This window comes from Taurulus bubalis, assembly GCF_910589615.1.
Source record: "Taurulus bubalis genome assembly, chromosome: 1".
NCBI classification, from domain to species: domain Eukaryota; kingdom Metazoa; phylum Chordata; class Actinopteri; order Perciformes; family Cottidae; genus Taurulus; species Taurulus bubalis.
In genome coordinates this window covers 26454182-26598360 of record NC_136589.1, presented here as the reverse complement: position 1 = coordinate 26598360, position 144179 = coordinate 26454182, and the positions used below count along the sequence as shown (strand labels likewise).

Here is a 144179-nt window from a genome sequence, read left to right as displayed (position 1 = left end):
AGTTGAACCTGCAACTGTAATCTAACTATTTTAAAAGAATATAATGCCAGAAGTTGACACAATGCCAATTAAAAGACTTACTTTAACACATCCAACCAATCCAATCCTAAATCAGAAAATAGCGATTATAAACCAAATCAAGTTGTATTGTCTCTGGGTGACTATGTTTTCTTATTGATTCTCTATAAGTCAAGTATTTGAAAGCACTGGGTGGAACAAATACTGTTTTTTCATTGACAACACTGAAGAACCATCCCCATTCATTGCTTTAGCTGAACTCTTTTAACCATTAAGACAGGCTAACAGGGTGGAAACAAGCAATGAACCGATATGGCTTCGCTTTGATCGTTACATGGGGCTCTTGGTTTCAGACCCCAATAACGCCTGCAACTTGTTATTGATCTGCTGTAGAACGGTTATGTCCTGAGGTAAACATTGAAGCATTGTGTTTAACAGAAACTACATGTCCCCACAAGCTTTCCTGAATGGGTGACTTCACCAATGTGAGTGCCATAAATCAAAAACAAATTGTATCACCGATCACATGTTGCATGCCATCAATACCAAGCGCTGCTTCCGAGTCAAGAGATTGCACACATGCATGCAGATGAACGCATCAATCAATAGCATCATAATAGTCCTTCTCTCAGTAGGCGGTTTATATCGGCCAGTGTGTGGCACAACCTCCATATAATCAGCCTCGACAGCTGCTGAAATAGATATCCCAACGAGAGGCTGCCAACTCTCTGAAGGAGATTTAACTTTCAATAAAAGCTTCTATGAGGTGTGGGTAGTCTGGGACTACAGATGAATGTGCTCCACCCTGTCAACATTCTCCTTTCAAGAGAAGCAGGCAGCTTGAAGCTAAAAAGGTGGCCCCAGATATGTCATGAAACAATTTATTCCTGAGCGAGAACACACAATAGTCTTTATATTCTCACGCAGAGTGCATTTCAAAGAAATCTATCCATCTTTTCCTGTACTGAGCCAGAGGCCAGAATCAATACCTCAACCCCTCAATGCTAGAGCCAATTTCTCCTAAAGATTTCTAAGTCAGACTTAAAAGGCCTTTTGTTATTGTACCTGTAACAAAAGTAAACTTTAAGCATTAAAAGCTGTGTGTGTGTGTGTGTGTGTGTGTGTGTGTGTGTGTGTGTGTGTGTGTGTGTGTGTGTGTGTGTGAGTGTGGTCAAAGTTTGGTACCAGTGGAGAGCTATTCACGCAGCTTTCTCTCTCTGAATGCCAGTGAAAGAGAAAGGATAGTGAGGGTAGTAATGGAATATTGAAAAAACTAATCTGTGATAATGTGTGAAAGTAGAGCTCCTTGACGAGGTTGTAATTTACATTGTTCTGTTCTGGTTTTTTTGCATTTCTGTTTCTTTGCAAAAATTACATTTGTAAACTTTTTCTACTATTGTAAATGCTTGCTTTCTTAATTTGTCAAAATATCAAATTCAGCAATGCTGATGACTTTGTGTTATTTTGTCCAAGTTTAAACAGTCTCTTATGTCAAGCTAAATAGCTTAGCATAACAATGTAAAACATGGGGTTGGTGCAGCCAGCCTGGCTCTGTCCGAATGTAACAAAATCCACTTTCCACAGCTTCTTGCATTGCCTAATTCATAATTATGAATTAAATGAACACCATAAAACACAAGTGTGAGAATGAAATGCAAAAATCAAGTTGTGGTTTTACAGGTTATGTAGCATCTTGGCCGGGTGTAGTGACTCCTGGAGTCTAGTCGTCACTGGGAGGTGATGATGACTAGACACCCACAAACTCCAGGAAGTCAATCATATAGAAAAGCAAATACAAGTATTTCCAAAATATTGAACAATTCCATAAAGATTGTTTTATTTGGTGGATTTTACTTTTATTTGAGAGGACATAATTCAGAGAAAGAAGAGCTCAGGACTTTGCAGGGACTGAATATGTTTAGCACCTGAAGCCACAAGGGCATATGTATAATAAGTACTGGCTACGGCATAATTAGTGGTCATTTTATACCCAGTAATTTTGAGAGAATTGCATATGTCGCATTGCAAAGCAAGGAAATTAATAACAGTGTGTGGTGTGTGTTGGAGCTTGTATAGCATCGAATATAATATCCTCCCAGGGAGGTAACAAAGCACGTTTGCAGCAACGCCACTGCTTCAATCCCAGTGGCAGATATCATTGCTGCAACATCTCCTTAGACCCTTTGCCAATTCTGCAATTACCAGCTTTCCAGCCTGTTCCGTCTGGCTAGGAAATCGCAGGTCTGCTCTTTGCCCCAATCTGCCTCAATGTCTGCACTTGTTTTAACAAACATCTTGTCTGCTGGCGTCCCGGCAGACTGAAACCACAAGGCAATCTCGGGTAATTTAAAACCAATGTCGACTATCTCCCTCCACCACCGCCAGTTTAGAGCTTCAGAATCCTGCAGCTAAGCCCCTTAGGGACTGATAGGTCTTTTCACTCTGGCCCTATTTCACTTATCTATTGGCAGCTCCTGCCAAGTCCTATCTCTGCACTGAATTGCATGTATATAAACTATCTGTTTGGGGACTTTGAACTGAGGGAAGGGATTTAGACAATCAATCTCAATATCATTATCAATCACGTCTTGCTGTTCACCACATTGATTTGGGGGGGAAATAAAGAAGTTGGAGTGGAGATTTCCTCTGATAATCTGCCTGGCTGAGCCATGCACTTGTCAGCTAGACCGACAAATCCCATTTGACAAATCAGGACAAAAAGAGAACATTGTATTTGTTGGTGTAACATGACGGAATATGTCTGATGATGTATGGAAGCTATGAGGATTTTTATTTAAAAAATAGTGAGCACAAATGTTTTATTTTAAAAAACACCCCTTGGTATGTGTAGCTCAAAACCAATCGTGTTATAAAAACCTCAACATTTTCTTTGTCTTGTCAACCAAATATCAACTTGATGAGTGTGCTTTAAATCAGGAGTACAACAAATCTCCTGATCAAATCCCCTCTTGTGCATGGTTAGATGTACATCGAAGATGACAGGCAGCCTTCTCTATAGATATGCTACATTTTGACAGATGATTTTCAAGCTATGCGTGCCAGCGCAGGGCTTGACGTTCTCTTCCACTGCTCCTGTCAAGAACTCCCAGTAAATGACTTCAAATCCATCTCCATTCTGGATAACCTGCCAGGCACCAATTAAGAAAAATATGGAAGCTAACTCTGAAACATGAAAGATCCCCATTGTAATTTTTCTCCAAGCAATAGAAACTAGGATTTCAGTCTATCTGTAGAGAAGTATCCTGTGGTGATAACACCAAACATTATGCCCGTTTTTCCCATAGCAGAGGTCCATTTTGAATCACAGCGTGCCAGGAATTTTCAGGAATGTTAAGGTAAAATAATATAGTTCAGAGGGTAATTTAAACTCAGGGAGACAGGCTCCAAAATGTTGAAGATTTAATCATTCTCTGAACTGTCTTCAGTCCTTCCCTCAGTCTTCGTTTTCTGAAGGCTGAGGGAAACCCACCTGCTGTGCTTGATGTTAAGTTCGAAGAGAAGTGGCTTAGGCGCAATCTGACTCTGACTTGACAGCAATAACTCTGGTTAACAATGGCTTCTCCTCCTATTGTTCTCAGCATCCTCATTCTTGTCTCCACAGAGAGAGCTGCAGTCTGTCTGTCTTAGTGCCTATGCCCTCCAGAGAAAGAGACAGAGAAAATAGTGCTGTTTCCCATTTGGCTTAATGCCTGTTGATACAATAAATGTTGAAATAGGCTTGTTTGGTTTGCCATTCAACATGCCCCCAAAAATGATATGGTGACTGAGAATAAAAGGCGCTCTATTAAAATCACTGTTTATTTCTTTATCAGCTAAAACTGTGCTAAGGAGAAGATACATTTTGAGCAGCGAGCTAAAGAAAAGCTGAGTCAAATAGCCTAAATTAAAAAGATAAGCAAAATCCTGCTATGTCTGAATGCCCGGCAATTGTTGATGCATAACCTGTGCTGCAGAATCAACTTGTGAAGATGGCTTGAAGTGGAATTTACCCTCTGCATTGATTCACAACAGAGTAGTAGCTCAATACTATAAGACTGGAAATTAAAACTTCCTCCAGCGTGGTTTCACATTTGATCCAGGTGTGATGGGCCACTGGCCTGAGCTTCAGTCAATGAAAGACAGTATAAGAGAGGGAAAAACAGATAGATCCACACCTGGACATGGAGAAATGAAAATAAGAGCCCAGTCTGTGCTCTATGCTAAAACCCCCTGGATCACCCCTGACCATTCAGACTGAACCCCTTCAATCCTCCCAAAACCTCTTAAGTCAGCAAACCTTTGAATTCTGCCTCAGTGTAACAAAGGAGCAATGAAATGCTAATGTTAGTATCAGTAGCTCCCCCCTCTTCTCCCAGAGTTTCCCAGAGTCTAATTTGTCAAACATGCAAGTAACAATGCTAGAAATTAGCCCAAAGGGAGGTTTCCTCCAGAGAAGAGAATGATTATGTTTGATCATGGAATAAACAAGAACATTATCATGCTTTGTTGGTTTTCCTGAACTGAAAAAAAGAGAAAAAAACGCTTGTTTTTATATGTGGAGGAGGGAATAATTCAAGGTTGAATGTCAAAGAATTAGAAAATCACTAAGGCTAATTAGAAAATCTAGAAGAATAGAAGAAAGGTTGAATCAATCCCTATTGAGAAGGAGAGGAAATCTAGGCCACAAGGCACAGTTTGCGCGTTCAGGCAGAATTATCAGCTTGATGAAATATCATTACTTGGCTTTTGTGACGTATCGTCAATCACATATGTAGTGTGTTTAATCCCCCGCCACACACGGCCGCGTCGAGTTGGGAAAGTCGGACCAACACGTGGTCAGACGGTGCACGCGTGTAAGGTGGATCCCAGCCCAGGTGGAAGGTTATCGTGTGGATCTGAGCGCCGCCTTCACAGGTGTGGCTGAAGAGATTTCAATCCTAGTGGGAGCTTTTTCAAAGTGCAGTCTTGGGGTCTTCACCTGCACACTTCAAACACATTCAGACCCTTTGTTTCTCTGCTGAAGCCCAATAAATCAGCTACCTGAAAGAAAAACTCCATGGCCAGGCTTAATCCTCCTGGGTAAGGAGGAGCCAACATGGAGGGCATGAGGCACTGAGCCCCCCGTTTCAGATGTACTGAGTGTGCCGAGGTCTTGTTGTGCTTGGCAACAGGAGAATCTGAAGACTGGTCAGTGTGCATCTCAAAGCGAGTGGGAGGAATCTCGTCTTACGGCCTTTACACACCGGGGTCATTTTCCTCTATACGATTAGTTCACACGGCAATATATATTTTTTAGAACTGTTGTTTTTGTCACAGAAAATGTATATTTAAAAAACAATGTGATTTTCAGAGCAAGGTACATTTTTCTTAGCTTTCACAAAAAGGCATCAGCCAACCACATTGTGCGGAACAGACATATTCAAAAATGTCTACTGTATTCTACAACAACATGGAGTATTTCAGACTTTGATTACTTACAACAGGCGAAGGCAGCGCTGACCAGATCCACTCCTCCTGTTCTTACCTTTCACAATAAAAGACCTAGATATATACAGTACACTGTGAAAGTGTTTATCAGAGGGAACTCAAATTCACTTCGACAACAACTTACTGCAGACGGACTGCCAGACGCTCTGGATCAATAGCATCCTGGTAGTTGTTCTCTGCCTATGCGAATATTTCATGCAACTGTTGCATTAATAGTTTCCATGCATAATATTCACAGTATTTTGCATTTCTGTGTCATTTATTCTTCTCGCCGCCGGTGTGTAAAGGCCTTTACTTTATTTAACTACCGACCCAGTACTTACAGCCATGATATTTTAAGACCGTAGATAATTAGCCCAAATTGATCACCAACAGCATTTACCGTGACATTTCTCTCCTTTGTAAAGCCTCACCCACACGATTTTGTCTTTGTAGCCTCAAGCCATCTATGCAACTGGCAATACAGTCCATTACCACGGCGTCAAAATGCTGCCCAGAATTACAGTTGATTGGCCATTGGTCTGTTTCCAATCAGGGATGAGCCGATCTGATTGTTATTACAGTCGGATAAGAAAGTTATATATAAATTAGGTGGTATCTTGAAAAATATTTTACCACGGTTTCAATTATCTACGTTGCACTTCCTTCCTGCTAAGGTGCCATTGTTTTGTTATCATTGTATTGTATACTTAATGTGTCCTTACAAGGATGTAATTACCATTAGGGACTTCACAACACATAGTTGTTGTCCCCCTCACCTTTATTGTCTCAGGTTGAATATCCTATCCCTTACAGTCTCTCTGAGCATTGTTTACTTACTGTCCTGCCAGCAACTATCTAAACATCTACTAATCGGAAGATCGGTGGTATCGATTCCTGGCTCCTCAAGTCTGCATGTCAAATGACTGAAGCATTTAGATTAGACCCTGATGAGCAGGTTGGCATCATGTACGGCAGCTTCTGCCATCAGGGTGTGTAAAAAGGATGAATGTTGACATGCAGTGTAAATCACTCTGAGTGGTCAGAAGACGAGGAAATTTGGCGCTGTGTAAATACAAAACCATTTAGCTTAAATCAGATTTTTATTTTAACTAATTTTTATTTTTTTCATTTTAACTCAGTGCAGCCAACCCACTTTTCATATGATAATGCATGCACGTGTCACCTGTATACCATGAGTGGCAGACTAACGTCAGACAAATTAGACTTTCCAGCTGGTTTGTTATCAATTCATAGTGAAGTGGTATGAATAAGTCAAGGAAACAAAGGAATTCCCTCAGCCTCATTAATATTATTAATTTTTAAATCCAATTATTGTATGACTGCTCGTGACCTATTTTCTGATTTAAGTATCCTATAAAAACCTAACACATCACAGTAAAGTAGATGGTAGATGTTATCAAGCTCCTGCAAGGTGCTCCTCTGGGAGACTTTGGTCCTCCAATCGTGGCCGCCTTCTGTCGTGGAGAATATTACTATCTAGCTACTGTACCATCCGGGTGAATGATCGCAGGTATTAGTACAGAGCGAACAAACTTCTGAGGCACAGCACCTCTCTGATCCCTCGTTACACTGCAGGTTCTTTCATTAAGAGTGTGACAAACGTCCGTACAAAGTCATAGTGCAAGCACATTCTAGCTGGACGGAAGTAGGAATTTACAATGGAGGGCGGCCAATGCGAACAGAAATCGGGTCCTGTGAGTTGAGCAAATGTGCAGATTGAAGCAAAATAATCCGATCAGTTCCATCAGTACATCTATAAAACCTTCCACTCAAAGATACTAACGTTAACATCAATTATCGAACACCAGAATTAAACCACCATATATGTCTACTCAAACATAACAAATAACAAAATAATTCAAAATAATTAGATAAAAAAGCTGCGTTAAAATACATCAGATTAGTCCGATTCAATAGAGGAATATTGGACGAAAAAGAGAATGTATTAAGTGTCAAATCTAAAATAGTCTAATAACTGAGGAACTCAACAACAGGAAACTCTTAAACTCTTTTCTAAAAAGTAACAGTCAAGCAACAAAGAGACTTAAAATAGACATAATGTGTGTGCTTTCTTCTTGTGGGCTGGCCAGTGCATATGCTGCTGCATTTTAAATAATCTGCCGTTTATCTAAGTGTTCTCCGGTAGATCAGAAGAAAAATAACTTCAGCAGCTCTGTACGTAACTCAATGGACATATTTATACGACATTTACATTGTCTCTATTTAATGTCGCGGGGTGAACCGAGTTCCTGGTGAACCCGTCACAAACACTTTCTGGCTCTGTGAATAAATACACTGTGGGAGAATCCATAATTACATACTACAGCATATGCTGCTTATAGTTGAGCGTTCATACGTCTCTGCAGTCAAAGCAACTGCAGCCCTGAATTAAAGTATCTAAAAAAGATGTTAGTCATCAGTTACTTTATATTGTCTTAGCTTGAAATGCCACTTGTGTAATTTACTGAATGCACTGTAATTTCCTCAAACAGTAGGTGAATCTCTCAACTAAATTGAGCATTATGAAATATGCAAAAGTAGTTTGCCTAAAAAGTTGTACTATTTGCAGCACTTGCAGGCTAATCATTCATAAACACTGTGAAATCTGTCAATCTGTCTGATCCCTCAGGCCGTTCTAAAAAAGTGTCATTGTGTGAGTGACCAGAAAAGGTCATGATACTCACAATACTGCTGCGTTACAGGAGAACGTCTCATCCAGTCAAACGTCACTTTGTACCGTCTGCTCTGCTCGACCACCCCACAGGCCTTTCCGCCTATATTGGTTTGGCCAGAAGCGCTAAATCAATCAGAAAACAAGGAGAGCTGCCAAAGCATTTCTTCACACCCCAATACTGCAGCCCTCCCTGCCATGTTCAGGCTATTGTGACATGGTCTCAGAAATGTCACAGACATCATCAACTGGGACAGCATGCAAATGCTGCAGGGCTTGTGGCTGTCATAAATACAGCCATGAGAAGATCGAATACGAGATGGCAAATATTGAATGACACATGGACCAAAGAAACTGTTGAAATGAAGAACAATTCAAATGAAGGTAAAGTTCCACTTTGTGTGAAATTAGCTGCTTCACGTGAAGGGTTTCTACCCAGGTTCAGCCAGGTTTACATCAAATGCTGCTAATCCAGAATAGTGAAAGAAATGATCCCCTTGATGGAATTCCACCGCGGCACGGATCAACAAATTGAACCAAACCACAAAACACACAAAAGTACCTCCAGGCAATGTGAGATTAGCGAGAGAGAGTGAGCCAGAGAGACAGCGGGGAAAAAACGAGGGATGGGTTGCTCAAAAGATAGTGATGTAAAAAAAATATTATTATTGTTTTTTCTTCTTTTTTTTCATTTTTCAGGAAATCCAATTATTAATTATGGAAAACTGGAATGATTGATAATACATGAGAGACACAAACCGGGTTGAATGAACACCTTACTAAGAGACTTCACATTGGTTTTCCTTTCATTTGTCATCCATCCCTTGCTTTTATACAATGTGCTGCAATTTGGAAGTCATCCACCTCAGTTTACCTTCCTTAATCGATGCGGCTCTTCACACACACACACACACACACACACATAAAGCAGGAGAAAGGTACACATGGTACAGCTGGTGGTGATGTGTACCTCCCATAGGTAGACAACAGTAGTGGTAATCATCAGATGGCCTGAGTAAAGAGACTCACATTCACATATTTATGTGAGGAAATGTTTTTTCAAATGGAAGAAAACCAGGAAGTTATTTCTCACCTGTGACCAAAGAAACGCAGCTTGTTGCTTAACCTTGTGCATCTTCCATATGGCAAGATTAATGGGAGACAGTACATGGTGTGACACAAAATATGGTCAGCTAGACTAGTCAAAGTGGATATAACTCCACCATGTAGATGTTTAAACAAAATACCAAGAAGGGAATGTTAGGCTATGACCATCTGTAGTGCTGACCTGACACTATAGGGAGAAAAAAAAACACTTCTGGCTTTGAAAGCATCTCAATTTGCATCTCAATTTGCATCTCCAGCAATTAAAACTGCACTTACAAATACAAACATGGATTCTGTGAAGCACAAACACGGGAAACGTTTAACTAACACTCTGTGGGATAAACCCTATGCAGACACAAACAAACAATGCACAAAAACACAAACATATCCAACAGATTGAGCGTTGGCAAACTTCCCACAGCTTCTCCATGACAAATCTGAATATTATGATAACTGGTGCATGGGATGCATTTGCTCCCCAAAAATTAAAATGTGAACATTCAGCTGTATTTCAAAAAAGATACACGCATAAAGGTATTATCCATCTTGTGCATAAAATTAACAAGCTGTGCCTCATTTTGACATTCACCAGCTTTCATTTTCTAATGATTAAGGTGAGGAGTTGCAAAGTAAGCGTTAAATTTAGCACTGGATCATTTTTGTGGCTTGTGCCTCCGGCTTCGTCGCTTAATGAATTAGATGTTTGAAACTTTTCAAGAGGTATCTTCCATTTCACACACACATTTCATTAACCTGGAGTTCATTCATTATTGCTGTGGGTGTGGAGGGAAGCAGCAGCCCCAGATATAATTGTGCTATTGGGGTTGTAGGGCTGTGCCTAATTAGTGGCTGAGAACACAACATAGGCACTTAGACATCAGTTTGATGGAACAAAGCACAATGGCTCGTGACAAGAGCTGTCCTCCCTGGAGTTTCAGGAGAAGGCATGATAGCCCAGTAATTCATGACTCATAAGAGAATCACATCATCTCCATAGCATGGAAGATGACACAGGGACACTAAAATAAGTCGACAAGTTCACTACGGCTCGACTGAAAGACCAGATCTGACAGCAAGCAGCTAAAACAGGAGGAATGTTTTACAAGAAGTCAAAATTTAGATTTATCTAAATAACCACGTTCAAGAACTCTGCAACATAGTGGTGATGCTAACATGCACGGAGTGACCTGGCTGTGGGCCATTGAGCCGTTAAGGTCTTATTTGAGTTAAGCTGTTTACACACACCTTGATACCCTGGAACTGGGTCTCCTCATAGCCAGAATATTCACGGAAAACTGTAGCGTCCTTCCCACTAGTAGAACAGTTCACCAGCAACAAAAGGTAGAGTCAAGTCTACAGATGAATTCATATAACCTGAAATCACAAGTTGGTCTGCAGCGCTTCGTAATTGTATAATATAAAGACACCATCTATTCTTACACCACATAGTAAAACATATATATATCTTGAATGATATTCTACATACATATCAAATGTTAAGTTAGAGTGAAGGCTGGATCAAAAGGAGATGTCAAGAAACAAGGTGACGCCAAGAGCTGGTAATAGTATATGGTAATATTCCACAGACACTTTGAGCAAAATGCTAACGTCAAAGCCGTATCGATTCTTAGCCGCTGTTTGGAATGTAGTGTGTTCACACTAAATAAAGTATACTGAAACCAGCAGTGCCGTAACGGAAACACATGAGGCCCCCCTGCAGAATAACCCTGAGAGCACCCCCTATATGTAAGGGATAATGTATTGTCTGGCGGTCATTATACAAAGATAGACGAACAGGTATGTGAGCGAGTGTGTTTGTGCTCTTTTATTTTTCTAGACAGTCCTTGCCAATCATTTATTCCCGTAGTCTAGGCACTGTTTTGGCATGCAGATCTTCTCTCACCAAAAAGCCAACAGGGCTCACAATATACTCTGTCAATTTTGGGGGAGTAACACAGCCATTTGCGTTGTATCTTGGTTCCTTTTTTTGACACTCTATGATACAAATCTTTAGAAAAACATCTCCCCTTTTTATCTTTAGGATACGGACCTTCACATTTACCTGGTCCCTGCCTTAAAATTAACTTTTTCATGTCAGCATCAGTAATATCCACCGGGAAATGTGTCCGGTCAGCAGGGTAAAGTGTAGTATTAGAAGTTTCATCTGACTCTGTCGCACGGCTACCCGAGGCCTCCTCACGGCTGCCTGACTTCGCTGGACTTGCAGAACCTTGGCGCACGCTTGGCTCTCCCTTATCCTCTGTCACAGAATATGATTTAAGTGTCAACGGTGAATGGGACTTTTATTTTGACGGCCACAGAGATCGGGAAGCAGAGGAAGTTTGGAACGTACACAAACCAGGCATCGTTCACATAGCAACAGTCAACTGTCAAATAGCAAACTGTGAAGACCCATTCCCCCGGTACTGGGGGAGCGTCTCAAGATTAAGTTTTCAAATAGTCGTATGAACCACAAATGAGTTCTAATACTTGTATTATTTTATATAATTTTTTTTCAGAATTTTCTTGTGAAGAACATGTATATTTAAAAAAAAAACTTTTATAACATATTTTTATCATAACTATGAACATCCAGCATGATCTAATTAAGAATGGCAGAAAAATGCTTTTCGAGCGGTTTCCGACATGTTCAAAATGTGTGCGGGGCGGGGGCTGCGGGGGTAATCTCTACGGGCCTGGAAACCAGAAAGCATGCGCACCAAATACAGTCAGTTTTTTTGTTAACTGGTGAGGGATGCAATGCAAAAAAGGAAATGCAGGAGCAGCTCACAGCTGAAGAAACTAAAATAAACTGTGGGTGGTAGTAAATAAGTATTAAATCATAGGAAAAACATGTTGATGTCTCTGTGTCGTGTTTATTTTGTAGTAGCTTTCTATAGTTGCAGTTTGATTCACATCCAACGTACTGTATCGTTTTCTGTTGGTAATGTCTTTACTATATTTGATGGCAATTCATCCCATAGACATTTCAATTTAAACTACAAATATTTACATGTAGACACAAAAAATGTATTTATATATTTGATATGATAAATATGTGATATTTCCGTCCGGACAAAAGTGGTGGAACGATCAACCAACACACTGCTATTGCCATTTATAGTAACGCCTCTAGGCAATACAATTATAAAAAAAAGTATAAAAATGTCTGGTTACCAACTACGGTGTCCATAAAACCGTCTCTAATATAGAGGGAGAAAAAAAACTGTGGAGCATACTGACGCACCTTAAAAATACAGCAGCACAAAGGGGTAATAAAGGTATTCAAAGGGCAGATACATCAACAATCCATATTCAACAACTTCGAGTTCAGCGGGGTACCAGGCAATACACCAGTGGTAGGTCATGCTTTATATGTGAAAAAAAAATCCAATTTCTTCCAACTGTATTTTGTCTAAACTGTGCTTAGGAGTCTTACAATTGGTCTCAGTTCTTTTCAGCCGATTCATTTGAAAACCAAAGTAAATGGCCGACATGAATGGCGCTTATCCCACAAGTCAGAGGAAGCTGAGGCATTGTCTGTCACCTGGCCTCTCTTATCTTCTGGCCAACACAATGTCTGACTCATTGCAGCTCTGAAAACTCCACATTTGAATCTTGAGAGAAGCGATTTGGACGAGACAAACACAGCAGCGTATTTCCTCACAATCAAAGCTTTACAAAGGAAGAAAAGGAGAGCGCAGGCGCTTGAGAGTTATCCTCATGAATATCTGGCAGGGTCTTTTTTTTATCCTCCTGTCGACAGCTTGTCTGATTCATATAAAAATCCATCCTTCACTCATGCATTTGCCTTTTATTGAATTGACTGGAGATATCTTCTCCACTCATTGACCTTGAGAAACAAACTTACATTTTCAACTGTTGGCAAATGTAAATAGTGAAGCACTCAACTTCTGGCAAATCTTGATTGGTTTAACTTGAAGGACAAATAAATGGAAAATCTGTGACAAAAATAAATAAAAACGCAAAATCTCATCTAAATCTTTCTCTAAAACACTCTCTGCAAAGCTCAGCAGCCCCAAAGATGCTGGTGTGGAGAAGCCAAGCTAGACTAGTTTATTTTCTCTCTGCCATTTTTATCTCTCTGTTCACATGCTGTTCAGTGTCCATTTATCCGTGGTGAGGGCTTCTCCTTGGCAGGAACGATCACTTTCAACAACAGGCCCTGCGAATCAGAGCGACGTGTCACATCGTTCCAGTGACAACTAACGACTACCAATGTATCTGGGCAGAATGCCAGTGCGCTGGGCTAGGAACAGCCGGGGGGTGGAGAAGATGGTGGAGGTGGGGGCTGCACGCTCCAAGGAGAGAGAGGTTTAGCTCACATGTGGCAACATTAAAACCTCACATCACATCCCTTCAGTCAACAAAGTTCCTTACATATCAACTGCCGAGAGATTCAATCAATCTGCTTTGAGAGGCCGACTCTGATACTGCATGTCTTGAGGCCGGCGGAGACAGGAGTCAGAGTCTAACAACCCGGCAGCGGAGACATGGCGACATGGCGACATCGGGGTCATTGGATTCATCCAACAGTCAAGCCTCCTTTTCCTCTCCTCCCTTCTGCTCATTTCAATTCCCAAAGTCAGGGAGGTCGCCAAAACTTTACTTTGCATATATATTTTTTGCCACTGAGATTGAGAAAAAACAAACACTATCCCCATAAATAAACACTAATTGGTGGCTAATTTTCTTAGTTCTTGCCTGTTTGATTCACTGCCTCTGGGCTAGCATGAATTATTCATCCAAGTGGCAAAACAGCTTTATGTAGGAACCTACAAGGCACCACATTCATTATGCTATCATGCCGAGTAATTCAAGGCACTGACTGCTGGTATTAGAATAATATGCATATTGGGTATTCTTTTTTTTTCTCCCAGGGCATTGGCAGGCAGTAATAGTGCTTCCGTTGGCAGGGACTGAGAGGGTTGCAACACCCCTCATGGCTGACAAACCCCCTTGTTTTGACAGGGGATTGAGCGAGGAGGACGAGTGTTTCGGCTCTGCCCTTGTGGAGAGAGGATTAAGCTGTGTGGTCGTGCTGCCGGGTGGCGCTGGGAGTCGGCAGGCTATGTTATCATGTCAATCCTCCCTCCCGTGGTACCGCAGATCTGCGCTGCACCCGTGACTCCAAAAGAAGCACCTGGCCGGGCCACGGGGAGCTCATCAGGCTCACGGCTCTCCTTTGGGAGCAAGACTGCATCGCACTTTCCGCAGTATCCTAAGTCTGGCTGACTGCAGGAGGAGGACAACTCAAAGGCGTATATACTGTGAGGCCACAGGTTTTGGTTTGTGCTTGCGAATAAGCTTTGCCGTGCTTTTTCTGTACACAAGTTTACGGCGACAGCAGCAGAGCAGGGGCAATGAGTCGGACGAGAGATGGTAAAACAGAAATGTCAGTTCAGAGCAGGGTGAGACTGTTAAATGGCAGCAGGCGTCTGGCTGAGGTATCCGTCTTCCCAAGTGTTCCCTGTCTCCGCAGATCTGTCTCTGCGCCGGAGATACCTTGCCTCCGGAGGCCCACGCCATGTCCTCAGGCTATGGCAACATTAGCGTGAGGAGAACACATAGGGAACCGGGGTGGGCCACAGCTGCTTGTCTCTACCATGTTGATATCACAGGGAGGACTAGGAGCTTCATATAAGAATGATTTCAGGTTAAAATACATCTAGAAGTGTTGCATATTACTGAGCAAATTTAGATTGAAACATTAAAGCCCAATGTTTGTTTTTTTTCACATGTTGGGACCCGTTTTCACATTGAAATATAGACATTTTAATGTGTATGAAACAATAGACCTGATTTTGACCTAACCATCTTTTCAGTTGCCATATCCAAATCCTATGTCAAAGAATAGAGATTGTCGTCAACAAAGAATACATATATACAATATAGAAAAACAATAACTTGATCTGCAATCACCAAATCGATGCTACAGGGCTGTAATTCACCTAAAGCCATACACAAGTGAATGGCGCAATTCTTAGTTTGTCACATTTTACAAGCACTCTTTGTACCTCTAATTCTGCAATTCTACTTTTACTCTTTTCACTGGTTAAAGTGACAGATTCTTAAAATCACAAACCAGTTCCACTATCTTATTAACTAAAGTTGTTTTTAAAAAGGTTAAAAGACCACAGATATAATTAGTGTACAGTCCTCTCCCTCAGTGAGAGCAGAATGCAGTGAGTAAAAAAAAAAGAGGCTTATTGCAGCCTGTTTGCCACGCCTGGTATCATTTAAGAGATCTCAGTCAATTTGCCATTGTTTTGTTGGCACCGAAATTCTTGTTTGTTCCAGACCTCACAACAACAAAATGTGATCTGTCTAATAGAGCATGCATGTTTGTATTGCAAGTGTTTTCCTCATTACACCGAGTCTCCGAGTGTCTGCTGGCAGATATTAGGGGGCATCAGCATCATGCATGCCCACCGAGGGGGAATTCAGCCCGTCTCTGGACTTAAAGTGGGAGCCTTTTTGCCTGACATACATTTCAAGAAATTAGACAACCCAGGGCGTGGTCAGGTGATTGGCTCTGCCTTGTAGCAAATGTGCTTTCTGACTCTTATCTGTTATATAGTTGTAACTATATCCTGTGTTTGGGAGACCACTTTTATCAAAAGGAGTAAAGGACAGGACTTCACAGCTAAGAACTTTATCCTGGAAAATCATGCCTGGAAGTCAGCTGCTGTTGACTCTGTCCTATGAGAGTGATAGTGTAGATATATTAAATATGTTAAGCAAATCTCGGCATATTCCCAAGTAAATTTAAAAGATGTTTAAAAACGTATTAACGGGCGAAGGATAATATCCCTCCTGGAATTAGGGATTGACAGAATTGGAGCAAGTCGGGCGAAACATTAATTAAGCGCAGGGGTTGAATGTTCCACCACTGCAGCCAGCGGATTGTCTGGCATACAGTTCAACTTCATCGAAAGAGGCCCTGATGCAGGCCTGATGCACACATCTAAAATGTCAATGCATATCATCCCGATGATTGCATATTGTGCACATTTTAAGAAACATCAGCAGTGCAAGACCAAACAATTCAGACAACTCAATCTTTACTCTCGGAGGGCAAATCTTACAAGCCATGACAGAAAGTCACACACTGGGAGAGTGAAACAGTAATGAAACATTGTGATAGGATCTCGATAAGAGTGATATCATAAATCCAGAGGCAGAAACCAAAGGTGAATTTTCAGAGTAAATGTCAGCTCCGCCCACAAGAGGATAAGCCTCTATTCCTCGCCACCGTCTCTGCTCTGTAGTGTGTGTGCTAGTGTATTAGTGTGAGATAAGGTGCGCACATCCGAGGGCGTCCTATTTAATTTCTGAAAATAGTATCTTTTTTACAAGTGTGGAAGATGAACTTCCACCCCACCAAGCTACTTACGACGATTAGAATGAAATTTCAGAAATTGTCTTCTACCACAATTCTAGATAATAGACCAATGAGCACACAACACAATTGCTGACCCTCTTTGTGGCAGGGAAATTGCCTCTAATGACATGCTGTAGCACCGACACATTAAAAAGATTTCTCTTGCAGCTTTGCCAATTGACATCTTCTGACAAATTCTCCACATGCCATAAATATGGTACCCACTGTACCAATGCGAGGGTAGCAAAAACCCATTTTTGCCCAAAGCAATAATCTTGCATCACTCACTCTAAATCATAGTCTAGTACCTTGATGTAATATGACAACTACACATGATTTTTGAATAGAATTTGGAGGAGGAAAAAACCTAATTTTTATAGGAAGGAGTTGAGTGGAGTGTGTTCCTTGATGAATGCACTGCTGGAGCTGCAGCAGTACACTTGGGCATATGAAATTAGGAACCGTCAAAGTAAAATCACGTAATTATCTTGGAGAAAATTAATGTGCGTGAATGCATTTACAAAAATGAATAAGACTAATCCTAAACTATCTTTTTTTTAGTCAGGTGCTCCTGGAAAAGCTGGACAATCTCTGGGGGATTCCTTCAATTAAAAACGGGACACTAAAGCTCAAACCTGGTTATTTTAAATCTCACCCCACCTTCGTTTCATCTTAAAGCCAAAATCGCAGCTTTTTCTGTTGTCACTGCCGAAGAAGGCGCTAATTACAACTCATACATAATCTTTTATGTAAATGTTTTAGCCTTCTTTGATCTCCCCATGTAGTCGAGGACAGCCAGATCACAGACTTGGGCTAGATCTGTCACAGAGGGAGAGAAGTGAAGTAGAAGGAAATCTGATTTGTTTTGGTGTTTGTCAGCCCAAGAGCACAGAGGATGTTTGATCAGGTCATTACATGTACGGGTCTAAAACAACATGGTCAAAGCACCCAGCTCTTTCATCGCGATCTTATGGGAGATGCGAGCTTAGCCTTAGATGTGAACCAGTGAAGATAGAGGATAGGCAGGGATTTGAACACCTTTTAGTCTCTGGATTAATCTTTCTTAAGCTGCAAACCAATCGCTTCTTTACACAGTTCTTTAACTTAATGAAACGCTGGCAATATGTTAGAGCAAGTCATTTTTCATAATGAACTTTTAAATGGCTTGTATAATTCTAAATTCCAATGACAGATAATGATTGGTGCTAGAAATAAATGGGGCGAGTAGGGGCCATCAGTATGAGACCAGCTGAGCAACACGACTCATACTGTACCTCATTTGCTATTACTCAAACATAACATTGGAGTAGCCCCCTGTGGTCCTTTCTTCCATCAACACAGCTGGGGGCATGACAGATAGAGGCCGGCTGTACATTACCCCCCTCCAACAGAGAAAGGTCAGCTCGGACACCCCCAGAAGGAGCCCTCAAGCTCTGGTGGACATGAGGAAGCCAAACTGGCTTTCTATGAGGCCGGAGGTTCAGGCAGCCAGCCCAGAGCAAGGCAGGAAGAACTACTGACAACCTCGGGCACCATCATCCAGTCCATGCTCAAAGGGTTGGTTAACCCAAATTACAAACGACTCATACTAACTCACTAACCCATAGCGATGTCTAAGTGTGCAGATATGTACGTGGGTTTTTGTAATCTCAAAATATCTGTGATATTTCTGCAGCGTTCATGTAACTCTTGATAGATTGGCAGAGCACTAGCATTAGCCACTATACATTATCAGCTATACAAAACTAAATATGGCTGTATTAAATTGAGTAAGGGTGCATATTGTTTGATTTGAGAATTTGTGTGATTTTCTTTCTTCCAAAGGTAGTCTCCCTTTACGGCCTATTGGCTTTTGTTAAAAGCACAACTCACTTATTTATGTTCCCTATATACATGTGGAGCCATGATAAAAACTAAGCATCAAGAATAAAAGAGGCCATGGTTCATCCTCGCAAAATCTAGCTCTTTGAACGTAAGAGCAAAAGAGAAAGACTTGCCAAGGTATAATAAAAAGGAGAAAATGGAAAAGGAAACTCTGCTGAGTAGAAAACACCGTTACCAGAGGCTATCATCGGTCGACCAGCGGGGAGTTTTGCATTTGCAGGATTTTGTTAAGAAAAGTGTAGGTGTTCCCTCCTTCTGTGTGTACTACAAATGAACATGACAGACTTAATTTAGTGGTGCGAGGGCCGGACCCGCTGTCTTCTCCTTTCGTCTGGCCAGTCTGGTTGCTGCCTTTCTCATTCCCTCACACTACGGTGTCACCAATTAGCCAGGGCCCAGATTTCATTAAGGCATCGCTATGCCGCCTGCCGCCTTCTGTCACATCCCTGATAATAAGCCTGAGACGGGTCCGCTATCTGACACACAGGGAGGAAGGAGGAAACCACAGCGCACAGACAAAAGATTCCAACACTGACTATGTGCGACAACACACATCGAACTGCACACTTGTGGACCGTCAAGACACACACACACACACACACACACACACACACACACACACACACACACACACACATGCTATACAGACACAGGCTACGTGTTTATGTGCACAAACGCCTCCACACTCGCACGGACGCAGCTGATCTGTCAACGCTTGAGCGTCTTTTGTTCAGATAATTATAGAAATGAAGGCTGAATGATGAAATGTAGTATGTTAGGAAGAGGGGGGGAAACCGGAAGAAAATTCACCGTTAATCTCAAACCAAAGTCATGGCAACTCTGCTATTGTACTGCACAAATCAATTACTTTATTTTTTATAGCGCCCCTGTTGAGGTTCCAAGCGAGCTGAGCCGATACTAGAAGGTGGAGTTTAAACACTGCAGACCATTGCTTGGTCAGAGAAAACCGTCATTAGTGCAACAAACCCGCCATTTCTAACTAGTCAAGCTACCTTCAATGGCTGCATTCTTTTGCAAAACCTTGCCTTACAATTGCTGAAGTGCAGACGTTTTGTTGCGGATGAACTATCGGATTAGCGACGTTGTCGAGGCAGTGTCGCGCGGCCTCGCTATGGTGATCATCAGAGAATCCCGCCTCCACTGTCTGCTGTGGAAAACGAAATAATGAAAAGGACCCACCGAAAGTGAGTTGAGTCAATTCAAGGTAACCCACTCAGTGGAAAGAAAGCAGGCATATGTTTTGGTCGGGATATCGCTTAAAAAAATATTCAACACTAGGGAAAATTAATACCAGAGTTTTGGATACTAACATGGCGTCCTTTACACATGAACCTCAACTGGATGGACAATGTTGTGCATTTTGGTGCTATACACACATCTCTCAGTGCCAAAAAGGTGCAATGCCCAGCCCTAATTATGTTCACACTTTTCCCAGTATTTTTGAGTCCAGTCTCACTACAGCCTACTGTACACTGAGCTGTTTCCTCTGTTTCCTTTTCTGTCATCCCAGCACAGCATTCTAGCCATGGCAATGCTATTCTGACAGTTTGAAGAAAGCACAGCTGGGGTGATGCCGGGGTGAGGTTTTCCCCAGGGAAAGTAACCTGGTGGGTTGAAGGGGAGAGATTTTCAGACACACAGGTGCTGTTGAATATTAGTATCACGGCGAGAAGTCTGGGCTCATGTGAGTGAATTATTCATCCTCTGAACCCAGCCCGTGTGCCTCTGCCTCACGAAGCCACTGCAATCTTGATCAGCACTGTTTGATGCTGCCGCGACTTCCCAAAGACTATATAAGGCTGTGGAGCAACACTGGCATGTCCGAGGGGGGCATGGGTGTATCAAATTCACAGATATTAACACTTAATTCTGCTCACGTTCATGTGTTGAGTAAAGTCTTTCCTACGGTTTGCTTAAAAGAAGATATATGCAGCGATATGCAGTCCACTGATGTCAGTCTCAAGTAAAGTGAAGTACTACATGGCTTATTAAAAATAAAAATACCTTCAAGACTGTGACATGCTTGAAGACAACAAATTATTTAATTAATAAATAATATGATTTAAGTTGCAAGGCTGACATGGACATGAGTAGGATGAATATCAAATCTGGCACTGAAATTATTATTTTTGGCTTCAACAAATGTGTTGCAGAAGAGAGGGTAATACTTACACAGTATGTAGCCGTGCTTGCTATCAAAGGAAACACAAGATATGTGCTAAATTACTCGAAAATATAGACCTAAGTGGCGAAATATTTTTTTAATTATTTGTTTCATTGTGCAGAGAAAGAGAAAATCTGATGCAACACTTCAAGACCTCACATTCGTTGGCTCCAGAAAAACCTAGCAAAAAAGTTCACGAGTCAATTTTACCCTCAAACTGGCCAATCAAAGCGTAGCATCGTCCACCTCTGATTGACGGTCCACCAACTCTCACGCAATCGTTTCAGATTTTTTTTATTTTAAGGCTGATTTTGTAGATTTTAAGTTTGCTAGTTACAGTTAAACGTTGTCTAATATGGATACTCGTTACTTGGAGAGTTTATAAGGAAGTATACGTTTTTCTAAAATGTTACGTTCCGTCAAATGCATATATAGACCCTTCTTTCTGCTTCTCTGAAATTACTTTTTACCAAACATTAGATGATATAGATCCAGGGAGTGCAGTTAGTGACAGTGTGTGCTCCATGGAAGCTCTGACACCTTGACGGAGAAGCAGAAGGGGCGGGGCTTAGCCAAGGATTGAGTTGTAGGAAGAAAATGGTAAATTGCAATTGAAGTACAGTGGCAAATGCCATGATAAGCAATAGAAATTGAAGTAACGTTGCACAAAGAAATATGTAGGTGTAGTAGTTGAAGGCTCCATTGTTTTTCTTTTGTTTTATGTTAGCTAGCATCATGCTAACCAACATCTAGTAATTCTCACCACTTTGAGTAAATGTTTATTTAACGTTTGGTTAAACAAATTTATGTGGTGACAAAACAGAACACCTGAAAAAAAAATTCATGGTGTGAATATTTTTTTTCTTCTTGTTCCTGACTCATTTTTTAAATGTCTCTACTGCCTACCTTCAGCTGGGATCCTATTATGAATAATGCCCCATTTAGAGATCTGGGAACGGCAATAGGGAAATTCTCCGTTAGCCCTGGGACTTGCTCTAAGACTTAGTAGGACAGGGAAAAGATATGTTTGCATTATAGTCAAACCATCGCTTCAGCAGTGGGTAATGATATTCACAAACGTTACAGAAAGATATTCACATAGTATTCAGAGTGTTTCAATTGTAGTTGTTGAGGCTATATGGGACAGAAAGACAAAATGGACAAACTGATTTAAAAGTAGAAATCAAATAAAGTAAGATTTCACTTTAAATGAAATATACAAAACCAATTAATTATGTCCTAACTGGTTTTAATGGAGTGCTATTTGCCATGATACAGTAAGCGACACTGTGGCAGGGCTGATGATAACGTGGCTAAAAAAACAACTAATGCTAGAGGCTTTCCACATTAATTATTCGTTTGCCCTGATACCAATAAGTCTCTGAGACGTCACATCCAACTGAATTCATCCTCCCGGCCGCCAGCGAACTATCATTATAATCAACTTGTCAGACTTTCACCAGTTTGTTTATTCAGATGCGCATTATTCCAAAAACATGCGTTTTCAACGTAGTTTCCGTTTGCAATGCAGAGATGCAGCCGCACTTCTAATGACTCCTGTGCCCTGTAATTTCTTTAGCGTGACAAACTCTGATTACAGGGTAGGAGTCGAGCTTCAAGCCAAGCATCATCTTTTCTAGTTATTGTTTTGTGTTTGCTCTGTCTTTAATACGGGCCCTGCAGCTGTGTGTCTCAATAGCTGTTTCGATGAAGTAGTGTTTAACACCAAAGTGATTTAGTACAACAGATCACTGCACTACAGCCCATGGCTACTGGTTTGCAATGCAAACTCAGACAAGCTGGCAAATTAAACAAGGGTCGTGTTAAAAACTGAGCTGACATCGGCGGAGCCAACTGACAGTCTTTCATAGTTGAAGGTCCAGCAGTTAGCCAAGTTGTCCCCAGAAGACTAATGCACTTGTCTCATGTCAGATTGTCGTGAGTTAACAGACAGGGACAAGCACGAGCGAGAATATAATTCATGTTGTGATAAGAAGTTTGCCACATCATTGAAAACTAAAATGGTGATTGACATCAAAAGGAAAGCACCGCTCCATCATCAGATAATTCCGTTCCCACAAGCTTCCCTCCAGATAACGGGGCATAAAGGGGCATTCACGTTAACATCCTCGTTTTCCAAATGTTCAGCAAGAGACAACGGACATCTTTTCTGCAACATCGTTCCCACCGTCTTATTTGCTCTCTTTCCCGCCACTTCTGAAGGCATGCACACCCCCCCTCTGGCTCCGACAGTGACCACCCCACACGATGTGGAGCGTACAGCAATGCCATTAAACCGCCCCCTGGGGAATCAGTCACGCAGAAGGTTCGAGCTTAGGGCCAATACAAAAGAGACCCATTTGAAACGGAGCCAAGCCCAGCCTGAGGAGGTCAGAGGGCAGTTTACAGAACAACAGTCTCTTATCGGCCGTATGCTTCCCCGAGGAGTCTCCACCGCAAACAGATAACAGCCTCCAAATAGGCGCCAGAGTGTGACCGATAGGAGCATAATCAGGTACATTCTGCTTTGGGAGGAAGTGGAGGACAACGGTGGATAATGGTGTACTAGGTTGTTAGTGGGGACATCATATGCAAGAGGGATACGGCTTCAGTAAAAACATATAGTTGATAAATATAATGTTGCTTCACTCTGCCTCCTCAAAAGGCCAGGAAAATGCGTACATGATAGTGAATGTTGGTTTCTTCTCGTCCTCATAACCCTTCTTCAACAGGACCACTGAGGCCTGATTCATCCTCAGGGATCGCTTCATTATTGAACAGTTAAATGGTCAATAGGTTCAGCCAAGGCAGCTTTTAGCACAAGGGCAAATAGACAGTGTAAAAGCCAATGCAAATAACTGGCACTCAAACAAGGCCTAATGCATTAATGACTGCATGACGTGTGCTAATGTGACGGCTACAGATTCAGACTGACAGTAATGGAGAATTTTGCCCCTGGTTATACTCATAAAGCCCGAATGGGGAGAGGAGGAGGAGGAACGTACACCTGCCTACTGCCTGAGCCTTGACAGAAGCCTAATAAATAACAGGAGACAAGGTGAAACAGCAGTGGTAGCCCCCACCTCCTCCTCTCACTGCAGCCACCTACACTACACCGCCAGTTGTGTGAGGAGCAGCCGCCTATGCAGACAGCTTTTTGGCATGAAACAGAGTCTCCTCCAAGTTAGCAAAGTGCATCTGTCCCGTGAAGGAGGCAACTTGAGTTATTCATGAAATTACACACAAAAACGTTGCACCTTTTAGCTACGTGACTCTGGCGTCAAAGCAGTGGCAGGAGTTTTATTTGACAAGACTTGAAATTAAAGCTTCATGCTCCAGGACCAGGCTGGATGCTCACCTGAACCAAATATCAAAGTGGGCTGTATCAGAATCAATTTCAGTCCAGTTACTAAACCCTTGGCTAGAGGCGACAATGCCGAATAGAAACTAGCTGATTGAACAGCAGCTTTTGAAAATAAGTGAGGTATGAGCTGGGGTCAGGGTCAATTCAATCCCAGTGTAAAACCATCGGTCATTGCCAGTCACTGGTCTCTGGTATAGATTTAATTATAAGGATAGCAGGAGCTTTTCAAATAAAAAATAAAAATCCTTCCTTTTTAAACATCTTGAATAAAAGTGAGCTGCCATCCACCATGGCATGCAGATGTAAGGCCCAACAATCAATAGAGCAGAAACGCTGTAATGATGTAAAACTGCTTCTCCTGGTCCTCCCTCGTACCCTCCTCCTCCTCGTCACCATTAACAACAATTGAGACCCTTGGAGCATTAATTAGTGAAATTTTCCTGGGTGCCCTGACTCTCTGAGCCACCTTCAACGAATGCAGACTTGGGTAAACATGATCTGCTGCATAGTAAGTTGTTGTTTTTCTACCGAGGGTTGTTGTTTTTTTTGTTTTTTTGACATGGTGATGAGATCACAGAATTGTTCAAGCATGCCTTACACACACACACACACACACACACACACACACACACACACACACACACACACACACACACACACACACACACACACAAACACTTCCTCTCTCTTACAAACACTCCCGTCTCTGTCTCTCACTCTCTCTTCATTAGGCAGCCCCTGCACTGGCCTGTGTGTGATTCATTAGCTTTTATCCTCTTCATTTGAAGAAGGAGCTGTGTATAATTAGAGCATCTCTGTTTGTCCAGCCTCCTTCACACAGTCACATCTCAAGGCCAATTATCATTCCATTGCAGAGCTCCCGGATAACATAGCCACATCAGCCGCCTTGAGAACCAACTTCAAACTATTACTGCCTCTCAAGAATGTAAATAAAATCACTTGCAAATCAACAGCTAATGATTGAATGTGGAGTGGCACTCAAGGGATATGAAGATGATAAACCATATTGGTAAGCCGCTGGATTCGCAGATTTGAAGTGCCTGCGATAGGCCAGCACTTAACTTAATTCCTATACTTACAGTGCAGTCTTTGAGGGTTTGGGACAGTCACATGTTTTTTGTTGTTGTGTCGACTCCGTATTCACGTACTTTAAACGCACAAGTCATTGTTTTATTTCAAAGTACTGACATTTAATCTCTTTGCTGAACAGTTGCCATTTCAGTTGCCATTTCATACAAAGCCCTCCAATCTTAAGACAGTGCAGCAGAGCAACGATCTCAGAACATAGAGTGAAAGCTCCCAAAGAGGTTTTCATGGTCAACAGTGTGATGTTGTTTACAGGACAGTCATCTGACTGTCTAAATGATCATGTGTTGGACTCGCTGGAGACCGGAGTGTCAGCTGATGCTTGGGGGTCATTGCTCAGAAAGGATTCAACACCGAATAGCAAAGGCAGACGCCGTGTTGGTCGAGCTCCCAGAATTAAAGAATCTAACCAGAACAAAGTGGCATTTATAGGCAAGTTTACGTGCTGTTTAATGTGCTGCAGCCGAGCATCGAATTAGCTAATTACTAGCCAATTGCTTTCCGTGCCCTAAAACGGGCTCTAAAAGGGCTGCTCTCTGTGCAGTGTTCATCTGATGAAGATGGTAACACCTCCACATTAAAGCTGAGCGTTGGGACAAACTCATAGTCCATTTTAAATCCCCAAAATGTGTGACTGTGCAAATAGACTGCACTTCCTGTGACCTTCTTAAGCCAACCCATAATACCACTTAAATGTTTTCACAGAAGGGAAATACTATTTATGAAGTAAAAAAATGTCACAATGTGACGTAAATGTGCAAAATACATCACTTGTTTCTCAAAAAATCATACTGATCCTCGAATGTACACACAAACCATTATGCACCATTTAAAGTGTTACAAACTGGGTCTATAATAAACGTTTGAAGAGGACATATTCGGTCCTGATTTAATCTCTACATTAGTTGTGTTACCTGATGCCTAAATTAATGGAAAGTTCATCCTTGGTTGCTCTTGCATCGCTATGCATCATCGATTTGTGATGTTAACGGTGTCTCTGTAGTTATTTTGTGATGAAATGCTGTTTACTTTTTTCGACTTTTCCTCAACCTCCCTTATCTCCTACTTCAGTTACGGATTTCCTACATTTCCAAGAATGCCTCGTGGCAACTTCCAGGAAACAGATGCTGACTTCTCCCATTGAGACAAAGCTGAATAATGCGTCAAGCTGTGCGCCCTTCGCTAAGAATGCAAAATGTTTTCTTATTCTGTTATAATAAGTCTAATGAGGATAGCAAATCATTAGATATCTTCCTCTTATATGATGGATTAAAAAAAATTAAAAATGCGTTCTTGTTCTTTGATTTTGAAGGACACCAGTTTCTGACTGATGCTTCTGATAGCTGATTATTATTTAATTTTTTTGCAATGTGTATGGTCTGGAAGTATCTTGATGTGATATTATGTTGCATAAAATAAATGTTTAACCCCAAAAAAACGAATGGACTTACATCACTGACAGTTTTGTTTCGTGTTATTAAGCGTGTGTTATTGAGTGTAAAACTAAGATGCACATTTATTGACAAGCCATACAATGTAATGTACCAAGACCCAATAACGTGTTGTGTATGGACAACACACCTGTCAGGCTAGTCACTTCAAACGAATGGTCTCAACTCAATATTTTCAAGTTCCTAAATTTTAGTTTTTAAAGTGCCCCCCCTCCCCCCTTGTCTACCAGCTGTGATCAGTCTTAAGACAGCCCTGCTGACAAACTCAGCAGACCCTTTTCGAGGAACTCACACATGTACCCGCAGTGTTTGAACAGCTTCAGTAAATCCATGTTTCCACCGCATTCATTATCCTCATAATAAAAGTGTCTGAAAAGCAAAGTTACAGAAGAATGTAGACACCTCACTTTCTGCTTTGTACTATCATCAATCACCATAGAGCTTTTTTTTCCCCCTCCTCCAATATTGGTTGAAGCCACCGAGAAATAAATAAATAAATAAATAACATGCATATTTAATTTCATTCTCCACTGGCTCACACAAAGGAAACTGCCACCCTTCAGGACACCTTTTGGAAAAGTCTCTATTAAATCTGAGTCAGCAGGGAGAAGAGAACGGAGAAAAAAGAAACATTTCATGAGTGAAAAACTATCTAAATTATTGCCAAACTTCAAATGAAGTGCCGTTTATCTTCCCAAGCAGGCAATGTATTGTTTTACTCCTTAGTCACAGCTTGGATGGCAATCAGGATCGGTCAACCAGGACGCTATCAGCAGCAGTCACTTTGCAATGACAAACTACAGCTCTACACACCAAGCGTGGGCATTATTCTCCACACACGGCTCACCCCTATCAGAAAACAAGGCAGGTTTTATGGCTGCTGGAAAAGGTGGTAAACATAACAAAGCGCACAGCTCCCTGAAATTTAATGTGCTCGGGCAAAAGACAGAGTATAGATATCAAAGGCCAGACCTTCTAGAAAGAAAAAAAACTGTCCTCATAATGTAGAAAACAGAAGCACTGGCCATACACAACAAGTGATTTATAGTGTTGCTGTTTTTTTATTTTTGCTTTCTCTCTGATCCTGGAGCATCCAGTGGGCATTGTGAATGCAACAGGGAGGGGAGAAAAAGAAAAAAAGAAAGAGCAGTTCATCTCTACCATGCCACTGGGAGGAGACATGCAGGTGCATAAACAAGCTCACGAAGGAAGCAGATGAAACTCATACAGAGTGATCCTGATTATGGAGTTTTTTATGTGGAAATTAAAAGACCTCCAAAGGACTGTTTCTCTGCGATCGAATTGAAGCTCCGCATTCACGGCACACTGAAGTAGACTGGTACTCTGGTTACCTGTGTGATCTAATTATCACATGAGCTGTTATCACATACTCTCCATAACAAATGACTTGAGCCACATGCACAGGCTCACATTTAGCCTCTCCATCCGTGTGTGGCTAATCCGTCACCTCGCCAGAGAGAGCAACACACATCCAATTGATTTTCTCCTGGTTTACATATTTACACACACACTCATGCAATTAGGAGCACATTTATCGATGATTTCGGCCCCACTGGGAGCCCTACAGTGCAGCCCACTCCAATAAATCTCCCAGTCCCGAGGCTGCCAGCGAGAAAGACTGATGAACCTCACACAAAAATGGACTGGGAATACTTTAGGCTGCAGGGCAAGAGAGTTCTCAGTCACTAAAATTGACCCCCAGCAATCATACTACTTGATTAAAACAGTTAATTTATGATAAAACCATTTAATACATCTTCTGTAGGTCTCTCTTCTATATATATGCCATATAGGGCTATAGGGCTATATGCCTATATGAAAACATCACAGATATGAATGGGAGCAGCTTGAAGATAGTGTGGACACATACACAAACACAAATGTAATTTTTCTAGCAGCTTAGTTGTTTTGTTTAATCAGACATGTGAGCAAACGGAAATTTTGACACAAATAAAAAGTGCATCTGAATTCTGATTGTGTGTGTCTGACTCGTGGTCCTCCGCTCGGAGCAGCTTGACTTCATCATATGGGTATCATATTATATGTGTGCCATGCTGCCCCCAGCAGGCTCTGCGAAAAATGCATCAGTTATCTGTTGAATCCCACGGCATCCATAACTGAAGCCACACGTCACAGAACAGCTTCACCACTCTCTCTCACACACACACACACACACACACACACACACACACACACACACACACACACACACACACACACACACACACACACACACACACACACACACACACACACACACCGCTTCCTCAGAGTCTCAGTAGAATAGAAAACAAAACACATTAAGATATGCGGCCACATTTGATCAAGTTTCTAAATGCAACTCTAATTGTATTGGCTGTATGGATCACCCTCAGACTGGACATTCATTGTCTCTATATTGATTGGCATGAATATAGGCTAATGCACCATTTTCCACGTAGATAATGCCCTTGTGGAGATAACAGAATGACCCCCTTAAGGGGCTAAATTAGAATATTGAGTCCCCCTGGGCCATTTACAGCCATTACACTGAAAGTGAAAGTATGCTCTATTATTTTAGTAATTCTAATAAGTCATATGATTGTATCATACTAATGAAAACTACTTGAATATACATGCAGCGAACAAAGTGAATCTTGCATGAATGACATAAATTTGAGTAGGAGTGTTGTGTTAGTAACTGGGGGAGGCCGGCATCAGAATTTAGACAATGAAACAACAAATCCATCAAATATTGCAGAGCAACTCTCAAAGAAATGAGACAAAGCAAACAATTTTGAGAGACAACCAAAAGCATGTCAGGGAAACAGTTCTATTCAAATAGAGACTTTTTACCAGTTAATTCAAATAGCTACAACATACAAAGTGCATGACATTAACCACCCATTATTTTCGGGCACTTAAAAGAAAAGAAAAAAGAAAGGGGAAATCAAAGAAATAAAAAATATGTGTCATATATAAACTACAGTAAAGGTGTATATTGCATTTGATATGATATATAGAAGTGGAATTAAGAGAGAAGATGAAAAACACTATGGATGAAGAAAGAAGAAAAAAGCCCACCAAATATAATGTATATTTTATGGAGTTAGCTACACGACAAAGTGACTGCAATGTCAACATGGTCGCTGGGACATTATGGATTAAGTTCAGAGTTGACGCTGAAACAATGACGGTTTAAGTCACGCTTGGCTAATCGCCTCTCCGCATACAACCACCAGCACACACGCAGCGACACTTCGGTGCGTGAATCCTTTGAGGTTAATCACATTAGACAGCATCTTATCACGATAAAGTTAGACGCAGACATTAAACTTGTGCTCGTGTTAAATAGCGGCATTGACAGCAGCGTAGCTGCTCCGGTGCCCGTAGCGCACCTGCTCGTTGCGCACAGCGGCACAGAAAGGTGAGAACAAACTGCTGCCGGTGAGAGGCAGACCTGCACAAATGTGAGCAAAATTAACGTTTTACGCTCATTTTGTCTCCAGAATGCCACCCTCGAGTAACTTGCGTTACTTTCCCGCCGGCACACATGCTCGCATTTACACCACACACATTAGACAAGGCTAATTAAAACCACAAAATACAAATGTGAACGCACAACCATTAGGTAAAAATAATAAAAAGCCTTGAAATTGCGAGTAAATTATCAGACAAAATAGTGCGCAAACTGACTTAAAGTGCCTTTCCCCCTCCACTTCGTCTCGCGGGTGAAGCATCAAACAGGACTGCGCATATGTTCTGGACGTGTAAACATGTCCAGGTAATCCTCCTTACCTTTAAAAACTTCCCCTCGTGCCGACAACAGCAGGGTAATTGCAGCAAACAAGCAATTGACAACTTTATCCATGTCGACAGCGCCGTCGCAGCGTTAACCCCCAGCCGCGGGGTTAACTGGCAACTCTTCTTTCTTTATGGCAACTTGAATCCTACCTATACTTTTAGGACTATCTAATCTAAAGTGTCTTCGGCCTGCCCTCGGTCCCTGGCGTGCTGTCGGGGTGTGAGAGGACACTGTCGCCTACACGGCTGCTCCTTGGCGGCTTGCTCCACACTTGGAGGAGGAATGTGTGAGTGAGTCTTGATTCCGGAATTACGCGTGGATTGAGAGGTCCGGCAGCTCCAGGAGCGCAGCGGCTGTGTGCGCGCCGTGTGCCCGGTAGAGGGCGCGCGTCAGCCCCGCCTGTGAGGAGAGAAGCCAGGCGGAGTTGTCACCTCCTCCTCCTGTGACTCTATTGGCGTTAGATGACATGACCGGCGGTGGAGAAGTTGGTGGAGGTGAAGTAGTGCAATTAACCCGAGCCATGGAAGAAGCCATCATTCATTTAAGGTAGTAATACATAATTGTTAGTCAGTGATATATCTTACAACAGCTTTAGATTGTCATAAAGTAATATCCAACATTAACAAAAAAATAAGAATTCTTATTTTCTTAGAAGTAATGGATAATTTTCTGTAGCAAAATTCTGATGATTATTCTAATTTCAGAATCAAGTTGGTAATCAATTCTCATTAAATTAGGGAATGGCATGACGTATCACAGGACCGAGCTGCCATCATATTTATGATACAAGAGTATCCAGAAACCACCGGCTGCCTTATTATTGTCTCTCAGGTTGATGACTATACTGTATATATAAACTATACTTCTCACTTGAGGTACCGATATGAATTATTTTTTTCAGAAAGTCATTATTTTGAATGTCAATTAATGATTGAATGAATCCCAATCTTCTGATGAAGATCATGTGATATGAAGAAAATGTAGCCTTTTTAATGCTCGACTTGACATCTTCATTTATTAAGATAATATTTCCTTTAAATCTTTTCCCAGATGGATTCTTAATCACAGTTCACCTTGTGTGTCCTTTTGGATTTAAATGCATGCATTGATCCTATTAGAGGGAAACTCAGGCCAACCTTCAAGAGTAGCTCAGTGGTTGACATGTCATAACAGAGCCACATTGTCACACACACACACACACACACACACACACACACACACACACACACACACACACACGCACACACACATGTCTTTCAGCTTCGATGAATCAATAATGAGGCCTTACTTTAATATATGCAAATATTTGTTCAAAATTAGTCTTATCTGAGACGGCAAGTGCAAACAACTGGAGGGTTTTCTCAGAGCAATGTCAAACAAAGGGATGGAGGAGCAACTAATGACAAAGTCAACCAATGCCATTCCCTTATTGTTTTTGCATGCATAAACACGCATGGTGATTTCACTTGTACCAGCAATTTTCATTACTAATTAAAATGCAGCCAAATTGACATAGGTCTACATTTAGCCTGAAAATGACCTTGTGTTGTCAAGGATATATGGCTCCAGTTGTTGTTTTTCTTCATGAGTTCACAAAACAATGGCTGAAGGATTTCATAGAAGTGCCACATGTTGTTTTTTGTGGTGTTTAGGTATTCTCTTGGCTGCAACAGTTATGTTGCCAAGAATGCATGAATGCCAGTCTGAGCCGAGCTGTCATGGGAATTGATGAGAATATAAACTCCTCCGATTGGATGGAGGAATGAATGGATAGCATCATTGTTTGCACTCGCCAATGCAGAGAGAGAGACAGAGAGAGAGAGAGAGAGAGAGAGAGAGAGAGAGAGAGAGAGAGAGTTTGTGAGTCAACACCAGCCATTGCGTTCCAAATACTTTTTATTTGTATTAATTTTAAACTGGATTTACATGTCAGGTTTATATAGGTTTTCATTAATACTACTGTCACTTGGAGAAGCCAAAGTTGGTCATTTGCCACAACTTTGATTATTCTAACACATATTCAATGCTTAGCTTTTCATCATTTTGCGTTTTGACCATTCATGCATTACTTTTAGCAACCTATTTCCACCATTATTTTCGTTAACTATTTCCACCATTATTTTTGCTAACCTTTTCCACCATTTATCCATTACTTTCGTGTACTTTTTCTAACCTTTATCAACCGCTTAGCCAACTACTTGGCTACTTTTTCTACTGCTTGTTAGTTACTTTTCAAGCCCTATCAATCACAACATGTAGTGTTCAGATGTTACAGTTTGTGGATATTTGATGTTTCAATCAAATCTTGATTTCCATTTTGTCAAAGCAATGGAGCTGCTGAAGTACTCTTGTGGTGGAATCAATGAACGACTTCATCTGTGATAGCAAAAACAAGCCCTGTGCCATGTAGCTGACACTTGTGTTTTTACCCAGTAACCTTTCACAAGCTTAGGCTACTTTCATCGCGCTCTCAAAGCAAGATACAAAAAGGCTATGACATTACACTGATTGGACAGAAAGGAAGGGGCTCCAAAATTGATGCCAGACCAGGATCAAAAGATTCCATATTTAGGCCTCAAAGGTTATTTCAGTGGTCGACAGTTTCAGTGACTCACTGTATTTCGGGAAAAAACATAATGTGCTGTTGAAGAGGTGATATTGACATTTCCTTGTGGAGAACCTCCGCCAGCCAAGGAAGATCCTGTCAGCCTTCGGCAAATCTATTCTCACCCATATTTCTCCCCGCAGGAACAGTTTGAATCAATTAAACATAAGAATGATGAGCTAAATAACATGTTGTAGTAATTGACATAATTGGCAGTATAATGCTGTTTGTCAATAATGCCAATCACCTCACCCTATGAGGAGTCTCAGTGTGACTGAATACATCACGAAACTTAAACTGCTTCCCATAGAAAGTCTTATTACGTTTCTTCTCATGTGGCTGCCAAACAGTAGTGATTTTAACATTTAAATCCATTTTGATTATCCCATGCCTTGATTGTCAAAAGTTCAATATGAGATTGATTAGCTGTCCCTCAATATGGGAAGTCACTGGCTGCTGGTGATGCTAAACTGTTTTCTAAGCTTTGGCTTATTAATGCAAAATGCCTTTGAATGAAGAACACGGGTGTCGATCTGTGCTCACCCAGTTGTTATATTTTGCACATTGTCTCATTATGAAGCAAAGTTATCGGAGCATGCAGCAATTAAATAGGATCAGCAAATCCTACAAAGCCTGCTCAGTGCAGTCATGGGTGATCCCTGGTGTACAGTTGACCACTAGTGAGAAACGTTCAGTGGAATGAGGTGGATCGCCAGAATGCAAAGATTAATTTTAATAATTGGCATAGAAGGTACACAGGTCCATGTTTGCATGTTTGCATTTCAAAAGTGGATCCCTGACCCTTTGATTATTTAATCAGAATAAGAGTTTTAGAGTGTCATCCATCCATCCATTCCCTCTCACCCGCAACACTTTCCAGCTCATTCTGGGGGATCCCGAGGCGTTCCAAGGCCAGCCGGGAGATGTAATCCCTCCAGCGTGTCCTCGGTCTTCCCCGGGGTCTCCTACCAGTTGGGCGTGCCTGGAAAACCTCTAATGGGAGGCGTCCAGGAGGCATCCTGACTAGATGCCCGAACCACCTCAGCTGACTCCTTTCGACACGAAGGAACAGCGACTCGACTCCAAGCTCCCCCCTGATGTCCGAGCTCCTTACCCTATCTCTAAGGCTGAGCCCGGCCACCCTGCGGAGGAAGCTCATTTCGGCCGCTTGTATCCGAGATCTCGTTCTTTCGGTCACGACCCAGAGTTCGTGACCATAGGTGAGGGTTGGAACATAGACCGACCAGTAAATGGAGAGCTTCGCCTTCCGGCTCAACTCCCTCTTCACCAGGACGAACCGGTACAGCGCCTGTTTTATTGCTGCAGCCGCATCGATCCGTCTGTCGATCTCCCGCTCCACCTTACCCTCACTCGTGAACAAGACCCCGAGATACTTGAACTCCTTCGCTTGGGGTAGGCAGTTTGTCCCCACCTGGAGGGAGCAATCCACCGAGTCATATACAGAGTGACAGAGTGTCATTGTATATTGTATTATCATTAAAATAGTAACATCCCCACAGAACACCTGACTCACATTGATGCAATATCTTTATAGGAGCTTTATTTGACAACATGTTCCATGATCACTATCTAGGCCAACTACTTATTCAGGAAGGGTCCATCTATCATGAATGCATGGGTTGTTTGTATGTGTGTGTGTGTGTGTGTGTGTGTGTGTGTGTGTGTGTGTGTGTGTGTGTGTGTGTGTGTGTGTGTGTGTGTGAGAAAGAGAGAGAGAGAGTTAGTGGATAGCCCAGCATTCAAAGTAGTAATAGGCACATACCAACTAGAGGTCACTTTTCTGTAGCACCTTCAATCTTCACTGTGAGTGGTTAGAACTGTTTATGACAATCCTAAATGTTGTCATCACATGGTGAAGCTGCTCTTCTGCAGAAGTAAAGTCACATGCCTACAAACCCCTTAATGTCATTAAAGGAGTTGAAGTTAAGTGTACAGTGCTTTGGATAAAAACATGTTTTCTATGCTTTAGTATGTGATAGTAAAAAATTCATAAAAAATGTGGAACCGTTTTTTAAACTTTTGTATTCATTATCTATGTCCTTGCTGGACAGGCATGCCATTTCCAAGCCAAGATTTACACTTTATATGAAATGTATAACATTACATATTTGAACATTCTGCATAAAGGGGTTTACATGATGACTATATTAATTAATTAGTGTGCTTATCTTTGCTTTGTGTATATTTGCTGAGCTATTGTATTTGATGAACCAATTTAGCAATAACTGCATATATTTAACAAAATAATCTAAATTAAAATGTCCATTTACAACTTTCCCGAGCTTTCATTACATATACATTTGCTTAAAATAATTTTAATTGAATTGAATAATTTGTTCCACAGTCGTCCACATTTTCAGCAATTTTCAATCAAGTTTTTTCCCTTCGCTCCAAATAGTTTGCGTGACAACACCCGACAACCTCAGAGGAGCTGCCGCCCAGCAGCCTTGCTCTGATCTGATGGAGTGGAACAACATTTAATCAGAGTGTAAGTCCCTGTTGTGTTTTGTTTTATTTTTTTTGCAGATCTTAAGCCCCTCTCCGTCGTTCTTTCCACTGACTTTCCACACCTGATCCCCATGACCTGAACAAAGAGGCTGGTGATATGTCGCTGAACTTACCCCCGTGGCGCCTCACTGCCTCAGGCCAAACAAGATCAACTGACCAGTAATCAGCCCCCAAATGTAGACCTGTGAATTTTTGCGTGAGCCGAGCGACTTGTCCTGAATCCTTTGCTCCAGATTAACAAATGTTTAGACATGACACAGCAGTTACTTGTTGTTTATTTTTAACCCAGCTTTTACATTACATCAAAAACAGGAAATAATAATATTACTACTGAGAACTGGTCATTTTTGTTGAGTGATAGTATCTTAATACAATCAGGCTGTTTGTGGCAACAGCTATGGCTCACAGCATGACTACCACGTGCCGACTGGTGCCAACATCCCATTATGACTCTTTTAGATGCACACCCACACGCACACACATACACACACACTCTCACACTCACACACACACACAAATGCACACACAGTAGTCCCTCACGTGGGCTTGAGGTAGTTATAGAGGGCACTGAGTCCTCCTTGCAGCACCTCCTGGATAGGCTTGAGGAGGGGGTTGTGGATAATGTGAAGTCCTTTATCCAGTGGGTGGCAGGCCAACCTCCCGAGCCTGCTCAGTAAGTACATTTCCACCGGCACATTTTGCAGGTCATTGAAGTCAACATTGAGAAGTTCTAAAGATTCCAGGAAGCACAGCGTCTTCGGCAGTGTGTGGATACTGTTTCCCTCCACGATGAGGATCTTCAGGTTAACCAAGTCCTGGATCTGGTCCGCAATGGTCTCCAGACGGTTGCAAGCCAGATGAAGAAAGACCAGGCCCTTCATGCTGTAGACACAGGTGGGGATGTGTGCAATGCGGTTGTGGCTGAGATTGAGTTTGGTCAGGTTGTGCATAGCTGCCAGGCTGCCGGGGAGGCCTGTGATCTGGTTATTGGCCAGACTGAGCACCTCCAGGCAGGTACAGGAGCCCAGCTCCTCGGGGACCTCGCTCAGGCGGTTACGACAGGCGAAAAGCACGCGTAGCTTCTTCAGGAGGCTGATCTCGGCCGGCAGGCTGGACAGGTTGTTTCCCCACAAGTTGAGGATCACCAGATTGTTCAGGGCGCCCAGGGCAGGGGGTAGAGAGCACAAGCAGTTCATGGATAAGTTTAGCTTCTGCAGTTCCCGGAGCTCCCACAGCTCAGAGGGGGTTTCATCGAGGCCCCGCATGGCCAGGCTGAGGGTGCTGTAGCCAAAGTGCACCGTGGCGTGTCTACGGATCCTCTCAGCAGCCGAGGACAGGCTGGGCTGGTCGTCTTTCCCAGAGCTCTTCCTGCTTTGACTAACAGTCACCTCTTTCAGCTCCTTGTTGGAGAAACTGTGAGATTGCTTCCCACCCATCGTCCTCGCAGTACTGTGGATTCTGTCGCCTATACAAAAGATGTCAGCATGTGATTAGCTGAATCACCAAAAATAAGAGGATCACTGAGGACAATGGCTGCTGATTGATCCCCAAAGTTCTTGAAACGGCCACGCAGAGCATGATCAGTTTTACAGGTTGTTGTAGAAGTGTGGATGTTTGGCAGCAGTTACTCTGAATCCTGGCTGAGTTTTCCTCAGCGAGTTGAGTTGCATTGCAGGCTGCTGTAATTGAGCGCTATGGGGGCTCGTGGTCTGCCTCTCCCAGACCAACTGCCTGTCTTACTGGATTTCATACCCCAGCTGGTCCTGTCACTTTGCATGTCCACAGATAGCACCCTGCTCCCCTCCCACTACTGTAGGGCAGAGCTGGGGATAGGATGCGGTGTGAGTTCAATCAGATGACATCACTGCCATGATCACACAGCGTAACACACAGAAATACATCGGTGCTCACGTGGTGCACATTATTCTGTTAACTACACCTGCTATCTCCTCTACGTGTATTGCATTTTGCACTTAACATAATTCAGATATTTGACATACCATTGCGTGCCGACCATAATCTCCTCATACTTTTTTCTTCCCGTGTCGGCCACTAAGCCTTTGTGCATGATCTCTTGTCTCAACTTGAATATGCCACCAAGCCAGCAGCCGTGAAAACACTAGATCATCTCTCAAAGAAGGAACAGTTCTTAAAGGTATTAGTGGAACCCTACGCAAAGACATGCACTGGTTTAATCTCAAGTGCAAAAGGACATAGAACATTCTAGTGTGTTCCTAGAAACTCTACTGCTATTCAAAATCTCTTCATGTAAAAGCATACACTGTAGGCCATTTGCACCTTTGAATTTGTCTTTCCCTGAAGCAATTTACACAATGAGGTAAAAAGTTCTTCTCGCTTTTCCTCTAAAGAGTTCTGTAAGTACCTGCGTAGCATTCACTGAACGCTATTTTTTACACTTCCTTTTCAAATGTAAAATTAGAACAAAAGATTAGAATATTATAATTTTGCTTGGGTCATGTGATTACTTTTTCCCATATGTCTGCCTGATCAGACTATAGCCACGAGCGGTGGAGATATCCCATCATGCATCTGTTGAGATAAAACATAAACAAACATTCACATGCTACTTTATAGTTCTATTCTATACAATATTGTACATTTTCTTGCAAATTTCATGACATAGACATGATAGACAGATATGGTCCCAAATGGTCGATTCCGTCTCAGCATTGGCCTTAAATTCAATTCAGTTTATTTTGTGTAGCCCAACATCACAAATTAAAATTTGGTTCAGGGCTAATTTACAACAGTATATGGCGTATTGGGCAATGTTGAACACATAATATGCTATTTTGTTAATACATTTCGTAAGAAATGTTAATATTAACAACAGCATTGTTTCATCAAAATATTGTCATATATCACTAGTTTACAGCTCAGATCATTTAAGTGTGCAGTACCTCTTTTAGTAAAAGATGTCAATACGTCCTCCACCACATTTGGATTGTTGGCGTAGAACCGAAGTATATGTAGAAAAAGCCCCGCAGACAGAGGAGAATATGCAACCTGCACATTGTAAGGCCCGAGCTAGGGTTTGAACTCCAAATAAAAAGTTCATAGGGTTTTGCAGTCATGTGACACTTTCCCTGACAGGATCATTTCAGATAAAACTAAAAAACTCTCATAAATTTCAGAAAGAACAACAGAGGAGGGATCCCTGTGGCAACACAGACAGACACTTAATAGGCGTGTACATAGTGTACAGCATATACAGTACAGCGTGTAACACTTTTCTTCAACCCTGGTAACATTATAGTCCTTTCTTGTTTCTGTTATCATACCTTAAGTCTCTATTCTCAGTTTTTTTATTTTCCTCTATTTTATTTTATAATTAGTCTGTTTTATTTATTTTATCTATCTGTAGCTATCTATTTCACATTCATTAGCATTATTTAAACATTATAATTTTAGAATTAAAGTCAAGTATAATAAGTAATTTTAAGTATTAATGTTTCAATGATCATAACGTCTCATATGAAGACATGTTTTATATAATTAAAGTTGGGTTATATTATATTGTCAGGCATTATCTGTTGTAGCATGCAGTTATGGACGTTGAAGTTGTTGACAACTTCATCAATAAACTCTTAAAAATACCTAATATCTGCTTATAACTACATCACAATGTGTTATAATGAATGTATTAAATATGATTAAACTGTTTACAAATGCTGAATGGGTTAAATTAAGTGTAACTTTCTCTAATCATTGTAAAACAACTTATAATTGGAATTTTGGCAAATAAGGACCGGAATTGACTTTAGTTTCACAAAATAAACATTGTTATTCATATTTGTTTCATGGCACCAATCGTTTACTAAGGAGGTGTCACTCAAGTGATGAACCAGGTTTTTGCAACCGGGGAGGTCTACATTCATGCGCCGTGAACAAGTTATATAAATGTTACCTTAGACTTGGTCCACTTTCCTCGACAGAATCATAGAGTCTGACCAGGACTTAGAGTGGCCTTGGTTACATCGTTCTTCTCCCAGCCCAGTAATCAAAGTACTTGGATGACAGTTAGCAGTGATATCCAACTCTGACTCTGGGGACTCGGTGGCTCTCCTTGGAGCACGGCTACATCAGCACTTATGAATGACAGGTTGAATCATGTGTTTGCTGAATTGGACACTGGAGGTGTCGGGCTGTTGGGGTGGATTGCCTAGTCAGGCAGCTGCTTGTGCAGCATGTCTTTCTGGACAGTTTGTATTAAATGTTAACACCTTCATATCTGGGTAACTTTAGAAACTGGTTCTGACTGATACTTTATCACAAAGTCTTTATACAGCCTTCAGTTTGTGCTGTTCTTGTGTATAATGCTTGGCGCGGTTAATTTCACAAACAGCGGGATCGCTCTTTCCTGCCATCCTCTATTTACATGAAAAATGACACCTCAGCTGTAACCGTCAGAGCATCCCTCCCCTGTGCAAACACATCCCCAGAGTGGTAACATGGGGCTCAGAACACATGCTGTCAAATATGCAGGAAACCCATGGCTTCATATGCATTTCAATCATTATGGGTTAACTGTAGCATTGCCGTATACCTGGGAAAAAAAAGCTGAGATTGACTGATGGGTGGAGGGGAGGGGGTGGGACAGAAGCTAGATAGCTTGGTGGATAAATGGACAGAGCGAATAATGCTCATTTCTGTGACAGAGAGATGTCATCATGACATATTCAGTGTGTTATTCCCCATAACACACTGCCGCCTAGCACTTCATCATAATCCTGTGAGGCATGAATCTTCATTTAATACTGCTTCTTTATCCTGTGCATGTTTTTTCCCCCTCCAAATGAATCTTCCTTTCTACCAGAGGAACAGATGTGTGGAAACAGCTTGAGCTTTGAATTACAAGAAAATAGGATTTGCCATTCCTCTTGCATTCACACAACACCTTAATGCAGAGTCCCATTAGCACCAAATGAGGATGAGTTATTCACTCTGAGAACAGTTACACCCTCCAGTCCTCAGGGTGACAAAAATGGTCTCATTTGAGAAAGCTCATCTGGTTATGTGGCACCATAATGACTCTGGATGAGTTACCTTTAGAGACTCAAGTTCAAGATATATACCATTATTACTTGTTCATTACTGTGGAGCCTCCTGGCGATGACAGATGATATATGGCCTTGCTGCCACCAAACCTGCTGTAGGTGTCTCTCCTCTGTTGAAATGTAAGGAGAACCTGCCAAGACCTAAGGCTCTTTAGAGTCTATAGTGCAGTCACGCTCCCTGAAGCCAGCACTCATATTGAAGAATATGTTCCCTCTTCAGACAGAATACAAGACAAGATCAGGTCTAAGAGACAAGAAATGTGCATTTTGCAAACCTATTGAGTATCCCAGACAAAATTAGTGCCATGAAATGGGAGAGAGCATGTGTATGGGGGGGATGACGAGCCACCTGAGAAGATAATCGTCTATTATTCAGCAGGTGCAGATGTGCATATTCACGCCACTGGACCCTCTCCACTTTCCATTTGTGCACACGCACACATTCCCCTAGCTAATGGAGTCTGTGGAAGCAGCCCTGCATTTTAGTCAAAAATTGAGGACATGTCACACATTTGAATTGCCATCTGGAAATTGGCTGCAACAGTGCTCTGCCCAGATCTCCAGGTGACACAAAGGATCTACTTAGCAATGCAAATTAGTTGGAGGAAATTGGAGGGAGTGTCCAACAAGTCAGCTTGGAGGCTGAACACAAGGCCAAGAACATTTCATTTCAAATGTTTCAAATGTTCATTTATTTACCAGTTTGGACACACTGAGGTTGCCCCTGGCTGTTTGTGCAAATTGTCACTGTGGTAATGACTATTTATCAAGGCAGTTTTAATATATTCAAGCCTACTGTGTGTCGACGAGTCTGTGCTAGAAGAGCACAAACACAAATTTGTAACCATTCTGCATCTACTTAGAATATTTTTCAACTCCGCATCAACTCTAACTCAAGCACCTCCGCTGAGTATCTAGTAATCTCCTAATCTCTCTCCCCAGGCCACACGCCAGGTATCTGTAGTTAGATCTGTAGTGAAGCAGCCAGATTCATCTTGAGATAAACTGGGACAACATGACGAATAGATAATAAAGGCACCCAGGGGAGAACGCTATCCGGGTTAACTCCGCCGCATAAAGATACCATTTGTAATGATGGCTGGAATCAACAGGGAAGTGCAGTGAGCAAAGCTGGCCTCCAAAGTGACCAAATCAGTCCCGACTTTGCTGATGCGGCAGATGGGGTGTACAAACCAATTGTAGCTGTGACAACAACAAGCGGGGTGATGAAGTACCACCGAGCAGCCTATCTGGGTCTCACCTGCTCACTGCTTCTCCTACAGGCCACTGAGAGTGAAGCAAAAGCAGCCGTACGGCGAGCGCAGTTGTAGAGTAATCATGATGAGATTACCTGTCAATGCTTGGATGGCAATGAGGACCATTGATTTATTTGGTCAGGCTCTGACCTCGTCACTCCCTGAAAGCTAGGGAGACCTATACGAGTGACAGTAATGAAGTCCTCCTCCAAATCTGCATCAGATACAGAGCCTGATGCCAGCTAATTTGTGAGGCATCTACTGTGTGTGGGGCCGGGCTACAGTCGCCATGTGGCCATTCCCCCCAGACCGCCAAGGGAAAACAGTATCTCGTGAAACTTCAGGTAAAGTAGCCTCTCCAACCATCACAAGAAATATGCTGTAAAATACACAGAGTTGAGTTGGATGAATCAAAATGATATAAGACAATCAAATGCACAACAAAAACACATGAGAAAACTAATTCAGTGCTACATTTTCTTCTTCACCTTAGAAATAGCAACAATAAAAGATTTAAAGCCACTTTCTTTTTTGGTTGCATCCAATCAAAATCAGTTGTGTTGGCATATACTATATACAAATATCCTTGCATATATATATATCTATATATATAGATATAGATATCTATATATAGATATAGATATCTATATCTATATCTATATATATAAATATATAGATATAGATATAGATATCTATCTATATATATATATATAGATATATATATATATATATCTATATATATAGATATATATATATATATCCTTGCATATATATATGCAAGGATTTGTGTGGTTTTCTTAATGTACACAACAAGCTAAACAAGGTAAGCAACACAATGAAATATATAAACAGTAAGACAATAGTGCAATGGTATAGGGTGCAAAGGGAGCTGGTCACAGGTTGCTCACATAGATGATGCATATTTAAATTTATATAATATATAATTTAATGATGGAGTGAATGTTGTTTAGAGTTACAGGTCTTTCCTGACCCGACTAATGTTAACTGTTAATAATCATAGTGACAGCCTGTGAAGGGAAACAGTTCTTGAGTCTAGTTTTGCCGTACAGAGCTCTGTAGCGCCCACCAGAGGGAAGAAGCTGTAACAAGTTGTGTCCAACATTTTGGACTCAGTTTTCATAAATGTTTCAAACACATTGAACGGCTGGTGTTTGCCATGTGACCTAACTTCAAAATATTTGGTACAAGATCCCAAAGTCCAGACAGCCACAGCCCACAGGTAGTACACTCAGTTTGTGGCTTGACTGCTTGTGTGATGTACAACCAGCAAATGGAGTCTGGGACTGACTTGGCGTGAACACAATTATTACTTCAAAAAGCCGTCTTGAAGAAACCTGGTTTCAGACCATTGAATTGCTGCCCATATGTTGAAGTGAGTGAGAAGGATGCAAATGTATTGTCTACTTGCACTGAGGTATAGCAGTGTGTTCGGTGTGTGGGAGGAACCCATAATACAACGTTTTTATTTGGACCACTGACAGCATGGTTTCATCACCAGTTTCATCACTGATGACTCTCCTGCTCATGTCACCAAAACTTGAAACAATAGTATCTGACATGCTCTGTTCTAGAAATTAGGATGCTTGCCAGACCATCACTGCCAGCAAGACATTAATGTTTCATGTGGTGCTGATATGGTAATCATTGGATCCCTACAATGACACCTTGTGAGAGTTGGATAACGATGGCTGTCTTTCAGGCCTGTGTGACTCTGGATTTGGTCCAACAGCTGAGGCACAGCCTGAACTGGGAATCTGCCAGTTAAAAAGGCTGCGTTTCACCCAGTAGGTAGATAAAAGTCTCAGAAATGAGGGAAATATAGGTGCAACGGATGTCCTCCAGGTATTATGCCAACATACAGCCTCTCTGGTTTAAGATGCCTCACAAATGCATTCCTCTGGGTTAGATGTCCATTGGGTTTCATGAGATTTGCGAGTGGGTCCAGGTGCCCGTTGGTGGCACAGACCCAGCTGGAGGATGTGGCTGACTCGCTCCGCTGGCGCTCAGGCTGGCATACTAACAGAGCCAGGGGTGCTTTCACAGCGAGTTGAAAGAGGCTGGCGCCGGTGCCACACACCCAGGGTTCAAAAACACGAGCTCCAGCTGCAAGTCTACTAGCTTGCAGAGCTAAAGAAATTAGAGGCTGTAAATCTAAAGTGAATTATTTAACAACATGGTTCATTGCAAAAATATTGATCTCATGACATTCACAATCCAGCATCTTAAGCACATCTCCATCTCGATGCACGCGAGATTCTGTTAAATTAATTGTTTGGGGGAAAAAATACATTTTCCAATCACAAGAGATGAAGCTACAAAAGACAAAATGTTTAAAGAGCTTAATGTATTATTTCTCTGACGCTTGTGTAAGCCTTTTATTAATGTAAAACAATCTTGTCAGACACCTGTTGTTCTCACAGGGGGTATTTATTGTTGGCCTTTATCAGCCCACTGTAATCCCTGGCTAGAACATGGCCGTATTACCAGTGTGACCTATTCTTGGTCATCATAATTTCCTGAGACCATGTGTGCGCATGTGTGTGTGTGTTTGTGAGAGAGAGAGAGAGAGAGAGAGAGAGATAAAGAGGGAGAGAGATTGAGGGAGAAGCCGAGAAAGTGACACCATTCATGTGCATGAGTGTGTGTGTGTGTATTTGTGTGTGTGTGTGTGTGTGTGTGTGTGTGTGTGTGTGTGTGTGTGTGTGTGTGTGTGTGTGTGTGTGTGTCCAGTGATGGCAGGCACCCTTCAGCCATTTTTTTTTGACACCAATGTTATGCAGAACAAATCGCGTATTGCTGACACCAGAGATTTCTTGAGAAGTGTGTGTGGTGGCAAAAGAGTTGGGTTTACTGACGGGCAGTCGGACCTTTCTGTGATTAGGCGTTAATAGCCCAGGACGTGACAGGGAAACAGGGGACTTCATTGTCACAGGGCATGAAAAACTGCACACCCTGGGGTCTAGGCTATTTTTGAGAGTAAATAATATAGTTTGAGAGTAAATAATTACTTTTTAATTACTTCTTAATTACTTACACTTAAGTGAAGAGGACTCTCATCATCCCACCACCTTCGCCACACCTGCCTTGAATTCCAGAGTCTGCCTAAGGGCTTAACCCACAAATTGAGGACTAGGGTATTGTTGCATGCCTGTGGTTGGGTTTAAGGCCACAGTTATATTAAGAACTGGGTATTTTAACATCTATAACGCAATACCCTATCAGCTTGAATAATCAGGGACGTGTGTCGTCTGATTTACGTGTGAGGTTGTTGAGGTACAGTGTGACATTGTTTGGAGAATGCTCAGCTTGAGAAGCAGTGCTTAGTCAGTTTGAACCAAAGAAAGACATAGATGGAAATAAACAATAATTATAAGGTGATGTGTCTGTTGAAATATTATGTACATATATCATATTTATAAATCTAGTTATTTATATCAATATTAATTAACATTATTATATATATATAATAGTTGTATCACGTCCACAAAGTCCTCTGGCAGTGTTAGTTGTTCCTGTGAGAGTTATAAATGGTATTATGGGGACATCTACTGGCCAAAGTGAGAGCAACGTGTTTTATACACTAAATCAGCCTATTTGTTCCAATCCTCTGGTAGAATTCCAAAAATATTAGTTGAGAGTACTGTTTATCTGCTATGAGATCATATTGTCCTTATTGTACCTCTAGGTCTCTCATAATAACATTATTTTGTTAATACTTCCAACACTTGTTGAGTGTGTGTATGTTACATTATGGAATGAAACCTGCTCCTCAGATTGATAGGATATAGGTGTAATCACGCAAATCTCATGGGAAATTAACTTCATTTTTATTTTTACTTATGTTAGCAGATGGGAGTGAAATCATACACGGGGGGAAAGCCCAGGAGGAGCAGATGCTGCGTATGGCCTCGTGCAGAACAAGGGGGTCAAGCATCGGACCTGGAGGGGCAGGGCCATCTCCATTGCTGCCGTCTCCCTCGTCATCCGCTCAGACATTCTCCATCACTTGCCACTTTCAGAGCAGCACTTAAAACTAATTTTTATTCAATAGGATTTTAACCTATGATGCGAGTTCCGTATGTTTTTGTTTTGTTTCTTACTGTTATATAATCTCTCTTGTTCACATTGTTATTGCTTCTATTCTTTCTGTTTTTACCATGTAAAGTGCCTTGAGTACCTTTTAAAGTGCTATACAAATAACATGTATTATTATTATTATTATTAGGAAGATTCCTGTTCAGTGAAGACTTTGTGGTCACTGCTGCTGCACTGTGACGACTTGCGAGTGACATTTCATCTTCCAGCAATCTTTGATTTATGTAATTAAACCATGGTCTTGCCTCCTTCTCCGGAGTCTTTGTGCTTCCTTGCCTCACAGGTTTACATGGATCGTGGTTATATCTGGACCCTGGTCCTGCCTGACACCTACTGCTACTATTATTATTATTAGTTGCATTGCTATTACGATTGCCGATAACATTACTGTTATTAATACCGTTATAATTCTACTGCTTCCACTGATGCTGTTATTATTGGTAGTCGTAACTTTTGCATCATGCCTACTGCTCTGAATGGACTTATTGTAAATCACTTTGGATAAAAGCATCAGCTATGAAATGTAATGTACTCTCATTATATGAATCATTTCTGTCATATGCATTGAATGTGTCTTAACTCTGTTACGTTGTTCATTCCGAGGTCCTGGGATATTTTGTATGTGTTACAGATTGTAAAGCCCTCTGAGGCAAATTTGTGGAGGGGACAAAATACACTGAAAATTTGACTTTTATTTTATTATCAGCCTCATATTACAATGATTGTTTGTTGAATTGAAGTGTGATGACTTGTGAAATTAGACATTGCCAGTTTTAAAGTTGTACTTTCTGATTATGTATGTCCTCTGTTGTCTGGGAAGGCTGGACTAGACAACAAACAATACAATACAATACAGTCCAAATAATTCCAATTCCAAGATCTGAAATGAGCCTAAAAGAAAAGAAAGGGTTTCAGAATTACTGCTGGTAAAGCTGTTGATGAGCTAAGAGTCGATGTGTCGATCATTAGAGAAATGGCATTGTCTTCCTGTCAGTACAGAAATAAACTTTACTGACTTTACACACTTAACAAAGCAACTGTGTGGCTCTACTGACACAGAAATAATGTATGCAATAGACTCAGCCTCCAAGGTCTAAAGCTCACTACACCATTTTTAAAGGGAAAATAAGAAGAACAACAGTAGCATCTCACTTTTGAACTGAAGCCCTGCAGTGTGATCGTGTTCCCCTCGCTAGTTCAAGCTAGATGCCACCTCCTGGGGATGACAAAAGAGATGGGACTGCTCGGTCACTAAAGTCATCAAATACATGTAGTGGAGCATTTGAACTGTAGTGGAGTAGACGTATAAAGTAGTTAGTACAATTATTTTCCTTCTTACTTTTGTAAACTGATTTACACATACACTAAAAAATATACTCACGTCAAATACCTCAAAATTGTAGTAATGTAGTAAATGTACTTTGTTACTTTCCACCACTGACTACAATATTTCTATGGGAGATGATGCTGTGTCGTTGATACTGAATGATGACTTCACAGTGATCCTATTCTAGGATCTTTCAATTGTATATTTATAGTACTTATTTTGTCTTGCTGAGATCATTACGTAATTACAGTATGTCCGTCTAAAAAAAATATATATATACAAATAATGACGTCTTAATTGAAGCAGTAATGCCAGTGCCCCAGCTCCTTGGCCCTTACGAAGTGAGTGACGTTGCACCCGACCACCCGGCACGCCCCAACGCGCGCAGCAGCCAATCATATTCCAGAGAGCGGGCAGGACTGCTTGACGAACAGCACTCTCATCCAATCCGAGTTTTACAACAGGCATCAGCGCCCGCCTTCACCCCGCGTGTAGCCAATTAGGACGCAGCAGTAGTTACTAATTCATTACTTTGCAAAGGGGAGTGACGCAGTTATTGAGGACCTACAGATACTCCATGCTTTATTTTTTATTATGACCTGAAATAACGTTATTTTCCAAGTCGTGGACGTCAAGATCATCTTTTTTTTTTAAAGAGCAAAGAAGAAGACCTCCTGTTGTCATCTGGCTGCATGTCGAATCTCTCCTCCCCTTAAATTGTGGATGCCATTCCGGTTGGAGGTTGCGGTACACCCCGAGGACTAGATGCGATAACCAGGACGAGATATGCCGCAGCCGAAATCACGAAAAATCGCCATCCTCGGGTACAGATCCGTAGGTGAGTCCCGACCGGACGACGCACGGGGTGTGTGTGTGTGTGTGTGTGTGTGTGGGGAGGGGCGGGGGGAGGGGGGGGCACCTTAGATGGCCTCGGATGAGGCTCAATCTCAGCGGCCTTTTGTGTGCATTTAAGTCCATCACGCGAGCCGTTTACGCGTCCTATTGCCCATTAGACGTCAATTATAGGAAGGAACTACGTGCACACGTCTCACAGCGGGCGGTCGAGCGCCACCAGGTGAGACGTGGCCTTGCTGCCTTTTAATCACATGAGGCCTCCCGTTATGTGTTCAACATGCCTATATATATATATAAATATATATATATATATATATATATATATATATATATATATATATATATATATATATATACATATATACATATTAGGCTCTGACTGTCCTTATTGACGTGTTCCCATCAGTGACCCTAACCCTGCTAAGTGAGGGCCATGCTTTGTGGAGGATCGCCAGGATTTGACGCATTGCTGTGCGGTTCATTTTATATGATCTGAAAACCAAAAGGAGCGCAATTTGTATGCGGCGAAAGGATGCGCACGATGGCAAGATGGCACACGCAGATAGAACGACTTTAGGCCCAGCCAGCATACAAGCACTGACGCTAACCTCTGTAATGTTCCCACAAAGACATTGGTTGTGTATATGGCTGCATATCTACCCGATGAAACATCTCCCATGACATTAATTTAATATTTTTGTGTTGGTTATTTTGTAGACTTTGGATAGGCCGTTTCCAGTTTCACTGTTTTTTTTATAATGTAGTTTTCAGTCATGAATCCCTTTGTCATCTTTAAGCTGAGCCACAGCCCTTGATTCATGAACACTCGCTGTGAAAAAAACTATATTTTGAAGCTTTTAACTATTGATTTCCACATTTCTAATGATATTCCAATATGTAAAAGGTCCCTGTTTTACAGTATTCCTTTGTGTTTTGCAGGAAAGTCCTCCTTGACGATTCAGTTTGTGGAAGGCCAGTTTGTGGACTCCTATGACCCAACAATAGAAAACAGTAAGTGGCAATTTTGCTCGATACACAAACAGGAAATCTGAGCTCCATCTGCTCTTTTTGACCCTTATGTTTCATTTCATAGAAGTACATGTCATTTTTATGACGGGAGCAGATGTGGTCTTCAGGCAAGGTGCCTACCTCCCATATGAAACACTGCTGGAAATCCTGACACATTTCTTGACACTTGAATGTGTATCTCTTTTTTTTCTGACAAATATGCAAGACACTTTTCCTGCTGTGAATCATCAGTTAATCATGTGTAAAGTCATGTTTGGTATTCAGGCTGTTTGTCAAAGCGCTCAATTATATAAAGTCAGGTCTTGTCAGTTTTATTTATAGAGCCCAAAATCACAAATTTGTCCCAGAAGGTTTTCCAATCTGAACAACCTATAAAACTCGATATCCATAGAAGCTTAATTCTTAAAAAAAAAAAAAGTCATTATGGTTAGAATCAATATTACTAATTCTTTAACGATACAATATCATCGCAACATCCAGTTATCCTGTGTTTCCAAGCTTTCATCTACATCGTGTGGCCTTCCTCAGGGGATGAATTTGCTCAGTTGCCATAGATGGATTTTGAATGCAACATAAACTACAGTGCTGCAACTAACAATTATTTGTATTATCAATTAATTATTTGGTTAATCAAATGTCAGTAATTAGCAAAAGTCCCAAAATTGCAAAGAAAATGCTCAAAAGAGCAAAAAAACATACTTAAACGAATCAATATTGTGTAATTATATAGCCTACGTTTTATATTTTAGCTGTTCAAACTGACAGTCATCATGTGGAACTTGATGATTGATGGATGGGAAAGGAACTCCGACATCTCAAAATAATCCTCCACATTATATCTTTTTTTCTTTTTCTTTTCATGTAAGGTTAGCTATAATTATCATCAGTGTAGACATCTCAACTGTGCACCCTGATGAATCTATAACATCGCTGAGAGAAGAAGAATGATAACAGAGACTTGTTACCCAGCAGGGCCTTACGTTTCCAAACACTACACCAGCTGATTTCACCAGTTTCCACACTTTCCACCAGAAATAACAAAAACCTTCTTTTGGTGTAATGTTTGGTCAAAGTTAAACCATGTGGTCTTAAGTGGAAATAGCTTGAAAATCATGGCTTAGAGAGTGAACTTTGCTTGAATGTGCTTTCACGGTACATTTTACCCAAATGAGAAAACACCCTGTAATTCATCAACCTACTAAACACACATATTCCCAGACACTCCAGAGATTTGAGTCTAAACTTTACCTGAGGGTATTGTTTTTCTTTTTCCCGACATGTTCGCTCACATATAGCCCTGCGTTTCTCGAGTGTGTATCTATAAATATTCTCTGGGTGGTTAACATAAAGTGGAGCGTCAGCAAGATGCTGCAGGCAGTGCAATCCCTCAAGTCCTGTAGATAATGTGACCCATCTCCAGGCAGATATCGACATTCCTTTGCTGGATGAACTCAGCGGTACCAAAATGAATCCGTAAAGAGATCTGCACACTGAAAACGTAGCGTAATGAAGATGCAGTATCGTACTGTATAGTAGAGATGGTGTTGTATTTTCCAAATGTGTCAGTTTTATTTTAAAAGGAATTCGTTGCTCTCCATCCATTCAAATGTTTGACTCCTAATTTCTATCATATCTAATGTGTCTTTTCTTTTAACCGTAGCATTTACTAAAATGATCACGATAAATGGACAAGAGTACCATCTTCAACTGGTAGACACAGCAGGACAGGTATGCTGATTGATTCCTATTTACATATGTGTTATGATTGTGTTATGTCTTAGTTTGGTGTACATTTTGTTTCATTAAAGGGCAACTACGCCCATTTTCAAAATTCATACATGTTATTCCTGTGTCATAGACAGCCCAAAAATATTAGTAAACATAGTCCGCAAGTCAGTCTCCCATTCATTGTTTATGCTGGATGACCATTTGAAACATATTTCTCTGGCTTCTGATTTTGAGAGGGACGTGTCTCAATGTTAACCCACAAATTACAAAAACTCTGCCCGACGACCTCTCCTGACTGTAACCATTCAAGGTCAATGCCTAACCTTAATTATCTTTCAAATGTTTCGCAAATTGTGGGGTGAGATCTAGATACGAATTTTGAGAGTTCACAAATATTCTTTGACCTTTCCTAGTCCACAGAAATAACACATTGAAATTCCTAATTTAGGTGGTATTCCCCTTTAATTAGTCAGAATTACTTTAAATGTCTTCTGTTCCAAACCTGCAACGTTGCGTATGATACTAATTCCTTCACTCTGTCTTGTTCTATAGGATGAGTACTCCATCTTCCCACAGACCTACTCCATAGATATCAACGGTTACATTCTGGTCTACTCCGTTACATCCAATAAGAGGTATACTTTTACTTACCCTTTTTATAAGCAAACAAATTGCTATGAAGTTCTGTCCATTAAGTTGAAATGCTGAAAAAAAAACTTTCCCCTTGTTTGTTCCAGCTTTGAAGTTGTACAAGTTATCCATGAAAAACTATTGGACATGGTGGGAAAAGTTCAGTAAGTACTGCTGCTGCTTCTTGTTTTGCTGGCCGAGGCCTTCCGAGAAGTAAGTGACATAAATGACAATGTGCCATTTCCTTTTCCCTTTAATGCAGAGTCCCAATTATGCTTGTCGGAAACAAGAACGACCTACATATGGAGCGGTATGTCCTAACACACACCTTAATTGTACATGCGGTCCACCAGAGACCGTAGGTATACAAATTCCTCCTTTTGAGGGCAGACTTGCACAACTCAACATTCAACATCTGACACACAAACAGTAATACAGAGCAGATCCTATTTAACTCACAGATGATCCAAAAGAAGAGGGAATAAAGTGTTTGGGTAGCCCTGCAAATATACCTTACACAGTGGCAGTGGCGGTAGGGCTATCTAATCCCAGTATGATTCAATGCAAAAAAAGGTATCACGCATTACTACTATTAATGATATTATATATATATATATATATATATATATGTATATATATATATATATATATATATATATATATATATATATCATATATCATGTCTCATACCCCTCCGAAAGACAGTCCTGCACTTGACTGATGATTTCAAATGTATTGATAAATTCCCAAAACCAACGTAAGGCACAAAAACGATACTTATGTTTCCATTAATAGCACACACACACACACACACACACACACACACACACACACACACACACACACACACACACACACACACACATACTCATGCACATGAATGGTGTCACTTGCTCGGCTTCTCCCTCTTACAATCTCTCTCCCTCTTTCTCTCTCTCTCTCTCACAGCAATTTCCTTAAAACATACAGTTATTATTTAACTAACTATACCGTTACTGTTTCTAATTTGTATAAAAAAATTAACCGTATTTTCCATAGCTTTTGACATAAAACACATGAACAAAAACAACAACATTGATTGACAAACAGTTTCTAAAGCCAGAACACAAATTGGCATAAAGAAATTACCATATTTTCCTTAGCTTTTGACATACAATGAGACTTCCTTTATATCGTCGCAAGCCGCCTTAAAAATAAAAGCATCTCATCGTAGCAGGTAAAACACATGATGCAACAAAAACAACAACATTGATTGACAAACAGTTTCTAAAGCCAGAACACACATTGGGTAACTTACTTACATATCATATACCGACAACATGCCTTCCAACATCTCGTTTTGTGCCATCTTTAACGTGTCTTTAAAACCGCTGGCTGTTATGGTGCTCCGGCAGCACTCGTCATGCAGCGGGTCTCGAACCAGCTCAAAATCCCCACAAAACTTCACACGATCAATTGTTTTGGATAAAATGTGCCCGTTTTTATCCATCTTATTATGTTTCTTCGCCACAGCCCGGCGTCCGTGGGTAGCGATGTTGACTTAGCTTGATATGCTATTTTAGTAGCTTCCATCCATCTATTATCAGCCGCTTATCCGGGTCGGGTCACGGTGGCAGCAGGTCCAGCAGACCGACCCAAGCTTCCCTCTCACCCGTAACACTTCCCAGTGCGCGTGCCTCGTCTGCCCGAGGAGACAGAGACACAGGAACGCGCAGCCCTGGGGCTTGATAAGAATAGCCCTCTCGGAAGTCTATTTAGGGCGCTGATTGGATAAATTGTATGTCATTCATTCATTTCTTTAATCAGTGATTGGCTAAACTGCGTATTAGACCCGTCTTCCTTGGGCTGAATCGCTTGAGCCCCACGACGTGCACGAGCATTAGATACGTGCACTTGAGCAGAGAGGACGTGCTTGAGCAGTGAGGACAAGCGGGAAAAGCAGATATTTGGCGCAGATATCCTATTTTACAAATATTACTGGGTATATTTCATAGCTCAAAAACACAAATATTGATTTTTTTTATAATGTATTAATATTTTTAGAATTAATAATATTATAATATATATATATATATTTTATTTTTTTTGGTGGCTCAAGGTGGGTTGGGTCAAGCCCTTTTGCCCTCTATGGGCCGGCCGCCACTGCTCAGTGGATGCAGAATTGGACTTTGTCGCCTTACATTGAAAAATGTAGGCGTTTCATCATGTGTTTTCTTTTTTTCTTCAGAGTAATCAGTTGTGAAGAAGGAAAAGCATTAGCCGAATCCTGGAACGCTGCCTTCATGGAGTCCTCAGCTAAAGAGAACCAGGTAAGAGATCATATTCAGCATCAGGTGTGCCTATGCTTCTACTTGAAGAAGACATTTGTAACAGAAAACTCTTGAGGGCATGTAGTTTGAAAGACGTGGGTGTTTACCAGGCAGGAAGGGTCTAACAAAGACAATCTTTTAAGTTGCATTATGAGAAATAGCCAGCCTTTTTGGAGCTTGACCTATACCAGGGACTAAAGGTCAGGGTGTCTTATATATATAAATATATATATATATATATATATATATATATATATATATATATATATATATATATATATATATATATATATATTGTTTAAATCTGTCTTTCCCCAGCAAGTTTATGTAAAAGCTATAATAGACAGTAACGCATCAGTGCCACCTTTAATATTTTACTATATAAATCCCTTTGATCCAATTTATATGGCCAGCATTTTTTACCATTACCAATTCAATCACTTTGCAATCTGTAACTGCATCTTCATTTTCATTGTTGTTGGATTTTTATAATGTACCCACACATACATTAAAGAAAATGGTTTGCTTCAGCGTGCCGTAAATTGATGATTCTGCTCTTCTTCTGGTCCATTTCTGAGTGTTGTTTTCTGCCCTTTTGGTGGTTGCCATCATTTCAACAATAACTCTGGAAACAAACTCGCAAGTAACCACAGGAGTTGCAAATGGATCAAACGACTTTGTTCTTCTTTAACCGACTAGTTCCCCTCATATTAACAGAGTGTGTCAGTGTCAGAGGGCGATTAAGCAGCATTGTTTCCAGCCACAGCGGGCAGCTATTTTCAGCAAAATAAATTATAAATGAAAAAAAACTGGAACCAACGCTGAAAGAGACTCCAAATGAATGCTAATACTGCACTGTCTTTTGGATGTGTAAATAACACTTTACACTGCCCCCAAGTGGCCAAATATATTAATTCATGCCCATTTTACAATGGTTCAAAAGTTTATCCACCACAGCGTGTTGCATTTCCCTAATTTTCATCCATTGAGAGGCTAAAACTAAACAATAAACCCCTCTTTCCATTTTTTTACAGCACAGCTAAATTTCACAATCAGGAAGTCTGTTTATGTGCTTCAAATCAAGTTAGCAAACCATAAAAACAACGCCGCATTTGTTGTGCCTAAAGTCAAAGAGGCTGAGGATGAAACATATGGTGTGTTAACTGAGACATGTGACAGCGTCCTGAGCGTGTGTGTCCCCTTTTCAGACAGCCGTGGAAGTTTTCCGCAGGATGATCCTGGAGGCAGAAAAGATGGAAGGTGGCGTGCAGCCAGGAAAAACGTCCTGCTCCATGATGTAGAGCTGCCCAATCAACACACAGGACACTGCACTGGGATATCCCGTTACTTGAAGGCTAGCTGCCAGTTCTCCTCCACCTCAGCTGACTCCACCCCTGCAGGGTCTTAAATATCCAATACTGTCTATTTATGGCTCTGATTCCACTGTTATTTATCCATATTTCCTATTCCCTTTTGTCATCCTCATTTCTCTTTGTGTGTTTGATTAAAAAAAAAGGATGAGTGGCGGTTCCCCTGTCTTCTATTTCCCACAATCCACCCCTCCTCCATCTCTGTGCTCGGCTCCGATGCGAAACACAGAACTTGGGTGTATCAGAAAAAATGTTTTCCTGTGCTTGGTTATAACGACTACTGTAACTAAGGCCAGAGATAGTAAATGGCTTGATGCATCTTAGCTTCTCATTATGCAGCTTCCATATATAGGCAACAAGTCCTTCTCTGTTTTAATAACAAGAGATAAGCGAAATTACATGTCTGCCATGCATACGCTTTGAAAATGGATAAGTAATCACGGACGTTTCTTCTGATACATCACCAGCTGTTTGGTCCCTCCAATATATTCAGCTCTTTTTCTACTTAATCTCCACGCAGTACCCACTTCTCTGCCCCTCAGTTTGTTTTCATAGAGGTTACTGTCAGCCCCCCAAAAATTCTGCATCCATTTTCTAATGTTGAAAATGTTGTACAAATGTTTTTGATTGTAATCATTAAAGCAAAAAGTGGTTATGTAAAGCAGGGTCGAGTGTGGATTTGTTCTGGCAGATGAGGAAGATTATTTGTCACTATGGAGGCAGAGCAAGTTTATTTTGATACCTTTAAAGTATCATTCAAATTGCTTAACAGAAGGCATAACAATACAGATGCAGATAAAGAGAATACACAGAGGATAGCGTAGAATGGATAATGAGCTGAGTTTTTTAGATTCAGTACAAAGAAGCAATACAGAAACATTCCAATCTAGTATTTATTGAAACCTTGTTCTACCTCTGTTGAATAATAACTAAATGCTGCTTTTCCATGTTGTCTTTTGGACAATTAGCATACCATTAAGGGGTGAACTGAGAGGTCAGACACCTAATTTGCAAATCGATGGTACATTAAGAGCAAACAAGTATTTTAAAAGTTCTGTTATGCGTACTGATGCTATCTCACATTAGAGATTTCTCACTTTTTTCTGTCTCTGCTCTTCTCACTGGTTTGAAGTGGGCGGGGATCAGTTAGAAAATAAAGTGATGTCAGAGGTATTTGCACACCAGTCAGGATTTTAGTTTTTAAAATCTGAATCTGGCGACAGCTGTTAGGTTGTTTGCTCACTGTCAATCGAATCTGATCATACTTTGAGGTAGGTTCTGGTCATGAATATTCAAAGTAATTAAGGAATGAGGTCAAGGGTCAGTGCAAAGTCCTGAGAACTTGCAGTGGCAGCATGTGCTCTGAATGAGCTGAAGTTGTCTGAGCACCTTTGAGAGAAAAGGCCATTACAATAACCCAACCTGCTGAAAATTAAACTGGAACCTGAATCCTCTAACTCCTGGTGTTTTTTTATACGCCAAGACTGTTATTGACTTGATGTGGCTTAAGAAGAGATACGAATAAGAAAAGACACTCGCTCTTTGTCAAACTGTTTTTATTTGTCAAAGGAGAGGATTGACAGAGCACATTTGTTTTTTAGTTCAAACATGTGTTTGTTGAAAGACATTCCAATCAATTGTCATTTCAAAAGGTGTTGCATAAGTCGTCTGTACAACACTTGATATTGATGTAAGCGTTCATCTTCAGCATTTCGCAGTCCAAACGAGTCATGCATTTCTGATATTGGCCATCTAAGAAAGGAGAAAGGAAAGGAAAAGGATTTAAGGAAAGTAGAGCCAATGTACAGTATTTGACATCTTGGCACAAACATCTGCCCAATAGTTTAAGTGTTTCTACATGAAGCTGACGCTCTACTGAATGTTACGATGCTACTGTTTCGCCACAAGAGGTCTCAAGCAGTTTTCTTTCTTTATCCATTTTTTCAGAACTTAACATCAGCATTGGTGCAGATGCCCTTAGTTTTGGTGACATGCATGCACACGTTTTTATTCCGGGAACTACTTGATATAATTTACAGCAAAGATAATATTTATATTTAAGTGTGGTAATCAGCTAGCGTATGTAGAGAAACTCACATGGTGTTGTGAGGAAGCTGGCAGCAGCACAGGCATCCTTCCCTGGTTTACAGGTCTCTACAGTGAGCTCACAGGTTCCTCCGGCCTTTCTGGAGACACACCGGTGGCAGTTCAGGGCTTCACCTGAAAAAAATTGTTTAAAGCAGGCATTGTGTTTGTCCCTCATGTGTTTTCTAATTCTCCAGGAATTATTGCAAGATGTAATCTATTTAGATATTAGAGGTGTGCAAGAAGCTACATACAATCATACTGTGCTCTCACAGATGACTTTAATTTATCAGATAAGGTTCCTAGAATCTGCTGCAAAATGAAGAGCACGTCTTTGATTGTCGGAGAGGTCGGCTAGTATTGTGATCCTGGACAGTGAGGACGTCCCTGTTGCACAGCAGCAAAGGTTGTGTTTATTCAGCGGAGAATCAGTGACATGACTCACCAGCTGTAAACAGCAAGGCGACGGTTAAAGCCAAGAACAACAACTTCATCGCTCTGATCAACACTGCAGCCTATAAGACACAAAGCACAGATTTGATTCCACCAGACAGAATGTACAATACTTCCAGTACTACAGATTTCATGACATGTCCCTTTGAACAAAGTTGAACTGTGAGACTCTTCACTAGAGGTGAATATCTCGTGATGTTTATATGAAATATACAGTTTCAATTATAAAAAAGTATGTTTTATGCATTCACAGTGATATTGACATCTGATAGCAAATATATGGCAAACATATTAAATATTGTGTTCATACCTTGCTGATTTGTCCGTTTTCGTTTCTGCTGGGGACTGAGATGTGTTCAGCCCCCTTCCCTCTTTTTATACACGTTCATACTTTGGGCCGTCATGGTAACGTCCTACTCAGTGGTGTTTCTCTGTTAAGTCAATATGCTCAGCACCTCACTCACCCTGGGTACACTGTGTTCAGGGGTTACAGTTTCCCAATGCTACGATTCCTGCATTATGCAAGAGCTGTCCACCCTTTGTCCACAATGTATATAATTGATGAGGCTTTTGCCGATAGTAATGTATGTGTTTGTCACAGACGCAATTAAAGATTTATATTAGCTGGATTTAAACCGACAAGAGGATATTAGTGAAAGGTACAGTGTGTTTACTCAAGGTGGATTATGCCTATGACCTATATGAGGTGTAATACCTTTGGCTCAGTGCTCTTTAACTAACCTCGGCTCCAGACCCATGAATCGACTCGAAACAAAGCCTGAATTGACTTGAACTAGCACAAACTAATACAAGAGACTGAAAGACCGGATCCCTCTCTCTCAGATGTCATACACATAAAGTACATGTTGCCTCAAAAGACCAACTTACTTCCTTTGGTGCAGGAAAACAAATTACCTCGATGAGATTTGACTGAAGTCCAATTCCATATGATTTTTAAATCTACACACACAGGACATTATATTTTACACTCTACTTACTGCTTTGATTGACTGCTTTTTTGTGTGATTGTCAAAGCTTGTTGAACTTTCTTATCTCGAAAAAGTGCAATAAATGCTTTCAAATTGTGCTATTCATGGCCACTCTATTCCCCTGTAGATAGAGAGGGAGAGAGATAGGGGCGCTGAAGTATATTATAAACAGTTTTTTTTATCCTGCTCCACCTGCCGAGTCTTAAAACTGGTGGTCTTTGATGTTGCAACTGAAGGAAATTGTCATGGGTCAAGGTCTAAGTAGATCCAGGGATCTCGTCGGGATCAGCAGTGATCCGTAAAGAAAATCTGCTCTTGGAGTAGGACATCTGTGCTGCTCTGCTCATCCGGCAGCCATCTAAACTCAGACATGAACTGGGAACACGCCTCGTTATTTCTACATTTACCCAGTTGCCCAACTTGTCAGAAGACAGATTTGTTTTTGCACTGGGTCATACATGTCATTTCACCTCTGCTTTAACTTCCCCTATCTGTTTGTTTGCCTGTCTTGTCTCCCCTTGTCTGGAAGCCCCCGACATATTATTCGGCAACCCCGACTCAGTGCAACCTCCCTCCAAAAGCCCAATCATAGCAAAATCTCTCTCTCCCTCTCTTTTGTTTTGCCCCCCTCGAGCCAAACTCCAATATCAGCACTGGCACATATAAGGGAAAGTGTCCATGTGGCAAAATGTCTAAACCCCCCATTGTTGGGCTTTTGTTGCCTCAGCCTCGTGATACCGCCACACTCTCTACGGCCATATATATCTGAGCGTCCACATTTTTCCACTCTTAGACAGTGTGACTAGTTTGGAACAGCTAACAGTGGAAAATGTCTCAGTACTCGGGAAAGGTAAGTACCACAGCAACGGAGAGTGATGCAGTGACGGTTTAGCCTTCCCAAACTTAGTCATGTCAATCCCAAACAAATGGCATTAATGTAGCTGAATGATCCAACTTTTAACCGTGTTGAGTGACATCTTTCTGACTATTGACTGTACAAGTATTTGTTTTGAGAAAAGTATTTAAATATTCACTGTTGTGTCAAAAAAAAAAAGATCGTGTTCTATGAGGGAAAATGTTTCACTGGGAGGAAACTGGAGATCTGCAGCGACTGCGACAACTTCCAGGACCGGGGCTTCATGAACAGGGTAAACTCTGTCCGCGTGGAGAGCGGGGCCTACATCTGCTATGACCACCCAGACTTCAAGGGCCAACAGTACATTCTGGAGCATGGAGAGTACCCCGAATTCCAGCGCTGGAATGCCCATAACGATCACATGGGCTCCTGCAAGCCAATCAGGATGGTAAGAGTGTGTTTGTGAGAGAGAGACCCCAGGGACAGACAAATATTTGGTAAAAAAAGAAAGAAGAAGCAGCATGGCAGACTACGTGTGGGCTAATTTGTTCACATCTGTTTTTCAGATGAATCCAAGAATCATTCTAATAACTTTAGTGTATAATAATGCACAATTTAATATTGTAGTGCAGAGGCATATTCACAGCTAAACACATCACATACTGATACCATCAGCGAAAAGAAAATGACTAAGAGCACTTGATACATACGTAGACTGTGAGCTGTACATATTGCCCTCCATGAACATTTAACCTTTAGATTTCAATAGGCACACTTGTTAGTGCACTCAAAACAGTGCCTTTCAGAGAAGACCTTGGTCCTCGGCAATGAGTTGAAAGCGAACATGTTTGCTGTAACTCAGCGAGCGGATGTGTCATTATCCTCCCCAGCATGGAGAGCACTACAGGATGGAGCTGTTCGAGGGAGACAACTTCTCAGGCCAGTGTGTGGAGCTGTGTGAGGACTGTCCGTTCCTGCAAGCACGAGGCCTGACCAAGAGCTGCGTCAACTCCCTCAAGGTTTATGGAGATGGAGCGTAAGTATCTCTGCAGCAGGGGGACATTGTGTTACATTTAACTTGCTGTGGGCACATAAGCACTAATATGTGCTAGAATATTCTAGTGTATTGTACTTCAATGACAGACTTCTGGGAAATTGACTGAACTGTACGTCTACCTTTTTAAAGGAGAATCATTTAATGATAATGTTGTTATGTTATGTTGTGGACATTAAATGCCCCTGATATATATATATACATATATATATATATGCATATATACATATATATATGTATATATACATATATATATATGTATATATATACATATATATACATATATGTATCATTAAAAACAAAGCCTAAAACATGTGCATACCACAAGAGGTAAGTAAGACAATGTGTGGAACATGGAACATTCATTTTAGACACTATATAAGCCAAGTCAGACATATATAACATGCTACCTTCTCTCCTCTGGCTTACATGCACTATTATAACATTTCACTATTTAGAGTTTAATTTAATGTTATTCCTTTATTTTTGCAAATAGCTGGGTGCTTTATGAGGAGCCTAACTACCGCGGCCGCATGTACATTGTGGAGAGAGGAAACTACTGCACCCACATGGAGTGGCAGGCGGAGAACCCCAACATCCAGTCTATTCGCAGGGTGGCAAACTATTTCTAAACCATCTCACCATCACAGGCAATGTGCCAGCAGAGATGAAGTCATCCACCAAGGAAAAACCCACCGCTGACGCTGTGTGGCTATAAATTAATAAAAGATAAAGCACATGTTTGACATTGCTTGTTGTTTTATTTTTGTACGGAATACTTCAAAGGCGGAAATAAAGTACTGACCCGACAACACCTTCAATCTTATTTCCATTATTGCTCCTTTTATGCTCACTCAGTGTGGAAGTCTTAACTTAACCACCACATTGCATTGTAGAAATGGCTGCAGGATATGAATCCGGTTATTGCTCTCTCTCTTACAAGACTATGAATCCGTTTTCGCATACTAATGGACCCATTACCAAGTTACATGAGATACTTTGGATACGTCCCTTTTAATGAAAAAGTCTGGAAATAAAACTTATAAAGAAAGAAGAAAGCAGTCACTCAGCTATCATAGAAGCGAATCTCTGACAGTCAGCAGTAAACAATAGAAACTGTTGGTCCTCCCAACAAACACAGGGTAAAAATCAGGAGTGAAATAGAGATATTTCACATATAGGTTGAAGCATATCCACACATGCCCGGGAGCTCTGCTACCACCTAGTGTCATTTATCTATTTTACTGTGAAGTCGTGACGTTCACCTCGAGGTTTTCAAAGGGATCACAATGGAGCTTTTCAACAGCAGTGACACAAACATGTAAAAAAATACGGCATTTTTGGGTGATCCTTTCTTGAATAAAAAATAAAACCAAAGAACAGAAACATTCATTTTGAATAATGTATGTTGTCCATTCAGGATTTATCCACCTGAACTCAGTTTGTCCATCAAGTTTTTATGATATCATGTACACAACATTTAATGCTGTATTTAACAGCCTTTTATAACATTATTATCTCATACATTCATGTTTTTTATACACCATTGCATCATTTCCCCCATGCTTTCACTCTTTGAGGAGTGTCGCACCATGGACATGTCCAGTGGACCTTTAAGGACCACTCATGTGCTTTCTCTTCCAACTGTCATGACAACAGCACACCTATCTTTACAAGGTTTCGCTCTTGGCCTCTATCAAGTTACAGGGTCAATATAGGATAGCTTAATGAGGAAATGCTTGGTCTTGAGTTACACTCAGTGGCACTAGTTTGAGGGTGATTACCTATGTCTAACCTCATTCCTGAGCCATTTGCTGCATGAATTGTCTGGGTGTCACTAGCATCCCATCAATCTGGATGTCAAAGACGAGAAAGTGAGAGGGAAACTGCGAGCCAGGCTTAATGGCATTTTAACAATGTAATTGCTGGTTTTCTACAAAGATGAGACCTATTATTTTACACAAAAAATTTCGGATTTGAGAGAGCGTTTCTTAAATGCTAAACAAAGGGAACTATGTGCAGTGATACTGTATTATTATACTTCATTAATAAGCCTTGATTATTTTCTAATTAATCATTTTCTATTTTCTAATGGATGTGTTTCCTTCTTAATGGAGAGATTAAAAAAGAGAAGCATACCCAATTATTAGTCAGAGGATAATGACTTGAAACATGACATTTTTGAGGGAAATATTTATAAAAGTGATTGTCTGTTGGCTGGCAGACCTGGTGAGTGGGCAGGCTGACCAATCCTTTGTCACAAAACATGCCACAATTTAATATTGAAAATAATTATTAAAAGAATATTATGTTTGGAAATTGGGGAAGATTGTTGTCACACACTTCCTCTTTTGTGATAGTAATAAAATATGCTTAGCGATTCATTGGTTTGGCTCTATTTTGAGCAATATTATATAATTAACGTCTGGCGGACGAATACATTTTAAATAGCATTTATTGTATCTTGTTACTCCAAATTGGGTCATCTATTTTTAGCACAGCCACTAATGCATAAAATATCATTCAGATAGAAGTCCTAAGAATTGATTCTACTATTAGCGGGGCTGAAATACATTTTCACATTGACACGGACAGACATACACCCTATTATGTACACATTACATATATATTCCGAGTTCATTTAGTAAATACACACAATTGTGTTGGTTTACTGTAAATACAAAGAAAATAAAGACGACCTGCGTTTATGGTTGACTTTATATCTGTTGATATTTTGCAGTTTAAATATTCAACACTTTTTTAATTAATTTGCGTGTGAACAGTAAACATCTGTAGACATTACGTGACAATTGGATTTAAAACCCGGTTTAAAAAATAAGAAGCGAAAAGTAGACGATAAAAAATACCAACTCTGACCAGAGAAAGTGCAAGTGTTACTATCAGCTGGAACCGAGACAAATAACCAACGTGGAAAGCAAACATCGATCCCAACCGCCTCGTGTCCCTTCCGTTGGGCTATTTTTAATGCGTTTTTATAAATATACCGTGATCATAATCCACACGAGCCTAAAAATGAAGTCAAGCAGGCGCGTATCCGCGCAGTCGAGTTAAGGTCACACGCTGGCTGCCTGAATTCCCCTCTTTGTGTTTACACATCCGGGTTTCCCTGTTTGCAGCCCATTCCCCATTTAGAAGCCATTTTGGACACAGATCAGTAACATGCATGTAAACCCCGACCGACCTCCCGATGCAGCGGTGCTACTACTCAAGTGAATAACCTCAACAAAAAGAGCGCCGAGCTTTCGCCCCGGCGGCTTTCAGCGGCTTTTCGTTTCGCCTTTTTGGACCCACTTCCGAGGCGAAACGCGGCACGTTTTTGCGGACTGAACCGTCTCGCGGTCCGTGGATCGCTCCGCTCGTTTCTTGCAACATTGTTGCAGCGCCGCGGCTATTGACACGAGTTGTGGTGGTGGTTAGGCTCCTGGAGGGACGCGGAGGCCTGTGGTCGGTTTGATCCTGGACGGATGTTTTGGACAACCTGAGTTTTAATGTTCGCGACGGAAAGCCGGGGAAATATCTGTCCTGCATTCAACACGGAACATGTCTTTTTCATGGCTGACTTGTTCACTTCTTCTGGGAACTTTATGCGCAGGTGAGCTGCTATTGTTGGTTGCGAATTTGCAACAGTTTTTTTTGCTCTCTCTCTCTCGTGTGTATTTGTGTTTGTGCGATTTAAATTCGTTTAATATGTCGACCAGTGGGCGAGTTTACGCGTGTTGGTTGTTCAAACTTAGTTGGCAGTGAACACTATCGGTCAGCTGTGGGGGATTTTATTCTCTTACACGTAATCTCCTTTTCTCTGTTTACCTCCACAAACACATCTATTTCATACCCGGAGCAATAGCTGTGATTTATTTAAGATACAAATAAATGCAATTGAATAACGTATTTTAATACTTGACTTATTCATTAACATATATGTCCAAATGTAAAACTGTTGCGTCCCCCTCGCCTTTCTTAACAGTGGCAGGAATAGAAGGCAGCAGCTGCATTAACATCCTGAAACCTTATAGGCTGCATCTCAGCTCTGCCCTCCTGTTTGTGCCTACACAGCCTCGCTTGAAAAACACACTTTGTCTGAAAATGATCTTCATAAATCAATGTGCGTTGGATTTGATGAGACAGCAGCTGTTGTCCTGAATCAAGGTTACTGGCTCAACTGCTCTGTTTCCAAAACCAGTGGCTTGCTACCACGTGAAATTGAGCATGAGGGTTGTTTTTCTTTTGTTTGGCTTCTTCTTTTTTCTGCCAGCGTTTGCAACTCATGGGAGGCATTATTGTGCGTCCCTAACACGGTCACCATTCCCCTCCTAGCTAGATATCCCCTATAGCTGTTTTGACAACAACAATAGCCAACCCGCCCCCCCAACTTTGAGTTTTTCTACGAACTGCAATACATTTATTTTGTTTTAAATTGAGGCGTAGCTGTAGCTAATGCCTTTATGGGTTCTAGATTAGGGCTCGGAGTGTGTTGTAAGCTGCTTCTCCAGAATTCATGTTGTTGTGGTGTAAGCCTCGGTAAGTAACAGAGGGAGGGGGTTGGGGAATGATCTTGTAGTAAAAGTCCTCCCGGATCATGTGACCACAGCTATCAGAATTGCCATCTCTGCTCAATGGAACATTGAACAGTGTGTGTGTGTGTGTGTGTGTGTGTGTGTGTGTGTGTGTGTGTGTGTGTGTGTGTGTGTGTGTGTGTGTGCGTCCTTACCACCTTCCTTCCATCCTTAATAATGAGCCTGATGTTTGGTCATTCCATGCATCCCTATATGTTATAATGAAATCCATTGTATGCTTCTGGACAACTAAAGGCAGGCAGGCAGGCATGTATGTGTAAGTGGAGTGCCTGAAAGAGAAAGAGAGAGAGCGTGTGTGCATGTGTAATGGGTTGGTGGGGTAACACTGGGGGATGGGCAGCCTCCTATAGGCAGGGATTTAAAGAGACATGCACTATTTTTTCGTGAACAAAGATTGGGCATGAATGTCCAACCGTGAATGACATGTACAGCGTGTTATCTGCTTTAGTATTCATCAAAAACACGCTTGCGTGTGTTGTTTGAGTGTGTTGCTTGAGTGTGTCCAACATTAAATCCACAAAGAAGGAATAACAACAAAAAAAAACAATTGTGCAACAGCAGGAGACTGACAGCTATTGTCACGTCTCAGGCTTGTTGAGGGAAACTATTTCCTGCTAAACGACGGTAAAAGCCCTTAAAGAAGAAGGTCTTATCTGTCTTTCCAGATGTGTCACACTCCAGCAGGATACAAGCGTCTTTATCTATGGAAGTAGAAGCCCGTTGTGCTTCCATATCACACAAGGGCATACAATTGTTTTTCTATAGCTAATTACGTTTTGTCATTTCCCCCTCCTTTTTAGTTGTTACTTGCTGAAAATATCTTTTGGTGAATGGGATAATGCTGAACTACTTTTCAGCAACAATTTCTTAGCCCAGAGGAACTCTCTTTTTACTACCGAGAGCTCCCAAACGTGGCCGTGTGCCAGAGCGATGATAGAGGCTTTGCTCAGATGTTTCTTCGTGGCATCGAGCAGATCCTTCGCCATATGTCTGTGCTTCCGCTGTTGATTTTTTAATTCATTACGATGTGAGCTGACTGAGGCCTTCTGTCCATCTCAGGGTACAGTCTGGGCGAAGCAGAGACCCGGGAGTGTGTGTACTACAATGATAACTGGCGTACGGAAAGGACCAACCAGAGCGGCTTCGAGCGCTGCGAGGGGGAAAAGGACAAGCGACTGCACTGTTACTCCTCCTGGCTCAACTCCTCAGGGACCATCAAGCTGGTGAAGAAAGGCTGCTGGCTGGACGACTTCAACTGCTATGACAGGTCCGATCACTGAGCGAGGTCATCGCCACCGTGCATTTCCATTGATACCCAGAGTGACTGGCAGAGAGCACAACACGCATATCTGCCTCAGTACCCATCTCTAGTTTAATAGATCTGTATTTCTTCGACCCAGGACCATGCCACAGAAATTAAACAGCTAATGCCGAAACTATTTGACAATAAGACAAACATTAAAAAAATACTGGTTTTGGCCTCTCGAATGTGAGGACTAGCTGGTTTTCTGCTTTTAAAAAAATGTTTGGGCTTTAGTCTTGTGTGGCGGCACAAACAAGGAATTTGTCATCTCATCAAAATGAGTGATTACATTGACATCTCACGCTTTAACATTTTGAAGGGCATTCTTATTTAACTGCCATTTTACAGAGTAAATGACGGATCAACAGATTTGGGGAAATCATCAGCTGCCACACAAACACGCAAACTTGAAATAAAACTGACATAAAATGTGGATATGCAGGATATATTACCAAAGTAACTGGCCTATTTGCATATATATTCGTTTTTTTAAGTATTTGCATTGCTTTACCACCAGTATGAATCTCAACACACATTACATACACTCAGTTGCCATTTTACTATACAGAGAGGTGTGTCTGTTGTATAACAGACCCTCATTAATATAAAGGGGGTGGACAAAATAATAGAAGCATCTGTCAGAATGCAATACAGTTCAACAGCACCACAGATGATCATACAGTTGAATCAACACCTCTTCAAAACAGTTTCAACAAAAACCAAACCTTTATGTAGGTTACAGTCTACTTAATCTTTCTTAATTAATCTTAAAAAAAAGTCAGAAAAATATAAAATGCTCATTGCATTTTCAAGAGCCCAAGTAGCATATTCAAATAGCTTGTCTTTTTCACATCAGCAGTCCAAACTCCCACAGATATTCAATATTAAGTTGTGTTAAACAGAGAAAAGCAGAATATAAACACATTTAACTAGCTGGTATCACTGATGTATACCAAATAACGCTCAATTACTTCACTAGACAACATGATAAAACCAGATGCAAACTCCTGGTGCAGTGTCTCTACACACACAGAACACAGCAGGTCGAATAGAAATCTTTTAATATATTTCCCCGATACATATGGAAGGCCAGCTAAACAGGTAGAGGTATGCAAATAACATTTCCGACCTGGCTATAGACTCTTTAACCAGACTCTTATTAGATGGGGAAAGTGATTTCCACAAGTAGGAATTTATGTTTGGTAAACTCTGCAACCAGCAGAGTTCACATAAATTCTCCCTGGGAGTAACCAGATAGTCTGCATCTGTATATCGGCGGTGCAGAGTACAGCTCAGTGTCCACAGCCCAATGATGGTGGATAGATAGGGTGGCACTGGGCCACTCAGGATTTATAAGTCAGGAGTAGAATTTTAAACGAGCTTTATCAGCAGCCGGTGAAGAGCCGTGTGGCATGATCAAACTTTTTAGTCTCCAAAGTGCTGTGGCTTGAATATTAAACCAGCGGAGACCTCTGGTGGCTCATGAAGGCAAGCTGGAGAAAACGTCACTCTAATAATCTGTCCCTCATTACACATCTGTGTGCACAGATAATTAACCTCGAGCCGCCAATAGAATAGTTTTTACTGTGTTTTATCCTTTTATTTTCCATATTTGCTAAATTAGTAAACTGCGGTTTTTTAGACTGTCAGGATAAACATGAAAACTTTTATGAGTGACATATTGATCAGCATGGACTCATTCTACCAAAAGCACATTTCTACATTTGTATTGTAGGATTAAACGCAGTTAAAAGTCTGTTGACCATTTCAGGGGAAATAGCTTTGGCCTGAAATGCTGCTGTGTAACTATAAAGGGAATCTAATGACAACTGAACACATTTAGATCCATACTAATCAGTCTAGGTTTATTGTCCCGGAGGGAGATTTGTTTTCACAGCGAGTTCAACACCGAAACATGCAGATAAAGACGCCAGTACGCAATATCGTCACGTATGCGTTTATCCATCCAGCTCACGACTATGTCAACAAGGCACTTTGTTCAGGGCTGCTATTGCAGAAGGGACTGATAGTTCTGCATGTTCATAATTAATGAGGTTAAGAAGACAGACAATATAGTCCCATTGAAAGAGATTTAGCTTATTCAAGTACCCAACATAAGTCTTTGTGGGTTCATACACTGGCAACATAACCAGTATCGAATGCCAAGAGTGCGTGGGAGTCCTGACAATAAACAAATATTTTTCTTTGATACAACAGTCAGACGCTCGCCTGCTTGGTTCTTGAAGTCTTAGTCACAAAATGCTACTTACATTTTTACTATCGCCATGTTTTGGCCCTATTGTTAATTATTAAATCTGCTCGACATCTTTGTTGTTTGGTTTTCGATGCAATAATGTAGGTGTGTCGTCTGCTTTTCTTTTTTTATTAGGCAAGAGTGTGTCTCCATGGAGGAAAACCCTCAGGTCTTCTTCTGCTGCTGCGAGGGCAACTACTGCAATGAACGATTCACCCACCTTCCTGACATGATTGGCAGTGGCAACCGAGGTGAGCCGCAAATGCATCCCACATATAGTGCAAGTGAAAAATAGGTCTTTGCTTTTCCCCTCCTATTAGTGTGTGAAGCTTAGCCCGGCATCTAATAGTAAAAAAGCATCATGTATATCACACGGATGCATGTTACGCCGCCTTTATGATTTTAATTAATCATAATACTGATTTTCAGCTGACTAAAGGTGACAAAAAGTAGACTTTGAACACATCAAAACTATCTTATTTGTTTGTATATCCACACCCTGTGTACTGACTCAGTCAGTTTTGATCAAGGCTGGACAATCCACATAAAATGTTCCCTGTCTCTTTTCAAATCTGGCGTCACGGCCCCATGAGGGACGCCCGTAATGCTGCATACAACCTACGATGTCATAAAGCAGACATGCTGTAATTATTCTGTTCCACCCTGACAGTGAAAATCCGGCCTCCACCCAGAGTGCCGTCCCTGCTCAACGTGCTTGTGTACTCCCTACTGCCGCTCTGTGTGCTGTCCCTGGCCCTCGTTCTGGCCTTGTGGATGTACCGCCACCGCAAACCTCCCTACGGCCATGTGGACCTGAGCGAGGTGAGAGTGGCCATATAGCCCGGTCTGACTCATTTAAAGTGGTGATCTGTGGCGCTGAGCGATCAGTCTTTCCCTGCATGTTTGTGTCCGCACTACTACTCCTCATCACCTAGTTCTTCTGTTATATTCCTGTAATATTCTGTACTAAGGGCAAGAGAGGGGCCAACATATTTTTTTTTATCAATTTAGCAGAAGAACACGCCTTAACACGGCTTTCCTTGTCTGCCATTCAGGATCCTGGAGGAGTTCCTCCATCACCCTTAGTGGGTCTGAAACCACTGCAGCTGCTGGAAATCAAAGCCAGAGGGCGCTTTGGTTGTGTTTGGAAGGCCCAGTTGATGAGTGAATATGTTGCTGTAAAGATCTTCCCTATTCAGGTATGTCATTATTCAAAGCATTTGTGTATTAACATTAGCTCACAGTACTAAGCACGAAGACTCCTAACCATCTGGATGAAAGAAAGAATATCGTTTTAACCATTACTCGAATTGGGATTGTATTGCTAAATCCCGGTACTCTTAATGTCAACGCAATAAATATATGTATATGTGTGTGTATTAGGGCTGCAACAAGGAATCGATAAAAATCGATTATCAAAAGTGTTGGCAACGAATTTCATTATCGATTCGTTGTGTCGCACGATTATTACGGCAGTCAATAAGTCACGGAGAAAAAAAAGCGGAGCAGAGCAACTGGCCGCCAGCGTGTCTGAGATTGGAGTGAGACACTGAGAAAGGTTTAGATTGTGATCTCCGCAAAAATAGAACATCTTTGACGTTTTGAGTCTTGGCCAATCAGAGTTAAGATGTCTCCAGCTCTTAATTTCCCTCAAACTTGTTTTTAATGGAAGCTAGTCAGCTTGCTATCATGTTAGCTAATGTGTTTGGCTAGTGTTGGCGTTAAAGTTCCGTTATAGTTCAGTCTTGCTTAATGTGATGAAACATGCCGTAACCCCCCGGTCTGGTTCAGTTCACGCTGTCACTCATTAACGTTAAACCGGCGGATCTGGCCGCAGGTTTTTATTTTTTTACTCAAAGTAGAATGAAGCAAATCACGTAGTTGGGCTTAGCCAACAACGTGATGTCGTGGTCATAAGAGACCCAGATATTGATCAGATGATGTGAATGAAAGAGTTTAAGGAAGGTGGAGGTCCAAACAGACTTGGGAGGAGCAGTACAGCTTCCCACTGTCCCAGTATTTCATACATATTGGTAAAGCAGGGTACGCTAAATGCAGCCTCTGCTCCAAGGAGATCAATTACAGTAAAAAGGGCTCACATTTGGCAGATGTAAAGCATACATGTGTATGTTTTTAGTGTTAGTCCATTTTTATTTAATTTTTTTAATTAACAGCTCAGGGATGTTCAAGGAGCAACCTGTTTGTGCTTTCTGAAGATGTTTTGCACTGTCACTTCTGTTTTTGAATAAAGGGTTGGAAATGAATGATTTTGGGATTTTATTTTTTGTTTTTTTATCCGATTAATCGAAAAAATGATCAATCGATTATTAAAATAATCGTTAGTTGCAGCCCTAGTATGTATGTATATATGTGTGTGTGTATGTGTATATATATATATATATATATATATATATATATATATATATATATATATATATATATATATATATATATATATATATATATATATATATATATATATATATATATATATACACACACATATATACATACATGTGTATGTATGTATATATATATACACACACATATATACATACATGTGTATGTATGTATATATATATGTGTGTATGTATGTATGTATGTATGTATGTATGTATGTATATATGTGTGTGTATGTATGTATATATGTGTGTATGTATGTATGTGTGTATGTATATATATATATATGTGTATGTATATATATATGTATGTATGTATGTATGTGTGTGTGTGTGTGTGTGTGTGTGTGTGTGTGTGTGTATGAAAATATAAGATATTGGAAAGTAACATTAACATGATAATAATCATGGTAATGGCTATTATTGCAAATATAAAAAGATAAGATCCACAGTCAAGGGGTACTGACGGCAAAATAGCCAGGTCACCTTTTGGTCTCGAAACAGTCCTCTGTCTGAGGAACTGAGGCTCGTAGGAGAGCAGAAAGTCAGCATTGTAGCTTGGGGCTAAACTGTCAACCAGCGAAGTGAAGCCTACACAGGGCTTATAGGATCTTCATGTCTTTGTTAATAGCTGAGCAGCTGCATTTGAACCAGCTGGCGGTGCAATATAACTTTTTTTTTACAATAGCCTAAATATATTTACAATAGCATAAATGAGAAGAGAAAACTGCATTATTTTGCATTATAAATTGTGAAAGGAACAGAAGAGATACTACCATTGCTTCTCTACTGTCGTGGAACCCCCTTTGTCCAGCCCTGCTTCCCTTTTCTTTCAATGCGTTTGTCAGGCAGCCTCCACCACACACTTGACGTTTCACCTTTGTGTAGTGCCTGCATGCACCAAGGGGCGGGAGTTGCTTTGTGTTCGCACAACGACAGAATCATAATCTTCTGCAAGTTGAAGACTGTTTTAGTTTTTAAGATTATACAAGTCAGATGTTACAAAACTGACCAGTAAGACATGAGCCCCATTTGTTTTAAACCAGTGCTCAAGGCAGTTAAACGGTGAAAAAAAGGTGCAAGCTAAAAACATTCTGGTGTTTTTTGTTTGTTGTTGCTTATGTTCAAAGATTACTGCATTCTATTTTTTGTATCCAATGCTTAGCTTTGGGACTTGAATGTAATGTTAAGGCATGAGAGACTTTAACATGGGCTTTGTTTTAACATGTGAGAAAAGGACCTCATTCTCTTCAAACGTGCTTCTATATATCATGAAGACCTAAACCCTTTCTGATCTGCGTGTGTTCATACAGGACAAGCAGTCATGGCAAAACGAGCGGGACATATTCCTGACTCCGGGAATGCGTCATGAAAACCTCTTGCGTTACATCGCTTCAGAGAAGCACGGCGCCAACCTGGAGACGGAGCTGTGGCTTATCACAGAATTTCATGAGAGGGTGAGTGCACATCTTCCCATATATACACCCGTATATAGCCACATATAGCAAATTCATGGTGAGGTATATAGGGCGTCTATGTTTACTAGAACTGCTGGGCATTGTATTTATAACAGAAGAGCATCACAGCTTTTTTTTAAGTGTATTTTATTACTTATGGCAGGTCTGCAGCACCCTGTATACCATAACGTGATATACTTGTGTTGCTTAGATTTATACAGTGTATTTCTAAGCATGTATGTGTGAAAATAATACAGGTAATTATGTTGAATACTACTAGCATCAAACAATGAGATGATAATGTGTGTGTGCACCTGAAATAATACTGTATGAATAAACACCTCGAGGCTCCCAGAATATATTCTTCATTGGTCTTCTCAACAAAGGTATTAATACATCAAAACAGGATTAAACAATAATTACCAGAACCACAAATGCAGCATTACATTTGTGTAATGACATTCATGGCTTGTCCTCGAAGCACCTTCTATTCATGGCAGCGGCACAAACGTATTTAGTTCCGGTAATTGTCTCGGTGCCATCTGTGCATGAGTCATCTGTTTGGTGTAATGTTTCCGTTTTTGTCCGTATTTTTAATGATCATTTAAGCTATATTGTTTGAATTTCGACGCCTCTGGTAATTCCTCCCGACTACGGTATTCGGCTGGCAAATGAAATGAAACGCAGGACCAAAAACAATCTATTCCTGGGTTCTGCTTGGCTAACTCTTTAGACGCTAACGGTGGATCTTCTGAGAAATGGATTAAATTAGATTCTTGTGCCGTTATTAATCCTTGTTCCTGAATCGTGTGTGTGTGCAGGGCTCATTGACAGACCACCTGAAGGGTAACACTGTGTCCTGGAATGAGCTATGTCACATAGCAGAGAGCATGTCCCGCGGCCTGGCTTACCTCCATGAGGACATTCCCAGCTACAAGGGGGAGGGGCCCAAACCCACCATTGCACACAGGTAGAAAACGCACACTGTTCCCAGCTGTCTTGAACCGCGAAACACTAAAACAACGAATGTTTGATTTTAGTATTGCTGTCTTCAGGTTGGGCATCATTTTGTCATTTTGCCCTGGAAAGCATGGATTAATATGTAAGACTAAGTTTGTCCTGAAATACATTTTCCAGGGACTTCAAGAGTAAGAATGTGATGGTACGAGATGATCTAAGTGCAATCATTGGAGACTTTGGCCTCGCTGTGCGATTTGAACCAGGAAAACCTCCAGGAGACACTCATGGCCAGGTATTTCTACTATATTTCATTTGAAGATGTTTTTCATTTTGACATAAAATGTTTCTCCTGTTGATCAGTGTCAATAAAGCTTCAATAACCCACTGTGATTACAAGTGACAAATTAAAAAGTCTGTGTTTTTATGATAAGTAGAAGTTAAGAATAATGCTCATAGAGGCAGTTTCCTATCGAAGGGTTTGAGGTTGAGAAATGGTAGTAATACACCTTCTGAAAATAATTCCAAAAGTGTTTATTCTGGCTGCAGAATAACTTGATAAGTTTGGAGATTGCTGCTTTAGGTGGGGCCGTTCTACCCAGCAGCGAAGCAGGTTGCCGTTAAGATACTAACACATTGTTTTGTGTCGCTTTAACTGCTTTAACCATGGTTGGCAACATTAAGGTTTTGCAGTTGGCTGCAACTTTTAAAACTATGAGCTTCATGCTACATACAAGTTAAAAGCACAGTTTTCAATGAATGAAAATAACATACCAATATATCATTTTTTTTTTTATATCTGCTAGATCTGTTTTCTGTTCAGATCATACTAACTACGGTTGGTAGTAATATAGCTTCAAGTGTCAGGAGAAAAAGTGCTAATGACGTCAGGAGTATGAAAAGAAAAAAAGATTCAACTTGAGGAATGTAGGGCGCTCCTGCAAAAAAACACGAGGCGCATAGAGTGGAAAAACGTGAGGCGCTCAGCAATGCAGAAATGGCACGCGGAAGGTCTCTTTCTCCTTTTACAAAAAGCCACCACAGGCTGCTAAAACATGCTCCGTTTGATCAGGGCCGAAGTGTCCTCGTCCCCATATATCTAGGAATGTTAACAGCAAGCATGACGGCACATGATCCGATGGACTCAAAACACACAATGCACATATTAGCCTAGAAGAAGTACTCTTCAGAAACATCATTCATGCACATGCTCACGTATACTTGCATCCATTGTCCTGCCAGGTGGGTACGAGGCGCTACATGGCTCCAGAGGTGCTGGAGGGAGCCATCAACTTCCAGCGGGACTCCTTCCTGAGGATAGACATGTATGCTATGGGCTTGGTGCTGTGGGAGCTGGTGTCTCGCTGCACGGTGACAGACGGTGAGTCAAGCGGTGCAGGAATGCTGCTTCGCTCGCAGGTGAAAGGTCACCACTTCAGGCTGACCTAATAAACAAAGGATTAGTTTTCGTTTGGCCTGGAAAAGCCATCTGATCTCGGTTAAAAGTTATAATGTGTAGGAGTTTAAACAGAGTGCTAGTTTCAGCTTTTTTAAATCCAGATGCTGTACTATTTTCTTAACCTCTCTGTGTAATGCTTTCCGTCCTGTGCGTGCCCTTACTGCCCCTCTTCAGTTGGCGAGTACATGCTGCCGTTTGAGGAGGAAATAGGCCAGCATCCCTCCCTGGAGGATCTGCAGGATGTGGTCGTGCACAAGAAGATGCGTCCAGCCATCAAGGACTGCTGGCTCAAACATCCTGTGAGTAACAGTGGAAGAATAGCTCCCGCACTTTCAACAGCAATACCAGGAGATCATGCATCCTTTTTTTCCAGTGAATACAGCTCTGTCATCTAAGGTCATAGTGCGTTCTCTGAATTAGTTATGTCTTTGTTTTTGTTGTTTCTGTATCTTATATCTTCACCTTACGGTCACTGAAAAAGTGAGCGGTTTCCTGTGAAAAAGAAGTGCCTTTTTGATAAAGTAAGAAAATAGAACCACAGGCGTACTCTCCTAAAACTTCTGGTTTGTGGCTACAGGGTCTGAACCAGATGTGCGAGACCATCGAAGAATGCTGGGACCACGACGCAGAGGCGCGATTGTCTGCTGGTTGTGTCGAGGAGCGCATCGGCCAGATCTCCAGGACGATTAGCAGCACTACCTCAGACAGCCCCGTCTGCATCGTGATGTCTCTCACCAACGAGGACCTACCTCCCAAAGAGTCCAGCACCTGAACGGGTGACACCATCCTTCACCTGAGCTCCTGACTTTTTATTTTTTCAAATCCAAACTCAGCGGATCTCCGTGAATATTTAAAAACATTAAAAAAACAACTAGCAAGTTGAATGCAGCTGCTATTTTATCTCACTGGTAATTTTTTTTTCTTTCCGTTTTAATGTTTTTTGTGTGTGTGTTTAAAGTCAGATCTTACTAACACATCCATCTGCTGTAGTAATAAGCTCTGCGATGGGCACATCTGATAACACCCATGTGTCGAATCTTAAATGTCGTCATTACCTCATGTATTTCTTTTGTGTTAGTATATTTTATTACCTCATAAGTTGTTATCTTGGTCGTTTTTTCTGTCTTGGTCATGATCGTCTACGGCCAAATGAAATGAACCCTTGCTCCAAACCTCGGACGACGTGCTGCACACCTCGGCGGAACCCTTTTGAGACTGTTAGACAAATTATATTCATCTTCCTCAGGGGTCGAAGCTTCTTGATTTTTAAACTCAAGTGTGCTCCCTTATTTTAAACCTGTGAATGCCTCAGAATGAAAAGGGATTTTAAAAAATCGGAGCACAGATGTGTTTATCGCAAGGGAGGAGCTGAAATGGGAGCTGAGCAGTTATATTGGACATTTGCGACTTTTTGAAGATTTGGGACATGCCTCTTGTCCCCGGGGAACTACCTCTCAGGTATCCAGTAGGCTTCTTTGGAACATTTTCTCTAAGTTGAGAGCCAAGCTATCCAGCTAGCTATCATGGACATATTCCTGGATTTTATTTTTTGTTTTTTTAATTGTAGAAGTTTAGAGTTACTCCTTTGCCAGTGCTGGGGCATTGACGGATGCTGTCTAGAGTTCCAATGTTACACATTCTTGATTGTGTGTGTGTGTGTGTGTGTGTGTGTGTGTGAGAGAGAGAGAATTTGAAGACTAAATGATGCGAGTTGCATAGAGGTTTTTTCTTTTTTAATAAGTAAGAAGCATGGACAGATAGTCTGGGTTTATCCTTGCGAGGGCCATACTTGAGAAAGCAACATGTCTGTTTTTCATTTTCATGGGTGTTTCTTCAGTTGACTCAGTCAGACACCAGTCCCCAGATACCTCAAGTAACTGTACATCATGCAAGGAGAGCTCAAATGGTTGCCTTTGTCTCAAATGCAATGCCATAGTTGTACCATAACATAAATACCATACATTGAATGTCCGTTATGCTGCTGTGACTATTCCAGGATACTCAAGGATTTGTAGATGTACATGTATTCTTTGTTGATATAACGCTAATGATATTATGTGAGGCTAATATTCTGTTTTTTGTGTTTTTTGACTGGGTAAGCCCTCAGCTGCTTACTCCTCCAGACTGACCTCAGATATTCTGACACGTACCTCAGGCTTTTTCTACATGTATATCAAGTTGTGTTATGTATTTTATTGTGTTTTAGTAGTTGAGATATTTTATTGCCGGTTGGGTCTCTTTGTCTGTGGAGATTCTTTTTTTTTTTTTTTTTTTTTTTAAAAGAGCCTGACCAGTTGTCACGGTGTTAATGCTGTACAAACCTAAAAAGAAGAGGCAGATTCTTGTAAATAGACCCGTTCACACAGTTGCCGAACACTAATCTGTTTTGAAAAAATACAAAAGCAGGGCATTATTGTTTTCATTTCACAAAAATGGAAAGGGATTTCTCAGTTCCACTTCTACATATTTAAGTCATTTTGACAACCAGCCCTGTGAGAGAGAGAGAGAGATATATATATATATATATATATATATATATATATATATATATATATATATATATATATATATATATATATATCTTTTTTTTTTTTTTTTTTCTTCCCAATAATGGTGGTTGTGTTACTGATTTCTATTAATAATGGTATCAGTTCCTCTGAATCAGAAGCTGTGTAGGTAGCACTTGCATTAGAAAGCTTAGTATGTGTGTGACATCAACAACATGGTTAGGTTCTGGCGGCTTCTGTGATCGGCCACTTTCTAGAAAAGACAGTTTTTACAGTATTACCTCAATAATTAAACCCGCTGATGTGATGTTCAGACGTGTTCGGTGATAGTTAAACCACGTTGGACGACACACAGGCTCATCTGTTGTGCTTTGATAGGTGTTGTGAAAGATGGTGATTTTAACAGTGCTCTGTGATGCTTGCTCCTGTGCAGTTTTGGTAAAGAACGTGTGGGGGAGGGGGTGGGGGGGGGGGAAACCATCAATCCATACTGAATATTGTTTTAAGTATTTAGGAATCATCAACTACATAATTGATTGATATTGCATCCCCATTGCAGTTCATGTAAACAGTGGCATGTGCGTGGTGCAAGAGTCCAGCAATATTTATTATACAGCAATAGTCACTTGAATATCGTAGTTTAAGTAGTTAAACTCAGATGTGACTTAGCAGTATTCTTTTGTGGATCAATAAAGTACATCTCATCTCACCTGGATCATGTTCCGATGAAGACACATGTTAAAACCTCTTAATAGAATAAATGCTGTGGGTTTATTTTTGTGTGTGAGCTGAACGTGACCCAGGTGCTTTCACATATTGTGCCAGAAAAACAACGATCATGAAGGAAAATCTGCCGTGACCGTTCGTTACCTCCAAATGCTGTCTTACACCCAGCTCTTCTGAACAGAAAACCTGTTACCTCGTGCAGTACCTTGTTAGTAACTCTAACATGGAGTCAGTCTCATCTTCAAAACAAGAAAAAAATAAAGAATATTGTGTAAATATTAACTTGACAAATGTAAAGGGTTTCTTCCATTTCATGTGAGTCAAAAACAAAATATTTTTTATTTACAGTCAACCTATTGTTCATTTGTCATTGCGTGAATGAGTGTTTGACTGAATAGTGTGTGTGACCTTCCCTGTTTATGTGAACTGTGTGTGTGCGGTGTGTGTGGGTGTGTGGTGTATGTTGTTTGGTTTCACTAAAACAGTACGAATGGTAACTTTATCTGTGTGTTGAAATGCTTAGAAATATAAACTAGATGAGAATACATCCATCTTTTTGTATATTGAAATAAAGACAAACACTGATTAACCATGCAAATAGAAGTCTTTTTGTTCAGTTTCACTGTTTACATGCTTAATTTCATGACACGCCACCTCAACATAATACACAATAGTAATACAAATATAAAAAGCTTTTTAAGGCATTTAGTAAGACATGAATTAGAGGCATTGCGATTTCTGTAAGAGCATGTTTTGTTTTTCTGCACAAAATTATACAGTAGTGTCCTATGGTTACATATGAACACTAGATGGCAGCATGGGTGTCAGTAGTTGGGTTAAAGTATTTATTTTTTTGTGGGACAATACCCATTGATCAAAACTGTAAATGAATTGGAGCAAAGAGGCTATCATTATCAAGCTTGGACATGGAAAAAAACTAATATTTTTCAAATAGCAAATTTGCTTTACCATTTTGGATTATTGGATTTGATTCTTTTTTCTATTCTAATCAGTAGTGATGTTATTTACGTGTTGGGTCTAATATAGGGTCTACAGTTGTTGGCAAGGCATATGCATGCATTTGTTATGGTGCCCAGTTTAAATATACATACATGATATGTCAAAGGTAATATGGCACATATATTAGTAGCTTATGTAGTTTCAGCTACTACTAATGGCAATCATGTATTGTACAACAACATTGGAGGCTTGTTTTTAACCAATATAACGGAGAGGAGAAAGGATATATTTAAGCTAAAGAATGGTGAATGCTTAGCATATACCTGCTCTTTGTTTGTGTCAACGAATTCTGCCACTAAAACAAAAGGTGGGGGGAAATACATAATTAGCCATTTGGGCACGACTGTATATTACAAGACGTGTGGCAGATTTGTCACACGTGTGAAATGCTGATTTTTTTTAGCTGCACTATGTTCTTGCAAAATTCTGACTACATATTAAAAAAAAAAGGAATTTTCAAACAATCCAATTTAAGTTGACATGGCTTGCTACTATTCTTACAGGCCTCCTGATGTTAGATATTTTTTAGGCGAGACAGAACATTACAGTTAGTGTCCACTGAAATTTAAGATGCATTCAATCAACAGGCAATACACAATATGGGCAAATTAATGTTTACTAATCTATTTAAATGAGTTGCACAAACGTCCGCCCGCACCGGAAGGCATCACAGCTCCATTCCTTTAAGAGGGCCTGGCCAATCCCAACGCGTCTGCGCCGTCACGTGACAAACCGACTAGTAAATTACGATTGACTTGCTGATTGTAGGCTACTCTCCGATGTACAGTCACTCAAAGCGGGTAACCCGTCTTGCGGATTGTCTAACGGAAATGCTTCTGCGTTTTCACGGTCTCCATTAAGTAAAGTTTTGTTCGGATATCGTCGCCATTATGTCAGAAAACTGCAGAGCAGGTGAGTTTAAAGTAGCGTTTTTTTTTTTAGCTGTGCCAGCAAAGCAGTTTATTCGACAGCATCACTTTTTCACTGTCGCTAAAGTGTCCGGAAAAAGAAATGTTGAGGTCGCCTTTGTTTTAAATTAGTTTTTCAAAACTTTGATGTGTTCTGTAATTAAATCCCGAGGCTTTTCTTTGTTTTTGTTCTTTTAAATGTGTTCATTTTCATTCGTATTTACTTTTTTACATCGCGTGGCACTGTTTTTATCACCGGCTTTTATGCATTGACAGATGCACTAACAAGCTAGCTAACGTGAACAGGAACACGTTGCACATCGTTATAACCACTGTATCGTTAGATCATGTTTCAAGGTAGATCATATTCGTGACACAAAATAGCATTTAAAGACACTGAATAACAAAACGGAACACACACGAGTAAATAATGCTTGTTGTAAACTCTAAACTTCAATAAAGTCAAAAACAAAGACAGATAAACAAAAACAGATAAAACATGACGTGAGTATATGTACGAATTTTGAAGTGGTCTAACAGTTTCAGGACAAACATATTTGATGTTTTGACTATATTTTGTTATCTTTAGTATATACTTTGGGTCCTCTCTTATTACTTTTATGTGTAAGTTAACAATCCAGTAATACAGTAGATTCATTCAATTCAATTTATTTTGTATAGCTCAAAATCACAAATTCCAAATTTGCCTGAGAGAGATTCATGAGTTTGTAAAGGAAACCCTCCGACACAATCGCACCCATCATTTTCACCCATCTTTCTCTGTCTTTCAGCCACCCAAGGACCAGGGCAGCGTGTTAAGTTCAGAGGCTAGCTGGCCTGCTGTCCCCCTTGTAAAGGGTGGCAGCTGGAGGGGCTATTGGGATGCTACGGAAGAGCAGTAGTGGGGGCAGTGGGACTGAGAATACCCAGGATCTGCCACGACATCGCTCCAAGCCTCACATAGGATCTCTGTCTGCTGGATCCACTAAGACCTGGGATATGGGCCGCAGCTCCAAGAACCCAAATCCTCTGAGCAGCATGGGGCTAACGTCTCACCTGGTGGGGGCACCAGGAGTGGATCCGGAGTACGTAATGCTTCTGGTGAATGATGTACGGGGGTTCGCTGATGTGTTACTCAACCTCAAGGAGGCTTTCCAGTGTAAAGGTGAGTCCAGCTTCAGGGGGAGCTAGAATGCAGAGTTGATTGTGCAGGAGCTGTAGAGGTCAGGGAAGTAGAATACCATACAATTACATGGTTGAGGAAAGAGAATCCACCTTCGGATACTTGTGAGATAATCAATGTTGCATGTTCAGTGTGATTCAGGGGTTATAAACCGATTACAGTATAATTGCATTTATTCGCGTGACTTTCCACAAGCCTACTTTTCCTTAAGTCTGGAATTCTTACACACCTTTGATATTCTTTCATTGAATGCCAAATAGTGTGGGGAACATGTTGCATTAAGGTGATGGTTGAGAGCGCAAAGCTTTTCCCATTTGAGTCCTGAGAAGAGGCTACTGTCTGTGGAAAAATTGCTGCCTCTTCCATAATGGATTTGTTCTTGTGTAATTTCTGACATTAATCTTCTAGAAAGGAGCCAAGGATGCTATAGATAGCTTACATTCTCTGCCAGTAAATTCCATTGTAGATACAGTGGGAAATAATGTATTGACAAGAATCCCTGTTGTCTTTGTTTGGACAGTTGTCCACAGGACTCACAGTTGCAAAACTCAGCAACAGCTTTTTAAACAGTGTAACAGTGAACCTTTTTCTTTAACTCCTAGGTAGTATATCGCACCAACACCATCCCTGTTCTGCTTTGATGCCTTCTCAACTAATACCCACAAAACACAGTTTCAATCATGTCCGTGTACAGGATTAAACGTCCAGGAAGGCTCGGTGTGTTTTTGTGATGTTACAGATAGATAAGTAAAGCCCAAAGTTTGCCATCATGACATCAGACAGCCAGAACCACCTGTGGAGTGTCAGTTTACAATGTGATAACGGCCTCACCGCTACATGCTGGAGCACTTGCAATGTTGTTGGCCTCTTAACAACTACACAAACCCACACACTGCTCGACGATAGCACTGCAGACACCAGAGCAGACATAGGCTACTCTTACTTTCTCTGTTATTCTCACTTGGCTTTGCTCTTGTTTGCAAATGCACTCAAAAACTGCACCCACACAAATGCTCCCATGGTGTTTAACAAGGCTCCACAAAAGCTACTGTTAACACACAATCAGTGTATTCATTAATTCACTAATATATTTTTCTTTTAGTTGTCAACAATTTGGAATCTTAGAACAAAAGGGACATTTATGGTGAATAGTTTTTGTTTTGTCTACCTGGAAACCTTGAGATTTTTTGGAAACTAATGTAATATGTTTATTTATTGTGTAACAACAATTTATTCAATTTTGTCATTGTGAGCAGAACTCTGATTTAGCATTGTGTTTGTATTACTCTAGTTGTATCACCGGCATAGGTATTTCCTTCGACTCAATAATGTGAGACTTCCACTATAACTATTCTGCTAAAAGACGCATACCAAAACACATATTCACACATGCTGGGGTCCCACTGCAGGCCTGGTAGTGGGAGGGAGTTGTTTAGCCATTCCTCTAGCTGGAGGAGTTAGGCCGTCGTGCTGAGTGTTGCTCTCTAAGCCATCACAAAAACATTTGGGATATTTGCCTTTCCTTAAACAACAGCTTTTATTGAGCAGGTGGGGATGAAATCATATCACATATACAATGTCATTCAGCTATTGTTTTTTGGATTAGTGGTTTATTTTTCTTATTCTTTTCTTGGAGACACCGACACAAGCTTCTTGGTGGAACAGCTCATGCAATATGCTGCTATTGTGGTTTGCTGTCCAGTCATTAGTAAACATTGAGTCATTTTCATTACTAATGTGTAACAAAGACTGGTGGAAGATGATCCCAGTTTGAATCAAATGCAAGTCAAAGGCCCTCCTAGCTTTAAATATACAGGTATCTGCAACAGCAAACCAAACCTCAAATATTAATTGCTTTCCTAAGGCAAGTAAGCAGGGAAATGTGTTTGTATAATCTCTGAACTGAAATGTGACTTAGAAACAGACAGTTTAAAGTGTTTGAGCATGAGTTCCAGTACCGTTATATGCTGTATATCCTGAGCAATACTAGTGATCAGTCTGACTCTTGTCTGCGGGCACTGGAGTAATCCTGGCTGTTGTCTCTTAAAGACAAACACTGATAATTATTTGTTTTTTCTTTTGCAGGGAGTTTTGTTATTACTAGGTTCACACAACCAAGGTCTTTAAAGCCTTAGAACTTATTCCAAAAACCTAAATTGTTTTGTGTGTGTGTGTGTGTGTGTGTGTGTGTGTGTGTGTGTGTGTGTGTGTGTGTGTGTGTGTGTGTGTGTGTGTCTGTGTGTCTGTGTGTCTGTTTTCTATTGATTTAAAGGCTATGTCTCTATTTTAGTGAAAGCACATTAGATGATATAATTCACAGCATGCCATTGCATTGTCCATATTACTAACTTAAAAAGGTAGCATACAAGTGCAGGGTCAAAATTCTAATGAATTAAACTCAAATTAACATGATTGTTTGTTAAATATAATTTAATAAAAAATGTAATGTATGGCAATTACATTTAGCCTAAATGTGTAATAAATTGTTTCATTTTGATTAAAAAAAGCTGCATTTTACACAAGTGACCACCACAATGGTTGTACCTCCTTTTAATGACTACATAGTAACACAATAGAGATGTAAAATGTATTTCCTAAAATAAGATTAGCAACAGTTTTCGTATGTTGAGGAAAGCTGCAGGAATAAGGAAGAGGTTAGCAAGGCACATGCCAGATCCCGTGTTATTCTTTTCATATTTGGAAAGGTCTGTCACTGGAGTACAGTGTGAAACCGACACAATGCTTTTTTTTGCTGAAGGCGTATGTCTGTAAGTATCTGACAGGTTTGTTTTCCTCGCTGTGTGTGTCTCATAGCTCCTCAAACAAAGAAAACTTAGAGAGTTTAGCTTGGAAGATGCTTATTTTTCTTCTTCAGACACATGCCAGTTTTTTAGCTGGAGGCCCATTCACGCAGCATGTTTGGTTGACAGAAACCCACAGGGGAACTCCATAAGTGACCATAAGCTTGAGTTGACTAGACCCACCACGTTCACACCCACAATTTCACACTTCTAGATTCCGCACGGTCAGTTTGTGGTGTAGATTTACACTTTTTCTCATAACTGGGACCTCAGTCACTGTGCTTGCCAGAATTGTTGCCCAACAATAGCCAAGCTGTCAAAGAATGTAACCCAAGAAAGGAATGCGAGGCTGAATGATTTTGAGTAGTTGACCTCTGTCCTTGTCCCCATGCTGTCCCAAGATGAATTTTGTCCACTCGCACCAAGCCCCACAGGAAGCACATTTTTACATCGTGACGGAGCCTAAAATACCCCCCCTGACACCCCCCTATTGGAAGTCAAACTTTTTTCTTCATGCCCCACTGTGCAACTTTCATGGCGCGCTGCCTCCAACGCTGTATTCTCTTCATACATCCATGACTCGCACATTACACGCCGTCACAACATTGCAACACACGCCGTTGATCCCGCTCAAACTTTTATTCGTTTGTTTACCCATAACATTTCATTTTAATTGACCCAAAATTGAAAATAACAAAATGTTAACATGTCAATGTGTTAACTGCTTTTCATCACAAAATGGACCTGAAACATTTTCCATACACATTGTGGCCAAATTACAAACTTATGATGGTCACAATTAGTATTTTGAACAGCTTTGGGGCCAATATGATGAATGAGAAAAGCAATGAAAAAATGTCAATATGTTGTCTTAATTCTGAAATTTTCATTTAAGTCTGTGTTGCTTTGCAGAAGACAGCTTGGTTAATGGTTTTAATCAGGTGGAAAAAGGAGTCCTCCACATGCAGCAGAGCTGCCGTCCCCTCCCATCCCCCCACTCTCCTGCATACTCGGCATTCCTTTAGAACAAATGTTCACTTGTAGCTTTAGTGCCTTCAATAGACTAATGGTAGGTGTGAGGCAGATTGACTATGAAAACTCTCTTAAAAATACTACAGTTTAGATTTGTGATCATAAATACAAATCACCAGAGGTAACACAGTCAAGGTTGTTATTTATTTTAAATTTTCACGCTTGGAAAAGTAGACATTTGATACAAATTGTTATGGAATCCAAGGGAAATATCTCAGGGGAAGTTGCAGTCCTTGTAACAGATTCAATATGGCATTATATTTCTGGGTATTGACTCAATGGGGTAACCTGTTTGTGACAGTCATGAAGAGTCATTTTACAAAATGCTACTGTTGCGTAAGCTCATAAGCCCTGTTTCGTCATCGTTTTACATCCTTGTTTTTCTTTTATTTATGCGACCACAGAAGAACAGAACAAGTATACATTTGTCAGAAATGTCTTGTATTTTACAAATGTGCTGAAACAAAACAAAATGTTTTTTCTTCATTATCAAGCCAAAAAAGTTTAGGAATATCTGTTGGAAGTTATGGATAGTGTACAGGCCAAGTGGGCCAGGGTTTAACTAAATAGCTTTTGTTAGAACAACAGAATGTCTGCACTATGAATTTCTATTTCCTTGAATGTGTCTTTACTCAAGAGAGTTTGGGTGACTTATTTGAGCATTTCAGCCTCAGGAGGGAAGGAAAAACAAAAGTGCTTCACACCAGGTCTTTTACAGTTCTACTTCAGGGTTGAACAAACAGCTCACTGTATAGTTGCAGAGCATGAGGTTTAAAGCTGATTTCCCCCAGATAAACAGAACACGTTCTGCATTCAGTGTAATGCCATGTGAGAAGAGGTATTACATGTCTTAAAATATGGAGGAACGTGTACAGTCCTTGTCTCACTATGAAAACTGAGGCATTTTTTTCAACTGTTGGTGTCATCATGACACTGATAAGATCTGGCTGTTTTTCCAGTTTAACTGCATTGTTCTGTGTTTTACAGAAACAGTCTGTATCTGTGTTGTTGTTGTTGTTGTTGTCGGAACTCTCTTTTCTTTTTGTTTTATATGATAAAGTGTTTGGTTGTATCTTACAGGGACTTGTTTAACTCACTGCTGACTATAATGCAGTTGTTTATTCATGGACTTGTTTCTATTTCTGCTCAGAAAGGTTTTTACATGGCATTAGATTTCGTCTTTCCTTTTTTTGAAGAATATGGCCAATTTTCAAAATGTAACCAATTAAAAATGTATGTACTGGCCACCACCACTCTATTAAAAACATATCTAGCAATAGCTACCACAAATATCTCCCCTTCTCACACAAGTACTCCTTTGCCAACTGAAGTGGACACTTGCGGGTGGTGCCTTCAATTGAAATAAAGACAAATTCAAGCACATAATAGTTTAATGGCCTGCTGCTCTTTAGGAGAAAGAAAGGAGAGATTTGTTGGGCAGTAACTTTCTCCTGTGATGCTGAAGGATGTTTTTTGCAAGCTTGTGGTTGGGGTGTGTTTCCTGGGGTGGGATTTATGGTTATGGGCTCTGAATGTTTGTGTAGGAGATTGGTCATGGCGAGGGGTGGATTGGCCAGTGGAGCTCCTGCTAGCAGGGGGAAGTCAATGCTGGCGATTTGGGGCCGACCTGCTGATATTTACAGCGGTGGATCAGGACTGAGCAGAGAGGGGGCTGAGGCTTGTGGTACTGTTTTGTGAGTCAGACTTGTTTTTTTGTAGCATACCAAAAAAAGCCAATGTAATGGTTTCTCAGCTTTGAATTGAGAGACACACAAAAACTAAATTATGTCCCGCCCAACTAATTCTTAGATCCCTTATTTCACACATCTGAAAGAATGAGTAATTTCATTGTGTCTCCGACACACATTCCTGAGCTTCAAAGTAGATTAGTTACTTTCTTAATGGCCTAATACTATATATGATTTGGGCTGTAATCTTTAAGCAGTGGTTAATGTGCACAAGCTTTTATTTCCTGTTTTCCTTTTCTGCTTTGTCTCACCTCCCTTTGAACCTGATACCCTGTCATAGACAGATAGTGTTGATTCAAGAATGCAGTCTTATCATGCACCTGCTGTATAGTCCCCCTCCAAACATGTAATGAAGTGTCAAAGAGTTAGCCTGACTGTGGAGCCCAGACCTCACAGAGTGTAGTTCACTAATGACTGAGAGCAGGTAACTGTTTATGGAGTGCCTGCTGTTTACTGTCTGTGTGATGTCTGCGGCCCACTTTGTCTCCAAACAAGGCATGTGGAAAGACGGAGAGGCACCCAGCAATGCTGTTTTGTTTGGATGGGTGGTGGTAGGGGGGGAATTAGTGTTTGGAGATGGTTTCCTGACCAAACAATTTCACCTGTTGCAGATCATGTTGCAGGTAGAGTCTGTTACAGTAGGGGTTTAATGTTTTCTGCCCTTGTGCTTTGTGATTGAAGACACTTGTGGTTATTCTGAGTGTAGTTTATTTAGCCCAGGTGTCTCTGGGATATACAAAAAGCATCCATTTCCTTTAGTAGGGGAGCATTTGGGGTGATGACTGATGAGACAGTATGACAGAGAGCAATGTGTCACTACCCTGGAATGAGGTAGCGGGATACACATCTTTAAGAAAACCTGACAATAATTTGCTGGTGTGGATTTAAATATGTCACCCTCCCTCCTTCCAGAGGAGGTGGAGAAGGAGGAAGAGGCGGAGGAGGGATGCTGATGGGGAACCATGGCCTCCTTGGCCTTTCGGTAAAGCCCTGCGGCTGTTTCCCAAGCCCACTGTGCTGCCCAGGCTTGTTTCATGTCCTGCAGATCGCGTGTGACAGGCCTGTTGATTACCTGTTGTTATCAGTGGGGGAGTAAAGGCTGTAACCTCTGTCAGGCCACCTGAAGATTTGGATTAGATTGGCCATTCTCTGCACCACACACATAATGAGCTTTGCTAGACACAATGAGACCCCCACACACAACAATGAAAGGGGAGACATTAATTTAAAATTGTTTAAGCTTCTGTATTGTGTTAAAGTTGAATCACCATGCACTTAAACCTGCTTAAAAGTGACAATCCAAACACAATATGGGTTTATATAATTCTGAATGATTGTTTGAGATGTTATTATCGCTTCTTTTCTTGTTGAAACTGTTCACTTGTGGGAGCTAGCTGAGTATTGATATATTTTGATTGGTGTATCCCTGTGGGGAACCTGGGAAAAACCATTAGTATTATGAAAGAAACCGTAGTTACTCATTGTTATATACTTAATGTCATATTTACTGTGAGAGTTAGGCATCTTCTTGGCACAATTTTTTGTTTTTGTTTGCAGGTGAAGTAAAAGTGAAGCACCCCAGAAGTGGAGATGTTCTAAATGTAATGTTTTGGTCTTTGATGCATGCTGCATCGTAAACTAGACTAGAGATGTTAGAGGACCATGGTTATAGGTCTAAGGCTTGTAGTTATGTCATGGAACACAGAAAAAAACTAACAGTAAATATAGATACTTTTACATTGCCAGACCGGTACTGTGCTTTGTGCAGTTAGAGCTAATTCCATTTACCATAATTGTATTTTAAGAACTCAGCTGTCACGAGTTGTGTGTAAACAAAGGGACTAAGCATGACTCGTATGATTGTGAGGTTCATGGGATGGATCTGCTGCAAGGTTAAACATGTATATGGAGCTGAATCAAAAAAGAAAGATTTGCCAATTAAGTGTCAAACATTTGACTGTTTTAGTTTATTACATTTGTTGTTAGACAGCAGTCTCAAACATTTAATTTCCTATAAGGGAAAGCGGTCTTGATGTTGCAGGGAATAAATGAAGCAGACCGAGCGTGAAGCATGGTTGGGACACTAGCTCATCCCACCACTGTAAAGAAAGTCTTGAGCTGCGTTGGCGTTGGCAGGGGGTCCTTCTTTAAACAATATGGCCCGACTCTTTGCGTCAGTGCTGTTATCTCTACCAAAACAATGGCATGGCCTCCACAATTGGCTGCAAATTTCTAGTGGGCTTTTTGATGCCATTGTTGGGACAAAACACTCGCCACAGATTTTTTTACCAGCTTTCTCTCAGCTGTCTCACGCTGCAGTGAGCACAGATCCTCTCACACAATTCAAAGGGCAACAATGGTGGTGATCAGTATGAGCTGTCACACACAATTTGACCTTGTTTTGATAACTTTATTCCCATTTCTGATTGTGAAATACAATTCCTTTGTCAATTTTGTTTTAACATTGATTTATAGGGTGAGGAATTAACATGGATCTAAGTAGCCTAATTGCACATTGACTGTGCTGACATTCACATGCATAATGGGGAGGTTATGTGCCATGCAAAAAAGGTAATCAACATTTTCACCATCATGAAATCTTTTTTTGTGTGTTAAGGTAAAAAAGAAAGAAACTTAGTTACTGCTTTTTAAATAGTTTTTTGCTTTTGACCTCAACGTGAATCCCTGATTTGAATTCCTTGATGGAATATGTTTAACCCGACTGCATTCAAAAAATACAGTATGCTTGAAGTGTAAGTTGTGGCAGGAAACAGGATTCAAACAGCCTCTCTTCTCCAGCTCTTTTACGGTGTTGAGCAAACATTTTGCTATAGTTGATACATGATAGATAATGTTTTCAACACTTAAATGTAGCTCTGCTGATTTTTTTGACATCTGACGGTGGATGACAGACAAAAAAGAATAGAGCCAATATCAATCCATTAAAAAAAGAAGAAGCCCTGATTGGCTTCAGTTCCAATCCAGCAAACACCCTCTGTCTTTGTTGCCACAACCTCACAGCTATTGATATTTCCTCACAATTGCATGCCCATCGCTTGCAAGAACAGATTAGTTTAATTAAATCCTTTTCATAGGAAAGGGAAATGGGTGATCCTAATAAACATTACTGCTGTGATTCCATAGCAGCACCTCCATTAATGCTCTAATTCTCTCATGCTAAGTGCACATTCTCAGGTGTGGACCTTGTTAAGACTGGCTCTCATATGCTAATGGTCAAACCCCACATGCCTTTGATAAGAAAATCTTCAAATGTCGCTGAAACCAAAAATACCTCAATGACCTCAAGGTTAAAAGGAATGGGAGGGTACGTAGTGAAGGCCCATTGTCGGTAGGGAGGGGTTCCCTGAAGTGTGTGTTGCAGGTTCGGGGACCTCTCGCCCTGGGGCTTGCAAGCAAATGAGCCCCCATCCTACTCTACAGGACACATTTTCTCTAATCCTGGGCGGTGGGGGCTAGGGACAGAGATCGGTTATTTTCTAATCCACAAGATTGACCCTGGTGTTCTTGTGTCCTTTTTAATTTGGTGTATATTTGGACCGTCTTTAACTCTTCTTTATGTTATGTGTTTCATTGTTAAAATATTTTCTTGCCTCGTGTCTATATGATTGTCTATTTCTCCCGCTGTTCTTTTGAAATAGTGTCACAGATGGCCTGAGCCTATGTCTCAGTTGCAGATTATGTCTCTTCTACTATGTTTTACACCAGCCAAATGAGTGTGTGCTGTTGAATAAGAGAGGAGTCAAATGGGCAACACACACACACACACTCATTTTCACACCCTCTGAATTTATTGGAACGTTCCAAGGAATTACAATCTCTCACCTAATGCTACTGTCTTTTGGGCTAGTCTCGACGAAAAACAGACCTTCCAAAACAGTGAGTTAGACATGAACTCACATATTGTCTGGTGCCAATTTACAGAGCCTCCGCCGAAAGACCATCTTCTTTCCTGTTGTTTGGACAAGATTCATCGTATGTCAAGTTTTTCTTTTTGACTTTTATTTTTCCCAAAGCGTTTAATTGTCTTTAAAACACACTGTAACACTGATTTGAAAAGTGCTGTGGGCGTGCTCTGGAAAAAAAAATCAATACCTAAGCTAACATAAAGTTGTGAAGAAGAACATTCTTTGACATGTATAAATGCATGGTGACTACCCCTCACTGTTTTGCTTGGTTCTATAGGAAAGGCATACCTTTCATAGCAAAATAAAGAAAAAGATGCAATCTAAAAGCATTCCGTTCCTTCTCAAGTGTCATCTGCCATCAAACCTCACTAGTAACGTAGAAAAAGGCAAGAGCTTCCTCAACCTCTTATTACACTTTCTCCTGATTGCTGCAGAAAAAGTGTGCTTGCATAATCGCTACAATGTGTGTGCCACTTCAGTCAACTCTAAAATGTTATTTCTTTTTCCTAATTTAGTATGCTTAATTGTTTTATACATAAACTCGGGCACCACAGCAGTAAAATGTGGAATAAATAAAGATCACATTTAGCTGTAACTCTGCCATTACTCCGTGGCTATTGCACAGATACAATCTGTGGCTTTTATGCTCACTGGGATGTTTCTCTAAAGCACAAGTTTAACTCAACCTCACTTGGACGCACAAAACCACAAAAAGCATTTCCTCATTTCTGTGTTCATCAACTCCACCTGTGTGAGAATGTTATAACTGTGACTGACACAGCGTGACCTGTTTACATAGACAAATGCCTTTTCCGTCGTACGTGGTGTTACTGTCTGCCTGGAGGAAGCACAAAATAGTTTTGTCACAGTATGTGCTGCAACAACTGAGTTAGTCACTGTGTCTCAACCACAACCGTCTCCCCCTTTTTTATATCTGGAGTTTTAAACAGGCACACAGACAATGTACTGTCTGGGTAGGATAAAATATGACAGTTTCATGAATGCAAAATGACAAGGGACACGTGTGGCTCAGACAAGGAATGCAAGGAATTAATTTGACACTGCCAAACCTGTGACTCAAAGTGTGACGGTGGTGTCTTTGACAAATAGATGAAAATGTGTGATTGCAAATCGTGCATGGTAGTTGTGTTTCAGATTTTAATTAAGCTTTTGTTGGACTTGTCAAGGTCTTGATACCAACAACTTGATGATGTCTTTTCTTTTTTTTTCAGAGAATCTGGAAGGTCTTCAGGGGCTGGTGCAGGAACGTTTGGCAGAGTTACTCCGCGTTCTCAAGGCCATCATCAGCAAACATCAGACCCTCAACTCGGTGGACATCCTGGGAGCGGCTGGCACGGTCATTGCCAAGGTGAAAGGTCAGTATTTACTTACTAGCATGCATGGACGCACACAGACATACAGGTGAAAACACTCGGGCACCAAAATGATGCTCAAATATCTTGGCATGAAATCTTATTGTTGCATTACTGGTTCAGGCTAAGAGCCTACGTCAGGCTTGCAGATTAGTGTTGGGAAGTATGTTGTAGTATTCTGTTGCTCTGTTCTTGGTTAGAATCGGCTTAGAGATTTGTTTCAGACTGGTCATAGTATGATAAATAATTACTCCTTCAGCAACAGATCTCTATCCTCTCTCCTGAAATAATATAACAGAAAAGGAAGCTCAACCCACAAGTCCAGCTAGAAATGTGATCCATTGCAAGGGTTTCTTCACCTAACTTGCACACAAGAATCTCTACAGCATAGATTTCAGGCTGTAATTTGCATTCCATATTTCAGCGACCGCAGAGGCCCCTGGCAGGCTGCTTGTCGGTCAAGCACATCCATGTGTCTTCATTCTTTTCCAAGGTTCATGATGTGTGTGGGTGCCTGACAGCTTACCTGCCCTATCTCAATGAGTTGTGACCTAGTCCTTAGGAATGCTTAAGTATGCATGTCTGCATCTGCAGTCTGTTGAGGAGTGCTTTGACAATGTTTAGAATGCACAAAGGAAACAAAAGAGATCCTGTGTTGGATCAGCCAAAGAATTATTGGCATTATTGAGACTAACTTTAATTACAGGACTGACAATGACGGCATCGGAAACTGACCCCACAGCACAGCTACAGTGCAGTGTGGCAGTGCAGTGTGCCATTGTTCCTATTTTCAAGGAAAGCCCTATCATGTAGTCTTGCAGTAAATACAGTAGTTGCATATCTAGTTGACAAGTGGAAACTTGGAAATGTGCCTGTCCACAAGAGGGGGGCCTTACATCAACACACATCCTGGCTGGACTCTCCCTAATGGCCAGTAGGTAACACAATATTGATTCAGACAGCGAGCCAGAAGAGGACTGAAAAGGAGAGGCTGAAAGAGGAATGAATCAGCGAGACATCAGAGATGAGGACTCAAAGGTTTGGATGATAACAGGTCTGGTGCATCTCAGTGTCTTCAAAGTGTGTTGTCTCTTCACTCATGTTGCTCTTTGATGCTTGTGACACCTGGAGCAAGTGTAGCTGAAGGAAAACCTCCCTCCCTCCTTCTCCAAACATATGGTTGTCGAACTAGTTTTAAATGCATCAGGGCTTGTCATTAAGCTTAATTTTCTTTTTTTGGTGTAAATTATGTTTATTCTCAAAAGCAGAGTAGACAGTCATACGTTGCATGTGTCATTTTTCATTTTCTCCCACCCCCCGACAATCCCCACTCAAGTTCCTACCTTCAAATTCCCCCAACACCGAACAAATCGCACTGCCTCTATTGTCAAAAAGCACATTACACTATTAATAACTCAAGTATACACAAAGTAAATATGGTGTAGGAGGGTATTACAGACAAACAAAAACAAGCTTACGTTTTTTTTAATGAGATGTTTTACTTATGAGTTTACTAACAATAGCTGAACTTACTTGTCCAACATGGAAAATGTAGCCCTATTAAATATAAATAATAATATCAACAGGGACTCAGACAATTGGACAAAGCGCTAAAGCTGGTGTTAGGAAGTTAAACAGGTTATACTTCCTCTCTAATATCTATTTCATATTGCTTTGAAAACATCTCCTTCCAACAACTGTATTTATTCAAGTTTCTCGCCAAAACCAACATTTTACAACATTACATTTGAACACATGTAAAAGTTGTAATTTGCCTTTTTTTGTTTGTTTACTGTTTGGAGCCTAAATGCACCATAATGTTTACTGCAGTCAATTTTGTATGTCAGAAGGATCTTTCTGTCCATATCAGATACACCTATTGTAGATTAATTGAATGCTAAGAAAAGCATGCTGTTGTATAATAATAATACATAATGGACACTCTTTTCTGCATGTAAATGCAATACTATTTAGTTTGCCTTAATAACAAATCTTTTATGTTTTATTATTTTTAATAGCATACTGTATACAGCAGAGAATTCAAGGTATGTCAAGCCAGACTTATAAGAATATTATAAGATATGGTTTTAACTCACTAAAGACATTTTTCAGAAGCTAATTATCCGAGTTATGGTTCAACCGTAAGAAAACAATGGCCCCTGTACTTGAATGATGCAGTTTCCATATTTCAACCGTGACAAAGGGGGCAGAGCTCTGGAATCATTGTTATGAGACCCACAGGATGTCCTGAGGAAGAAAGAAGTCAGCGCAGAGTTGTACGCTAGCATTCATGGCCAGGGAGGTGCACGGCAGGGAGGCTTGTGCCTCGCTGTCTCCCCTCTTTTCGTATCCTCAAGAGTCTCTCTGGATCGCAGGGTTTCCTCCCCATCGCAGCATGCCATGATCCTTCTATGCTTTGTCAACGGTTGGACATTTACAATTACCCAACCACCACTGACATGGCTCAAATTTGCTCTTGTGAAGAGAAAATGGAAGCACAAAAGCTAGAAAGCAGCGTGGAAAATGGAACGTCTTAGAGCTTTATATTTCTGGACCCAGTTTCAGGACAACAATGTCAGTTGACAGAGAGAAAAGGTAGGCGTTGTGACAGTTCTGTATAGTTTTACATGTCACAGAACTCAAGCTGTGTGAGTGTTTCCTGTTGCGGGCAGACAGGAAGTACTCGGCTTAGTTGGATTTCACTTTGTCTTTTGGTCTTCTGCTTGCTCTCTGCAAATGTTTTGCTCAGTAAGTTCCCCGACAGTGAACGGTCTGTACACACATTCTCAAAGATTTGTCAAACTTTGATGGTCTGATTCTAATATATGTGGACATTTTGCTGTCAACAGATCTAAAGACTGTTTGATGAATTGCCTTTTTCTGTGCATTATCAACATGGAAGATGGCTCATGGGATCATTACACACTGGAACAAAAGAGGGAAACTTTGAGATTGTTTCTGAATATCCCTTGAATAACCATCCTTCAAGCTATCCAGAAGAAGACATGCAGTGTACATGTCATTGCCCTTCGACTACTTCTGCACTAATAGTTGTGGCTTTTAAGCTGTTTTCATAGTGTTGTCTTTAAAACTCTTGACTCTGTGTAACCACACCCTGTGTAACCTTTTGTCTGTCATCGAGGAGAATGTCAACAATTACTTGAGACAACTTCCAAACACACCAAACCAAACAGTTCACACTGGTTTCTAATATTCATTATTACAAAAAAAACTGCTCTGAGGCCAAATGGATGATTTTAATCTGCATGTAATGCATTGTTGTTGGTTTCAAATGTATTTTATCTATTGTTGATGTGTATTTTTTTAATTGGTGGGCCACATACAGGCCTTGCTAATACATTTGTTGAATGCTTGAGTATGACTGGTTTGTAATGTAGCTGAATTTTGGCTGAGGTTCTTGGTTTTTATCTCTCTCACAGGCATTAACTTCAAGGAAGAGAACCAAGAAAACATAAAAGCTATATTTGGCGAGATACACATATCCATTGACACTTTAGCATTCACATTCGGCAATGTGTGAGTACAATGTTTGTATACCTTTTCAACAACACTAGATTTGTATTGCTTTTTTGTGTAAGAACAGCAGGGCTGACTTCATACAATCTTGAATATTTATTTAATCTCCCTGTCCAATGTTTTTTTTAATGATCGAACACCCATGTACTTCTCAGTTGCATTTCCTGAAGCTCTTCTTTAGTTACTAGATTTCAATTTCTACCATATCCCACTGTACCTTTTGACTTACATCTACTTCTACACATCTTCCCCTCAGAGTTTCTGACTTCCTTATGGGAGATGTGAACAGTGGCTCAGGGTTGGGGATCCCCCAGACCAGGAGAAGCAGGGTGAGATGCAATCTTTTTCCTAGTTCTCAAAAGACTGCATTTAAAGCAGCAATTTTACCACGCCTCCATTTCAGAAAGCCTCAAAGACTTTCTTTCTGTACTTAATTGGGGTGTTGAAAATCTTGCTGTGTCTGATGTCTGACTTTGACTGCATGTCTGCTATTGCCTCCTTTTTATAATCTGAAATGTCCTTTTCACAGTCTTTTGACAATCTCTCTGTGGATCCTGAGGGATACGCTTCAGAGAAAAATTATCTTGTGGGTAAGTGTTATTCACATTCTGTTAATTACCTCTGAGCACCGTGGGTGTGAAATAAATGGATCCTGAAATGTAATAGCTATTAATGGGTGCTTTACAAAGCATTTAATGGTTGCTTTGTAGCCTAGGGCGGCCAAGAGTGTCAGCTTGTGATTTGGCCGAGTGATTTCAGCTCTGGACTCTTGAATGCCTGAGGTAGACCCACCCTAAGCCTCTGCTTCCATCCCTGTTATTTCTGCTGCTTTTTTCATACTAGCTGCTCGTTTTCCCCTCTCTGGCCACATATCTGACATTCCTTGCCTGTTTAGGAGTAGTTCCGTGTGGGATGGGAAACACATGGGGTTTGTGCTAAATCAGATGGCCGGTGGCTGGGAGAGATGTGCATCACAGAGTGGTGACTAGTAAAAGAAAATAATGCTGTTGGACTATTTGAAAAGATGCCCGACACTTTCATATCCTCCTACGCTGTCAACTTTGAACCTGAACGTGTTTTTCCATTTACCTCCCACACATGTCTGTTGGGATAGTAGATCTGAGACTCATCAATCCAACGCTTTGCAATATTGTTGACACTGTGTGTTTCGATTTACTTTGTTTTGAGATGTGCGTTTCCTCTGCTAACTCTCCAATCCCAGAGGTGCCGCTGACACGGGAGGAAGAAGTTGACTTGACCCTGCTGAAGAATGACAGCGGTGTGGAGTCTGCTCTACTTTACGCCAAGGTCTGGTCCAAGTATATCAAAGACCTTCTGGCCTGGATGGAGAAGCGATTGGCTATGGGTGAGACATTGACTGTGCACTGGGTTGCACAACAGGGCAATTACTTCATTAGAACGTTATCCAAGATATTATGGGAAAGAATGTGATAATTGATAACTTCTGAACAGCAGTAAAAATGCACCTCATTCTGTGTTGCAGGGCAGTTTAAAAAAGACAGAGCGAGTTATCTGTAAATTGTATTTGACCCAGGAGAACTGAAGCAACATTTTGCAAATGGACCCCTGTATCAGTATAAGTCTTTTGACTGTAATGTGTAATATAATAACCATAATATACATTTTTATGATAATAACCATCATTTCTGGTGAAACCAGATTTTCACCTGAAATTTTGGGCAAGCGTTACATAATTAGATTAAATATACTAATGCTGATGCTTTTATCCCCTAAACATACATAATCATTAGTTGACAGTGGTTACAGACATACATACATCATTTTGGTTTGTCAAACCTTTTTTTCTTTCAGATATTGAGTATGCCAAAAGCTATGCAAAAATGGCTGAGTCTGCTAAGACACTGGTCAGTCAACAGGTAACGGAAGAGCCATTTCATATCAATATTAATTTGTAATGTATAATTAGTATATAATTGTTACCTCCTGTCTTTGTTAAAATTAACATTCTTATGAAAGTCTATTTCTGATGTTAATTTCTTTATTTCGTTTGTCCAAGGTCTATATGCCATTCAGTGATGTCTACGTTTCTTCATTCAAGAACGACATTGAATACAAACAGCTGCTTATTCAAACTGCAATGTCTCTTCAGACGAATAAGTTCATACAGGTAAGCGAAGGAAGAATAAGATGACTGTAGCCTACATAGCAGCCGCGGGAGTGATCGGGTGTGCCTGTGGCTTTTAAATCTCAAGCAGGCACACCCAGCATAATCATAAAAAACATGTGATGCCATGTACATAAAGAGTGCACAACAAAAAAGATCATTGGTGAAATACAAGAAAAGACAAAATAACTTTGTGCCATACGTTCAAAATCTGGTACTATTTTACTAATTTTTAACATGATTAACCTACATTTAAATTGTGTTCAAGTGTTGCACACATCCAAGACTTTGAGCAATTTAAGTTCGAAAGTCTTCCTGTAATCCTCTAGTCGACAACAATTTCTGCAACAGCATTTGCTAATCAGGAAACGAGCATCTCTGATATAGTTAACATCCGTGTGTCTTATCTTTAATGTCAAACTTTTGAGAATAAACTTCCCTTTAGGGAAAAGGCATTTTGAAATTGTGTGCCTCATTGTAATTGTTGACCTACCCTCTCCTCTCAGCCTCTTCTGGCCCGTAAAAATGAACTTGACAAGTTGAGGAAAGACATCAAGGAGCAGTGGCAGAGGGAGCAAAAGAAAATGGTATGTATTGCCCACTACCAGATACACGCTATTAGCTTGATATCAATGCGGCTGTTGGCACATTTTACTGTCATTTCACATGCAAGGTTTATGAACCAAAAAGGCATGCCGGATTATATTTATGATAACCATTGCTCACTTATGTCACATTTTGATCACATGGGCTTTTGTGGTTAATCTGTGTGGTTTTGGCAGCAAGAGGCAGATGCAACCTTGCGTAAGGCACGAGTGCTGAAGGCCCAGAGGAGAGAGGAGTACCAGAAAGCCCACTCATCCACCAACCGCTCCCAGGAGGAGCAGTCTAATGCTGGTAACAAACAGCTGGAGAAGAAGAGGAAGCTAGAGGAGGAGGCTCTGCAGAAGGTAGGCAGGGGAGAAGATATGGGGAAATGTATATGATGCATTTGAATGATTCCTAAACATTTTCAGCTTACTCGCTTGATAGGTGAGGTGTACCACACTAAGACAATTCATATTGGCATGTGTTTCTGTCACTTTGTTGTCAGAATCTGTCTATGTGGAAGTGCACTGCAGTTGAATTCCTGCACACTCATTGTACTTATTAGCCTTTAAGCATTTCGTCCACATCCTCACGCTATTGTTTCCACTGTTGTGGTCAGGCGGAGGAAGCCCAGGACCAGTACCAGAGCTGTATGGCTGACGTAGGCGTCAGGAGAATGGATCTGGCCAACGCCAAGAGCACCATCCTCACACAAATCCGAGAGATGGTCTTCCAGTGTGACCTCACACTAAAAGCTGTGAGTGGACAGTACATAACACTAGCAGTCAGCTAAGCCAGTGAACTGAGAGAGGAAACTGGGTTGTTTAATAACGTATCATTTTGTATATAGATATTTTACAAGTATATTGCACAATAAATATTAAACAAATTAGTAGCTCCACAAAAACACGTAAAAACTAAAATTTCAGTTTGATTGAAAGATAATTCAATACAAGGACCAACACTTACCAGCACCACTAAATCTACTTTACTATGCTGTTTGTGTTGCCTCTGCCGAGATTTGTTGGCCTTGGTTTTAGCAATTTGTCTATTTCTTGGTAAGTACATTGAGAACAATGAAAAGTCAAATACTTTGTACGTCTTCACATGCCTGGCCAAAAAATGGTGTTGACATGATGTAAAGAAGCCCCAAAAAATTAGAATCAGTTAAGAAGCACAAATTGTCATTTTGTGTCCTTTCTGTCTACTGTGTCTACTGAAATTAAATATGATCAAAACATGACTAATGTTGGGGCCGGTAGCCTAATGTGCTACTTGTACTATGTGCTGTGCTTCTCGTGTTTGGCAACTTTTTGGCTAACAACGTTTTTTAGATTGCTTGAATTTTTAAGATTGTATAGAAGGTAAAGTTAAAAAAGTTCAAGGCATTTATAGGTTGAAAAAAGCCCATACCAATGCTATCATGAACCAAGTCATTTGACATGCACTGTATGCCGTTTTAAGATTCTGTGGACACAAGTCCACCGAATACTTAATTGTTTAAATTGAATGGAAACTATTGAATGTGAAAGAAGGATTGTTTGCCTGCATGTGTGTATTTCTATCTATTTATGATCACACATTTGCCTTTTTATAATTCCCTCTGTCAGTGAGTCATTCATTCACTTACTCATTCAACTTAAATGATCTGTCATTCTTCAGGTGACAGTGAACTGGTTTCAGATGCAACAGGCGCAGACTGTGTCGCTCCCCACCCACTACCAAGCCCTGAGCGAGAGTGCCAAGTTGTACGAACCGGGTGAATGCTACGCTGAGTTCGTCCGGAATCTGCCCAAAAATCTGCCTAAAGAACGTGTGCACTTAGACTCCACCTCCTCTGACAATACCAGGTACTAAATACTGTAGATGCACACTAAGTTTCTTAAAATGGTCTCTCTATCCTTTATTAATCATACATTGTAGTTTAAACCCAGTAATAACAGGGCAGATTGTTGCACATGAAACAATCACATAAAATGATGTTAAATGAGCCCAGCTGAGACTATATGCAGGATTAACTGTCAGTTTTAGAGGAGAATGTTAAAAAATATATTCTCAAGTAACTCCTTCCCAGTTAGAAGTTGTTCATAGTCTAGTTTTTGTTTCAGTAAAGGTATCAGTGAGTCAGAGTCAGAGTTAGAGGAAGCAAGCAAGAGGGGGGAGAGAGAGAGAGAGAGAGAGAGGGAGAGAGGAAGTCAAGGAGACAGAATGCATGAATTAGTTGCTCTTCCTCAGGAAATATCTGTGGCGTAGGCTGAATGCAGCAGGGGAGATAGTGAACGTGAGAGTTTGGCTCTGGGTTAGAGCTGCCCCTCAGACTTTACTTAGACTTTACATGACTTTATGTTAGTCTGTAATGGACAAACCAACACCCTAATACATGGCCTGTTTTATTTCCAATGAAATTAGTTGTGAAGAGGTTATGTAATGCTCTGAAGTACATCCTCGCTTATTCAGTCCACCCTTCTCCAAGTTTGGTGCTTGGAGTATTGGTTTTGGGTTTTAGGTGCCAGGAAGTTAAAAGCCAAAAGTCTTGTTTGCCTGGTGAATATTTGTTGAGTTACTGGTCAATAATCTTGTCAACCTTCACAGAGAGCACTGTGTAAATTATGAATACAGTATAATATGAATCTTCCTCACACGTAACCTTAAATGCTGACTTTATTTCCCCAGGTTTGTGTTCAACAAAAGGTCAGTGGGCAGCACTCATTCCTCCCATGGCAACCTGTCTCAGGCATCCATCACCTCCGGTGACGTGTTGAGTGGAGACGAAGTGGACAGCCCCCTACACCGGCCCACAAAGATCAGTGAGCGGAGGTCCAACAGCAGCACGGACATACAAGGTGCTGACTCAGTGGTTTAGACTTCTAATGGGAATTCAAAACATCACAAGTCAAACAATGATGGCTTTTGTATTTACAAGTTATATGAATGCCAGCAGACTTTAGAGAAGATCCTACTTGATACCTACTTTGGTAATGCTTTTTTCCCCAACATGAATGTACAATATTTTAGAAACTGTATGATTCCCAAACCCACAATATTCGTTGCTGAAGCTAGCATGCGATCTGTGGCTCAGATCAGGGACTTGCCTAGTGTTCTGAGTAATGGAAATGTTTTCATTACTAAAATCCAAACCGTTGTGTGCTGCCTACTCATCATAAGTCCAGAATATCTGTGTGACCACATATCTCTGAAGATAAAATAACCTAATGCTAAGAATATCACTAAACGGGAAGCTGCCATTCAGCCATATTTTTGTTGTTGTTCTGTTTGTGTGTGACTGGTGGTCTGTATGTTGTCATGCAGCGCTGAGAAGCCAGACCACGCTGAGGGCCTGGGCCTCCAGTAGTCAGGGCAGCCAGGGTGGGATGTGCAGTGACTCAGAGAGTGCGGGAGGCAGCAGCGAATCAAGGTCCATAGACTCCCCTACTGCCAGTCCAGGTAAAAGGATTTTACGTTAAACTTCTCTTCTTAATTTGTAAAAGGTCTTGCACAATTGTCGAGATAAGATCAAGAAATCATAATGGAAAACACCTAAATCATCTCGCTTAAAAAATGATAAAACACATTTTAAGTGATAAAGTCAGATAGAAAATGAAAAACAGAAAAGAGAAAATCACAGCAATGTTGTGCTCATTATGTATTTCTTCTTATTATAATCGTTTTAGTTTAACTTCCTTATTGTGCACCAGAGCCACGCACTACTCATCTGTGAGTGCACTTCCCTTTACAGCTGAAACTACTTACTTACCACACTGAGCTAAGCTCTAAAGCTAAGTTTACACATGTAGAGGACTATTGTCTCTTCTGCACTGGGAAATTGTCCATGTTCCAATCTGTGGTAAAACTTTACTTTTACAATTAATCACTGGACATTGTTATGTACAAAAACATGACGTGTGCGTGGACGGTGTGCGTGTGCGTGTGCGTGTGTGTGTGTGCAGGTGACTTCAAACGCCGGCTGCCAAGGACTCCCTCCACTGGAACCATGTCTTCTGCTGATGACTTGGATGAGAGAGAGCCGCCCTCGGACAATGGTAATGCTTGTGTGTGTGTGCATGCGTGGTGTCTTTATGACTGTTTTATACATCCCCTTCTCCTCAAGCAGATGGATGCTAATGTGTATACCAATTTTTGGGCTTATATCTTCAGTAATACATACAGGCAGTGCGTCCATTTATGTGACAGGGAAGTTAAGGAAAGATGGGAGAAATGGAGAGAGACCAGTGCACACATCATATAGTGCTTTTTTATGGGCCTGACTGTGGTGGGTTTTGCTTGCATCAAATATTTTACACTTGACGGAGCTGCTCAGATTGGGGTCATGTGAGTTTTGGCGTATGGCCGAAGCTTGCACTTCCTGTATCTATGCAGTCCTCTTCTAGACAGTGTGTGTTGGTTTTCTCATCAAGAATGGAAGCAGCAAACCCATTTCTATTGACAAAAATGTATGCATGGATTATGTATGTGTATTAACATTTACTCAAATGCATGATAAGAAAGTACAACTGTGTATCAATTATCAGCTCTCTGTATTCTGTTATCGTGATTATCAGATCATATTTTAATCTTTTCTTTTTTTCCACTCCATTTATGTTGTGAAATGATATCAACAAAGACTCGTCACATTTCTAATTGCCCTCACAGCGGTTCAGTTTTTCTGCTTTGAACTAACAGGAACTCAGCATGAAATCACCTGTCTTCTAAGTTGCCTCATTTGTGGCTCTGATTTTCAGGTCTCGCAGAAATGGTGACCGAGACGGCCAGTTCTCCGGGTCCATTCCGAAATGCTCAGATGTCCAAAGCTGCTCAAACCCATAAGCTGAGAAAACTACGCGCCCCGTCTAAATGCAGAGAGTGCGACAGTTTGGTGGTTTTCCATGGAGCTGAGTGTGAGGAGGTACAGTACATATATTTTTTTTCTTAGACTGAAACGTTGCCAGTTTTTAACCAACTTTGTAATGCGGTTATGCAAATGAACAACGTTCAACCTTCCTCCCCGCTGCCTGCACCCAAAGCTCCCTGCTCACCCGCCGGCAAAAGTCCACCGTTCATCTGCACATACCACCCACATTACAACGATACCAAGCTGGGTGGAAAATCGACAAAGTTTCTTTTTAAGCTTTAGTAATGATGGTGGTGTTGTGTGTTTATATTCAGAATAGATAAGAAAGAATTTCAAGATTTTATAACATTCCAATTGTCTCATACGTTGCCACAATTGCAAAAAAAGCATACTTCCAGAAGTATGTGTGTGTGTGTGTGTGTGTGTGTATGTATATATATATATATATATATATATATATATATATATATATATATATATATATATATATATATATATATATATATATATATATATATATATATATATATATATATATATATATATATATATATATACTGTCTCCGTTTCGTTGCCAGTGCTCTCTGGCCTGCCATAAGAAGTGTCTGGAGACGCTTGCTATCCAGTGTGGCCATAAAAAGCTGCAAGGCAGACTACAGCTGTTTGGTATCGACTTTGCCCAAGCAGCAAAGAACAGCCCAGATGGCATCCCTTTTATCATCAAGAAGTGCACATCTGAGATTGAGAGCAGAGCCCTCAACATCAAGGTAAACTTAATTTAATGTATATTGTTATAACTTGGATTGCAGTACATTTTAAAGCGATACACTTTGGAGACTTACCCTCGTGTTGTCTTGGGGTCAAAATGACGAGTGTATGTGTCTTGATGGATCATTTTGACCCCAAGACAACACAAGGGTCAATAGTTTGGCTTACGTCTGTGATATGCCATGATTATCTGTTACAGTAAAAATGTACCTGTCCGTGTTTTTACCTCTCAGGGGATTTATCGTGTGAATGGTGCCAAATCACGCGTCGAGAAGCTTTGTCAGGCGTTTGAAAATGGGAAGGACTTGGTTGAGCTCTCTGACCTCTCACCTCACGACATCAGCAATGTCCTCAAACTCTACCTGAGACAGGTGGGTGTTAAATTATTGCGGAACACTGAAAAGGTTATTGAAAATGAGTGCTTGACTTTGACTTTTAATCTTTTTTATTTGTACCGTAAATAAACATTATATTCAGCAAACATACACTGGAATAGTTTCCAGTGCAAAGAATACAAAACAACTCACTGTTTCCCTTTTGTGTACAGTTACCAGAGCCCTTGATCCGGTATCGATACTACAACGACATTATCGGCTTGGCCAAAGAGTGCCAGAGAGTGATTGTGGAGGAGGCTGATAAACCTCAGAGCACACAACCAAGAGAGAAAGGGGGGGCAAGCATTCAGCTCAACAGAGTCATTTTCAAGATCAGAGACCTTCTCCGCCAGCTGCCTTCAGCCAATTACAGGACTCTGCGTTTCCTTATTGCACACCTCAATAGGTAAGGGCTTTTAACAAACACCCAGTGCTAGTTCACTGTCTGTCCCTCTCTGCACAAACACACAGACACACAAACTTCCTCATGATACACAAAGGGAAACAGAGACTTCCCTATGGCACAGAGGAAGTAGCACAAAGTACAAAAAACTCATGCTCTATTCATAGTGACACCAATATTTTTAGAACGAGTATTCTTTGCTTCTGTCCGTTATTTATATGTCATGGTTTTCTAGCATTTTTAGTATTTGGTGTTCTTAATTGTATTTGCAGAAGACATTGCAGAGACCTTTAGATCATGACATGTCAGAGAAATGCTTTTGTTTGTTAGCAGTGTCTTGAGGCAGGTTACATTTTTTTAGACTATTGTCACTGAAGCTTGTTCAGTGAAACCTGTACTCGCATCTTACCGTTGGGAAACACTGACTTTAAAAACCCTTTAAAGGGGCCAATATTGATCTGTAGAATCTTGTCTGAGTTAATACACTGTTCCTTACAAGCGAGATGAAATACTTGAACAATACCTGAAATATGTCATCTATTAATTAAACTCATCATCACTCTTTACTACCACAGAGTGACGGAGCAGGCAGAGGAGAACAAGATGACTGCGAGTAACCTGGGCATTATCTTTGGCCCGACTCTGGTCAAGCCACGACAGACAGACGCTGAGGTGTCCCTTTCCTCACTAGTAGACTACCCCTACCAGGCCCTGATGGTGGAGTTGCTGGTGCGATACTTTCAAACAGTCTTTGATGGATCACTTTTGTCCGGCTCTGACATCACCACGACTGACCAGGCGTCCCCCAGACTCACCCCCCTAGAGAAGCTGCAGCGCCTCAGCAGACACTCCACCTCCCTGGTGGACATCAAAGAGGTGAGGAAAGATTTAAGGGTGCGAGAAATGCTGCTTTCATATTATATTGTACAGAATGTGAGTATGAGCAGGGAAATAAATGTAAATTACATGTGTGGCTCCACAGGGAGCTGGATGAAGTCTAATGAATTGCCTGTCAAGTGATGTCACCTGAGTCAGTGTTTGTTGGGGCTGAAGACATAAATGAAAAAATAATGAAAAACAAATCTGGGGGTTTGATTGAAGCCCGCTCCCTATCTCTTTTCGAGGGTACACTCGCCGTTCCTCGCATAACACACCTGAATCTCTAAACAAACTGTTAGCGGTCGAGTAGCATTGTGGGTAATGGAGGCGGGGTTACACAAAGAGAAAGAATGCGTGGAATAAAACAAATATTAATTTTGGCTGTGTTTTTAATTTATTTGTAGTGTTATGATATTTAATAATGTATATTGAATTATTAAAGCAATGCTAAATTCATGAAATACTCATTTGATAAGTTATTCAGAGATTGTAATCTCAATGTTTGTTATGTCCTTCCAGAGTGCCAAAGTGTACAAAAGATACTCATCAGTAACCCCATCCTCGCACATCATGGATGAGCTTCAGGAGGTCCAGCCCGGAACAGACCGCACTGAGGTCTCAGCCCTGGACAGACTCAACGGGATCCAGACATCTAGTGAAGGAGAAGTCCAGAGGTCGACCTTAGTGTTTGGCCGCCCCAGCACCACCATTCCCTCCACCACCGCTGTGGCACCAAAGGTCCAGCTACGCACCCAGCGCACCAGACATGTGTCACGACCCATCAGCATGCCGCTAGAACGCCTGCCCAACCCCGCCCTGATCAGCGAGAGGAACTATCGTAACAATGCTGCTGAAGATGACAAAAGCTCTGCTGAGCGGGACCCAATCTCTGAAACTATACAGGAGATACCGGAGCCAGAAAAGGCTCGCCAAAGTGGCTCATCAAGGGTTAGCACCTACTACATCACTCCTTTCATTGACACACAGACAATGCAGAGGAGAACGTGGGACAGGAAGTACAAGCACTATGATGTTACACCAAGGACCGCTATGATTGTGGCCAACCTGCCATCTGCCAGCTCTGGAGTACAACCTGTAAAGGCAACAGTGCCTGTCACAACGACCACTGCTTCTGTGGTCCCCACCACATGTAGTGTGAGCACCGTTTTCTCCAACAACCCCTACACAGTGTCAGTCATGCCTGGCTGGACTTCTAAAAATGAAAATGAAGGAGATAAGTCAGTCGGTAAGTCTAGCAGCTCACCAAACCTCCTGTTAACGCTTAGGGCTCCAAGAACTCTGCAGCCTCCCCCTGGAACGTTCTATAAGCCCCCTGTTTCCATTAACAGCAGAGCTCGGACGCTTCCAAACTGGACTACAACTGTTACAACCACCACCACCACCACCACCTCATCGCTCACCCCCACCAACTCCGCCCAGGTAGTCACCCTGTCCCCTGCCCTAACAAGCCTCCCACAGACACGGCTCCAGACACAGGACTCCACTGACAGCGTTGTTGACCCCGGGGTCTCGACCTTTCCTACCCTTTCGCCCCCACAGTCCCCACCACCTAGCAGCCCAGAAGATCTCAGCCCCAATGAGACTAAACCTGTTTACCAAAGACTGCGACCTCGGCGGCTGCAGGAGCTTGAGCACAGAGAGGCTCATTTTGTCTGATGCCAAAAAACATATTATATCTGTAAATAGTAATGTATCTGTGCCATAGTGTAAACTGTGGAAAACTATTTTGATCATACATGCTGAGAGTGGGAGAAAATGTAGGCCTGTGAAATTAAACCATGAAAGTGTTATAATTACTAATATATTGTATTTGACATGTTCAAGTCAAAGCAGTGGTTGGTCTCCCAAGCATTAAATACAAACAGATACAGTGTAAGTGTAAAGCCAACATAACATGTTTAGAGTCATGTGTTTTAATATCATAAACATGAATTTGCCGACCACAAATTGACATCTGTCTGTAAAGAATAGTCCTGTCTATAATTTTCCTTGTTTGAATTGAACCTATAAGTTCATGTACAATGTTTGATTTGTTATGAAATGATTCTTTATTGTAATCACTCAATGCACTTAACACAGGTTCAAATTCTAATGTTGCCTTTTAAAGTAAAAAATTGCTTAATTTTGTATTTTACTCCAAGGAATGGGTGGAGGTATTTTTACCGCAAGATTTTCAATTTAAAAGAGTTCAAGGTTTTTGCCTTTTTTAAATTTGTTCTTTTGTTGCCTGTGATTGGTACATCTCTTCTCAGTATGTAAACCTTATGTATCTGTTTACGTTTTTTATACTCATTCCTACATACTGCATGTTTGTCGCAGTAATTTTGCCTCATCGCATTATTGTGAATTATTGTGACTATACAGAAGAAAAATGACATGCAACCGTGATTGCTGCAAATTAAAAATGTAGTTTAAACTTTTACTTCTGTTCGAATTGAGTTGTTTTTTTTTAGATTTCTTTAGGGTTATACTTGATATGTGTTATTTATGCTACAGAACAAATCACTGGGTCCCTTTTTTTTTAAATTGCAGCCTTTTGTGTATTTCAAATATCTATGCAATTCAATTTGCGGCTATTTCGTTGCTGCAAAGGACAAATTGGAGAAAGATGCTTGGGCTGCAATTTCCAATTTTTTGTTTCTTAATTTTCGATTCATGACAGAAAACAGCCAAATAATCCATCACAGTTTGCACAGAGCCTCAGAAGACCTCTCGAGATAAGATAAGATAAGATAATCCTTTATTAGTCCCGCAGTGGGGAAATTACAGGATTACAGCAGCATTGCTCACAAGTGAATGAAAGAATAATAAAATAGAAACAAGTAATATAAATGAATACAAATAAGCATGCCATTACTTGTTGGGTCTTGCCAACCTCTAAAACCCAATCATATTTTTGTTTTAAATAATATACAAAATATGCATATTTAAGAATCTGGAAACAGATTTTTGTTAGAAAAAGGTCTCGCACAATGGATTATTTGCCAACAACTTTTTGCCCATCAGCTATTTCAATGTTTGTTCAGCATGTCAGAGAACCAGGGTTGTGTCTCACACTTTTAGATCGTGTATTCTGTGCCCACTTCTTGCGTGTTAATAATGCAACCTGTGATATTTTGTGTATTCCTGCCGGGGACCCAGTCAGAAAACTATATGGTGATGCAGTTGGACCGTGGAGTTGTGTGCCATGTTAGCCCCCAAGCTACTGTACATAAGACCACCATGTTTGAAGGTTTAAGCCTTGAATTTCCCTCCGTTTTGGGATAAACTAGCTGTGTCTGTTGTACACACAGTTGACAGCAGGTTCAAGTGGGTTTAATGTCCAACTGTCAAGGCTTCAAAATCTCCAAACCTGATTACCCGTGTCACCCTTGTCGAGATGCTCAGAGGCGTGAGTCATTTCAGACGTACGTACTCGCGTGGGACTAAGTCAAAACTCTGATTTAATTTGTAGCTGTTGAGTGACAATAATAACGGATCAATCCTGCTCATGCACGGTTTGATCGTTTTGGCTCCTATTGTGATCAAACCTGGGACCTCTCTCTCTCTACCAGCACCCCTCCTTTCCTTTCCAGCAGATATTCCCCTAATTCTGCCTCAAAATGGATGACTGTTGTCTTTTTTTCTGCCTGCCCATGTTGAGCTGGGAGATTAGAGCAATCAGATTAGGAGTGCTGCTGACCTGCAGGCAGGAGAGAGAGAGAGAGAGAGAGAGCGAGAGAGAGAAAGAGAGAGAGAGAGAGAGAGTGGGCAGCGAGGAGTCACACAGAGCTCTTCTACCTTACTTGATGTTTTCCCCTACTTCAGCTGGTTTGTGAACCTGTTTCTCTCGATGTCGTACGACTTTTATATCATTTCATAAGAGGTAAGGAACTGCTTTGTTCTTCTGTTGACAAAATAGGCTGTGTTGTAAAATCCTGTAAGAGCTGACAGGTGTTTGGTTGCTAATTACTGTTTCTCCGAATGCTTCCAGGCAAATGTAATGTAAAGGTATGAAAACGGAGATCCTGGTGGATGCTCTTTAAAATGTGTTTACCCTCGTGGCTTTTTGTATCTGTTACTTAAAAATGCATTTCTTCATGTTTCTGTCAATCTTGTGCAAGGAAGTCCTTTTCTGTGTAATTACTGTTTGAGTAATAAGGTGATTTCAGAGGAGTCAGACATAATGATACCCTTCACCCTTCTGTTGTAGTCTCACCGTCTTTGTCCTCTTGTGTTTCTAGACAAGTATTTATGTCCCTGCATCCTCAGTCTGCCAGTCTGGGGTAATCTATTGGACATGTCACTCTGAGCAAATTACTCTTCATTTCCCGACATTCTCTGAGCTCATCTGCACATAACTTGTTTATGTTATTGCCGTTTGGAGTTGTTTTATTCTATTTTTTCAGTGTTCAGCTAAAACATGAATTTGTCTTTTGGATTGCACTTGTATAATAGAGTGGGTACAACTGGGATTTATCAATCACATACCAACTCATGTTTATATGTTGTTCAGAACGGTATTAGACTATACATTTTAATATTTGTGATGGTGTTTTATTAACGTGTATGTCAGTGTAGAATAATCCCCTCCTTTTGTCAACATGCCTACACAACAAACCTTAAAGCTGTTAGTGTTTTGCACAGGAGCACCTCGGCTGGGTGTCTGCTTTCCAAGAGGTTTTTCAAAGATGGTCTGTCCAAGGTTGTAGTCAAGACCACCTTTACGTAAATCCACAAATCCAAGTTAATGCGGAGAACCGGTACAGTACATTTTGAGTCGAGCTCGGGTCAAAACCAGATCAAAGTCGGTGCATTTTAAGAGCAACAATGATAAATGTGTCTGATAAGAGATTTCCATAGATCATCGGCTTGGTTTATAGATATGCCATTACATTAAAATCCGTGAAAACGGACAAAAGACAAACATTACCAAAACAAAAACAAACAATGGTCAACCTAGGAAAATATGACATTATAATATTTCAGAAAATTAAGAAAAAGTGAATTAAAACTCAATATTCAAGTGGTCTCAAGACCAGACCCAGTAACTATAGTCCTGCGTCTTTCTGACTGCTTGGTTCCCGACCTCCACTAGATGGTCAAGTGTCTTTGAGAGTCCCACTGATGGAGTTGTCTCTCTGCAGGTTTGTCACCGTCTGATGACCCCTTCCAGGAGTGAAGCTGCGGAGCAATGAAGACAGGCTCTCAAATCCGCCTGTTGCTGTGGAAAAACTGGACCCTCCGCAAGAGACAGAAGGTATTATCATTTGTATGACCTTATAAACAAATTCAGCTTAATGCAAAACAAGTATAGAAACACCACAAACTACAGCTTCCAACAGCCTTCATATATATATATATATATATATATATATATATATATATATATATATATATATATATATATATATATATATATATATATATATATATATATATCAATAAAGTCCCAACATAATATCTTCACACTGGTAGGATTTGTTCCAGGGCCGCTTTGTCCGATTAGATCGTGCAGGTGATCAAATATTTCTTTGTGTAACTCCCACTTTACTTCTTTCTGTCCAGGTCCGCTTCCTGGTTGAGATCTGCTGGCCAGTGCTGTTATTCATTGGTCTGGTGTGGCTGAGGAAGGCCAATCCACTGTACCAACAACATGAATGTAAAAAGAACAACTCAATATCAAGCTATTTTAGGAATCAGTTTCATGAAATTCTGTAAAAAACAAGATGAAAAGTGCCACCTAGAATCTGCTTTTCCTTTCACGGGGAGAATAACACATCTTTACCTTCACCGGCCCTCAAGTTTATATAATTGTGATGTCTATTTCTTCAGGTCATTTCCCCAACAAGGCCATGCCTTCAGCGGGGATTCTGCCCTGGATCCAGGGCATCTTCTGCAACGTCAACAACCCGTGCTTCAGATATCCAACCAGAGGAGAGTCTCCGGGCATTGTCTCGAACTATAATAACTCAGTGTAAGGCCAATCATAGCACCCTGTAAGCCTCCACAGTGCCAGAAACCTCATGAAACTGTCATTTTTTATTTACTTATGTTTTATATTAAATAGGCATTTAAAGACAATTGTTTTGCTAAATTCAAACGATAATTCAATTATACAGAATTACATTTTTTATAATCTAGAATACTTAGTATATTAGACTAATTCAGTGTTTCTCGGCTTGCTCTAGATTGGCCCGGTTCTATGTTGATGTCCAGGAGCTTCTGCTCAACGAGACAGAGGTCCAGCAGCTCAGCCGTCTTTGGCATGATATGTCGTCCTTCTCAAACTTCATGGAGACATTACGCAACAACCCATCTGTGATGTCAGGTAAAGCGCAAATGTGAGAAATGGTTCACACAGCAGGCCATCCCTTCCCTGAAATGGCGAGTAAAAGTTAGTCGTTTCTCTCTCTCTCTCTCTCTCTCTCTCTCTCTCTCTCTCTCTCTCTCTCTCTCAACAAGTCAGCTGTCTTTGATTGTAGCTTTCTGGGAGAAATGTTTAAACCCAACGTGGACATATCTTTCCTGTTAAAACGGTGATTTACAAAAGTTAGGAAAATGAGTCAGGAAACAATAGCAGCACTTTAACCTCTATATCTTGTTGTTTTCTGCACATCCTCTTTCTCTTGGTGTTTCGTGTGTTGTGTTTGACCGCCTTTCTCATCCGTTTTAAAAATTCTCTCTTTGGCTTTAAACGTATCACTTCTATGTAGCATTTTAGCTAAATTAGTCTGTGTACATTGGCATTAATCTTTTATCTTTCACCATCATTTGAGTTGTCAGATGTTAGATCTGGATGAACCGGTGGACGTAAACTGTATACGTTTTTCTTATTGTTTGGGTAACCACTAAAAGCATGTGTCCGTTAAACAAAGATTTATCCAGGACAGTGTATATAATCTCTGTTTTCCCTGTTATTCTGTTGGTCCTTCCTATGCACATGATTGTTCATGACTTGGCCTGAAGGCGCACATTAAAAAGGTTGTTCTTAATATTACTTCAATTCAAATGAGCCAAAAAAGTGTTGGCAGGAATATGCGTATAAGCGTACAAACCCACATCCTCTTGTACACCCTTAACCTTTTCAACCCTGAAACTTCCTGAAAATCCCTTCCAATCTTTCTTGCTGTGGATCATTTCCTCTGTGCGGTCCCCGATGCTGGTCTGGTTTATGTGGTCTTTAGTGGTTCTAACCTTCCACTTTCGCTGCTGTTCCTTGCAGGCCATGGGCTGAAGATAAATGATGTTCTGAAGGATGACGAGGTTCTGACGGCCTTCCTTCTGCGAAACGCTGGTCTCTCGGAGTCTATAGTCTACCAGCTCGTCAATGCAGAAATCCGACTAGAACAGGTGCCATTTGGAGGGATGAATGGGAAAAATTTACGCTTTGACTGACATTAGGTCATTTTGGCTTATTTCGAAACAATATTGAATAACTTAAAAACATTTCTGTGGTTTAAAATCAATATTTAGAGGTATTTGTAATAATAGATAAGGATTATTTTAGACATATTCCACAATAAACCAAGCATTCCTTTTGTTTCCATGCTCCCTAGTTTGCCTTTGGTATCCCAGACCTGCAGCTGAAAGACATCGCCTGCAGCCAGGCCCTGCTGGAGCGCTTCATCATCTTCCCCAGTCGTATGGGGCTCCACGGGGTTCGCAACGCCATGTGCGCCCTCAGCCAGCAAAAGCTGCAGAAGATAGAGGACATCCTCTATGCTAACCTGGACTTCTTCAAAATCTTCAGACTGGTAAATTATGCTTTGAAAAAAATATGCTTCCTGTTGTAAAGTGGATGTTGGTCCTTCCACACATCCTTTCCTCGCTGTTTTTACTTTCTTTGTTGACATGGTAGTCATTATTTCTCTGAAGGATGCAATCAATTCAAATTGATACACTATATATATATATATATATAAATATATATATATGTATATATACATATATCTACATACATACATACATACATACTAGCTCTTGGCAGCAGGACGGTGACAGGACGGCGACTTCATAGTAATGAATGAAGATGTCACCCAGTGGTTTGAATCATTTTTGGACAACAATCACGCCCCATGGTACAACGCAATAAGATATATCTGTCTTTGAATTAGCACAGAAGTCATTGTTAGTTTTGGTCTTTTTAATGGAATTTTCTTACTATAAGAAAAATATGAAATACCCCAATACTTATCCTTCAAGGAAACAAGTCCTTTCATATTGTTTTATACACTGCTCTAACAAAATAGTATAGTAAAGTTGAGATTGTGACATTGTTTTCATATAGCAATGCAACCACATTCTGGATCGTGTACTTCCTTGTGACCGCATATGTGTTGGAAGCTCTTTGTATGTTATGTGTTGGAAGTTCTTTATAGAGCTGCTGGTGATGCCAGGACTGCATGTGAGGCCAAGTAGCTGATACTAGCGTGCTCTGCCAGACCTGTTCATTCAGTCACCGGCTTCATTTTGGGACTAACTCATGCACATTGTTTACAATCATTTACAAATGTAGTTACAAAAAGCAAGAAACATAGAGGAGGAGGAGGAGGACCACAAGTCACAGATCATTCTTCAAAACATTTAAATGTATGTATTTAAATATATGTGTGAAGTATATCCCCTTTCCGAAGTATATTTATATCTATTGAATAGTAAAGATTTTATATAAGGAGATACATCTTTAATCCAAACTTGTTTCCTCTTCACACCTTCTAATTTCTTCTATATCTGTCAGGTGAGTCAGGTGATGGCTCATGGCATTATCCTTCTTGGCCTGTTTTTCTAATGGGCTTAGCTCGACCCCGCCTTCAGTCTGTGAGTTATTCTGTAAGACGGGATGCTGCTTCTTGTATAAATACATTACCAACATGTGCCTGTCTGAAGAGTGCACCTGGTTATTGGTCGTAAGAGAGCCTGACTGAATCAGTGAGAGCATGACAGGAATGCACTGTCTTACATTACCTCTTTTTTGAGGTAAATAGACTCGAGCAGTTGCAGGATTTACATAAAAGAGTCACAGTCTTGATGTAATGGATGTTGGATTGATAGACTAAATTAATATGATCAACATTGATTGACGATGTTATGACAATGACTATAAAGTTATTTAATGCATTTTCATTCTGTATTTCTAGACATTTTTGTATCTTTTTATTTCTCGACTCTTTTAGTAATATTTACTTTTGTTTGCAGTTAAACTACCTCCCCAGAAAAGTACTGTGCTTTCACAACTGATAAAAAGAAATGTAAAGCTCCTGAAAACGTGGCGTATAATGTTAAGTTTTGCTCTATAGCATGAAATATCCATGACTACAAATGCAAAAGCAAAGTAAAAAAAAAACAGAAAAATCATCTTTAGGTTTACTACTCAAAAATAGCTTAATTGGGACTGTGTAGATATGGTTTCATCATATTTGTTTGACAGCCTCCAAACAACCCACCAAATGGCATCCGATTATCATTCAACATTTCTTGACTCTTATAGCAAACACGTCCAATACTTTGCAAGACTATCTTATCTTCCTCGTTATTTAGTACTACAGTAGCATCTTAGTGGGGATCTATGCATTTAACCCATTAGCTCTATTAAGTTTAAAGCCCATTACCACAGTGACCTCTGCCTTGAAACAACTTGTTACGCCTCTCAGCACCCTCCCTTTCTATTCCCTCGCTTTCTCTCTTTCCCTCTTTCCCCCCACACTGCCGCCCTCCTTCCTTCGTTCATTGAAATGCAAGAGCAAGGAATGCAGGAGGAAGGATATCGCATGTGTGTGTGTTTGTCTTTGCATTCAGTGTTTCCGTAGCCCTCAGCACTCTACTCTGACCGGGCCTTTTCTAACGCCTACTGCTAATGGGTTCTCGAGATAAAATAATTGTATGAGGTTTAACGGAAGCGTGTTTTAACATCGATCAACTGATACAGTTCAAGTTTAATTTCCTCCATAAATACAGACGAGACCTACATTGTGTGACAAAAAAAAGAAGGCAGAATGGATAGTGAGATGTTGCTGGTTGTACTATCTGGGTAAAGACAAAAAAATGGATTCCTCTTTGTGACAAAAATTTCTTGGAACTCGGTTTCTAGGAATTTAGGGTTGCTGTTTCACAGGTTTCTTGAAAGGTATGAATGTTTATCCGTCTAAGGTCATCATGGGACATCTCACAGAGGGTTATAATACAGAAGAACAAAGAGCTAATTGTGTTCAACCTCTTCTATTTATCTGTATTCATCTTGTTTTTTTTAAGACGCAGCATAAATATTGCTGACTTGACTGATCTTGTGACTTTGTTTGCCCAGATGCCTCAGGTTATGGACAACAGCTCAGAGGGGATTGACCTGCACCTCTGGGGTCGGGTTCTTAAGGCGACATCGGAGAAGATCCAAGTTGTAAGTGTTCCAAAGAACATCAATCCCTTTTCACTCCTGGCTCCTGCTCCTCTCTTCTGCTCCTCAGTTCTGCAGGATCAGAGGCACCAATATTTTTAGCCCTGCAGGAAACTCGTCTCTTCCGCTGCTCCCAGTTTAAGAATTGCTCACAGAGGAGGCTGAGTGATGGTCTCAACAATGTGGGGTGTGGGGGGTGGGGGGGTGTACAACCTTCATGTGAACTGTACACGCGCTGATGTGTCATTGTAATGTGTGTATGTGCATCATGTTTACATACATACATTCATGTGTGTGTGCTGGCATGTAGCATAGCATGTATCTTTACCACTGTATTTAATTCAGAATCAGAATCAGCTTTATTGGCCATGTATGTTTACACATACATGGAATTTGACTCCGGTTTCACGCAGCTCTTCGTACTTATATACATACACAGTATACAATAAACAAGATAAATATAAAAAAGACATTAAAGACAACAGAGACAAAAAGACAATTAAAGACAACAGTAGTCAGATTAATATTAATACATGTAATACAAATCAGAACCAAAAAGAACAGAAATGGAATATGATATTAGAGAATACAGTATATATAGAGGATATATATATATATTAAAAAAATAAGATATATATATATATAATATATCATAAAATAGATGTTATAGATACATATTGTTCAATATATATTATAGATAAATATAATATATGATAAAATAACAGAATAGAATAGAACCAAATAGATATTGCAGATGACTTCAATATAATTGATATAGATAATTAAAATAAATATTGTAGATAAATAAAATAGATTCTATAAATACAATTGAATAGATAGATAAATAAAATAGATATTGTAGATATAAAATTGAATATATAGATAAATAAAATAGATATTGTAGATTAATAAAATAGATTTGAATAGATACATAGAACAGAATATTACACATATATTTCAAAGAAATATGATATATATATTATGTAATCTGTCATATTTTACAGAACAGGGTAGAATAGAACTGAATAGACATGGCAAAGAAATAGAATAGATACTTTTTTTCACAAATCTTGGTATGTGCTGTTTTAGTTACAAACTAGTTAAGACGAGCACACACAACCCCACAAGAACAGAGACAGAGTGACTGGATTTGAGTTGTGTGTTTCTGCACGTTCACTGTATGTCCCAGGGAGTAGTGCATCCCATCATCACCTTAGCCAGGGTGTGGGAGAGAGAGAGGGGGGTGGGAGGGGTCAAGGGAGAGAGACATTCCTTTGAGGTGACACATCCTGTAGGTGGGTCCTTTGTATCACTGTGGTGACAAAAAGGCGAGCCAAATGCTCTCATTACCCACCTCTCCTTCCTTTCAATGTGTGTGTGTGTGTGTGTGTGTGTGTGTGTGTGTGTGTGTGTGTGTGTGTGTGTGTGTGTGTGTGTGTGTGTGTGTGTGTGTGTGTGTGTTCACCCTTAAAAGGTTGCTTTGGGGGTTGGACATAGAAAAGCAATGAGTCATTTTAATCACTGACCGGAAACCACTTTGATTATCAATGTTACAATATAATCTTCATTTAACCTGGTAAGGGGGTTGTAGAGCTAGTTTAATGAAGATGTAAAGATGAAGCCTTATGAACAAATATTACTAGAAGAATTCAACTCCACCTAAAATATGACCCCTTATGAGGTCATCTAAATATTTGCAACAGTCATTTATCAGATTTGTGCACAAAAACAACTCAAACAACTAAAATTATTGACAGCCCCCTCGCTCTTTCTTTAGAAAGGAAATTATACATACCGGAGAGAAATACACTTGGATGAAGCTATTTTTGTTCAATCAATTGGAGGATATTTAGTCCATGTGAGAGGAGAGGCGTCCGTCCAACTTGTTTGCTTATCTTTCAAACTATTGTTTTCTAGTAATCGTTTATGCTATGCTATTCGCACAGTACGGACAAATATGAAGGACATAAATATCCCTGACCTGTAGATATGTATCTGACAAGAGGTCAAACTGTGTGAAGCTAATTATTTAGGCTTTATAGCAATCCTCAACATGTATTTATCCCGTTGGAGATAGGTTGGTGTCTATCCCTGGTTGGCAAAGATAATGATGAGACATGAGTCAAATAATAAAAAAAGTTAAGGTGGCAAGCTAAGGCACTTAATAAACAAACTAGTGTGGGTATACTGTTTAACAGACTGAGGTCAAATGATTTTTGGAAGAGAATGAGTTGTAATTTAAAGTCTGACAGCACCTTTTTGTTTTTGGTGTTAGCACATGAGGACAGTTAATTAAAGAGAAGAGATTTTTTTTTGTACTTTTTAAATATTTTAGCTATGCTACTTACTGAGATACTACTAAATATCTCACTAACTACTGTATGAATTCTCATAATATTTGGTGAAGACATTCAGGGTCCACATATGGTGAATCTTCCAGGCAAAAGTTATGATGTCCTGATGTAGCCTACATTGTGGTTTTGTGTTGAAAACTTATTAGCAATTATTTCATGCTAACATACTAAACTAAAATGGACTGTACAGCTTCAGATTGCCACTCGCAGGTTTAGTCCTGTTCATTTAATATAACATGTGTTTTTTCTGTGTTGAGTTTCGACTTATGTTATAAAACTCAAAATTCTAACCGCTCTATGTACATCAGACGTGTGACACACAAAGCAAAGGATGTAGGTAGAATGCAAACCTAAACAGAAACACTGCTATTGTTATGGACAATAGATGGATCTAATGAAGGTTTTGAAATGTTTCAATTTAACAGGTACATTGATCACTGAGAGATTCTCTTTCAACTCTCTTTCAAGTATATCTCTGACTTTTTACAGCTGATGGACCGGACGAGTTCTCAGGAGCTCCTGAAGGCGGTTTCCTCTATGTTTCAAAGCGGGGGTCCCTCCTCATTCACACAGCTGATGTCCGGTGTGTCGAGCCTCTTCTGTGGATACCCGGAGGGAGGCGGCTCCAGGGTCCTGTCCTTCAACTGGTATGAGGACAACAACTACAAGGTGTTTTTGGGGGTCAATGCAACCAAGAACCACAACTATGTCTATGACGAAACTGCCAGTAAGTGAAGAGGTGTTGAACTATACAAGTCTCAATTATATAGCATATGTACTGTATGTGCTCGGGAAAAGAAGATCAGGCAAACTTCTCTCGCTAAGCATCAGAATTTATCGATCATACTAACGTTTCAGTCCCTCTAAACCTGTCAAGAGTGTTTTACACTTCCATTCTGTGTGCACAGGTGGGACAATTATTCTCTTAATAATTGACAGCAGCATGTGTACAATCTGCCACATGAAGATCCATTTTTAAGAAAAAGGAATGAAAACAAACAAGCCACACACCACAATACATATCTATTTACAATAATATTTCCAGAAATTGCATTTGTGAAGATTGAAAACATCGGCCATACAGCTTTCATAAGTCATTCAGAGTTGTGTTGTCATATGCATTGCTTTTATCTCGAGCGTACAATAAGAAGGTCTATAAGAGTTTTCGGAGCATGGCATGCAGTGGTATGTCATCATTCAATCCTTTGGGGCATAGAGTTTGCAAATGAAATATCCTGTATAGCTTTTTCTATAGAGTGGTGCAGGAATGAGTTAGCATGTTTACACTTTGGGTTCCCTCATCTCAAAGTCAATGTTTTTTTTGGTGAGAAGCCTGAAATAAGGTCTGTTGTCAACACAAGCTTCTTTCATTGAGAGTAAGTTATTGTTGTCCATCCATGGTCATCCATCAAACAGACAACATATGTCATCAATATGTCAATTCTATTTGCATATTTTTTCAACAAGTGGTTTCTTTGTGGGATTATATATCATTTTTCTAATGAATTCTGAGCAACATCAGTGTCGGATCTTATTTTCTCAAGATTAAAGTGATACTTTCCAATGCAATTTATCTGAATTATGAAAAAAAACATATACAAGACTAGAAATCACCATAAAGCTGTTGGATAAGCACTGGGTAACTATTTTAGCATCCTTCGCTGTTTCTAACTAAATTGATAGTATCTGAATGCTACCCAAGTCTGGAGGATAAAAGTTCAATATAATGCTTTATACCTCTTACTATCTCTATCTACACATGGTAGTGTCTATCTTTTTTTATCTTCTTCTAATCTTGTTGTTTGTGCAATTGCTCTTCCATTAGCTCCCTCCTGCAACGCCTTGATGCAGACACTGGAGTCCAACCCTGTCACAAAAATTGTCTGGAATTCAGTCAAGCCCCTGCTGATGGGAAAGATCCTGTACACTCCCGACTCCCCTGCCGTCCACAAGATATTAAAGAGAGTAAGAGAGACCACCTCCAGCCCGACCCCTCACCCCTCTGTCTCTATACTCACTTTCTCTTTCCTTCTCCATTTCTTTAATTTCATTGCTCTACGTATCTGTTTTTGTGCGTCCATTCCAAGCCCCCACCCTTCTTAGGAATGAGCTGACTACCGAGGAGGGTGGGGGGATTGAGGGGAGATCGGCTGCAATGTGAGGAAGGGAAGACGAGGGGAGAATTAAACAATAAACTGAATGTGAGGGTGCAGTGATAAAAGCAAAAAGTGTTAATGACAAATTAAATCTCAAGTTTTCGTTAATGAGAATTTAGCGACCTCCTCCCGAGAACAAAATTACCTAATATGAGTGTCTTCTTGTTTATAACCTCTGGTGTTTGAAGAGTATTGCAGTTTAGAGCTCAGATCCCGTTTCATGGATCTTACTGCTGTTAACTGCTTGACACTATTTTACATCAACTTCCATTGACTTGATATTGTGTGTGTGTGTGTGTGTGTGTGTGTGTGTGTGTGTGTGTGTGTGTGTGTGTGTGTGTGTGTGTGTGTGTGTGTGTGTGTGTGTGTGCGCACGCATGTGTGTGTGTGCGTGTTGCAGGCCAATACAACATTCGAGGAGTTAGAGAGGTTGCAGAACATGGCCAAGGCCTGGGAGGAGCTGGGGCCTCAACTCTGGACTTTCTTCAACAACAGTTTACAGATGAACATGATCAGGGTAGGAATACTGCACATTCAAACAAATGCAAACATTAAAAAAGATTAAAAAGATCATCTGACTACCAAAGTAGAATAACCCTCACTTATAACATGACCAGTGTTAGAAGCAACCAAGACTAAACACATGGACAAAGATCACTTAGATGGATTTATGCCAAATTCGAGCAACACATTCTTGGAAGAATCTTGTCTGCTACAGTGCTATTTAAAGGCTGCAGTTGGTTGCACTTACCACGTCCAATCAGGAGTTTATCAACAGCAGCCTCCAGACAATCAGCATCCATGCAATACTCCTCGCAAAAACACGGAGCAAACATTTTGAAATTGCATTAAATTTGTTGAAAATGAATAATGTTTATGTCTTAAAACCTAAAGGTCTGTTTCACTTTCCTTAATACATATTCAACTAACTAAATGACACTTGTTCATGCATATGTAATTTGTTTATATTACACGCATTAAGTCTTTTTCTGTCTCAATCGCTGCAGGACACGTTGAGAAACCCGACAGTGATGCACTTCATGGACGATAGCCTGGTGGACAGTAACTTTACCACCAAACACATTCTTAACTTCCTGTACAACGGTCCAGAGGAATACAGGGAGGCGGACATGCCCAACTTTGACTGGAGGAATATTTTTAACATCATCGACCAGATCATACGCATGTTCAACAAGTATGGAGAGGTAAGAAACGCAAGCTAGTCTCTGTAATCTGTCTGTCTGTCTTTCTGTCTGTCTCTATCTATCTATCTATCTATCTATCTATCTATCTATCTATCTATCTATCTATCTATCTATCTATCTATCCATCTATCCATCTATCCATCTGTTTTTCTCCTTTTCCCCAGTCACTATTTGCCAAATGTTGCACATTCCCAGAACTAAGTGTTCAGCCTTTTTGTCAGACCAATGCTCAGCTCTCCAGACAGGTGCATCACTCTTCCAGGTCTGCTCCCAGGAGATTGCAGCCAGGCCCCTTTGAAACAGAGCTGGCCACTTAGCACTGCTATAGAGCCGCTCTCCCGTCCTGTAGGCTGAAAGGTGGGGAGAACAAGCCTTCTGTCACCCCCCTCCTTTGCTCTCATTGTGGAGCCAGTGATAAAGTGGGGAGTAGGTGGCAATGAGTCACCCCCCTATGAGCTCAATGCGGTTTTAGTGTATGGCCCCACATTGAAACAGACCCCTGCGCTTGTGAAATAAAAGAGGGCAAATCACTCTATCCATCCTTCACGCCTTCCCTCTCTCGGCTGATTTAAAGGGGGCAGGGGTTGCGGTTTTGGTGAGAACGCTATCAGTGCACGCATCTCAATCTGTCCTTTGTCTCCAAGTTCAGCATCCAGACCCTTCAGAGCCCCACAAACAAACCCAGGCAGTTTAGCCAATTAGATATAGCTGTCAGCCAGAGCATAAGGCCATAGGATAACTACTGCTGCAGTTAGCATTAGGTCCTCTCACTCCATCAGGGGTATGTTTCTCACAGTGAAATCCCATTGGAACATGTGTATCAGTGAGGATCTTTCTTCTCAGCCCATCTCTGAGTGAACATTATTGTGCCGTGAATGTATGGTCCCTTATAGATGAATGGGAAGTGGTCTCTCCGCTTTCTTGGAGTGCTCTCAGGGTATTGTACAGTAATGTGAATGGAGACATTAGACACGGTGTACACAGGGGTGTGGGGGGTTAGAGAGCGCAGTGTGTTTGTGTGTGTGTGTGTTTGTCGGGTGGGAGTTCACATGGTAATTATGCATGTTTCATGTTTCATATATATATATATATTATAATATTATACATTTCAGGAATATAAACACCTTTTTTTCATTCATTATTTTTTCTAGTTTCCAGAACATTAGCATAGTGTGTCAAATTAGCATAGTGTCAAATGTAAAGATGAATTTGATATGTATATAAGTATCATTCATTCATTAATTAGACCAGATAAAATGTATTTGACCCCCAGCGGGGACAATTCTGTTGTTGCAGGGCAGCAGTAGTAAAGATAAGTAGAGCAAGTATAAATAATAAGAGGTATGTCAAACTAACATAACCATAACATAAAAAAAGAAATTAAAGCATTTAGGGAAAAGGTAAATTGACTGTGGTGTGGTTAATAGCAGCACTGTCAGCAAGTATAAGTTAGCAGTGTACACTAGACTAATATATGTATATTTGTATATTTTAGTGAGTAATGGAACGGTTATTATTATTACTATAAATTGTTGGCTAGAAAAAAACCTGCAATTATATAAGAACTTTGGCTAAATACAATGTAGTGGAATAAGTAAACAAGATTTACAATCTGACCAAGCGTTCAATGCCATCTTTTCTTGACGTCTGTAACTAGAACCGACACATATTGTTCCGGACTTAAAAAGTGGTTGCTATTGTGGTTAAATAGCCAGCGCTAGCAGCCATTCTCCGAACTACGTTAGAATACAACATTTTCCCAACATCAAAACCACAACAATCTCTTCTCCCCTGATTATAGTGCATCCATCTGGACAAGTTTGTGGCTTATACAGATGAGTCCCAGATGACCCATCAGGCCTTGCACCTGCTGGAGGAGAACAAGTTTTGGGCCGGCGTGGTCTTCATGGACATGTATCCCTGGACCATAAGTGTACCGCCGCATGTCAAGTACAAGATCCGCATGGACATTGACGCAGTGGAGCGCACCAACAAGATCAAAGACAGGTCAGTAACAGCTGTGTGGACAGATGTTTTGTTACGAGGACTGCCCACCATTTTTTGCTAATGATCTCTCACGATAATGCTAAGTGTCTGCTTTTCACACGCTGTATGTTATTGTTTCAGTTAAAAAATACAACTGTAAAAGGTAAAATATATTTATATGTTTCAGAACAGGTTTTTTTCTTTTTTCCTATCCAGTCAATTAGGCTGTGATACCAGTCCCCAGTCTTTAAGGGACGTAGTTTCCAAAACATTGGTATTATCACACAAAGATTGTGGGTACAAACATTTCATTTTATTAGCAAAGAAAATATGGCTTATACTTTTTATTGTAGCTGGTATTCATACACAGGGGATCGATCCAACCAGTAATGTTTAGACTACCAAATCACACCGACAACCCACCGTTCCCTAATTTTTTTTTCACTTTGTTACTGCTGCATTAATAAGGCAATTTATACCGATTTGTCACATTACTCGAGGGAGGAAAAGAGAAGCCTCTCCAGCTGGCCTTAGTGTGTTTTCCAAAGTCTCTTGGTGGTTCCATATTAACTCGATACCTGCCCTTTCATCCTCCCATGTGAGGCTCTCACATGCATTTTCCTTTCACTTTGATCCTCCATTCATAAACAGACTGTATGTCAATAGCCCCTGGGGCGAGGAACATGTTTTAGCTGTTTATGCGCACCAACAGGCTGTAATGGACCCAATGGGAACCCTGCCTCTATACAATTCAATAATCAGATTGTAAGAGGGCTTTGCCTCGGACTTATCTGCTTAAGTAGAAGCAGTCCCGGTGTGGTGAGTGAGTGTGTGTGTGTGTGTGTGTGTGTGTGTGTGTGTGTGTGTGTGTGTGTGTGACTCTAGAGACTGTGGCTTCAAGATGTTGTATTATGACCATGTTTTATTGGGATTATTTTGTTTAACAACAAAGAAATGCTTAAATAAATTGTTTGTTTAACCGTTTGTGTGATGAATGATATTGTGTCTACATTTTAACAAAGAAGATCCTCTAGGCACCTGTCATTCACTCTCTGTGTTCTCCTCTCAGGTACTGGGACCCCGGTCCCAGAGCAGACCCCATGGAGGATCAGAGGTACATCTGGGGAGGCTTTGCCTACCTGCAGGACATGATTGAACACGGCATCATCAAGCTTCACACAGGCCAAGACTGGCCACTCGGGGTCTACGTCCAGCAGATGCCATATCCGTGCTATGTAGATGACCTGTGAGTGAACCGGTCCCCTTGTGTAACAGAAGATGGGTCCAAGAAATATGTCCATTACAGCATACAGAACATTCTTAGCATGACCCCCAATGAAACGGAATATATACTAAAGTTAGCAATTTTATTTATTTATTTATAATGGTCAGTTACAAGGGTGAGAATTTTTGTTAAACATAACAATAAAAGAGCAATTTGAAAGTGTGACAGGTGTATTTGAGAAAAGAAAAAATAAAACAGCTGGTTTATTTAGATAATCAACTTTTCTGTGAAATTGTTTTTGCAAGTGAAGCTGTAATGCAGTGATATCTGTCTTGATTTACTCTCTAACTCACTGATTAACTACTTGACTGGTGTGTTGGTTGATAGAAATTTCTGTGCCACCCTCTCAAAGTGCCAGCCCGATCAAGATATATCAGTGTATCCTCACAGAAGGTGCAGTCAGCGATTCAAATCCAATATACTTTTTGTCAAATTCAGAAAATATCTCCTTGTTCTGTGTGTGCGCTGAAAATAAATCCAGTGTTCATACACACTGTCCTGGCTCTTCAGCAACAGGCTAGTGCACAAGAGAGTATGAATAAAAAGAAAGGCAGTGGCAGCGAGAGGGATGGTAAAACTGGAGGGAGGTATTTGTTTGGGTGCTGAGTTCAATTATCAACAATCTTTCTCCCAAATCACTGATTCCACCTTTAAGTTACCAGGCAAACAAAGTATTTGTTATTGTTTTACGGAAGTTTGTTTTCATCCTATTCATCTCAGTGTCTACAGGTCGTGCCAAAGTCGTAATCTTTATATCACCGCTTGGTGGCTCGAAAGTGAAATATCAATTCTTACAAATTTGCTCCCATAAACCCACTTTTGCTGACATGTTTTTCTAAAAAAATATTATTTTATATTATTATAGACCAGTTGTAACTAAAATGAGGTGTATATGCATATTGAATACAACAGCAGATCATCATAAACATATTTCTTGATGGGTTCAAAGAGGTTTCTCAATCATGTTTTAGAGTCACATGCTTACTTTCTCTCTCTCTGCACCTCTCTTCTGCTCCAGCTTCATGATCACACTGAACCGCTGCTTCCCCATGTTCATGGTGCTGGCCTGGATCTACTCTGTGTCCATGACTGTGAAGAGCATCGTGCTGGAGAAGGAGCTGCGCCTCAAGGAGACTCTTAAAGCCATGGGGGTCGACAACGGAGTCATTTGGTACACGTGTTTCATCGACTGCTTCGTCATGATGACTGCAAGCACGGTGCTGCTCACCTCCATCATCATGGTAAGAAAACAGGGCGACAGGTGAAATGAGGAGGATGCGAGAGAAACTACGGTTGTAAAGTTGTATTTGCTGGTTTGGAGGGTTTTCATATTTTCCAGCATGCAATGGTGTCCTCTTGTGGATGATTTAAAAAAGCTCTATTATTGGAGAGAGATGTTTTACTCATGCAGCCAATAGTTGCAGTGTCGCTGTGCTTGTTTACATTGCTGTGTTTCGATGTTTAAGTGAAATTCTCCTCAATATAATCACACATATTCTTTTTTTTCTCTCAGGGTGGAAAGGTGCTGAATTACAGCAACCCCATCCTTGTCTTTCTTTTCTTGCTGACTTTCACCATCGCCACCATCATGCAGTGTTTCCTGATGAGTGTGTTCTTCAACAAGGCCAACATGGCCGCCGCCTGCAGCGGCATCATCTACTTCACCCTCTACCTGCCGCATATCCTCTGCTTTACATGGCAGGACCGCATCACCAAGAACATAAAGTTGGCTGCTGTATGTCTAATTTCCTTGCGTGACTTGTTTTACAAATCCAGAAAAACAGCATTTGCAGGTGTAGGATGTATTTAATCAAATGTTATGTTTTTCAAGGAGATTATCAAAAGTCTGTGCTCTTACAAATGCAGATGACTATATGTGTACATTTGTCACAAAAGTTATTATCACAGACGTTGACAATATGAGACATTTAATTATTTGTTTAGGAAGATATTCTGCGTTTTATGCGTCCCTCTGCTTCTCTAGAGCTTGTTGTCTCCAGTGGCCTTTGGCTTCGGGACAGAGTACTTGTCGCGGTATGAGGAGCAGGGTTTGGGTCTGCAGTGGGACAACATCATGACCAGCCCGTTAGAGAAAGACACCTACTCCTTCCTTACGTCCATCTTCATGATGGTGTTTGATGCGGTCCTCTACGCCGTCCTGGCCTGGTATCTGGATAACGTCTTCCCAGGTCGGACTGCTAATAGACTACGTCACTTTAACGATTTATAGGTTCAAGTGTATCACACTGAGGATTATATCACATTTCTCTTCCACAGGGCAGTACGGCATTGGTCGACCATTCTACTTCCCATTCCAGTCCTCCTACTGGCAAACACCTGCACCCTCACACACAGTAATGGCTGATCAAGGTTAGTGTCACTGACTAAAATCTCTTCCATGCCTCACAAGTGAGGAGCAGCCCTTGCGACTTGAGGTTTGTTGCACAGTTTTGCTCCCCAGAAAAGCTTCTAATTCCAGCTGGAAGATTGTGATTATATTGGAAAGGTCAATATAAGGTTCGTACTGAGTAAAGTCGCCCACGAGAAAGATTTTCTCCCTTGCCTCCTCCAGCACTCCCACAGCAGGAAATGAGTCAGCTTCTTGATCGACGACCGTTTAGTAGAGTGCACTCTTGCCAGCACAGTCGGAAACCAAGTCGTCCCAGCTAACATAATGTTTGCATTAAGAAAAGAGCATTTTTTCAACACCTTTGATCCAAATGTTGCATATTTGATAAACATCTCATAGAAAGCAGTAAGCAAATCAATAAAAACAACAAGCAGGGTACCATGTGTCAATGTAACTCCCCTACAAGACACGTAATTGCAAGTTGAAAAATCGATTCTGGTTAACATTTCATACTGATGGCGTTAAAATGCAAGAAACACATTTTTTTTTGACCACCCCAACATAAACGTACATGCCATATTGTGATCAACTGTGACCGGGGAACTTTACACATGTGCTAGAGAAACTTCACCAGACACATCCTAACTGAGAATCGGCTCTGCAATCGGTCTACTTCAGATCCAGAGGATCCTGAATCAGACAACGTGGAGAAGGACGTCGATAGCACGGGAACACCGGAGACACACACCTGTAATGGTTCAGTGAGCAGGAAAGCCTGTAAGCACCAACGTAAGAGGAATCAACTGGAGAGAGAGAGGGAGCTGCTCAGACGACCAGAGGAAACTCCAAACCAGGAGGAGTGTCAGGAAGGTGAGGACACAGAAACAGAGCTGAAGCCTAAAGGCGAGCTGTAAGGGAAAGAAGGACTGGCTGGAGATTGGAAAATGATACCAAACTGCATGTGGAGAACACACTGAGGACATCTAGTGGACAGAAAGAGTAACACATCACGTACTGGATAGAAGATTAGGAAATACAAGGGGGAAAAACAAATAAAAAGGTGATTGAGTCCATTTTCCTAATGATAAAGAAGATGACTGCAAATAGGATTTAATGTAGTCCAAAGTAATCAAATCTTCACCCTTTCTATTGTTACTTGCCTCAGTTAAGCCAGTGAAAGGAAGCGAAGGACATATTTAATGGCATGTGAAACGTGTTTTCTTTTTATATGTTTTTGTTTCACAATCTTTCATTTTTATTGGTTATTGTGTTAAGCATTGTATAATCAAATGCATCTAAAGAAAAGTGTTGTATTTCCATGCAGGTCCGTTGTTCTTTGAGCCCGACCCATTGGGCCTGGTGATGGGGGTGCAGATTGAGGACCTGATCAAGGTGTTTGAAGGAAGTTCTCGTCCAGCTGTCAACTGTCTCAACATCAATTTCTATGAAGGCCAGATCACATCCTTTTTGGGTCACAACGGGGCAGGAAAAACCACCACTCTGTAAGCGGAATCAACTTTCACAAGTTACAAATGATACAGATAATGTTACAGATAATGTTATAAGAATCTGATTGAATAGGCTATTGAAAGTACAAAAGTGGAAGCTTAATGTAGGCTCAGAGGTTGACTAGTTCATATATTTATTAACAATGTTTAATACTTTCAAGATGATAATCTCCTGACTGTCCTTGCACAAAGTTGCCAAACCCCTGGTCATAATATTGCTGTTGTATGTGCTTCTGCTCCGTCCAGGTCCATCCTGACCGGCCTGTTCCCTCCTACATCAGGTACAGCCTACATTAATGGAAGCGACATTAGGACTGACATGGACACGATTCGCTCATCGTTGGGGATGTGCCCGCAGTACAACATCCTCTTCAACCAGTGAGTCCCATTACAGACCGACAGCACTGGAACCATAAAAACATGTACATGCATACAGTGTTTCCATGATAATTAAGGAACTATTTATGTTGAAGAACAAACCAAAATGACCCGTCAATTGCATTTTCTTAGTTAAAGGTTACTACAGTAATTTACCTTTTAAAAGTTAACAATGTCTTAATTTTTAATCGCGTGAGGAACCGACTTTGTTAAAATTAATACATTCTTCACACATTGGTTTTGACAGCAGTTTCTGAAAGCCAGAACCGTCAGAAGGTTACTGATTCACTTCCCCATCCAGACTTTCCCAGCTTTCAAAGCAACCATACAGTTAAAAAACTGTCAAAACAACAATTTTACACTCTTCCTGAGTAAAGTAAAAAAACTTTATTATCGCTTTTTGTCCCAGTCTCACAGTGGAAGAGCACATCCTGTTCTACTCACTGCTGAAGGGTCGGACTCAGGAGGAGGCGGAGATTGAGGTTGAGGACATGCTGGTGGACCTCGGGCTGCCTCATAAGAGAGACGACGAGGCTCAGAATCTCTCAGGTGGACCCCTTGTTTCTCTGTGTTTGAGAAAGGAAGCGAGAGAGAATCACATTCACCCCTTCATCATTGTTTCTGCTCTAAACTGTTGCCTCCCACACACAACAGGCGGTATGCAGAGGAAACTGTCAGTTGCCATGGCGTTCGTTGGAGGGTCAAAGGTTGTGATCCTGGACGAACCCACTTCGGGAGTGGATCCCTATTCCAGGAGGTCCATCTGGGACCTCCTTCTGAAATACAGAGCTGGTACAAAATCTCAGTGCAGCAAAGTCACATTTTAGCCCTCCAGGTCAACACTTTATCCCTTTAGATCCACAGTGTACTGAACCAGGACACATCTCACTCCTATGGTCCACTTTTTACTGCTACTCTGGAGACACTGAAGAATGAAAGCAAATCATTTCACAGGCTGTCAGCTCTCCTGAGGCACTGGAATTAAGTAGTGAACTGATCAAACGGAAAAATTCAACTACAAGAAGAAAAAAAAATTAGTCACAAAATCAATAAACTGTTGGCAAAAGCACTTTAAAGTTATGGCAACTTGTGCTTTTTGTTCAGTGAGATCTACAAAAACCCTGAGAGGCAAGTGAGAACAAAACTCTGGTTATCTGTGTTCAATGTCTGATCTAAATTGTTTTCTCTCGTTAAGACTTAAGAACATCTGAGAAAAAAGGTTTTGCTAAGATAATCTTTCTAAGTTGAGTCATAAACACAGGAGAGAAGACTTCAGATTTCCTCTTCATAAAAATGGGCCCCTTTGATTCAGATGACATGTCAGTAAAAAGTACTTAATCAAGAGTTTGATCCTTTGTGCAGATCGGACAGTGATCCTGTCAACTCATCACATGGACGAAGCTGATCTGCTGAGTGACCGCATCGCCATCATCTCCAAAGGACAACTCCACTGTTCCGGATCCCCCCTCTTCCTCAAGAACTGTTTTGGAGTTGGTTTCTATTTGACACTTGTTCGCCGGATGAAGGATCTCAAGAAGAAGGAGGTAAACTTGACCTATTACACAGAATCAGCCAGATACCCAGCTGTCTCTTTATTCTTCATAATTGTAAAAGTGTTCTTGTTTATGCTGCTTTCTATCAGAATGATTGTGACTGTGCCTCAGACTGCTCCTGTTCCTGCTCCATCTGTACCAAATACAAAGATCAGTCTCAGAACCCAGAGTCCCAGCATCTGGACAGAGTTCTGGATGGTAAGTGAACGCTGCGTTGTAGTTTTACTGTAACTGCATACTCCTGTGCTCCTCCTCTCTCCTCTGTTTATATTTGCATGTGTACTCTTGTACGTTTGATCAGTTCACTCTTGTGGACGAACAACTTTTAGACCCACTGAGGGTGGAAGAAACAGCGTTTTCCAACAGAGGACTCGCCCACATAAAACCAGCGAGAAGATCACTGACTTAAATATGAATACAGGAATCTCCAAAGTGAAATAACAAAACCGTTTCCCCTGTCGCTCATAGGGAGATGTTGATTGAGAAAAGTCAATGAAGGTCCTCACAAGTATAGCAGTACAAACTTGTGTGTGAGTGTCAGTGTGCACTGTTTGATAGTCTCATGACTGGCCCACTTATCCAAGTTGTAAAACAGATACTGAAACAGAACACATCATTTTCTCACATTCATAATTCAGTGGTGATATTGACCCATGTGCCTTTTCCCCCTACATCTGCTTGAGGACACTGTATTTTAGAAGCAATGATTCAAGCAATTTACTCATCTATTTTAGTGCTTGAATAAGGGTGTTTGTTTTTTATTTCTTGCATAGTTAGCAGTTTCTCTTCTTTTGTCCTTTTCATGATTTCTGCTATTTTGTGAACACTTTACTCTGAACTACCCTCCTCCAAAAATGTTTTTCTTTCTTCTTCCCAGGGGATGTAGACAACATCACCAGCCTCATCCACCACCACGTTCCTGAAGCCAAGCTGATTGAGATGATTGGCCAGGAGTTGACCTATCTGCTCCCAAATAAGGGCTTCAAACACCGAGCGTATGCCAGCCTGTTCAGGGAGCTGGAGGAGACGCTTGCTGACATGGGCCTCAGCAGCTTTGGCATCTCTGACACGTCCCTTGAAGAGGTAGGAACATCGCCCGTCTCCGAATGATTTTTCAGCTTTGTGAGTTCTGATATCATTAACAAGAAAACACCCATAGTCAGGTTAAATAAAAACACCTACTTTTTTGATAAGAACTTTTATAATTACAAAGCAACCATTTCTGAAATATCTTTTTCAGTGGATAAAGTACAAGTTGTTTTTGTTTATTACTGTGTTCTTAATGTCTTGTTTTCTTTACAACAAAAGGTGAAACAATCTGCTGCTACAATAAGATTATTTCAGTTTTTCAAATACAGATCAATTTGTTAAATCATTTCCATGGATACAAGTAATTGAATTTGCCTGGGGATGTTTGTAGGCCTCTCTCTCTCTCTCTCTCTCTCTCTCTCTCTTCCTCCCTTTTTTTTCTATCACTGTCTAATAAAATGCTGAATTGATAAATACACTCCCTATAAATGAGAGTAAGTATGTTGAAGCAATAATAAGGCGGGTTACTGCACTAGAAAAAGGGAAAAAAATACTTTAACTTGTTCAAAATTCTTGAATTTTAGAGTTATCTTACCAAACTGACTGCAACTTTTCAGTCATTTAAAGAAGACAATAGACCAAAAATGTGATGACAGTTGTGATTTTTAACAGAATCTTCAAGTTTAATGAAGTGAAAATGAAAACGTACATCATATTACTTCTGATCTTAAAGAATGAACTATATATTTAATGCATGAAAAAGTTTTGAAAGTCTAAGGAAGTTCTGTTTTTTTCTTCCCAGATCTTTATAAAGGTCACTGCTGATGGAGAAGCCGCGAATAATGCCAGCACTCCTGGTAAATACCACTACTGATAGTCCACATGGCCTTTTCCTGGTAGAGAATCTCTGACCCTTTGTCCTTTATCTCTCACAAGCTGTTTTTGTTGCTGCTGTTGTTGTTGTTGTTGTTGATGTTGATTCCCTTACTTTAACACTAGCTACTTCTCTTGTATTTACATGTAGTGTGGTGCATCCGTTTTTACCCTCTAGCTTGTGTGTGTGTTTTGTGTCTCACTTGTGCACTCCCACCTCTAGAACAGTGGATGTTACAGCGGAGAAATAACGACGACAAAGTCAATGTAGAGGGAGGTGAAGGTCAGAAACCTGGCAATTTAAGTATTTTTTATTAAATCTGCTGGACTTCGAACAGTAGAAGCAAGAATAATTGGTTATTTAGATTTTAAAATGACTTTTTTGACCAGGTATGCTTATCTGTGACTAATTGAATGGCATTACGTGTAGTAAGCACCTGGTACTCTACGCAGTTTAATCTAGGTCTGAAATCTAGAGCAGATGCTCTGCTTGTATAGTTAAAAACAAAGCAATGCATCCAGTATTCTTAATCTTTATTTAGAACGTTTTTTTGGGCTTGTTGCTCTTTTCTCGTACAGCAGTGCTTTACATTCAAATTCTTACATTTACTCACATTTATGATTTGTCAGCAATACAGAAACAAATAAAAAACCTCAGATACGTTTAGGTGCTTTGGTCAGTGGAATCTACCGCTGCCGCTCTGACAAAAGCTTTATTCAGTGAAGATATTTTATGTACAGAACTTACTCTATGTTCTCTTTGGTCGCAGACCATAATGGTGTGATGCAGCCCAACGGCGTTACCCATGGTGCATCAGACAGCAGTGCAGGAAAGGGCTCCAGGCAGGTCAAAGGGTTCACTCTGATCCTGAAGCAGTTCCATGCCCTGCTGGTGAAGAGGTTTCACCACGCCATACGAAGCCAGAAAGACTTCCTGGCACAGGTACAGGGACACAGTGATGAGTTAATGTTAATGATGAAGTTAATGTTGTTGACATGACCGGATGACAGTTGGCTTTCGTTGTGTGTGGACTGATTGCATTTTTATTATTAGATCTAGTAAAAATCACAATACATAAGGCAAATTTGTGAGTATACATATTGTACTTTTAGTGATTCTTTAAGCTGTGTATATTTTATTTATGTAAGACTTGTATTTTGGGGGATTTCAGATCGTCCTTCCTGCAAGTTTTGTCCTCATAGCTCTGATCTTCACCATGATCGTCCCTCCGTTTGGAGAATATCCAAGCCTGACTCTGACCCCCTGGATGTACGGACAACAGTTCACCTTCTTCAGGTCAGATCTATAAAGGCGGTTCTCCAAGACACAAGCTTTAGACAAATCACCAGTTATACATCACATAAACACTGAAGCTCCTGACAGATTGGTACTGATTATTGCTTACAATTCCTCAGTTCAGTGGCTTCAACTTGATTTTCTTCTGTACATTTTCTCATCCCTATTTAGTAATGAGCAACCATTTGACCCCAAAATGAAACGCTTCACAGAGCGTTTACTGAGCAGACCAGGCCTGGGGACACGATGCATGGAAGGAGAACCACTAGAGTGAGTATCAGGACTATTGATAGGTCAAGACAAGAAACACAAGTACAACTCATTTCCAGAATTCAAAATCCTGCAACATGCAGTCAGACATTTGGAGTTCATTCAGATTGAGAATATTTCAGTAGAAATACAGAATTCTTACCTGCTAACATTAAACTCATCTGAAAATGACACTGAAGCTTCAGTATACTTTCACATTATCATGAAGACATCCCATAACTGGTAACATACATGTTTTCTCTCCACAGAATGCCCTGTAGTAACAGCACATCAGAGTGGGAGTATCCTGATGTCTCTCCTGTGGTCAGCAACATCTTACTGAGTCCAGAGTGGAACCATAGAAACCCGTCTCCTTCCTGCCAGTGCAGCACCAGTAAGAAGCTCACCATGATGCCCATCTGTCCCATCGGAGCAGGAGGCCCGCCCCCTCGCCAACGAATCGAGGCCACGGGAGACACGATGCTGGACCTGACGGACAGGAACATCTCTGACTACCTGGTTAAAACCTACCCCAGTCTCATCAGAACCAGGTCGGTTTCTGCATTCAAATGATTCAAACAGGAGGAGTTACAAGTGTTTTAAAACTCACAACAGGCTTAAAAAACTAATAAAAAAGTTTAAGGTGACGAAAAAAACATTTCTTCAAACTCTGTTGATGATGATGCTGCAAACAAAATACACATATTATAAAAATGATATAAACAAGCTTTGATTGCTCTGAAAATGTTTTTGAGTGTGACCAACTTTTACACATAACTTAACTCTGTTTAGTTAAATTCTGTATTTAATTTCACAGTTTGAAGAGCAAATACTGGGTGAATGAACAAAGGTAATACTTTCTGTTTTATTGTTGTCAATCACAGTCTCCATCTTACATAGTGGATGTGTGGATGAGTGTAAATATTCTCTGTCCTCAGATATGGGGGTCTGTCAGTGGGAGGACAGCTTCCCATCCTGAACGTCGACCCCAAAGACATCCAGCATGTTTTCCATCAACTGGGTGGAATGCTCAACATCACAGCGGTACTCACTGTTTTTTTTGTTTATTCACGAGTGTGTATAAAGTCCAGTTTATAATGGGCATTGTCTTTCACAGGGTTACTATTCCGGACTTGCACTGAGGGAGACTGGTCCTTTCTTACAATACATGGAAAGTGAATTCAATGTAAAGGTATGTGGTGGAAGGATGCAGGAGCGGGGTTTTCTGCAAATAGCAAACCAGCAAGTGGTATAAATTAGGTGCAAACACTCGCTGGCATCTACCTCCGGTGCTTTGCTTTTGTATTACAATTTAAAATGTCTGTCATATCACAAAGGTGTTGATGGACTGGCTATAAATGCTTGCTTTCATTCCATTGCTTTCCATTTTAAGAAACAAAGGTTTTTATATTCGAAAGGTCAATCTTGCAAGCCCCTATATTGTAGATCAGAACTGTAATGATCACAGAAGGTTGCGTTCAGTTAACTCTGTTCTCCTCTGTCAGGTGTGGTATAATAACAAAGGCTGGCACGCCATGGTGGCCTTCATGAATGTGGGTAATAACGCCATTCTGCGGGCCTTCCTCCCTCCATCAGCCAAACCTGCGGAATTTGGCATCACCGCCATCAACCATCCCCTGAACCTCACCAAAGAGCAGCTTTCCGAAGTCACAGTGTGAGTGTTACTCTTTTCTCCTATTTGTCATAAACATTACATTCCCTGAGCAGAAAGTACAGTACAGACTTTATCTGCTTTATCCCTCAGGTTGACCACTTCAGTAGATGCTGTGGTAGCTATCTGTGTTATTTTCGCCATGTCCTTCATCCCTGCGAGCTTCATCCTCTACCTCATCCAGGAGCGTGTGACCAAGTCCAAGCACCTGCAGTTTGTCAGTGGGGTCAGCCCTTTAGTGTACTGGGTGGCCAATTTCTTCTGGGACATGGTAAGTCAAGCAGGGTTGCAGTCAATACCAAATGTAAAGCACCCTCTTGTGAATGTTAACATTCATCAAAGATTATCTTTTTGTGTGAATGCTTCATTTCTTCCTTAGGCTAACTACGTTCTCAGCACCGCAATGGTGGTTGGCATTTTCATGGCTTTTGACAAAAAGTGCTACACATCACCATCCAACCTCCCAGCACTAATAGCTCTGCTTCTATTATACGGGTAAGAATTTGCTTAGTTAATATAGTTCAGTTTTGTTTTTCCAAACAAATAATATAATACAAAGGTCATGAAAAGGAAATGCAGATTGTGCAGGTGAGTTAGTGTTATAGTGTGAGAGCACCCAGTGGGCCTCATTAGGATATCTCACATCTCAACAAAAAACAAAGAGGACCTGAGAAACAGCCCAATTCAACAGCAAGGACATTTATAGTGAGAGGATAAAATGCATAAATGACATGAAAGGGAGTTGAAAAAAAGCAAGAGCCTGATCATTATTTTTATGGCTGGAATGGCTCTTGAAATGGCTCTTTTCTCTGCCATAGGTGGTCGGTGACGCCCATGATGTACCCCATGTCCTACATATTCAGTATCCCAAGTACTGCATATGTGTCCCTGTCCTGCATCAACCTGTTCATAGGCATCAACAGCAGCGCCATCACCTTCATCCTGGAGCTTTTTGAAAATAATCGGGTAAAGACATATAGACTAGAATATATTGAAAGAAAATAACTCACCTCTCAACGTACAGCTAAGACAATTAATCTCTGTTCATAACGTCAGCAGGCCATTTTCACAGCAGCCATTTTCTCACGTCAATTCGGGGTAAATACAGGTGTAGTTAGTATCATTAATTATTCCTTTGAGGTTGGCCATGGCCCTGGTATTGTGCATGCTGGCTCACTGGAATGACTTTGACACACTAAATAGAAACAAAAATGAACATACATCTGTGTTTACCCTGCTATGACATGTACAAATGGCTGCTGTAAAAATAGCCTATTATTCTCAAAGGTTCTAGAGAGCAGAAAACATATATGATTGTTTGGAAAAGCATCAGCTTAATGAAAAAGCTGACTGACAGAGGCAACACAATTAAAATAAAGCCCAAAATGATAATAAGCTTTTCCATAAAAGAAGATAAAGATGAGTCACAGGTGTGCAGAGCAGGAGACCGGGTAGGAACATGTCAGAAAGTTTGTTAAGAAAAGAAAAGAACTGAGAAGCAGGAGGAAACAGAAGTTGACACGGATGCTGCTGCTGTCAGGGTGATGGGTCAAAACATGGAGATGGTTCTTATTGCCAGATGGTTCTTTTCACTCCACTGCTCTCATTGATAAATCCCTCAACAGGTGAGTAATGAGAGAACCACTGGAGGTGGCATGACGCATATGTTTGTTATGTTGATGTTTTTAGGAGTCCAAACTTAGAGCTTCTTCGTCACTGCCAGTAAACCACAAACTAATCGAGGAATATCTAATTTAACCTTATTCACACTATAATTATTGGTCTGGGTATTTATAAACAAATCAGAATATGTTTTGTTTTGTGCATTTATTGGGTACCTTGTGTAGCAACTCATAACGTGGTCATTTAAATGTAATAAAAGCTTATAATGTAATCTTATTTGTCCATGTCACTACATATCTTTTGACGGATTTGCATGAGCTATTCAAGCCTGGGTACAGGGCAATTAAGAACATTTCATAAAATACAATGCAAATGTTGTATGAGAACACAATGCTTCAGAAACAAGTCACATGTTTAATTTAGTAAGAAGGAATTCATTCACAAAAAATGGTTGACCAGATTTAGCTGAATATTTGTGTACTGCAGACGTATGTTTAAAAAAAAAATGTTTTGTATCATACCTGTACTCTAGTGAAATGTGTATTACATGTGTATGTGTTTGTGTGTTTTGCCAGTCTTTGCTGATGTTCAATGAGTGGCTGAAGAAAGGTCTGCTGGTCCTCCCTCACTTCTGCCTGGGGCGAGGACTGATCGACTTGGCCATGAGCCAGGCTGTTACTGATGTCTATGCCAGATTTGGTATGTACTGTTTTAGCTGATACAGTTCAAGATCATTGTTTTAAGATATGTTGCACAATTCCCAACACTGAAAACATTTCAAACAATTTAATCAAATTCTTTTATTTTAATTATTGTTCTTTAATAGATGATATTACCCCTTTTGGGAGAATATTACAGTTTGCATATGGAAATTGTTAAACAAATTAAAACAAAATTTTACCTTTTTTGTTGATCAAAGTTCTAGTTGTTAATACTTTTACACTGTATACATGTGTGTCCAGCCACTAATTAGTTATGTCAGATTTGTGAGTGTCAAACCATTTTTGTATAACAAATACTCACTTTGTACTGAACAAAGGGTTCATTGTCAGCATATATATATACTTTCAGGTGAAGAGTACATACAGGACCCTTTCCGGTGGGACTTGGTCGGGAAATATATTGCTTTCATGGCAGTGGAAGGCTTTGTCTACTTTACTCTCACTGTACTGATCCAGTACCGGTTCTTCTTGAACCACTGGTGAGTGACTGCCCATACAGACCATACAAGTGTTCCTACACAGCATCTCAACCATTACACTAAAGTTGTGCCCTTTCCATCCAAACGTAGACAGGAACATTCTTTCACAGAGGGTCAGAACTCATATGTACCTTTGAAGAGATAAAAGTGTTGCACCAGATGCTTCTCCACAGAGGATTTTCTTGCACCCTTCAGGTTATCAGACTACAAGCAGACTTCAGTAAGAGATGAGGATGATGACGTGGCAGCAGAGAGACAGAGGATTTATAACGGCGGGAGCAAGACAGACATCCTGCAGATCAGAGATCTCTCTAAGGTAAAAAAAAAAAGAAGAAAAAAAAAACACCGGCTCAAACATGTTTATTGGAATAATATCCCTCTAATTGGATTAGCAACATTTTAACCAACGACAGGTCAGTTGGTAGTAGTGGCTGTATTTGAACTTTTTTGTTAGTGGTTTGAAATGCATTCTTTTCAAATATTGGGTGGAAGATGTTGCAGTTCTCTAAGTTAGTGTAATGGTAAAAAAATATTAACATTATAAAATAGAATATAAGATTTAACCTCTCCTACTTCAAAAATGGTCATACTTCTAACTGCAAAAATACAAACTAATTCTCACATGCTAAAAACAACATATGCAAGCAGATTAATGCTGTTGGAAAAACACTTCTAACATCTTGTGTTGTTTTTACCTCATATTCTTTTCTATTGTTTAAAAAATAAGTACCACACAAATGGAGTCGGTTATAATTGTTTCCATGCCTTGTGTGCACAGACGTATGTGGGCAGGAAGAGGGCAGCTGTGGACCGAATATGTGTGGGTGTCCCCGCAGGAGAGGTAAAGTCACTGAGTTAATTTATATTGAAAGTTACTATTTTTACTGCTATTGTTTTTTGTTTATGTTACTCCCGTTTTCTCTTGTTGTGCTTGCTGAAGTACACCTAAGTACTGATGAAGATGCAGATAGAGATGCAGAATATATGCAGTTGTTGCAATGTGCAATATAGCGTCATTAGCCACAATAATGAAGTAGATTTACTGTGTCGCTGGTTTTATTTAAAGTGTTTGTTATATTTCTGTTCAAATGTCCTTAATTTATTCATACATGTAAAGTGACATGTCATCAAATGAGGCCAAATAGAATATTTAAGTTTCAAAAGGATATCAGCACATAATAGTGAGTGTATTTCAGCACTTTATTGTCAGTATTTCAGCAGAATGTGTCCTCGCATCAAGGGCCTGATTGTCTTTTGTGCCGTTAGTGCTTTGGTCTCTTGGGAGTTAATGGAGCTGGAAAGACAACGACCTTCAAGATGCTGACTGGTGACAGTGATGTCAGCTCCGGGGAGGCCACCGTGGCCGGTTACAGGTACATGAAGAGCAGCCAGAAGATGTCCCTGGTCGATATCACACAAACTGCGTTCACAAAACTTTGCTCTTGGTTTATCCTGCACGCAGTTCCATTGAAACGGTCCATTGAGTTAGAAAGTTGAAACACAGGAAGGTCAATCTGACATAGTTGTGTTTGATGACTGTATCTGATTCTAAAACCAACACGCGTGGTACTCTTAGTTGTATAGGAACCAGGGCTTAACCTAGCATTATTTGTAGTCTCAAATAATGTTTTTGCACTAGAACAATAACACTAGAACAGCAAAGCGATTTTTGGTGCTAATATTTCATGTGTTAAAAATGCTATTAACTATTTGAACATTTCTCAGAATCCCTGTCAGGACGCCCATCAAATAGCAATTGCACCATCATTGAACACTGCAACTCTATTACAGCACATTTTAATGCAATTCTGGGTTCATTTTTCAAACACTAAAGAGATGAAAGTATCAAGTATGTCTGTTCTCTAACATCTAATTTAGCTTTTTAATATCTTGTGATTCTACAGATTTATTGAGTGACTCCAGGTTGAGAATCATTCCCCTTAAATTAAATGGCAGTAATTTATAACAACACATTTGACCATTACATAAATTAATAAAATTAAAAAAAAACAGGATATTGTTCTTTTGCCCTTTTTTGTTAGTTTGAGCTTTCTCTCAGGTCTGGATTAAATGTTTTCAGTAATGATTTCCCAGTCTAAGCCCACTCTTTAGTTTTTCTCCTCATGTTATTTGCTCTATTGGCTCACTGCAACAAGCGGCACCTTGTGTCCTGTTTTGTAGCATCCTGACAGATATTCTGGACGTGCACCAGAATATGGGTTACTGCCCTCAGTTTGATGCCATCGATGAGCTGCTCACCGGCAGGGAGCATCTGTACCTCTACGCTCGTCTCAGAGGGGTGCCTGAGTCAGAGATTCCCAGAGTGAGTAGGACTGCATAGAGAGCTTTATATCTGGTTTGTTCATTTTGTTTTTGTTTTCTTGTCTCTGTATTGTTGCTCTGTGTTATCTATAGTTGGATTTGTCATTTTTACTTTGCTTTATTGTTATTGCTATGAAGGGCTCAGTAAACAGTAAGGGTCGCCCATTCTAAAAATGGCATGTGGATGGATGCTTCCACCAAATGCGTTCTTCCCCTCCCCCCTTGTAGGTGGCAGAGTGGGGCATCCAGAAGCTGGGTCTGTCGGAGTATGCCGGCCGCTGTGCAGGGACATACAGTGGAGGCAACAAGCGCAAACTCTCCACAGCTATCGCAATGATTGGTTGCCCAGCGCTAGTGCTGCTGGTGAGTTAGCCAATGATGGGGCGCTCATGAGCCCATTGTTTGGGGTTCTGGGCTTTATGCAGGGATTTATCAATGAAATGGTCTATGGATCCAGATGGGAAGCCATATGGGTTCGGTCAAGCCTGGCCTCACATGTTTTATACATTGGCAGACAACTGCGCAGTTCAATTCGAAGTAGCATAAATCTGAGATTTTTGCCATATGCTGAGAGAGATAAGGATTTGGTCTCTGTTCATGTGGAATTATGTGCTCAGAAAGTCAAGTTTGTTGTTTGTGTTGGCTGTGTGTGTTTAGGATGAGCCCACGACAGGGATGGACCCCCATTCTCGACGCTTCCTGTGGAATGCCATCATGAGCGTCATCCAGGATGGCCGGGCCGTGGTGCTAACGTCACACAGGTTCAACATCCAATAACAAAATGAATCCACACATACATCTGCTACGGCAGCTGACCAAACAGTATTAACTCTTCGGCCAACAACGTTTGATGACATCTTAACTAAATAGGCATTTGCTTAATTTTACCAAAGAGATCTATACATTATTATTTAATGTTTATAAATATGAAATAGCAGTAGTAAAAATAAAGATGGATTATGTTTGTTTTCCACCAGTATGGAGGAGTGTGAGGCCCTCTGCACTCGACTAGCCATCATGGTCAACGGGACTTTCAAGTGTCTGGGTACCATCCAGCATCTCAAATACAAGTAAGAGGTTTGATAAATAATCAATAAAGGTTTATCTGTATCATGGTGCAGAAAACATGTAAGCATAAAATGTATTTTTCAAAAATAATTGAACTTTTCTGAGCCTTAATATTTGAAAAAGATGACTCAGACTTTGAAAATACGAACAATGTGAAGTTGCACAAGAACTTTGGGGGATAAATACATCTAGTACAAGTTGTGGATAGTGATAAAAAAAAAAGTAGAATAGAAGTAGAAGAAAGCTATAAGAGAATTAAATGTATTCAGAAATTTGGTTTTACATCTTCACACTGTGTTTCCTTGATCCAGATTTGGTGACGGCTACGTCGTGACCATGAAAATCAAGGCAGCTAAGGTGGGCGTGTCCCCGGATCTGCAGCCTGTCGAGCGCTTCATAGAGAGCAGCTTTCCCAGCTGCGTCCAGAGGGAGAAGCACTACAACACGCTGCAGTACGAGATCGCCTCCTCCTCCCTCGCCAGAATATTTCAGCTGGTGGTGGCCAACAAAGAGAGACTCAGCATTGAAGACTACTCTGTTTCCCAGACAACACTGGACCAGGTACTTATGAACCAGTCTCAACCTGTCATTTGTCCTGATTACTTAATTACTATGAATGATGGTGTAAGAAATAACATGTAAACCTCTGTGAGAAGGAGAAATCCCCCTGAGCAGTTTGCTATGAATTATTGAGCAGTTGTGATTGATTTATTGTGTTTGGCTTAATGTTTTTGAAAAGAATAACAATGTAGTTTTTAGTCCATACTTGATTGTTTATTTATTGAGATAAGCTGTTTTTGTTGTTGTTTTTATGTGGCTATAGTGTGTGGACACCAGGAAGAATAGCCAGTGGTTATGCTAATATGGATCCTAATAAAGAAAGGAACTGGCCTTTAGGCAGAAATATATACATATATATATATATATATATATATATATATATGTATATATATATATATATATATATATATATATATATATATACATATATATATATATATATATAAATATATATATATATATAAATATATATATTTTTTTACATATATATATATATATATATATATTTATATATATATATATATTTATATTTATTTTTTCATTTTGTACTGAATTGGTGTGTCTGTTGTGCAGGTGTTTGTCAACTTTGCCAAGCAACAGACAGGAGAGGACGAAGACATGACTTTAACCAGACGAACAGCAGGCGGAAGAAAAGACATCAAGATCTCGCCAGTGAAGAGGAAGACATGAAAATGTCCTGTAAATGTAAAGAAACACAGATGTATAGGTGTTACTATGCAGGGCAGTGATATAACGCTCTACATTCCACAATTCAAAGCCACTTTTGATAATTCACTAGCTGAATTGCATTTTAGAATAGAGTCTGGCCTGTTGACCTGCCAAAGTGAACAGTTCATGTTTCCAGCCACAGACACACTTTACAAGCCTTTGGCTGCAAACAGGAATTAATCTTCCATGCTATTATCAAAAACCAAGTATGTCTGACATGTTATCTAGACTTGAAATCATAATTGTTAACAGCAGAAACTGATGCAGAAACAGCAGCTTTTTCATGTTAAATATGAAGAAAAAAAAATTATATATATTAGATTGACTGGCTTGTAATACTTTGTACATATTCTGTGTAATGAATACTTCAGCACCTTAGAAGCAGTATTTTTTTTTAAGTTTACATTAACGCACACCTCAATTTTATGTGGCACAAAAAAGC

The 144179-nt window shown here is 40.6% G+C and overlaps 8 protein-coding genes across 8 annotated transcripts in view; 5 read left to right on the top strand and 3 right to left on the bottom strand.

Annotated features, from left to right (window-relative positions):
* LOC306741892 (receptor-type tyrosine-protein phosphatase mu) overlaps nucleotides 1-30553 on the bottom strand; it is a gene marked incomplete at its 5' end in the record, with an annotated part of 140768 nt that extends 110215 nt beyond the window's left edge. Inside the window, one exon of the mRNA XM_079224225.1 lies at nucleotides 30481-30553. Within this exon, the coding sequence (XP_079080351.1) occupies nucleotides 30481-30553 (73 nt within the window). The remainder of the gene's footprint in view (nucleotides 1-30480) is intronic.
* Nucleotides 30554-35964: 5411 nt separating this feature from the next.
* LOC306746038 (uncharacterized protein) lies at nucleotides 35965-37057 on the bottom strand (the record flags this gene model as incomplete). The annotated part of the gene is made up of 1 exon (XM_079228902.1): nucleotides 35965-37057. One exon carries the CDS (start codon nucleotides 37055-37057, stop codon nucleotides 36158-36160), a length of 900 nt encoding a protein of 299 aa, XP_079085028.1. The 3' UTR covers nucleotides 35965-36157.
* An 11094-nt stretch (nucleotides 37058-48151) lies between these two features.
* On the top strand, nucleotides 48152-55960 carry rheb (Ras homolog, mTORC1 binding). Its single transcript, XM_079227194.1, has 8 exons — nucleotides 48152-48236; nucleotides 49193-49264; nucleotides 50943-51010; nucleotides 51563-51645; nucleotides 51748-51804; nucleotides 51903-51950; nucleotides 53868-53949; nucleotides 55158-55960. The coding sequence occupies exons 1-8, from the start codon at nucleotides 48185-48187 to the stop codon at nucleotides 55248-55250; spliced, it is 555 nt and encodes a 184-aa protein (XP_079083320.1). The 5' UTR covers nucleotides 48152-48184; the 3' UTR covers nucleotides 55251-55960.
* A 965-nt stretch (nucleotides 55961-56925) lies between these two features.
* On the bottom strand, nucleotides 56926-58190 carry ly97.3 (lymphocyte antigen 97, tandem duplicate 3). Its single transcript, XM_079232949.1, has 4 exons — nucleotides 58168-58190; nucleotides 57850-57919; nucleotides 57417-57539; nucleotides 56926-57071 (listed from the first exon to the last, which is right to left on the bottom strand). The coding sequence occupies exons 2-4, from the start codon at nucleotides 57896-57898 to the stop codon at nucleotides 56965-56967; spliced, it is 279 nt and encodes a 92-aa protein (XP_079089075.1). The 5' UTR covers nucleotides 57899-57919; nucleotides 58168-58190; the 3' UTR covers nucleotides 56926-56964.
* Nucleotides 58191-59572: 1382 nt separating this feature from the next.
* On the top strand, nucleotides 59573-61388 carry LOC306748308 (gamma-crystallin N-A; the record flags this gene model as incomplete). The annotated part of the gene is made up of 4 exons (XM_079231463.1): nucleotides 59573-59696; nucleotides 59902-60150; nucleotides 60593-60738; nucleotides 61253-61388. The coding sequence occupies exons 1-4, from the start codon at nucleotides 59676-59678 to the stop codon at nucleotides 61386-61388; spliced, it is 552 nt and encodes a 183-aa protein (XP_079087589.1). The 5' UTR covers nucleotides 59573-59675.
* Nucleotides 61389-64317: 2929 nt separating this feature from the next.
* On the top strand, nucleotides 64318-75952 carry LOC306733756 (activin receptor type-2B-like; the record flags this gene model as incomplete). Its single annotated transcript, XM_079215055.1, has 11 exons — nucleotides 64318-64369; nucleotides 66411-66618; nucleotides 69044-69159; nucleotides 69579-69730; nucleotides 69964-70107; nucleotides 72621-72764; nucleotides 73586-73734; nucleotides 73902-74016; nucleotides 74964-75102; nucleotides 75355-75479; nucleotides 75758-75952. 11 exons carry the CDS (start codon nucleotides 64318-64320, stop codon nucleotides 75950-75952), a joined length of 1539 nt encoding a protein of 512 aa, XP_079071181.1.
* Nucleotides 75953-81223: 5271 nt separating this feature from the next.
* LOC306745246 (rho GTPase-activating protein 29-like) lies at nucleotides 81224-108391 on the top strand (the record flags this gene model as incomplete). The annotated part of the gene is made up of 21 exons (XM_079227999.1): nucleotides 81224-81506; nucleotides 92264-92407; nucleotides 95845-95941; nucleotides 96198-96270; nucleotides 96471-96531; nucleotides 97164-97307; nucleotides 97775-97839; nucleotides 97980-98090; nucleotides 98594-98674; nucleotides 98870-99037; nucleotides 99295-99432; nucleotides 100338-100525; nucleotides 101349-101518; nucleotides 101985-102119; nucleotides 102623-102715; nucleotides 103415-103578; nucleotides 104103-104291; nucleotides 104526-104663; nucleotides 104840-105072; nucleotides 105645-105945; nucleotides 106468-108391. 21 exons carry the CDS (start codon nucleotides 81224-81226, stop codon nucleotides 107623-107625), a joined length of 4134 nt encoding a protein of 1377 aa, XP_079084125.1. The 3' UTR covers nucleotides 107626-108391.
* A 2751-nt stretch (nucleotides 108392-111142) lies between these two features.
* On the top strand, nucleotides 111143-143698 carry LOC306733601 (retinal-specific phospholipid-transporting ATPase ABCA4-like; the record flags this gene model as incomplete). Its single annotated transcript, XM_079214870.1, has 49 exons — nucleotides 111143-111208; nucleotides 111517-111610; nucleotides 111784-111925; nucleotides 112140-112279; nucleotides 113174-113301; nucleotides 113508-113705; nucleotides 116252-116341; nucleotides 119182-119419; nucleotides 120518-120657; nucleotides 121249-121365; nucleotides 121856-122053; nucleotides 123855-124060; nucleotides 125109-125285; nucleotides 126343-126565; nucleotides 126838-127059; nucleotides 127309-127513; nucleotides 127602-127694; nucleotides 128353-128544; nucleotides 128999-129176; nucleotides 129429-129560; nucleotides 129970-130109; nucleotides 130215-130352; nucleotides 130923-131104; nucleotides 131203-131311; nucleotides 131991-132196; nucleotides 132945-132999; nucleotides 133239-133298; nucleotides 133786-133958; nucleotides 134188-134312; nucleotides 134484-134582; nucleotides 134831-135112; nucleotides 135379-135411; nucleotides 135500-135605; nucleotides 135679-135753; nucleotides 136067-136236; nucleotides 136327-136504; nucleotides 136613-136728; nucleotides 137052-137199; nucleotides 138432-138555; nucleotides 138928-139057; nucleotides 139253-139373; nucleotides 139836-139898; nucleotides 140324-140430; nucleotides 141239-141380; nucleotides 141608-141742; nucleotides 142037-142140; nucleotides 142357-142449; nucleotides 142759-143008; nucleotides 143582-143698. The coding sequence occupies 49 exons, from the start codon at nucleotides 111143-111145 to the stop codon at nucleotides 143696-143698; spliced, it is 6960 nt and encodes a 2319-aa protein (XP_079070996.1).
* Between the last annotated feature and the right edge of the window lie 481 nt (nucleotides 143699-144179).

Coding starts and splice junctions, on each gene's coding strand:
- rheb (XM_079227194.1), top strand. CDS start 48,185: ATGCCGCAGCCGAAATCACGAAAAATCGCCATCCTCGGGTACAGATCC. Junction 48,237..49,192: donor CCTCGGGTACAGATCCGTAG/GTGAGTCCCGAC, acceptor TGTGTTTTGCAG/GAAAGTCCTCCTTGACGATT. Junction 53,950..55,157: donor CCTCAGCTAAAGAGAACCAG/GTAAGAGATCAT, acceptor TCCCCTTTTCAG/ACAGCCGTGGAAGTTTTCCG.
- ly97.3 (XM_079232949.1), bottom strand. CDS start 57,898: ATGAAGTTGTTGTTCTTGGCTTTAACCGTCGCCTTGCTGTTTACAGCT. Junction 57,540..57,849: donor CGCCTTGCTGTTTACAGCTG/GTGAGTCATGTC, acceptor AATTTTTTTCAG/GTGAAGCCCTGAACTGCCAC. Junction 57,072..57,416: donor CAGCTTCCTCACAACACCAT/GTGAGTTTCTCT, acceptor CTCCTTTCTTAG/ATGGCCAATATCAGAAATGC.